The sequence below is a fragment of the Netta rufina genome (genome assembly GCF_964035555.1).
Source record: "Netta rufina genome assembly, chromosome: 1".
Classification (NCBI taxonomy): Eukaryota; Metazoa; Chordata; class Aves; order Anseriformes; family Anatidae; genus Netta; species Netta rufina.
The window spans coordinates 110,372,024-110,515,229 of NC_140123.1; the positions used below are offsets into that span (position 1 = coordinate 110,372,024).

Sequence of the window (143,206 nt, forward strand, 5' to 3'; positions counted from 1 at the left end):
TGTGGAAATGCCCAGGGCATGCAGTAGTGCTTGGCACCAGCTTGGCCATGCACAGACTGGTGGCATGCTTTGGTGACATGCACCAGAAAGCATGGGTAGTATGTCAGCTGGGCTATATTAAGTCAGGAGTGGTGAATAAATTTTAAACAAAATCTTATGACTCAAAAGCAGGGAAAATAATTAAAGTTAGGTAAATGCAAAATGCACCCACCCTATTTGGCACAATGTAATTTGGTTTAGAGTTGTGGTCAGTGGCATAGGGTCTAGTTGGAGGCCTGTAGCTAGCGATATTCCCGGGGGTCAGTACTGGGTCCAGTCCTGTTCAACTTGCTCATCAGTGACCATGGTCTCCAGTGATCCCTTCCAACCTCAACCGTTTGGTGATTCAGTGAACATATAACTTGAGTCCTGATGCTGTATGGATATCAAATGCTTGCTGCTCAGAAAGCACCAGGGCTTCTTGCCAAAAACAAAATTGTCTTAATAATCTGGGATTAACCTTCTTCAGTCACCCGCACAGCAAACTGTGGGCTCTGTCACTGTGCTCTGCTGTTATGAGACATCACTGTGTGTAACCACCATGCAGAAGAGCCCAGCACGCTCATGTGGCTCGCGTAGGAAAGAGAGAGCGGGTTTCTGCCCTGCAGCATGCAAGCAAGCTAACATCCACAGCCGCCCTCGCTGCCCCCTCTATGTAGTTCCTGCAGGCTCTTCCTTTGCAGCAGGAGTGGTTCACTGGCTTGTAATGGAGAACCCAATCTCCTGTGTTTTCCATCCCAGTGTGTGAAGAGACAGCAGCAAACACCCTGTTTCTCCTTCATAAAGCAGGCTGCACTGACTGCAACAGCTATGCCAGGCAGCCACAGCCCTCAGCAGCAGCAGGCTGTAAGGAAGACATGGGCTGATATTTGGTTTAAAGTTTTTAATACCTATTTCAGCAGAGAGGTGGCTTAAGCTTGGTGGCTGGCTGTACCGTGCGGCAAGTTATGCTTTGTGCTGGTTGCTTCCCGGGCTTCTGCTGCCTCATAAACGTCTGGGACCCTCAGCCCCATTTCCACAAGCAGCTCAGGCTCCCAGGACACAGGAGTTTTGGGGTGGAAAGCACAGCTGTGGCTGAGGTGGCCTCCTCCCAATGGCACTCATGCTGGCCTAGGCACAGAGAGCAGGCACAAGGCAGCACTGCGTGCAGCAGCACTGGCCGAGTGATCAGGGAGGTGCTGCTGAAATGCAGCACCTGGGGGTGCACGCTGGGCTGTATTTTCCATTTTTGCGTTATTACACAGCTGAGATTTGAATGCAGAAGTGCTCAGGCATGAAGAAAGGACCTGCCTGACCTCAGGGGGCTGCTGGAGCCCTGCCCTCTCTGCCGTGGGTGTGAGCAGTGCCAGACAGCAGCTGAGGACAGCCGGCTCCCTGGAAAGCCTGCCTAATCAGGCATTGTACTACTTGGCACGAGTGACTGGGTCATGGGGAAAGTGATTTTCAATCTGGTTCATATCCCGACAGGACAGGACTGCTCTGTGCTACGTGGGGAACTGAGACAGCCCGTGTGCTCAGTAGGCAAAAAAGAAAGAGTAAGGCTCTGATTCTGCTGTGTCTGAGGGCTTTGTTCCTAGATATTTTGGAGAGGTCCACCAAAGTTCAAGCTGTCCTAATCATAAAACCACAGTGACGACGAGAAACTAAAACACTGCAAAGTAAGCATGTAAGCCTTTAAGCACGTGTCAACACAACAATGCACAGATATGAAAATGCACGTGTAAAAATGAATGAGCTGAGGTATAACATAGCATTTGAAAAAGAGTCTGCCTTCTACATGAGGTCTGCTGGGTGTTTGTCCTGCCAGCTTGGGGAATTGGTAAGTATGACTAAGGGCTGACTCCCTGTTTTGCTTGAGTTTTGCTTGTCAAAATCTTGTTTTGATTTTAGTACCCCCCAGTTAATACATATTGTACGTGGTTTCTATGCTGCACACTTGCAAGAATCCTGAGAATTATTTCAGTATGATCAGTCAGAGAGAGGGACAAACCTCACCCTGGCACATTCGCCCCTCAGTGATCCTGTGGCATCTGGTTCAACGTGCTAACCCAGTGAAAAACTAACTCACTAAAATAGACTTCCTTTTCTGTGCCATCTTGGTGAGATGCATCAATTTCCTGGCGTATCAGACGAGCCCTAGAACCAGCATCAGCAGCAGAACCTGGTGAGTTGAGGTTAGAGAGAAGGGACGGCTACTGATTGCAAACAGAGGGCATGAAATCAGCACCAACTGTCCTATACAACAGTGTGAATACTGCTCTGACATAGATCTGTGTCAGAAACACTGATTTCAATGGGAGTCAGACCCCAAGAGCAGAACTGTATGTGCTCGGTAGAGGGGTTAGTACAAAGAGCCTCCAAAACCTCCCTCTGTAGTAAAGTCATGCTGACACCCTGTGGGATGGCTACTCCTCACGTTAGAGTTGTTTTCTTGCCAAACACAACATTTTTTGGCAGATTTACTTATTTAGAGATAGCTATGTATCTGTCCTTGCCGATGTGTCCGCAGACACAGATCGTGCTAATGGGCACACAAATCAGGCACCAACTTGGGAAGTGCAGACTCAAGGTTTTCAGGAAGCAAAGCTCAAAAGGACTCAATTCCAGAAACCTGCCAGGTTGACATTTGAAGGTGGGAGGGGGAGTTCAGGAGACAACAAACAAAAGCAAAAGCCCCCACAACCTAAAACAAGAACCAAACCTGAAAACATTTGAACCTCAAGCCTAAATGTGGTGTCCAGTGTTGGTTTGTTTCTTTTCCCTTTGAACCTAAAAAAGAGTGATTTTCTGTAAGTGCATGCCATGGGACTTCCCCCTTTACATGGGTATCACACTTTTTTTGGACGAAACCCTCAGACCTCTGGGGCATGGGTACTTGTTTGTGCCTTCCTGGTGACTTCAGGGACACCATCCACTTGCCGTGAGGTTCAGGTGTGCCTGCCTGTTGAATTCAGCTCCTCCACCAAAACGTTGTCTTCTGCTTATGCCACTGGGAGAGGGCACAGGCTGAGGTGAGGCCCGAGACCTCACCATACTCATGAAATTCCGTGAGAGGAGACAAGGCAATTTCACGGCACAGCTGCCGTGCTTGGCCTGTTCAGCAGGCATGCTAAGGCACATATACATGTATACACACAGATTCCCTCTCTGGCATTGCAGAGCTGAGCTCTTGTTTACTGAAGTATGAGCAGGTATCACTGGCAACCGTGGGATCACCTTTGGAAATAAGAAGAGCCTTCATAAACACCCTAAAGTGTCTTCAACCTGAGGAGACCTTATCTCTGCTCAGTTTTCTCCTCAGCTGCACAATGGTGAGGATTCATCATCATTTATGATCAACCAGAACTGCCCTTCCCCTTTACTTTCCAGATGGCAGGGACAAGCTGGGAGCACGATGTCCTACAGCCAGGCTCTGCACGCACAAGCTGTGACTTTTTGCTGCTGACTTTCATCCTGCTGCCCTTATTCCAGTCCTCGGTGCCGTCAGCTCTCCTTGCTGCAGGCTGAGTGATCTCTGCAGGGACCAGCCCTTCAGATCTGACCAAATCTGATTGATGCCTGTTTTCTTTCTGGGTAAACAAGATCAGCCCTTTGAGGAGCCCAGTTAATAACCTCTTTCCACCCTGCTTCTTTCCCTTAAGACAGAGCCTCCTGACATCCTTTCTTTAGGTAAATACTTACGATACTCACATTAATCCTGTTTCTCCAGCTTAGTGGTTTTGTCTGTAAGAGCTGTCTTTCCAAAGTCCTCTGTCTATGTAATCAATTATCTTATCAAAAAAACAACAACAAACAACCCCACCAACCTACCAGGATAGCCTGGCATGAGATAGATAGCCTTGGTAAACTTGTTTTGCACTGTAACTCTTTTTCCATGTACTGAGGCCAGGCTAGTGGGCTGTTTGGAGGCCCTGGCTCATGTACCTCTCCAGCCTTGGCTGTGTAATGATAGGAACGACCTTTGCTATGCTCCTCTCAGTGGCAGAAATCCTTACCACTGGACTGTGTTTTCACATGCTATCTCGTGAACTTGGGGGCAATGTAGCCCCTCGTTTCCCCCTCCCACCACCCACGCGTACAACCGCCTGCTTTCCAGCTGGTGTGCAATCAGTTCTTCTGGCTGGCTGCCTCCTGGCCGAGGCATGAGGCACTACGGGTTCCTCATCCTGCCTCAGTTATGGCTAGACACATTTGTGTCAGGCCAAGCACGGCCTCCCAGGTTTTGCTATCGCAGCCAAAACAAGCCATGCATGGCTGGGTTACATCAAAGCGGCTGCCATGCCAGGGATATTCCGTGGAAAAACGGAGAAGGCTCTGGAGGCTGGGGTAGGATAAGCAACGTTTCATTTCCAGCACACCAGTCCCAGCACATGCAGATGACTGAACAGCATGGAAAAGATCTCACCCTGCGCTGCCTCTTACACCCACCAGCTCTCCGGCAGTGGCTGCTTTGACAGAGCAGAAACCAATGCATTTCCCACATCCAGCACACGCCTGTCCTGACACAAAGCCTGGTCCCTGAGCTCATGCTCTTGTCACATCCGTGTCAAACAAGAAGCTGTTTGGTGTTCTTGCTCCTGAGGGCTTGGGCGGAAGCACAAGGGAGGGGTCTTCTATAAAGAGTGTTTTCTCCCATCTGATCCACATTGAGGGATTCGCAGAATCATACAGCCATAAACTGGGTTGGAAGGAACCTTAGGGATCATCCAGCTCTAATCCCCTGCCATGGGTAGGGACACCTCCCACCAGCCCAGGCTGCCCAAAGCCCCATCCAGCCTGGCCTTGAGCACCTCCAGGGATTGGGCATCCACAGCTGCTCTGGGCAACCTGTTCCTGTGAGGAAGAGGTGGTGCAGAGCCACTGTCCTTGTGTTGTATGAACCCAGGGAATACTGGGTTCATGAAACTGGGTTCATGTGAAACCAGGGAATACAAAAGGAGCAGCATCTTGGTTTCCACACCTCCCTGTGCCTGCTGGGGCTGTGATTTCCTTAACTTTCAAATGACTTTTGACAACGTGTGGTCTAACAGGCATCACCAGTCAAATATGTTTGTTTTTCTTCCCAAGCCAGATCTTCTTTTCGCTATCTTGCAGGTCTGTGCAGCCATCTAATTGGCAGATCAGTGACAGGTCATCTCCTCCCAGATCTCACATGCTATCTGTTTTAAAAGCAAGAGGTTTCGTAGTTAGCAACAGCCTCTGCCTAGTGATTGCCGTCAAGGGTTCACCCATCCTTCCTGCCAGACCAGGGCCATCCTGGGGGCAGCACAGAGGTGCCTTTTGTGGCCTCCTCCAAAGGCGTTGCTCCTCTGCGAGCATGGGTACGTGCACGGGGTGCGTGTGAGTTCGGAAGTGGGGAGGGCAACTTACACCACCTCCCCGCCCCTCGTTCCAGCAGGACTTCTCCACGCATCAGGGCAGTGCCACCATTGAATTGCATCACAGAAAGTGCGTAAGTAGAGAAAGGAAGCAGGCAGATATTTTTAAGCCTCATCAGACCAATGGATACAACAGCGTTCAGTGAGCTTGTTCATGTGTTCCTCTTCTGTCACACACCAGCACTTCCCAATTCTCTGAAATCCAATTCATGAAGAATCAAATGCAGAAGTAAACTTTAAAATGTCGTGCCTTGCCATCCTTTCTGCTAAGCATTTTCCCACTAATTCTATGACCCTTTGTTATTTGGTATACGGCTACAAATGGGAGTCTTTCCAAGGAATGGCAGAGTTTTAGGGGGAGCTGGTGAAGAAATAGCCCGAAGAGAAAGACAAGAGAAGAGGCTCAGGTCACAACCCAGCATAAGAGAAATCCCACTGGTGGAAAACAACCACCCAATCAAGTAACTCAAAGACACCACAGGGCTTTTCCTAACCTATCATATCTAGGATTTTGCCTACTTTCAGTTTAAGTCATTCAAGTTAAGGAAAGTCATCCTTCAGCCCGGCAGGTCCTGGTGCTGTAAGTGCTCCCTGATAAGCTAACGGGAATTTCTCAACACCATTCCCACACGTCTGCTCCCCCAGGCCTCATCCAGTGCCCCCATCTCTACCCCACTCAAGTTAGCTGACTCTGGTAGGATGGAGACCCAAGTGGGCTTTATGCTGCAGGCGGATGACCCTCACCAAGAGCCTTCAAATTATCCTGCTGGTGGTTGTGGATTGAGCTGGCCATAAGGCAGGCATGACACCCCTCCAGTGTGTTCCCCAGCCCCTACATACTCTGAAAGGACACAGGTGCAACTGCCAGCAGTTCATGGAAAGAAAGCAGCCCACAAACGCCTTCGTACTGCAGGTGGGGAGCACAGTGCCAGCACTGGTACACAACTGAAAATGAATATGTCACTTTATTTACATCAAGGAGCAACTAGCCCGCCAGCCCCAGAGCCTCATATCTGCCGCTTGAGCCAAATCCCACATCCGCAGCAGCTGACCAGGATTGCTTCACTGACTTCCCCGGGCTCATAAGCAGGACCTGCAGTCTGCCAGGGTGGTTCCTGTCCCCATACACTCCAATTTGCCAAAAAGACAGCTATAAACCCAGCGGAGAGGTGGTAAAGATGAATTTGCAGTTCTTTTTACCAGATTTGGATGAGGGAGAGGTGATTGCAGCCCTCAGCTCATCCAGGAGCTGACAACCCTGGGATTGACATTCCTGGATATCCCTGGTGGCCATCTCAACGCCTCTCTCTCTGTGGTGAAGAAATTGATTTTTTTTTTCCCATTTATCTTCTACCCTGAAGAACCGCGGTTACTTGAAACAATTTTTTTTTTCCCCCTATTTTTTTAAATGCATGTTAAAATGGCTTTTGGAAGCACTCTGTAGAGAGGTGCAGGTAACACAACGCACAGATCACACTAATTTTTCAGTTTCCTCTTTGCCCCGGCCAGAAGCTCCCTCAGACAGTTTGTAGAAGGAGCTTGGAAAGAAAGAGGCAGATACTTCTGCAATGCAATTTTGTTTCCTGAATGAGAGGCTGAAGAGCAGTATTCCCTGAAGCCAAGTCGGTCACACGGAGGGACTTCCTCTGCTGTGCTCTCTAAAAGCTGCTTCAGCCAAGTCCTTCAAAACTTCTCTTGTCAATCCCCCAAAACACCCACACAGGATCCCATTTCCAGGCAAAAACACCTCTGTACTGGCTTTCCCTCAGACACAGGCTGTGTTTGGAGTCGAGGCACTTGCCTGCTTACTCAGTCGTGCTTCCCTGGACAGCACCAAGCGAGGTGGGAGCCCCCCGCTGTCATGACCACGGGAAGGCAGGCAGCAAGAAGAGTCTTTGCCCCACCAGATGGAGAAGCTGAGGCAGAAAGCTCCTCAGGTGAAGGAAGGGCAGGGCCAGAAGCACCTGCTGATGCTGGCTGCAGCCACCAAGCCAGACTGAGTGCAGCAGCCCCAGCTGCCCCATGACGGCGAGCATCATGCGCAGGGTCACGCACCACCACCTCACCTCCACTCAGCCCATGGAGGGCTGCAGCGAACTCTCCAGGTCCCCAGCAGCCCTCACGTGGCCCTGGAGGCTCCTGCTTTGAATGTCGGTCACCGCGTGTTGCAGTGTGTTGTTATTTACTGGCCAGTGACAAAGAAAGACGCACACCTGGGGACTGAGAGCTAGGGTAAGCCCAGAAGTATTTCCCCACTCAGAAAAAAAATGCCAGCTGTCATTACAGAGAAAAAAAAAAAAAAAGTGCTATTAAAAGAAGGAAAGACTGCTAGAGATTGGCCCTGGTCCAAAATGAACATGTGTGAGGGCCCAAAAGACTCTTTGGAAAGCCACCTTTTAATATAAGGGGCAAGGGAAAGGTTCACACTAGAGGTGAAGAATGGAAATCCCAGATGGCCCCTTGCAGCCCCATTTCAGGGACAGGTTTAGAACAGAGGCACTGCCAGGTTCAAGAGAGCACAAGTTTGAGCTGCCATCATGTGTTTTTAATTTGCACATTATTCTAGATCTTGGCCTGAAGGCCTCAAGTAGTTCTGTGGAAATGTCCCACAGGGTCTAAACCTGCACATGGTCCCAACACTGCAGTCTGCCCTTCACAGCCCCCCAGAGTCAGGCTCATCTAGAAAAGGCACATTTTTTTTTAGTCAGAGAGAATTACCCTTTTTTTCCAGATGAACATGAAGGAAAATTCTGAGTCTAAGCAAGTACTAACCACAGTGTCCAACACATGGCAGGGACATGTCAGTGAGCTTCTCCAAGGTGGTACTTTCCAGAAGGCATATCCTGGCCGTAGGTCCACCGCAACCTAAATTTTCATTAAAAAAAAAAAAAAAAAAAAAAGCAAAAACCCCAGAAAGGTGCAATATCATGAGTCTTTAACTTTTTGCATGGCTTATAAACAGAAGGTCACCCTTGCCAAATGGGTCCCCACCTTCCCATGCTGTTGGATGAGTCAGGGCAATGCTGCCCTGCACCGACCCCAGGCTGGTGGTGTGCCTGATGGACAGCGCTCTCTTCATGCATCCCACAGGGTCCCTTTGGGATTAACACATTCATTCAAGCCTGAAAATTGCCCCTCTCCTTACCCCATGCTTGCAGGCTCCTGACGATGGCTCCAGCTGGTAGTTGCTCAGCTGCTGCCTGTCAGTGAGTAAGTCTCGTTGTTTTTTGGTGACACATCTGAGATGTTGCTTAGCTCCAAAGCATGTTTTGGTTTCATTTTTTAGGAATCTGAAAGAGATCAGGAACCAGAAAACAGTGGCATGATCCGAAGATTTCAGTGCCACAGGTATTTTGTGCTAACGCAGAGGAGTGCTCTCATTTTCCTGGCCATTTGGGGAACCCTGCAACATTCTTTTCTTCTGCCCTTACTGCTGCAGCAGAAGCCCTTCCTCACAGAGAACCAGCAAAAAGCAGGAGGGGTTTTCCCTCTCGCAAGCCCAAACCTTAGGAGACAAAAGCCCTGTTTTGCTTTTAAGCATAGGAACAGCCTGAGTAAATTCTGAGATGCTCTGTATAAAACAGACCCAAGCAGAAAAGGTCAGCAGGCACCGCTGGCTCTGCTGATACACCAGAAACTTCTTTTCCCACTTTCTTTTCTGTTACTATTTTCTGTACTAGATACTTCTCAAACTCCACGTCTACAGCAGGGTGGCAGAGAAGCAGTAAATATCTGAATGGACACTGAATACCAAACAGCCGAGGCCACCGGGGTGGATGCTCCAGCACAGCTCAGCGTTCTCAGCTACCTGAAATCCCCCAGGGCCCAGCTCCAGCCGGCTCTCTTACTTGCCCCCAAATTCCCCAGGGACTCTGCTCTGGCCCGGCACTGCAGTCTTGATTGCCCTGAAATCCCCCAGGGCTGCAGCTCTAAAACTACCACTGCTTTCTCTCATAGCCATGGGGGAATTTTTTATTTTGATTTTTTTTTTCATATGTAAGAGCTGTTGGTACCTTCTTACATGAATCAGGGCTCCAGAGATGCGGCATGCGCCTGTCAAGGGACAATGATTTGACGAGAAGGTTCAGCCTCTGCAAATGGTGGTCCAAGCCATGCTTATTCTTATTTCTTGCTCCTACTTCCTTTTTCCTTTTCCTTCTTTGCCCATTCAGTAGACACCCTCAGCTACACAGCCACCACCAGCATAAAAAAAAAGAAGTGTAAAACTTGTAGGAGGCAATGGTGTCATCAAGCACTTTGAGATGCAAAGAAGCAGGACCACCAACACAAGACAAAGCAGGTATCTGTCCAGAGGAGGCCTGGGTCTGTGAGGGGTTTGTGCTGCCCAATACAGAGCTCCAGGTAAATGCTGGAGACTTGCAGGGCCCAGGGGATAACTTGCGCTGGCACCCAGGAGGAGACTGGTGGTCTGGCTAAAAGGGGTATGTGTGTGCTCAGGAAAATAGTGCATAGCTTCAACAGAGAAGCAAAGGAGGGGATGCCAAAAATCTGTAATTTTCACTATTTTATATTCATTTTATTTTATTTTATTTTAAGAAAATAATCATCTCCACGTGGTGACTTCATTTCCAAATTGACTGTATGGCTCCTAAGGGCACAAAGACAGACTAGAACCCCAAAAATGAAAGGGGGGAGGTGTGGGAGGGAAAGCGGGGGCTGGCCAGGAGCACACCAGGGGGCTGAGCAGCAAAACCACAAGGCAGGGGACACCCTGGGAGCGAAGCCCGGCAGTGTGGCGGCAGTGGGGTCGGTGAAGGCTGGTGCTCCCCTCCGCCGCCACCCTGCTGGCCTCGGTCTTCCCCCCACCCCAAGCAGTGACGGGGGACATGGCCGCTGTGGTGGCTTGTGCCAGAGGGTGGCTGCGGGGCTTGCTCGGTGGCCCTGCTGCAGCTGCTCTGTGTCTGGAGAGGGATCTCAGGGCTGTGCTGGCAGAGCAAGCCTTCCGCCTTCCTCCCCCTCTTCCCGGGCTGGGCCTGTCGCGGCGGTGGTGACGCAGGAAAGAGGACGTACTGCGCCACCACCGCTGCCGCCATCCTGGAGGCCTCAGCCGGGTAGCCTTGGGAGAGGTGCTGGTGGCAGGGCCCGGTGTCCATGGCTCGGCGCCGTGTCCTGCCAATGGTTGGGCGAGGGGGTGTGACGAGCCAGCACCCTGCCTTCGGCATGCTGGCCGTGTAAGTCCCGACAGGCTGCAACAGCGCTGTGCAGCGGGAAGCAGCCTCCTCTCCCCCCGGCCAGGCGAATTACGTGCTTAACCTCAGAGCGGTTTTTTAGTAGCTTAATTTCTTCGCTGTGCCTCTGGTTTTCTTTCTGCATTTTTCCTGGGTCATGTGACAAAGGGAGACTTACAGGATCCTTAGCGCATATCGAGGCATAGAAGCAAAAAGCAGCAGACCCAGAAGTGTTTTGGCTGGGGGGGGGGGGGGGGGGGGGAAGTGTTGCTTAAAATATCCGCTGGAGTGCCTGGTTTTGCCTGTAAGAGCACACGTTTCTGTAGCCAGCCTCCGGAGATGGGCCAGCTGTTGGTCAGAGCCCCTCTCTGCCACTTGTACCAGGCTCTGCCTTATGCTGCTAAGGGTGAATGGACTGGTGCTGGGTGGGTAAAAGCGGGCTTCACTCTCAAGTTATTCTCATGGTACGAAAATCACAGGAAGCCTGATCCTATCTCCTTACTCCTGTGGGTTATGTCTGGAGAAAATGTGGGTTTCCTTTACTTCCCTACGCATTTCTGCAGTACTGCCATTGCATTTTGGTCCCTGAACACACAGTATCATCCTGGCCGGCTGCTGCCCTGGCAGGACATGCCCTGCTCTCCCTGCCTCAGGGCCGGGGGATGCGTGTTCTTTGAAGGAACATCATCTCTGAGGGAGATGCAAGTGCTAGGCCACAAATCCAGGCTACCGGAGGTTAGCAGTAAAGGCTTGTACTGAACTGAGAAAATTTTTCTTTACTATCCTCCTCTCTCTCTCTCTCTTTTTTTTTTTTTTTTTTTTTTTTTTTCCTTTTCTTCATAGTACTTTCTGCATTGAAGCAGTCCTGGGGCAAAAATTTTGTCCTAAGGAGATGGAAAACTACGTGGCATCTATGGTGCTGAGTGCACTTGGAGACACGCTGGGCTACTACAATGGGAAATGGGAGTTCCTGCAGCACAGCCCAACCATCCACAAGGAGCTGGCGGAGATGGGTGGGCTCAGCAACATCAGCATCAAAGGCTGGAAAGTCAGCGATGACACAGTGATGCACCTGGCCACAGCCGAAGCGCTGGTAGCTGCTGGGAAAAATCCACGTTTAGAGCATCTCTATTCCCTGATTGCAAATAACTACAAGGAGTGCATGAATGACATGGAAGGCAGAGCTCCAGGTAACCTCTCCGCTATGTCACCTTGGCAGAGCTGTCCTCTGGCCCTCTCTCCTTGTGGCTACTGACTCTCGCGTTCATGCTGCTTGGAGCCAAGGCTGGCCCTGCTTCTGCCCAGCTTCTCACCTTAAGGCTCTGCTTTTGGCTGTTTATAGATGTAGCATTAATTGTATTTTTTGTACAGCCAAAAGTTTTCTACACTCAGTAACTCTTTCAGGATGAATTGAGAATAGAAAAAGGCAGGCTGAAGTGTTTGGGCCATCTCAGAACTAGATGAGAAAAGATACTGTTTTGCCCACATTTATAAGACATTCTTACAGGTGTGTTTGAGGCCTGGCCTTGAACTCATGAGAGGAATGAGAGGGTTTTCCACTGGTGAATGCTGTTTATTATTATTATTATTATTATTATTATTATTATTATTATTATTATTATTATTATTATTTTCCTACACCCTTGGAGGAAAAACACAAATTCAGTCATGTATAATGTGCATCTTGAAATGCTGTGTTAACACCTCTAAACAGAGCATTAATAGAGAACTTATTTTAACAAATGCAATAAATTACACATAAAAATATTTAAAGGCAGGGAAATCCCTGCTTGGAATAATTAAGTTCATTAAACCCAAAGTCTACCTTTGGCTAGCTCTGAATGGCTACTTTCTGCAACTGGACAGTCAGGCCACATTTAAGATCTCTGAACCTTGTAGGTCCAGCCTCTCTCATTTCTTGGCACGACCACAGTGCTGCCAAGTTTGGGGCATGAGTTGCAAGGACTGGCAATGCATAGCAGCGTTTGGGAAGGATACGTTGACAGGCTGCAATATCCAAGCTGCATGCCATGTATTTCTGCAGATCCTGGTTCACCCAGGCCTGCTTACCCAGCATCTCCCTGAGGTCCCCATCTCTCTCTGCAGATGTCCCAGCCTCCTGCAGATGCTTGAAATAAACTTAAATAGGATCTTCAGAGGCTGGGCCTCTACTTTGGCTAGTGCATGCAGGATAAGTGTCAGGAAACACTCAAATGCTGCAATGCTATACAAAGTTTTAAAAATGAAAAATGTTCGGCTGGACTCATGCCTATCTGGATTGGCCAAAATATAGCACGAATGTTCTGTCTTGACATTAAAAGACATTTTCCTGGGAAAGACCAAATCCTGCATTGTTCTCATTGGTAAGCCAGATAAGAAACTTGAGCAGGAAAGTGTTCTGCGTACCTTTCCGCAGCCACTGCTTATCCTCATCGCCAGGACTGAAATATCAGCATTCAGTAAGACAGATAATTTCAGTTGTCAGTGTAGATTAATTAATAAAATATTTAAGAAGAGGTAATGATGCTTGCCAGGATAGCAGCAGCCAGCAGGTTAAAATTTTGACAGAATTATTGCTGTTTTGGCAAAGGAGCAACTTGTAAGTCCCCTAGCTGATGGGGTCTGCCAAGGTGGACCAACCACAGCTGTCAGAGAGACAGCACCTGGAAGTTATTTTTGTCTCTGATACCTAAGCTTGGTGACTACAATCTGAGACGAAAAGGAGAAGAGCCTAAAACTGGAATGTTAGTAATTAATAGCTAAGTATAATAGCACACCTGCTGCAGTCCATATGTGAGTAACCAGGCTGCAGCATGCCCACAAGCAGCTCCCATTTGGAAGTAAGGGATCTCAAAGTAAATTTGCTATGGTGACTAATTGGAGTGACAAAAGGTCAGGTTATTTGGCTGAACAAAGAGATGCAAATTCTTCTGTGAGCACTGGTTCCACAGATGCTTGCCTCATAAAATTCTGCTATGGAGAGAAAGTAGCATGGAAAAAAATGGAAATCTGCTGAAAATGCTCTTGCAACAGCATTCAGGAGTTCTCCTGCTGCAGCCACAGGAAAGGAGTTGAACAGGTCTTAGCCTCTGAGAGCTTAAATCTGACACTTAGCTACCTAATGTTCACTGCCTTACTACAAAAGGGAACACCTAATCCATATCCTCAGAAGCTGTCTGCATTCCAGGGTCTCCATGTTGTATTTGTAAATAATAATGATAGACGTTGCATGTCAGTAACTTCTTAAGGCATTTCAGAGTAAATAGATGATAACTGAAAACAGAACCTGAGATGATGCTCTTCTGAACAGATTAAATACTCACTGGGGAATTGCAGCCTTTAAGGCTGAGAATGGAAAGTTGCCGCTGCAACTTTCACCCAATAGAGAGGAGATTCCCCTAGAATAGTGGGGGAAAGTCACATTGTTCACCCACACAAGGAAAGCCAGACCTGAAAATCAAAACCCACAGTAACAAAGGGATTCCCACATCTTTATTAGTCACCAGAAGGCCACAGTGGGGTCCCTCAAATAAGCAGCCCCAAGAGAGAAGAGCAGTCTATCTCACTGTCTTAATGGCAAATTAATCCCTACATCCATTATTGCTCTTTGTGATGTGCCACAGGCCCAAATTCATTGTTCTTTGCAGATAGCAAAGCCAATGAATTAAGTGACACAAGAATGGCCATATTTCTTTTTCCATAATGTTACACTTGCCTGCAAAGATCTCCAGGAAACCTTCTGCTTCAAAGCTGTTGCCTGTTGCTCTGTTCCTTTTGGTCTAAGTCCTCTACCTATAGAATTTTTTGTGACTATGTCATTGTTTGAACTCACCTTAATTATGCTTACTGACAGACCCTAACCAGCTGGTACTGTGCTGTTACTGCTCCCAGCACATGCCTGTGCTCATGAAAAGTCAAAATAAATGGCACAGAAGCCTAAAAGCCTATTCCAGAAATAGCATCCAGCTGTACATGAAACTTTTCCAGATTGGCTTTTTTTTTTTCACAGTGCTTTTTGCTTGCATTTCTTTTTTCCTTAAAACAGTATTACATTTAGTTTAGTTTGCATGGAGTTCCTAACCAGGATTTGGTAAGTGTCCAAGATAGAATTTCTGGATTCAGAAACTCCCACAGGAGTGTTGTTTGTTTGTTTGTTTGTTTGTTTGTTTTTAATCCAGTTTAAAAAAAGGCCTAACAGCATGTTTTCAACTTAGTCTTCCTTAATCAGATTTCGAATGCTTTAATATTTTAATTGTTTAAAAGCATGAAGATAATACTTGCAATAAATCACTTCTTAAATCACCAGAGTCCTACCTGTTGTATGCTGGTATGATTTACAATTTTTTTTTCATTTGCATGTTATGAGAAGTAATCTCCTAGAGTAATATGTACAGGCTTAAAGCTGCAATCAAATGTCTGCTTGCTATTGCAAAATAACAAGTCTTTCTTTACAGTTTAAGCTTTGTCATCTTCCTCATTTTTCTTTGGTAATAGCTAATGAACGATCTCTCTGCTTATCAAGCACTGAGTTGCCTGGTCCCAACGTGTCTAAACATGTCCTGATGAAATGCCCTTCTTGCAGTTCCAAGAAGATTACAGAGTTCATTTTTTTGGTGCATATTTTGATTTTGAGCTATCCTAATCCCTTTGCTCTTTCCCTTTCCTCTCGTCTTTCTGCCAGAAAGTCTGTTTTACCAAGTACATACAAATATGATAATTAGCACAGCTTTTTTAAAGCTTAGTTTTGTTTGACTGGATCTTTTTAGGTCCCATGTAGGTCTAAGTGCAATGCTTAGTATATTTAGATTTGTAAAGTGCTTCAATTTTGTGTTAATCATAACACAGTTAGAAATTATACTGATAGCACTCTTAATGATTTTAATAAATAGCAGCCAGCACTGAATTAATAAACTACACAGAAAGCATATTTAGAGGCTTGAGTGCATGCCCACTTTGAGACATCACAGAAATAACCTGCTTGGCAGTTCAGTTAAAGGTTGGTGACCATCAGTGCTGGTGGAGCCCAGTGCCACCCCTATCAAACGCTGTGCTTGCTGCTGCTTCCAGCAGAAAGACACAGCCCTGCAGTTTTCACTCTAAGTCACCCGGAGGAAGGCTGCATAAAGAACATCTGGACTGATCCAGGGGCTGGCTGGCTGTGTGGGACAGCAAAACCAGCAGGCCTTGTCTACCAGTGTGACGCCAGCATCACAGCAGAGGCCGGTGTGCAGGCACGCCAGGCAGGGCTGAGGCTGGTGAGATGGCAGCTCTGCTTTGTGCCAGTGTCACACTGTGGGGAATTCATGAGAATGAAAGTAGCCTGACAGTGTGGGCTGCACTGGTCGACAACCCTTTTTTTTTTTCCTGTGGGGAAGCCTTGCATATGCTGTTCCCATTCTCAAAATTTATTTCCGATGACAGGCTGGTTGCACAAATAGTGTGAGAGCAACAGGACAGAGCTACTTTTTCAGTTTGAGACGCACCGAGCTGGTCCACCAGAGCACAGTGGGCTGTACCCTGTGCTGATTTAATATGCATGTAATGCACCAACACTGTCAGAAGAGAAGGATGCTACAGAAACGTAGACCAGAACTGTGAAAGGATCCATGTGACACTATTACTGACAGTGGACAACCAATGCTAGCACTGCTGGTATGTGGCCAGGAGCCAATCTTAAAACTGTACTTGGATTTGGAGGTATTTTTGTTACAAGGGTGCTGTAAATGCCATGTGCTGGTAAAACAGACTGACGTACACCAAATCCTACTGCCAAGCAAGGTAGAAGAGGATCAGAGATAATGTAGTATTTGAAACCTATTTCCTCTTCCTTGCACACAAGCATTCAGGCTTCGCACTTAAAATTTTTTCTTGGTCTTTGCCAGGGAAGGTTGCTGGGCTCTGAAATGTAATTGTGCAGGTGGCTTTAACCTATGAAGGGGCTATACTAACATGAGCATTATCAAAGCAGCAGCACTGGAAGAAGCAGAGTCACTTCAAACAATAAATAGCAGAACTAAGAAAGGGATGGAGGTGCGCAGCGAGGAGTTAATGTGTGGCTTCCCACCTGAAGAAGGGCGAAGTTGGACTGGGGTGTCCACTTAGAGCAGAAGACTGAAGAGAAGAGCCGAAGTATATACAGACTGGAATAACATGGTGAATCGGTAGTTGTTATTTCTTGCAATTAAAAAAAAATCAGAGGGGAATTTAAGGAAATTGTCAAATGGCAGTTTAAAATAAAAGGAAACACTTTGCATAACCAAATCGTGGCTCAGATTACCATAGGATGTTAGAGGAGGCTGAAAGCATGCGCGGGTTCCAGAAAACAAGGGCAGCTCAGGGCTGCTAGGTCCACTGGGTGTTACTGAACGTCATCCTTTGGACCCAACTTGAGACTCAGGACGACTCCTCTGTCTGCTGAAAGCCATATGGGTGTTCTCAGGAAAATATTGCAGCTGCCACATTTTTTGTAGTTTTTCCATAGATATCTGCTGGTGGCTATGTTCGGAGAGCAGCTGGGCTGGGCAAACCTTTCAATTGACATAATACAGTTACTCTTCAGCTTATTTAGGAGAAATACAGCAAAGCTACTCATGCAAAACCCTGTTGCAGTGAGGAAAGTACAGCGTTCCTCACTTTCTGACAAACTTAAACTGCAGCAAGGGAGATCTGGGTTTATTGCAGGGAATATTTCCTAGCAGTGAGGCAGAGAAGTTAAGCATCTGCCAGGAAAACAGCAGAGGCACTTAGTCTTGCTTTGGGTCTGGATCAACGTGATCTGATGGATCTCCAAATCTCCCTTCTGTTTATGGATATCTAGATATCTATTGTGCATAATATACCTTGTTTAGATAGTATAAATGTTTTGTAGATGCTATTAAGCAAGCAACATCAAATGTAAATAGTGACAATATAAATTGCATAAATAAAAAATCAGCAGTGGGGTGGTTTTTACCCCCCTGGGCTTTATAATTATTTTCACAAACTGGAATTATCGTGTCTGCTTGAGAAAACGCAGGGTGTAGTGGCAATTCAAGGCAAGAGCCAGACGCGAGCAGACAATTTCTGCGTTTATAGGGAAGCCTGAATCCCTTCCACAGGGCAATGCCCTCCTGCCCTGCCTGTCTTCCCCTGGTTTCCATGCTACAGAACACTATCTCTGCATGACGTGTGGTTCTTACTCCCTGCTCAGGTGCCATGTGTCAGAAAAACGCTCTGAATCTGAAACCGGATAAGCCAGATGGCTGGAGGATCCCCTTCAGCCCCAAAGGTGGAGGCTGCGGGGCTGCCATGCGCTCCATGTGCATCGGCCTGCGCTTCCGCCGCCCTGACGAGCTGGACACGCTGGTGCAAGTCAGCATTGAGAGCGGCCGGATGACCCACCACCATCCCACCGGCTACCTGGGGTCCCTGGCCTCGGCCCTCTTCACGGCTTTTGCGGTGAACAACGTGCCCCCACCGGCCTGGGGGAAGAAGCTGCTGGAGGTGCTGCCGCGTGCCAAGGCCTACGTGCGGGACACTGGCTTCTTCGTGGAGGAGAACATGGGGCAATGGTGAGCTGCACTGCTGCCGCCAGGCTTTGTTAAAATTAAAATAAACCTCATGTACGGGAGGGTGAGTGCTGTTTATACCTAAGTCTGAGTAATCACATTATGGTTCACTCGGAGAGCAGCGCATGCCTACCACGGGATCCAGTCGGTTCAGAAAGTCTCTGATGTCCCCCAGGAGAAAAATACACCTAACATAACAAAAAATCGGCAGGTTGTTTTAGTGTCATGTAGTTTTGACATTTTTTGGATCCAATATGAGGCAGCTAACTTGCCATCTCAACCATGACCTGATGAAAGATGGGAACCAGGGCTGGGGAAGAGCACCAGGTCTAGGGCTGAGCTCAGTCTGAAAGTCGTAACCAAATCTGGATGCGCATTCAGCGTGGCTCTGTGCACAGACACGAGCAGAGGTACGCTGAGTTTGTGAGGATGACTCAGTTCTCGGTCTGAGCCTTCGAATCCTTTGCAGCGCAACAGTGGCAGGTGGTGGGCTGCCTTCTCCCATGTGGCTGGAGGAAGGGGAAATCTAACTCACTGAAATGTGTCCTTGTGCCTCTTACTGTAAATCCTGTCCCTTGTTTGGCAAACAGGGGACGCCTACCATTTTGCTGAGCTGCTGCTCCGGTCTCTCTCGGCGCCGCGTTTTCTGGCGGCTGGGTGTGTGCTCCTGCAGCAGGACTTCTCTCACACCCCCTCTGTCCCATGCCCTCTTCTGCAGGTACTACTTTGAGGAGCAATGGAAAAAATACCTGGCGAAGAGAGGCATCTTGGACGGGGTCTCGCTGCCCACCTTCCCCTCCAAGTACGGCGTGGAAGAGAGAGACTCCTTCTACACCTCCCTCAGCTACGACGGCTGGGCAGGCAGCAGTGGGCACGACGCCCCCATGATCGCCTACGATGCACTGCTGGGTGCAGGGGACTCCTGGACAGAGCTGGCCCACCGGGCCTTCTTCCACGCGGGAGACAGCGACTCCACCGCCGCCATTGCGGCCTGCTGGTGGGGGGCCATGCACGGCTTTCGGGGGGTCGCCGCCTCCCTCTATGCCCCCCTGGAGTACAGGGAACGCCTGGAGAAGGTGGGCAAGGACTTGTACCACCTCACCTAGGTAGGGGTGGAAGCACCACCCCCCTGGGAAGCATGCTTACGCCACCTGCTGCCTCTTGCTTAACGTACTTGAACGTAGGTAGACCTGTGTGAGGCTCGTGTTTTCTGCTTGCGTGTGCTGGTGTGGCAGTGAGGCAACTGTGGTGTTTGGGAGCGTTGAGAGGGGAGCATCTGTAGCATTAAAAGCTCTCCTTTGCACAGTGATTGTAGCAGATACAGCCCAAGATAACCCGCTAGGAGAGAGGGAGGGAGCAAACAGCTAGCTGCCTCAGGGACAAGAGAGTTTTCTCATGTGGTTATTTTAGTGGATGGTATTTTTTATTCTAAATAAATACCCAGAGAGAGATGTGTGGGTTTTGGTTGATAGCAAGTTGAATATGAGCCAGCAGTGCGCCCTGGCAGCCAGGAGGGCCAACCGTGTCCTGGGGTGCATCAAGCACAGCATCACTAGTCAGTCGAGGGAGGTGATTGTCCTGCTCTACTCTGCGTGTCCTCACCTCGAGTGATGTGTGCAGTTCTGGGCACCACAGTACAAGGACATTAAACTCTTGGAGACTGTCCAGAGGAGGGCGACGAATATGGTGAAGGGCCTAGAGGGGAGGACGTATGAGGAGTGGCTGAGGGCACTGGGCCTGTTCAGCCTGGAGAAGGGGAGGCTGAGGGGGGACTTCGTCACGGTCTACAAGTTTCTCATGAGGGGAAGTGGAGGGGTAGTCACTGATCTGTGCTCTTTAGTGACCAGTGATACGACCCAAGGGAATGGTGTCAAGCTGTGACAGGGGAGGTTCAGGCTGGCAACCAGGAAGAGGTTCTTCACTGAGAGGGTTGTCGCACACTGGAACAGGCTCCCCAGGGACGCAGTCACAGCACCAAGCCTGTCGGAGTTTAAAAAACGTTTGGACTGTGCTCTCAGTCATACGGTCTGAATTTTTGGGTAGACCTGTGAAGAGTTGAACTCAACGATCCTTGAGGGTCCCTACCAGCTTGGGATATTCTGATTCTATGAATACTGGAAAAAAAAAAAAAAAAGCATCTACTGGCTTCTGCATTGCAAATGCATTTTGCACAATTTCACAGTGATTTTGCTATATGTGTAAGAATATATCAAGATTCCCTCTTTCATTTAACCAGGGAGTTCAATCCTACTGACTAAACCCTTGTGGAAGGTAAAGGTGGGTAAAGAGAGAATTAAGATGTTGCATTTTTCATCAACTTAGGTAGTGAACTACAGTCTTATGCTTCCATCAAGAATATTAATATTTGCTTACTATTTACCATGTATTATTCTATTAAAAAATGCTTCTTCAAATCCAGACTACTTCAGTGAAAAGTGCTTACTATTTTAAGAGCAATTTCAAAACCAGTGTTCAGTAAATAGCCCTGGCATGTCTCTGTTAAATACTGTATGCTACAATGGGATGAATGAAAGGATGGGAGGAGACAGTATGTCTGAAGAGCCAGAAGGTGCAAGGTGGCTGCAAGCTTCATCATGGATGAGTAGAGATGTACTGCTGGGGAGGGAGGAGAGCTGGTGCATCAAGAAGCATGGGTGGAAGGAGAGGCTGCCTAAAAGGGGGAACTGGCTTGGGAGTTCAGCACACCTTTATGTAGGGACTGTGCATAAAGGTACAACAAAAGCCCAAATCAGACAAAAACCAGCAGCAGTATGAATCACAATTTCAACACAGTTTACTACAGCTCTCAGGTGTGTTGTATAAAACATGTTTTAGTGCAACATAGTACAAAGTTTTTTTGTTTTTGTTTTGTTTTTTAAAAAATCCAAACATTTTTCCACATCATGCATGGATAGGCTATCTCTCTTTCATCTCAGGTTCAGTACAGAAAGTTACAGCAGAGAGAGTGGTTTGGAAAGCTTCATGTCGAAACTCATTACAGGAAGAGTCTGCCTTATAAAAACAAAGATAACTTAGAGACTGGGCAACAGACTGCCAGAACAACGGAGAAATGTCAGTGGCAAGGTACATTCTGGGACCATCACAGGAGCCGCTTCCTGGGAAAGCCTGGGCTCGGTGCAAGAACTGTTGGCTGGGCAGGGACCAGTTTGGGCCAAGGGGAGCTGTGGAAAAGCCCTCCACGAGAGCCCTGGTCCGGGGCAGTGCTGCTGGGGCAGGCAAGCTGGAGAGGAGGAGCCTGGTTCAGATGCAGCACACGCTCTCCAAGGAAGAACAGCTCCTGCTGACTTTCTCTTTTTCCTTTAAAGCTGAAATGAATTGCAGTTCCTGCCCTGAAGCAGTATGTACAAGAGATACTACATTTATGAAACAATACCCACTGGCTGCAGCTGCTGTTGTTCATGTCTTGGTTCTTCAGTTCCATTCACTTTTCATCCCACTCCTCTCTGTGCAGACTCCTTATCCAGAAAGGGAAGACAAGTGTGTGGGTGTGTGAGATTATATATATATGTATATATATAGGAATGTGATATTATGCGTATGCTGGGGCCAGTAAGCAATTACGTCTCAAGGAGGGAGACTTTGCAGAGGGGTGAGTGCAATTTGGGCTTCTCAGCAGAAGAAGAAACGAATGACATTCTGGTGGAGGAGTAGAGGTGGCAGCGGACTCTCCTGCCACTGGAGTGGGACCATCTGCATCCCCGCAGATAAGATGCAAGCTCCTCTTCTAGCCAGGAGAGAGGATGTGCCACGCAGATCTCCCACCTGAGGCTTCACCACTTCTGAAATGTCAAGGCATCAGGGTTTAACCTACTACTACTACAGAGCATCTGCTGAGGTCCCCTTCTCTTCACAAAGAGGGGTCTGACTCTCCCAAAGAGGTCAGCAGCTGTAGGTATGGCACCTCTCTCACGCGAGGCGGGGGGGGGTCTTGCGGCTGCACCCATCCGCCCACGTTGGCTTCAGCCATGCTGCAAAAAACAAATGGCCAGATTTGCCAGGAAGACATCAAGGAAGACAACAAAAGGCCGTTTTTGGCAAACATTTTCTTCCGCCAGACAAAACGCTTAGGGTGTATCAGGGAGGAGGCGGTTTCCTCCACAGGACACAGCAGGGGTACTTGGCAGTACGGGGTACTTGAGCGTAGGTGCCCCACATGGAGAGAGCCCTGGTTTGCTTCGTGAGAGCCATATCTTTCACAGAAAGAACAGCATTTCCTGTCACGGCAGTTGCGTACAACAAGAGCAGGTGACTTTGCCAGGAGAGAGGGCTTACAGCAAAACGGTTTCTCCTCCTAAAGCCCCAGAGATGGAAAGCAGCACACGCGCACACACACATACGGGAAGATTTCTCTCAACCCAAAGGGACGTGGAAGCCCCCAGGGTGCAGGTGCGATGCAGGCTCCTTGCCCTGTCCAAGCTCGTGCTGGGAAGCCGCACGAGCTGCTGGGAACCCTGGTGACATGAGGTGGTTAAGTGCACGTCCCCGCTGCGTGGCTGTGACTGGGCTCCTTGGCTGAACCATCCAGGGACCGTGAATCCAACCCACGGAGCTTTCTCTTTCCCCATTTGTAGAGTCATTACTTTGGTCAAGTTGAAGCCTTCAGAGACTGGATCCAGCCACCCGTCCCCAGGCAAGTGGGGCACGGAGAGGAGCTGCCTCATCAGCGGTGGCAGCATCTCTCTGGCATGCTGGACCGCATGAGGACCTTCTTTGATTAAAACAAAGTCAAGGCTTTCAGGTACCTTCCTTCTGTTTCCCCGCTCAGTTCCTGGAGACCAGCTAAATTGCTTTTGTCCTGATTGCAAGCGCACTGAACATTCAGTTCAATGAATGTTCAATTCCCCAAGACTGGGGAATGCTCCCAAAAGGTGTATTGCCTCCTCCTGAGAGAACAGTAAGATGGAGGCAAGAAGATCCTGAGGCTACAGCCAGTTTTTGAGATGGACCTCCCAATACCCCACCTAAACCCTTCAGAGGTGGTCCTGGCTTTGCCTGCTTTGGAAGAGGGAGCAGCTAGCTCAGCGCACCTTGGGAAAAGACCTTCTTCACCGTGGCACAGAATCTCAGGAGGAAAAAACAAGTCTGTTTTGGTACACGTACACATTTACCTCCAGAGATCGTCCCAGGACCAAAAGCCCCCTGGGAACTCCTCGCTGTGTGGAGAGAGGGGGAAGCCTACAGTTCTTTGGGAGACGGAAAAGAAACGACGACGAAAAAGTAACGGCCCAACGGACAACAACAGATGGGATCAAAATTAATGAGAGGAATATCCGCTATGTACAGCAAACGCACAGGCTCGGTGCTGTCTCGGTGGCTGGGTGCATTCCCACAGGTGCTGGAAGAAGCCTCGGACCTTCCCGTCCCCACCGGCTGGGCGCTCCGCAGAGCTCAGCCGCCGCGTCGGAGCACAGACACTGAAACAAATGAAACAAGAACAATGAAAACCACTCTGTTCCTTAGGGTTCCTGGTGTGTCTCTGCTTCTCTCTCTCTGCGTGTCCTCCTGGGCACCTCTCGTCTCTTTAGTCTATGGTTCCCGGGTGGATGCTGAGGACTGGTGGCTCTAGGCAAGTGGGCGAGTAGTTGAGGTGCGGCTCTTTGATCCACAGCAAGGGGACCCCGTTCTTGCCCTCCGAGTTCTTGCTGGAGTTCCGGCTCTTGAACCGCACCAGGAGGATGGTGATGATCAAGATGCCGAAGATGGGGAAGGGGTAGAAGAACACGAAGTAGAAGAGGGCGTCATTGGAGCAGATGACAGACTGCAGGGTGGAGCCTGAAAAGAGACACAGGATGGTCACGTTTTACAGCTTCTACGCAGCACATAGCTTACAGACTTCTTCAGAAACATAAAAAACAGATGCTCATTAATCTGTATCATAACAGGAGGTAGGGCTCTGACAAAAATCACCAATACTGGAAAACAGAGCAGCAGAAAAAAAGCTATTACAGGGCATGATTCGGCTTTATCTCCTGCTAAGAGTTTCATGAGTGCTAAAGATCTTCCTCCCTGGTGCAGATTTTCTGATATCTTATAAAGCAGGGAGCCTTATCACAAAGTGTTTCCCTCAGTGGTGGTACAGAGGCAGCATCTTAGTGTATCTCAATTAACGGACCACAAAACTCTCACGACCTCAGCTATATCTGAGGCCTCTAAACCACCCAATGGCTTTGAGAGTTATGGGGAGGAGGCCCTAGTGCCACAGCCCTGGGCCCACACACAAGTGACTGTACGGTGAGCATGGGGTCAACCCAGCCCGCAGAGCTGGGCTACAAGCCCGCAGCTCGATTGGAACAGCACCGGTACCACAGATACACCCTGTTGCAGACCAGGTCCAGGCTCCAAGTCCCCAGGGCAGGGGGCCGGTCATGCCCACGCAAACTAAGACACACGGGCAGCTTGGGGTCCTCATCTCTTCTCACCTGCATCCTGCACATGAACGGCGACCGTGCCCGACTCCTCCTCCGCCAGCCGGTACCACACGCCGTTGGGGTCGGCCAGCCACTCCTCCACGCGGCACGAGTAGTTGCCGCTGTCGGCACCGCCAGCCTGCAGCACCGTCAGGCGGAAGAGCACGGCCGAGAGGCGCTGGAAGCGCAGGCGGCCCTCCCAGCGACCCGTCTCGGGGCTGAAGACGGCGTCGGGGCCCACGCTCAGCACCGCTTCCCTCTCCTCTTCCTCTTCTTCCTCCGCGCGGCCACCCGCCTCTTTGGCCCGCAGGTTGTACCACGTCACCGCAAAGTGGGACTCCGGGCTGGAGCGGGACAGGATGCTGCAGTCCAGCGGGAAGGACTCCTTCTCCTGCACCGTGAGGTTGGCGGTGGCCGTGTCCACCTGCAAGGTGGGGTCTGGGAGAGCAAAACGGGAGGGAGAGGTGAGTGCGGAGCAGATTGCCACCACGGCCGCTAAACTGGGTGCGATCCAGGTGAAACCTGAAGGCTTGACCCCACACAGGTACCTGTGTACCTTGGCTTTCTAACCTGCCTGAGAGTGCTCAAAGGACTTGAAAATCAGCGATGTCTGAGGCACGGGAGGACAGATTTTTTTTCCAGCAATTTGGGAAGTTAATTAGGTAACAGACTCCTCCACAGAGATGACCGCAGCACAGAAGCAGCACGGACGCTTCCTAAAGTCTCTCTCTTTTCTTCCCTATTACTTGCTGCAAGGCTACAGAGATGTTTTTAGCTAACTGATATACAGTGGCCAGAACCTCAGATGAGTTGATTAAAGGCTGACTTCAAGAGCAATTAACATTTGATTTAGTCATCCTGCCAGGGAACACATACTCAGGGGATCACAATCAGCCCAGATCTAAGCTTTCATTTAAAGATTAAAAAGCCCTTCCTAATGCAGGAGTTCAGCATGAAGGGCAAGCCAGCAGCTTGAAGAGAGGGGCAGCTTGAAGAGAGCACCAGCTGGGCAAGCCCTGCCCCTCGCAGATCCTGGGGTCCCTGCAGGAGAGGGCACAGGGTGCTGCTGTCCCCCAAACCTCACCTGGGGCCCTTCCCCAGACAGGAGGTGTCCGGGTTTCACACTACAGTGCCTGTCCTACAATTCTTAAACGGTCCCCCGTGGAAAATCTTCATTAAGGCCAGAGCTGTTAGGGCTGGAGGCAACACGAGTGTTTTCAGTTCTCATCTTCACCACAGGGATTCCTACAGGAATGAGGTAAGCCCTGAGATTTTGGGGACTTCTGAGGTAAAAAGGAGGAAGGGGAGGAAATGGCTTGTCAAAATAAACACGGAGCCTCCCCCACCTCAGCAGGTTAAACAGAAAGAGAACTAAAGTCTGAAGACTCTGAGGGTTGTGTTTTGTTGTTTTTTTTTTTTTCTTTGTTCATGATTATAGTACTGGAAGATGAGTATGGAGATCCTCACTAATGAGACATGAGTCACAAGCTATGCTATTTTTAAATTCAGTCACTTTGTTAAGTACTGCCTGTCATGAAAGAAAACCAAACACCAACAAAGCACTTGTAACAAAAAAAAAGTTAATATATATATATATTAAATTGTTGCACTCCCAACTCCCCCTCTTCTTCCCACTCCACATCCTTCCACAATTCAGGTGGAGCCTAGAGGATCTTCCCTCACGTTCAGTCTCCTGTCCTTTAGGGCTGGCAATTTCCATCCCAAATGAGGAGCTGCACGCAGAGCTGTGCAGGGATGCAGCATACAGGGTCTGCCTGGGAGCTCTGGGGGACCTCTGCTGAAGCCATCTCAGCCAGAGAAGCTTCCTGAGCAAGGACTTCATGGACAAGAGCTGGGCTGTCCCCTGAGACAGCTCCCACTTTTTGCAGCACCAATTTTTCTCTGCAAGGAATTACCAATAAAACCTTCCCAGGATCTTATAATCTTGCCAGCTCCATCACAGAGTTACGAGGCTGACACCTTGCTGAAGTGGGCAGGCATAAAGCACCAAAAAATACTTGCAGAGTGTGTTTTTTTTAAAGCTGGAAGGTATCCAGCAAGTGAAGACTATAACTTTCGTTTGACCTACAGCCTTCCTTTAAGACAGGCATTTAATCTGGAGTCACTTGGCTCAAAAACTAGAGAATCCATACTTCCCAAGGTAAATTGTCCTTGCAGATTGTCATCTATTGGTAAAACTCACCGAACTGGAGTTTCCTCCCTGCTTTGAACTTCCTGAGAATTTTTCACCCCCCTAGATCTTGGAAAGAGCGAAAGGCATCCTGATCCCCATCTCCCTGTGTCTGGGCATAGCCAAAACAGTGGTGCTACACAGTGGGAGCCACCTGAACCTCTATCATGGGGAATAAGGTAGCCAGAAGGCATGGGAGGCCCCCCCTTGCCCATACAGAGGCAGGCTCTTCCTAGCCAGCTCCTGCCCCATGGAGAATCCCCAGCCCTGGTTCTAATCCAGACGAAGGCTTGGAGCTGGCATTGCCCACATCTTTACCTGTGGAGCAGGGAGCAGCATCGTGTAAAACTGCCTGGACACCAGTGAGGGTCTCAACCCCTCTGCTGCCCTCTTCCCATGCAGAGACCCTGCCTAGAAAGCACAGAGAGCTTCTGCCATCTCATTCTCAGTCCAAATGTGAATAAAATCTGAAGCCTGCTCTACCGAATCTGCCAAAACTGCTGTAAAAAAATAAATTTGCAGATGCAGTAGTGACAAAATCCCAAGCCTGTCTAGCTGTGCTTGCAGAGCTTGCTGAACACTCCTTCCAGAAAAGCAAGGGGCCAATGAAGACACCCAAGAAGGCATCAGCATGGCCCATAGAGCAGCAGCCATGCCCTCTGCCCAGACCCTCCACTGGTGACAGACGGACGGTGATGCAGGAGGGCAGAGAGCTGCTCCGAGGCGGTGGCATAAGGTGCTCCTCACCTGGCTGCTTCACGGTGAGGGTGGTGAGCCCAGAGAGGTCCTCTGCCCGCTTGTACCAGCGGTCGCTGGGGTCGAGGAGCCACTCCTCCACGCGGCAGTCGTACACCCCGCTGTCCCGCACGGTGGCGTTCTGGATGGAGAGCAGGTAGAGGCCCAGGGACGGGCTCTCCATGTGGATGCGGCCCCTCAGGTCGCCCAGCGCCGCCAGGTCCCCGTAGCGCAGCGTGCTCTGCCGGCTCAGCCGCGCCACGGCCTCCTTCTCCGGGTGCCCCGGCCGCCAGACGTACCACTCCACCGAGAGCTGCGACGAGGGGCTGCTCCGGCTGCTCACCTGGCACTCCAGGGTCACCCACTGGTTCTCCAGCACCGTGATGTTCCTGTGGGTCTGGTTCACCTGCAGGCGGTTATCTGCGGGGGAAGGCCGGGAGAAACGCAAGGTGACTGAGGGATGCCAGGGGCCGGGTCTCCCCAAGTGCACCTCCCTCCACAGATATAGCCCTGGGGTGTGATGGAAGAGAAGAGGAAGGGGAAGAAGGAAAAAAAAAGCGAGGAAAAGAAAATGGGACTGGTGGTTCTGAGGCCTTCTGAAAATCTCAGACTAGCAACCAGCAAGGCTGAATTTGGCACAGGGAAGTGGGAACCCCACATCTCCTCATAGGACCTGGGGGATCCTGAGTGCACAAACATCTCGTGAAGGGAAGTCACACGTGAAGCTCTTCTCATTCTCCCCTTGGGGCAGGGCACGAGCCTGGTCACACCCCAGCCAGTAAGCTCCGCTGCAGTGGGAAAAGGGGAAAAAAAACAAGGCAGAGAAAGGACAGCTGGTTATAGGGAACCACTACTGCAAAACGAGAAGTGGCACGAGGGCACACACGGTGTTTTGCTGCGTTGGGAATGCCCCTGGTTTTTGCTCAATAATTTCATTGATACTCGGGGGGTGATAGCAATCAGCTCTTTTAAGTGAAATGACGTGTGGTACACTCCTAATTCCTTTACAACCTCCTTCAGGGGGCACAGTGTGGACTTCCCTGGTACGGCCACAGGAGTAAGCGACAGGCACCGTACTTCCCAGTGAGAGGTGGGTGATGTGAAGGAGGGGGCAAATCGCAGCTCCCCGCTCCCTGACTGCCCCACAGCCAATTCGGGGATCTGCAGGCAGAAACAAGCAGCTGGGACTGGCCGTGAGCAGTATGCTCTGGCCTGCTGCACTCCCTGCACAACCAGGTGAATTTAATCTCCAGAATTAGGCACCGGGAGCAAGCCAGGGCTTCCTTATGGAGTACTGATGTTCTGCATCAGCAGCATGCATGGGGTGCTGGCTGCTCTCAGGGACAGTCCTTGCCTCTCTGCCTGGAATGAGGGCTGTGGCCCCAGCTTCTGGTGGCCACCTTCAGCCCATCTTTGCCAGAGATGTCCTCTGCCACGGAAAGCACCAGCAGAGCAGATTTCTCCTTTCCTGGCAGCCAGCTCCCCACCTCATTAAACTGATTACTCACATTTCATGTGCACAGCGCAAAGGGAAAAGAGACAAGGCTCCCCACGCCTGCCAGGATACAGATGCAGAGTAAAATTAAACCATGTGCAAAACATAAAAATGCTCTCCCAGGCAGGCACACACCAGTTCTCCCTCATTAGGTTGCTAGCTGACACACTTTCTACGTGACACCTTTGAGGATAAAGAAACCTGGCTCATTACAGCGGCCCTCCAGATGGAGGGGCACAGGCAGGGACCCTAAGATGGACACCAACCTGGCGTAGGCGGGTGACACTGAAGGAGGGGAAATAATGTCTCCCTGAAGGGATGTGCAGGCATGAGGATGCAAGGAGGGGGCGAGAAGGCTGTAGCGGAAAGAAGAGCACAAGCTCCCTGCTGCCCCAGCAGAGCTCAGCAGGAGATGTGCACAAGAGCCGGTGCCGAAAGGCCCCGGAGGACCCCAGCAGCGCAGCGCGCGCTACCTGGCTGCTTGACGGTGACCTCGGTCCGCCCCGACACCTCCTCTGCCAGCTTGTACCAGGCGTGGTTGGGGCTGAGCAGCCACTCCTCCACGTGGCAGTAGTAGCTGCCGCTGTCGCGGACCTCGGCCCGCTGGACCGTCAGGCTGAAGAGCCCGCCCGACGCCGAGCGCTCGAACTGCAGCCGGCCCCGCAGGCCCTCCTCCTCCGCGTAGGTGCCGTACTCGAAGGCCGAGCTGTGGGTGGTCTTCAGGATGAGCTTGCCGTCCGCGTCGGAGGGCTTGTGGACGTACCACAGCACGGCGAAGTGCGAGTCGGGGCTGGTCTGGGATTTGACAGAGCAGTTGAGCGGGATGGGGCGGTTCTCCACCAGGGTGATGCTCCGCTTCGACTTGCTCACCTGCAGCTTGGTCACTGCCAGGGAGGAACGGGGACAGGTGAGAAGAGGTGGGTCATGGACATGGAAAAGAGACTCACCTGTTTGGGGGAGGACCAGAGAGCTCTCCCCTGGCTGCACACACGGCTGCTCTTGCCTTACAATGAACCTTCAGGAAAAAAACATTTAGCTGTTCTCCTACCAAGCCTTCTCTCCTTTTCACCTCCCCTCTATTCCTGAATTTTCCCACCAGGTCCCTCAGCGAGGCACCTGCTTTTCCACAGTCTTTTTTAAAAGTCTCCCTTTCTTAGTTTTGCTGTGGTTGAGAGCACCAAACCTAGTGCGAAGGCTACACCCAAACTCAGTTTCCCCGTCTCTTCAGCTGCAACCATCCTTCAGACACAAGTGCTTTTTTTCTTAGTGAAATCACACAGCTTGCAGCATATACCAGTGGGCTTTTGACCAGTTCCACAGAAAACCATTTCCAGAAAGAGTGAATTAAACGAGCTCCTACTGCTGTCACACCCCAGTGTGACACGCAACCCGCAGACACGCACTGGTTAGGGGAGCAGCCACGGGCACGACTGGGAGAGAAGCATCCCACTGGGGAGGACCAGCAGGGAACACGCTCCGCTCCAGCAGCCAGGAGCTCTGGCTCCAGGGCCACCGAGGACTGCATCACCTGGGAGAAGTCACGGCCACGCCACCGCTCTCGGCTTCCCAAGTGTGACTGCAGCTCCCGCATGGGCAGCTGAGCGGTCATGCAGTGTTGAGGACGGCATTAGCTCTGTTGTGGAGTGAGATGCTGGTCTCCAATTGAACCCTCCCTGCAGGAGCAGGAGGCAGAGCCTTCCCCTGTGTGTTCAGGCTGTGCCTGATGCGGCGAGCCCTGACCCACGGCACTGACACTTGCAGAGGAGGATGTGAAGCGCCCTCGTGTGACACTTGCACTGGGGGAAGCCTGGCAGCTGAAGACCAGATGAGAGGAGCAGCCTCTGGCCACGCACACTCTCCCTTTGAGCAGCCCTGCCACCGCCTTCGCCTCTCCTACAGCGACCAGCAGCTCCTGCTGAACGTGAGGCTGGGGGAAGTGCAGACCTGGAAGGGATGAGCCGGAGGTGTGAGCGTGAAGGATGCTACATTACCCAGGACACCTGGGCACAGGCAGGAAATCAGGCTTCCCTGAATGGAGGTGATGCATGAGGGGTCCTGCACGCTGCTCCTACCCCTTTCCTGCTGCACCCCGTGGCACCAACACTCAGCCACAGCTTATAAAGGGCGTCCTGACACTTTGTGATGGTCTTCAACAGTTGAGAGGCAGAAGGTGTGTGCCAGTGCTGCTCCAGCCCCTCCTGTCCCAACCTCTCCAAGCTCCCCTGGTGCCTCACACGGCTGCTTCCCCCTGAAAGGGAGCTGCCTGGCAAAGGTCTTCTGTGTACAATTAGCAAATCTCTTAAGGAAGCCTACCGAGCGCCCTGGGCACCAGAGGCATGGCAGCAGCGCGGTGCTACGGGCGTGGAAGACTGAGCCCTGCCAGGGGAGCCGTGCGGATCCACACCCTGGAAGCCTGGCCCACGCATCCTCTGCTCGCCTGCGAGGAAGCGGCGCTGCCTCCTCTCCCCACCACGGCGAGGGCTCCTCGCTTTGTGTCGCGCCTTCCTGCCGCTGTCCCTTGGGCGCCAGGGTCTCGGATGCCTGCCGGCACGAGCGATGAGCGAGGGAGCTAATGGGTACGGGCAAGCAACATCAAATGGAAGGGAGAAACTCCCCCGACAGTGACACTTTCTGCTCCAGCACAGCATCTGAGACAGGCGTCCTGGCAATGCATTAGAAGTTCCCCTGGAGCCCACGTTGCCCCTGGCTTTAATCAGTATGCTAATAAAGCCCGGATGGCTGCGTTACGGGTTCGCAGACAGCGGAGGGAGGGAAGGAGGGAAAAGGCCCCTTGTTCTTCCTCTCTGGGGGACTTCAACTCAATGGGGAGATTTAGCATCACGCTGTCGTATTTCTGCTGCACCCCCACCCCCACCCCCCAGGCACACTCCAGCCCCTTTGTTTCACCCCAGGACACCAGCCTCAGCTGCTGCACGCACGCTCATCCCACCTCCCTGGCTCGCTGTCGGCTAAGAAAGGTTATTTCAAGCATTAATCAATCTTCCGAGTCCCCGAGAGATGAGCCAATAAAGGGGAAGGTGCTTCTCAGCAGTTTCCTTTCTCCCCCCAGCCCCCTTTCCAAACAGTTTATTTTTAATTGGTACTGGATTATTTTCTGCAACCGTTCCTAAGGAAACCTCTGTTCCTATAGCAACTGTGTATGTTAAGTCGGCAGCCCTATATCTATTAAAATGCAGCCTGTACACACGCGGCGGGGTCGCTCCGCATCCACGCGCGCTGTCGGGGCGTGCACGGGCGGGAGCTGCCGGCGCCGCGCTCTGCCCACCTCGCAGCACCACCAGCAGAGGCAAGCGAGGATCTTTTACGTGGGGGTGAGGGCGGTGGGGAAGAATTCTTCCCAACTCTGCCAACAACGAGATCCTAAATTCCACGCTCGCAGGCCCTCCCCAGCCTTTTCCTACCTGCGAACACCAAGCGCTTTCCCACCCAGGTGCCACATCCTACATAGCGAACGTGCACCTCACGATGCCAGCCTGCCTCTTCCCTATTCCCTTCCGCAGATCCTTTAGGAACAGCTCCCTGCTTTCGCAGACCAGGGGCTGCACACCGCTGGCTCACAACCACCACGGCACGGGGGCTGCCTGGGAGCAGCCGCTCCGTCGGGCTGCAGGCTGGCGCGCTCGCCAACGCGGTCAGGATGCAGGAAGCTCTGCGGGGCTGCTCACACCCCTGCCATCCCACGGGAGTGTTGGAGGTGGGACCACCAGCCACCATTCGCAGGCATGCAACCGATCCAAAAGGCTCAGCTGGCACTCGGGAATGGAGATTTGGAAGAAAAAAATGAATTCTGAAGTGAGTGGGCCAGGGCGATGGTGCAATACACCACCACCAAGTCCGGCTCTTTCTTTCATCCCGATGGGTAAGACCTCTCCATGGTAAAGCACATCTCGCCACGCTGCGTGTGACTTGCCAGGTCATGTCTAAAGACGCCTGCACGACATGGAAATTACCGCAGTTGCTGGTGCATGAGCAGGACTGCAAGAAGACTGACATCCCAGGCAGCCAGCCAGCCAAAACTTGCCCTCCTGACACAGGGAAACTCCCTTTCCTGGCTCGGGGACGTGTCTGGGCCTCCACAGGGAGCTGATGCAGCCTGCCCCGGGGCTGTGCTGCGCCAGGGCAGGGCTGCTCCAGCGCTGCCGAGCAGCAGGGGCGGTGGGTGCAGCCACGGGAGCAGGCAGGGTTACACGGCGCCTTCTGCTGCGCTGGCAGGAGGCTGATGTTCTCTTAACAGCTTCCCAAACATCTGCTTGAGGAGGAAAACAGGTGCATGTGTCGAGGTGAAGCTACCGTGCCTATCGTCTGCAAGCCATAATCCTTTGCCACGATGTCTGCCGGCTCCCCGGAGGGTGCCAGTAAAGAGGATATCACACCTTGACGTGCTGTAATTGGCACTACATATGCTGTTAAGGCTCTCAATTTACACTGGCAACAGGTCATGGTTAAAACCCTTGTATTTCTCTTAAACCAGCCCCGTCTCCTCGCCCAGCCATGCGACCTGGCTGAAGAACACAGGTGTATTGAGTTCTGCAACTGTGCTGGTGCTGAAGACATCAGCTCTCCGATGGCACGGAGACATAAATGCTCTCCTGCACCAGTACAGGCATCCCACTGTGTCTGCTGGAGGAGCAACGGGAGGCTAAATGGGGGATGCCTCACGCTGGAGCCTGGCCAGGATGCAGGGACATTACTTCCCTGCCTGGCTGGAGTGGCTGGCGAAGGCGCGAGGTGTCCGCAGCACGTCTGTACGCTCGCTAGACAGCTCACTTCATGCAGCATCCTCCAGCATCACAGTCTCCCTGCATTAACTCCCAGGCTGAGGAAAACATCCCTATTAATTTGCAGGGACAGGCACCGCCTCGGGATACCTGGTCCCGAAAGCTTGCATCTGTGGGCTGGGGGCCAGATCTGGGCCACCTGGGAACCACAGCAGGCCACAATATGGCCAGGTACTCCACAGGCCGGTATGTATGGAAGGGGATTTCTACACACCATGAAGCAGGCAGGCAGTCTCCTCAAGCCAGGTATTTGATAAGCACAGACACACAAATGTTAGGGGGGAAGGGACACGAGTCAGCAGAGGAGGGTAGAAGCAGCGGCACGATGTGCAGCTCTCCTGCTGACTCCCTGCAGCGGTAAAGCCGCCTGGCTCCCTCGTCTCTGCTCCCTAATCATCAGGCCGGGGTTACAACACTCACCTTTATTAAAGCACTTCGCAATCTGTGACTTAAGATGCTCCGATAAAAAAGGTGCTCGCAGACTTTTTGCATCATCTTCCCTTGTAGGTGTCGAGAAAATGTAAGGGCAGGCCTTTGATAAGGGTTCGTTTCCCACATGGGAACTGCAGTACTCAGTTGTAGCTGGAGACAGCCTCCTTAATAAAAAAAACCCACAAAACCCACCATGCCCCCCTGTTGTGTAGAGAGAGGGGGCTGCCAGCTAGGGGATGACCGAGCTCTGCACGCCCCTGGGAAGCTGCCATGAGGCAGAAGGGGTGGGCACAAAGACAGCCAGAAGCAGACCACAGAGCCCCCGGGGAGCCCCATCACGAGTACAGGGAGGCGGCGAGGGCTGCTGTGTCCCACTTTGGAGACCGTCACCCCCCGGGGAGCACTCCTCCAGAAGACGTGCTCTCCTGGAGAGACCTGGTGAAGTATTACACAGCTTTCCCAGGGACTGCCCTACTTGTAAAAGCCTCCGCTGGGATCTCGCCGTCTCAAGGTGAGGGAGGTGGGGACAGGAGAAATGGGGACACCGCAGCGCGAGCCCACGCACGGTTTGACACCAGGGATGGTGCCTAACAGGTCCATCAAGAGAGACCCATTTCCTCGACCCGAAACGATGCTTACGCACAGGACCTGCGTCTCTGCCCTGCACCCTTGGCTTCAGACATCCCTCAACTCTGAGGGGCTTTTGGCACAGCCTCAGCTGATGCCCCAACCCTGCAGTCACAACGGCCGCGCACCCTCAGGCGCCTCGCCATTTCCCCGAAAGCACCCAGTGACCTAATTCCTGTTTGCCTCGGCTCCGAGAGCCCTGTATGCAGGTCACCGCTCTGCCGCAGGCTGAGACATGTGCGAACGCTCGGCACCTCTGCTGCCTCCTCCATAAAAGCACGGATCGAGAGCCTCCTCTGCCTCCACAAGTGTTGCAAGGACACACGCGCTGTGGCGATGGGAGCAGAGCAAGCACAAGCCGGCCTACTGACTCAGCGCGATGAGGGACGGGGGCCTCGAATTTCCTAGGAAAAGGAGCATACAAAAGGGAGAGACGTGGGAACTGGAAGGAGTGACCCTTCCCTCTGGTCCCTCTCTTCTCCACAAGGCGTTCACAGGAGGGAGGACGGTGAGAGGCTCCGAGGAGGAGCTTGCTCAACGGGCTTAAGCGTCACGCAGAAATCACCGCAAAGCAAAGACAAAAGACTTGGAGCGCCAGCACGGCCTCCCCAGGGAGCCCGGGAACATGGCAGCACAGCTCCCGACTCCTGTTATTCTCTCTTAATAGAACACAATCCCTACTGAAACTGGATTAGCGAGGCTGCAAATTGCGTTAGCCAACATGGGCCGCTGCTGGTGCAACAGGAGCAGGAGAATGGGAAATAGCATTAGACTTTGCCTGCCATTATTACTGCCATTATTAACTTGTCACTTTACTGTAGTGTTCCTATAACAATGAATTATTGCCTGCAAACAGGCTGACATGATCAAATTACTGGGAGAGCAGCTCTATGGAAAGGAGAGACAACGTTAACCCTTTCTGGAGGCACGTTCGGGTGCTGCCCCCTCCCAGGCAGGCAGATAAAAAAGCCAAGGCTTGGACTTCGAACACCACGCTGCCATTTTCCCCTTGTGATCCGCTAGTTTCAGAGCAATGCCCGAAGTTTCCGCAGCCCCTAGGTGGCCCAGGTTCTCATTTCAGGTGGGCTGCACAGACAAAGCACAGCAGCAATGTGAGTGTCTGCAACAGAGAGGGAGAACCACAGCTGGAGCTCACCTACCTTCGCATCTGGAGGTGGCTGTGGACTCGGCTGTGAACTTACCTTCAAGAAACAGAAACAAACACAAAGACAGCCCAAACGAAAGCACCCTGCAGCCCTAAAAACAGAAACCTTCCTGTCAAACCCTGAAATAAATGTAAAAGTTCTGCAGGAGAGGCAGGGGGAGGGAGTAAAAGACTCCCAGCACGAGTTGTGCCTGCTGTCAGAGAACAATATACGGCTCACTGATCACTTGTAAATTAAAATATGGAGATAGGATCACTGGAAGATAAATTCAGTACCAAGCTACAGCCGCCGAGGATAAGGAAAGAGGAAAATAACACATGGAGATATTGAATCAATCCTTCAACAGAAAGATTTCAAACAAAAGAGTGCTACGTCAATTAGGAAAAAAAGTAATTAAATGCACCCAAAGAGCGAGTTACAACACATATGGCAGCACTACACACAAATTCCCCTGTCGTTCTGGAGCCTGGCTATTAAAGGCCAAACTTCCTCACAGGGTGATGGAAAGATGGCTGGGAAGTTTGCAGAGGTGCATGCCAGTGCAGAGCTGCTTCCCATAACCATGATTACTGTCTGTCTTCCTGGTGCTCACTCTATTTACCTGTGTGGTTTCAGAGGCCACTGCTGACAAGCTGGCGGCTATGCACAGCGAGATGAGGTGCTGAGGGTGGTATGAGACGATATTTTCTTGCTATGCAGAGAGCAAGTTCCCCAGACAGACCTGCTGTAGGATCGCGAGGTCTGCTGGACACTGCCTGCGCCAGCGCTGCTAGCCCCAAGCTGTCAGCGCTGCCCTCTGCAAAAATACAGCCCCCTGGGGAGTGCCCAGCTGAATCCATCCAAGAGCTCACTCACCTTTAACTGCTTCTTTTCACCGTGTTCATTTTCTGTGGGGGGATCACAGCAAGGCTGATGCTGGCACAAGGAACGGGGCAGGGCCATGCAGCCAGCTGTAACAGCCAGGGCTGAGGATCACCTCCCCCTGCACAACCAAGTGCTAGACCAGCTCCACCTGCCTCGTGAGACCCAAACTCATGATTCACGGCTTCATGCTGCGGCTGCCTCCATAAGCTAACTGGAGAGCCCATCTTCCCATCAGGGGAAGTCCTGGAAAAACACTCGTATAGAAATTGCCCTTAAATGTTCTGCTGACATTAGCTCCACAAGGTAAAATACGGATCAAGAAGAAGCTAAAGAGTGTGGGGAGAAGGCCTCCAAAACAACATCGAAGAAGCTGTGTGTGCACAGACTGCGAACAGGCTGACATTCTGCTTCTGTGCCTGCATCCTGCAAGCGGGAGCAGAAGACCACTCTCAAGGTATCAAAGAGAGAAACTGGGACTGTTTTGAAATGGAAGTGAAAAACTTGCACCTCAAGAAGTAACAATGAAGAGCATGAATTTGGACAGAGCAGCACACCCTGCATACAGCGGAGATGCAAGAATCCCCGCAGTAAGACCAGTGGGCACACACCCAGCAGGGTTAGGGGCAGAGGTGGAGGAAGCAAACCCACGCATGCCAACTGGGAAAGGAAAAAGGGGACCAGATGGGTCGCTAATGTGAGTCTGTGCAAAGGCACAGCGCCGGGTCACACACCGCTGGAAGCCGACAGGGAAGAGCAGCAGCTCTGGGGCAGGACAGCAGGTCTCACCCGTGGGTGGTGGAGGGGAAGGAGCGAGGCTCTGAGCACCCAGGGGAGAGGAGACTGCTCCGTGTTGCAGTCGCGGCTGCTGATGAGCAGCCTCCTGTCCCTGCTGAGCGCTTCTTGAACTCCATCACTCAAGCAAGAGCGCAGCTATATGCCAGATGGAGCAGAAGGCTTTAAAGCAGGGAAGCAGTGCTGTTCTGCAGAGCAAAGCCACCCTGAGATCACGCAAGCAGCAAACTTGAGATAAGTTTCCAGACTTCACTTGTGTAAGGAAGTTTCCAGCTCATTACCTTTTCTTGTTTAACTGTATTGTTAGTTGCTCCCAGAGGCTAAAAGTGTTGGGTTTTGAAGAATGCACCTCACAGCCCTTGCAAAGGCTCATTTGAGCCTCCACTGAAGTGCCCAGGAGAGGTCAGGGCCTCACTGGCCATCAGTGGTAGGAAGGGCATCTCCAGCATCCAAGCAGAAGAGGATTCCTCACACACAGACAACATTATTAAGAAATGAGAAGGGAGAAAGGCAGCAACAGCAATATCTGATTTTCATTTGTTAGGGAACGCCTCCCCTTAAACTCCTCCACAAGCAATTGTGTTGGCAATTGTTTGAAAATCAGTCCTCTCCCAGCACTGAGCGTGCCATATGGCAGCCTGCGTTCCCAATTCTCCCCTGCCTCTTCCTCTCCTCGTCCTCCCAGCATCCCAGTATCCAGTTACAGCCACCACTGCCTTGGCTGCTCACCACGTCTTCCGAGGGAAGGAGGCGCAGGACACTGAGCAGTCCCTCTACAACTGCTGGTGACAGCTCGGACCACGAGGTACGGGTCCTCCTCCTCTTCTCTACCATCCTTAGGTTTTCCAGGCTGCTGTCAGTGGCCAGGATAATTTCTAGTGGAGACCAGGAGAGAGAGAGCTCTGCACCCAACCCAAGCACAGGATTTTCTGGTTCACCCCGATCTCAAACAAAGTTCAGGCACAAGCATCCCCCTTCTCCGAGGCCAGTCGAGGAGCCTGCACCCTCCCCCTCCACGACAGTTTCAACTTGACAGCTCCTAATAAACCAAACTTTACGGAGCAGCCCCTGGAGAGCCCCTGGAAGCTAATTAATGCTCTAATGAAGAGCCTGACGGTCTTGTTTGCTTGACGGTTCCCAGGTCAATCAATCTGCTGTAGCCCGGCTTGTGAAAAAGCAGCGAGGAGCCCGGCACCCCTGGCGTCTGCTTGGTTATCATCCCCCTCCGCCCCTCCCCGTCCCTCCTCCCACGTTCATTACTGTCAGAAACCCGGGAGCAGGAGGGCAGATTTATGGAGGTGATTGCAGCCTCTCCCCGTGTGCCCGCTGCAGGATTAGTCACGACAGGACCGGCGGAGGGCTGACGCCAGGAGGGAGGGCGGGAGAAGATGGGAAGGAGACATCAACTTGCGGGCACAGGGGCGGCCGCGCATTTATCACAGGCTGATGGTCTGCGGGCAGCTTGCAGCTGGGGGGTGGAAAGGGCCGTGTCGGGCTCTCTAATGGGGAAGGGGGATGTGAGCGATCCCAAATGTGATGCTGCCCCAGAGCCAGCTCCCCACGAAGGTGCAGCGCTCGGACCCCTCAAAGCTCTGCCGAAATCATCCCGCAGGGGAAAGACGAGTGCAGGAATGCGCGCGAGGACAATGTCAATGCGATGCAGCAGCACGAATCTGCTCCAGCCTTCTTGCCAAGAGAGACATATTGCGATGTCCCAGCCTGCCCAGACCGCAGCACAGCCCCCCCGCCACGTCCTGTGCCGCCAGAGACTGTCTGCTGCCCTTGTCTGGGTCCTGCAGACCGCGGGGACGTGTGCTGCTCGCAAACAGCCTGCCCCGTCTCAGCTGCTCCGTCCCTGGAAACTTGGCAGGGAGAACCAAGATCTACGGAGAAGCCACAAACAAAGCCAGCCCGCCAGCCCTCGGGTCCCCCTTGTCCCCTGCACACCTACTGCCTGCCTCTCCTGGGCTCCACAGGGCACATGGCCAAATCCAAACACCCCCAGGCTCACTGGGGTTCAAAAGAAACCATCTGCACCAAGGGGAAAGGGCTGGTGAACCCTCAGGGGAAGCCCCAGCCTTGGGGGCTGAAGAATGCAGGTGGGCTGCAGGCTTCACCCCTGCACTTGGGGCTCGCTCCAAGCTCGGCCCGTGCTCCTGTGCGTGGTCTCCTGCCAGCTTTGGCTTCAGGGAAGCAGCTGGCACGAATTCAGCCTACTTTTATTGTTCCTCCCCTCTGCTGCAACATGAGCTCACCAAGAAAGGAACAACAGGCAGCTCGAGAGCTGGAAGGAGAGTGCTGCCTTGGAAGGACAAGAAACAGCCACAGGCAATCTAGCCAGTCGCCAGCCCGGTCCCTAATGCTGCCCGACAGATCCCCGGAGCTGGCAGCCTACTCCAGCGGGAAGAAGCTCAAACCCAGCACTCACCCTCGAGCAGTGCAGGTCTCTGCCCCTCCGAAGCACACAGGAGCTGCCTGGGGCATCGTGCCTGTGCACAGAGCCCTCTGCTCTGCAACCTGGTGTGCTCCAGGCTGCGTGACACCCAGGAGCAGGCCGTGGAAAGGAGAAACACTGGAGTGCCAGGTAGTGCTGCTGCTGCTGCTGGGTTGTCATGCACCGTCAAGGGATGAACACCATGCCCTCCCGACGCCTCATTTCTCTGCAAGCTCTTGCATGTACAGACTGCATCCTTTATAGGGCTTTTCCTCATGCTGCCAGTCCGTGTAACACACCAGGGACTAGGAACATCACGTTCAAAGGTCAGATCTAGCTCCAGATGTCACACAGGCCACTCCTGCCATCCCACCTCCAGACCTTCAGTTCTCAGCTGGGTTCGTGCTGCAGTTACCTGCCCCGTTCACTTCCTTCTCCTGAGATACGTTTCCCAATCCCTGCTAGTTTCTTCCTGGGAATAAGAAAGCGCTGAAGCGTTTGAAGCTGCTGGCACTTCCTCAGCGTTACCTGTTGGCCAACTGAAAAGCAGCACATGAAATGATGCAGCCATGCTAACACACGGAATTCAGCTACCACTGAGCCTGCATGACAACTGCAAACCCTTCCCACCACACGAGTGCCAAGAAGAGACAGCCGAAGTGTTGAAACAGCAAACTGACACACCGCGGGAAGCTCCGGCACCTAGTCCCTCGAGGATGCGGGATTTCACACAGCGAAGAGATTAATGGAGCAATCAGGCAGCCACTGTTTTACCTTTCTCACCTTAACAGGCTTTAAAGGCTGACATATATCGATTGCCACTTCTGCACCTGGAATCTGTCAAACAGAAAGGTCACTCTGACAAATAGGGAGCAGGGGTCTTCAGGGAAAACTAGAATCCCAACATTAGCTTACAATCTGGGAACATAAGCTAGCTCAGTTTGCCAGAAGACTTTCAGACTTGCCTTCTTCATTGCACATCCCTTAGTGGATCTGTAGGGGAGACAGCTCACCCCAAACCCACTGGTGTATGGGGCAAGGCAGGGAGCTGGGGCGAGTGACAAAGGAAAGCAGCCCCTAGGACTAAGGCATCCAGTAGCAGCCTCAAGTTATGTCAGGTTAAGGTGACTTATGGAGCCGCAGACCTGGACTGTGACAGCGCTCTCAGGTGCTCAATTATTCTGAGGTCCCAAACGACCCCTTTCAAAGAAGCCCTGGGTAGTAATCTGAAAACCAGCATCTGCTTCGTCAGCACAGGTCTGACCGTGGGGACGTTAGGACATCCATTTGTAGGTGACCAAGGAAGGTGTTTCCCACATCATCCTGGGCCCTGTTTGGAGATGATCCAGGCAAGGACCCGGTGATGACACAACCCGCTGCAGCTTGCAAAACCAACAAGAACCACAGCAGATGCTGGCACGACTGCCAGCACCACATTCATGGAGAACTCAAACCACTGGCTCTTAGAGGCTGCCTGGGGCATGGAAACGAAACGCAGAGTGCAATAGCAGTGCTGGGGACGCTCTGAGGAGGAGAGTCAGAAAGGAGCCCCCCTCTTCTTGTCCATCCCCTTGCGGGCCATAAAACCACAAACATTACGCAAGGCTCATTGGACTGACAGCTAAGATTTGTGTAGCAGTAGCTCGCTGAGCAGCAGGGAGATAGGGAGAGGTAAAAACCATGGAGACCTAGATCACTTGTTCTGTTAAGGCATCCCTCGATGCTTACTGCTCCAGTAAAGAAGAACCGGCTGCCAGAACATGGCTTAAATGTCCTCCTGGCCACACTGAACTGTGGCACAGAGGCTCTCTTCTGGAAGATATTACCAAGGATTTCTCTTTCTCTCTGCGTCACACACAAATGCACGCACAGAAATATGCCATGAAGAAGCATATTGCTCCAGGGACCATCTCCAGTCACTGCTGTTTCCTAGGGAAATAAGCTAAAATGATGAACATCACCAACGTGACCTTGCAAGCAGTAAAACATGTATTACAAGGCAGGGTAATCAAGACAAATGGAGAAGATTAACATGGAGATGATGGCAAGGAAGGAGGAAGGGAGGGAAGAAAGAGGGCAGAAAGCTCATGAGGGAGCTCACAGCATCCCCTGACTTTTCCAGAGGGTTGGGGAAGGTGGAGGAGAGTATGGAAAGGGCCATTGAGGGGAAAAATACAATCCCTAAGCAAGAAGGCAGGCCCTAGGGAGGCATCCCTCTGCACAGGAACATGAGGGCAGGACTGACAGTGCTGCAAGGAGCTGAGCCAAGAGCCCTGAAGGTGCTAAAAGCCCCACTTCAAACATGAACTCTAGCCCTAAGGCTGAGATAGCAATAAACCATTCAGCTCAGTGGTGGCCAACAGCTGCCCTGACCACACATCTTAGCAGCCTTCATGAGGAATAGGAGACACCAGCAAAGAGTCCTCATCAACAAAACCTACAGAAGGAGCCGAAATCTCTCCACTGGCTGTACAGGGAGCATAAGCACTTTGTAGGTTTTCTGACTCTCCCTGCCAAAGCAGGTCTCTGTTGCCTAGATGTTGCTCGCTGTGAATGGGCACCCATGGACCTGGGGACTTCCAGCTGGAAAGGGCTTGGTTTCTAGTGGGGATGAAAGTCAGGCTCTTTAATCACTATCTGCTTTTGAAGATGTCTCCAACCGAGCAAGAGATGCAGCCAGTCACTAGATAAGAGCTGTAGCACAACACCTGTGGTGGGTGTGCACGTAGGGGCTTTGGTGGGAGAGCCACTCTTCCCTTTGATCCGGCCCCTCTCCTCTCTTAGAGGAGGCAGCATCCTGAAAGCCATTTCCATTTCACAGGAACAGCCCAGAAACTGGACCGAGCCTCAGTCACCTCACCTCCCAGAAGAAAACCCTGTGAACAGTTTCAAGTCCCACCCAAGACTTTCACAAGTGTGAGATGTCAGTTGCAGCCACAAGAGCAGTCCTTCCTCTGGAGAGACTACTGCAGCACTGACATGCAGCCCATCCCCACGGCACACCTCCCAGACCCTCTTGCGTGCTCTCCAAACTTACCTGGCCGCAGAACCCTAATCTCCAGCAGGTTGGACGTCCTGTCTGCCAGCCGTGTCCAGCTGCTGTTGTAGTTCTTCCTCCAGAGCTCGGCCACGCACTGGTACTTGCCAGCCTCCGTGTCACTTGCCCGGCTGATGCTCAGGCGCACGTTGTTGCTGGACTCGGCTTTCTCGATGGCAGTGCGGGTCCGGAAGCCCATGTACCTGTCACCCCACTGGACCCCGCCGTCACGCGTGAAGGTGACCAGGTCGTGAAACTCAGTGCTGCCTGCTGGCTGGAAACGCCACGTCACAGACACGGGGACCCAGGATGGGTAGTGCGGCTTGATGATGCACTGGAGGTCGAAGGACTCATTGTAGGTCACCCCAGGGGTGCGGGAAATAGCTGTGACAGCAAAACCAGCCTCTGCAAAAAAAGAGAGAGAAGGGCTTTAAAGAGCATGGCTTGACTTTGCATGAACAAGCACGACCACTCGTAGACTCCATGGTTCACAACCACCTCCTGGCCAAGCGATCCTCCCTCCCTGTTCCCCCGTCCAGGTCTGTAGCTGGTCACCGCAAGTGAGGGAATGATGGGGAAAATGAGAAGAAAAAGTTTTCTTCTGTGCTTTGGAGAGTTGGCAGAAGTTATGTAATCCAAGAATAGAGGCAATTTATAACAGAGAGAAGGTGGTTGCTTCTATTCTTCACACAGCATCTCTTTTGTTCTCTTACAGATCCTAGCTATATACAATTACCCTCACATCTGCATGACTCCACAAGCTAGTCAACACATCTTTACTTTTCTAACCCCAATACTTTGTAGGTTTAGGGGAGTTTAAAACCAGCAATCTATTAACAATTTAAAGATAACAATGATAACGTATTCCCAGTTGACTGGCTTACATTTTGGGTCAAGGAATTTCCATTGCTCGTTTGTTCTGAGGTAGAGAGAGAAAATATATATTTTTTTACTGTTATGATTACTTCAGTGAAGCCTAGATATAGCAGGGACCTTGTTTTCCACCATCAACATCTCCAAGATGCGTTTACTTTCTGGAGGTCTCTGCTGGGCGTCCAGGTGGACTTGGTGCTCTCCTTCCTCCCACAGCTATGCCGATGATCCAGGCTTTCAACAAAGCTTTTGCTGAAGCCCCATGGGTAGAGACCCCGCCAGAAACAGGAATGTCTTCTGGATCAGCATAGAGCTTCAGCCTGCCACAAGCTTGAAATTACAGTTTGGGGGATGAGCTGAGAGCTCACTGCAACCCACAGAGCTGCTGCTGAGGGCCAGACCAGCCACAGTGTGGATATCAGCGTATCTGCACACCTCCAGTAAGTACCTCTGCAGCCCCTGTTACTCATGGCATTGCTCATGGATGTGTAATTACTGAGAAGAGAGGCCAATCTTTGGGATTAAAGCCCCTTGCAACACAGTGATTACGCCAGAGAGAAGAGAGCGGCTGAGAAGGCAGAACTGCCACATCTCATCCCCACATAAGCCATTACCTTCAGACACTGCAGCAGCTCTGGCCTTAGAAAGCCACCTTAATTTTACCAAGATCGGCTGACTCTGTAAAGTTTAATCTCCAGTTGGGCTAGGCAAGGAAACTTAATGAAGTTCTCTCCTCCTGTCTGCCATGTAAAAATCAAATCTGTTTCTCAGGTCCTCAGCAAACATGCTCATGACATTAAGGTTAACATACAAAATCCCCTCTTCTTAGAATCACTGATTATCCCAAGTTGGAAGGGCACCACAAGGATCATTGAGTCCCACTCCTGGCTGCACACAGGACCACCCAAAAATCAAACCCTATGTCTGAGAGCGTTGTCCAAACCCTTCTTGAACTCCAGTAGGCTCAGTGTCATGACCACTGCCCTGGGGAGTCTGTCCCAGTGCCCAACCACCTCTGGGTGCAAAATCTTTCCCTAACCCCCAGCCTGACCCTCCCCTGTCCCAGCTCCATGCTGTTCCCTCGGGTCCTGTCGCTGTCCCCAGAGAGCAGAGCTCAGCGCCTGCCTCTCCGCTCCCCTCATGAGGGAGCTGCAGGCCGCCATGAGGCCTCCCCTCAGCCTGCTCTGCTCGGGGCTGAACAAACCAAGGGACCTCAGCTGCTCCTCATATGTTCTGCTCTCAAGACCCTTCTCCATCTTTGTAGCCCTTCTTTGGACACTTGTCTAATAGTTTTATGTCTTTATTACATCGTGGCACCAAAAACTGCATGCTGCACTCAAGGTGAGGCCACACCAGTGCAGAGCAGTGCAGGACAATCCCTCCCCTTAACCAGCTAGCAATGTCGTGCCTGATGTATCCCAGGGTATGGTTGACCCTCCTGGCTACCGGGGCACACTTCTGACTCCTATTCAATTTGCATTCAACAAGAACAACCAGATCCCTCTCCACAGGGCTTCTCTCCAGCCTCTTGTCCCCGCGTCTGTATGTATATTCAGGGCTGCCCCTACCCAAGTGCAGGTTCTGGCACATGCTCTTGTTAAACTTCATGCACTTGGTGGTTGCCCAGCCCTCTAATGTGTAAAGATCTCTCTGCAAGGCCTCTCTACCCTCAAGGGAGTCAGCAGCTTCTCCCAGTTTAGCATTGTCCACAAACTTATTTAGTACACCTTCAAGTCCTACATCCAAGTCATTTATGAAAACATTGAAGAGAACTGGCCCTCAAATGAAGCTCTGGGGAACCCCACCAGTGACTGGCCACCAGCCTGATGTAACCCCATCTAGTATAAACCTTTGAGCCCAACTCATTAGCCAATTGTTCACCTACTACATTATGTATTTGTCTAGCTGTATGCTGGATATTTTGTCCAGAAGGATGCTGTGAGAAACAGCATGGAAAGCTTTGCTGAAATCCAAAAAGATTACATCAGTGGGCTTCCCTCAGTCAGCTAGGTGGGTAATCTTGTCATAAAAGGAAATTAAGTTCATTAAACAGGACTTTCCCTTAATGAACCCAAGCTGGCTGTGACCAATGACTGCATTGTCTTTCAGGTGTTTTTCAGTAATTCCCAGAATAATCTTCTCCATAATTTTACCAGGGAATTTATACAAAAGGACAGCATCCACACATGTAAGCGAGCACATTTTGGGCAAGACCCTCCCCCCCCCCAACAATACAGCAGAACCTCCTCACCCAGCCTGCCCTCCTCTACCCACAGATTTCAGAGTGCCTGCCCTTTCCTTCCCATCTGCCAGGGACTAAAATCCCTGCTGGGCTCTTGAGATCCTCAGAAGTTCAGGGACATCTGGTCTCATCTGACAGCACATCTCTCTTGTGGCTGTTGCTTCACAACCACAGTGTCGATAGATTTATGGGTTTGAACATTATCTGTGCTGGTTCAGCTAAAGAGTTTTTTACCCTGCCAGACTGGCAAACGATTAGACCTTAACTTGAAATGTGAGTGTCACTAAATTTACTGCATTTTTTTACTAGCACTTTCTGTAGCAATAAACCTCTCTTGCTCTTTCTTAGCACCTTCCATTATAGTTTCTCGAGACACTTCAAAAGCATTACTCTCAACAAAAAATATCAGATTCAGCAGCAAGAAAACAATATGAGGTATTTTCATCGCTAAATGTTACTGAGCTACTACAGCTTTGTTAGTTATAGAAAGAGGACTTTGGAACGACTTGACAGAACGTGACAGTCAAATTTCTCTGGGACAAGGGACAGAGGTGGAGGGACAACTACCTTCAAATTCCATCTTCTGGAACTGCTGATCAATTTCCAGTATCTTAAATTTTAGCAAGAGTGAAAGTGACGCATTTTAAAATCTCATCGCTTCATCTACCACTGTACTCCCTGCTTCATCCCAACAAACGAGTTGCAAAGTAAAGAGAATGGCCAACACATGGACTTACAAGAGGCCAAATGCCCCTGACCTCAAGACAAAGACGCTGTTGAAACCAGCTGAGAATCTGCCTTGAGTTCTTTACAAACTAAAGTCCCTACCTGCTCTTGAAACCGATAGAGCAATGGTTTCTAGCTCTAGACAGAGCAGCCTCTGAAAGAAGGTCAGAAGTGAAGGGGAGGAAAGGGGAAAAAAAAAGCAAGATTTTAATCAGAATATGATATGACTTTAAAGTCTGGTCTCACACATCTTGCCAAATCTTAAGATTAATACTGTGGATAATTGAAAAAAAAATCTATCTTGACTTTTGAATAGCTCGCACTAATTGTTTATAGCTCTAGCATTCTGCAAATCAGGGACCTTGCAGGGATATTCATCAGTTCTTCGGTCTCCTGCAGAAAACTTTGGGAACCTGTCCAGGGCTTAATATAGCAAGGCCTAAGTGAGACCCAAGTAATTCACAATCTATGCAAAATCTCTAATGCCCTACATGCCCTCTCCTAAATTGATGTCATTTTGCTGTGTTTGAACCAGAGGAGCTATTTGGCAGAGCAGAGTACCAGCCACAACGATCACAGCCTCTAGTTTGGCTCAGTCCCGGGTCAGCTGCTCAGGGCCTCTCGGCAGAGGCAGTGAGGACTGGTCCTGATCCACAGCTCCCAAGGACTTCTGATGCTGTTGGGGATGCTCATGATTTCTGGTGGCTGGGCCAATAGATGCCCTATGTTTTGCTCTCCCAGTCTGGTGAGCTGAGACAAGGTTTGCCCAAAGCATTCAAGGAGGATTTGACGCCCACTGGGCATTGATGGAGCACCACCATGTCACTTCCCATAGCCCAGGCCATTGGGACATGGTGCCCCCTCTTTCAGCGTTGGCAGTCTCTCTCCTCGGCTCCCATCAGCCATCCCCTGCTTTGCTCCTGCCACAGCCACCCCTCAGGTTTTGCCCTCAAATGCAACTGGGCACACAGACGTTTTGCACCAACCTTCACAGGAGCTGCAGGTGGGCTGCTGGTGCCTCTGTTTCACTGGCAAGCACAGAGTGCTGAGAGCAGCCCCAGGTATTTGCAGGTGACCTCCTGGATTGAGCCAGGCTTGCAGGGCGCATGGCCCCACAGCCCCCACACCTTGAGTACTCACCCAGAGGAGTGATGGACACTGGGGTACCAGCGTGCCGCTCCCCAACCATCTGCCACTCCCCATCCAGTGTCCGCGTCCACTCGGCCACCCGGCACTCGTAGTGGCCCTCGTCCGCCCTGATGCTGTTGAAGATCTCCAGGGTGAAGGAGCCGGGCCGGACCTGCTCCATCTGGATGCCCCCGTAGCTGCTGCGCTCAGCATACGATGGGCCGGGCTGCAGGGTGCCGTCCCGATCCAGACGCACGATTTCGCTGCGCCGGTTCTGCTTGTCCACCAGCTGCCAGGCGACAGAGAGGCGGCTTTGGGGCCCCACGCCTGAGCGCACGTTGCAGCCAAAGCGCAGGCTCTCCCCCTCCAAGACACTGCTGGCGTTGTTGATAATCTCCAAGGAGATGCTGGTCTCTAAGGAGAGAAACGCACACACACAGGGGAGATGATACACACTCGGCACTTCTCAGTCTGCAAGGACGCTGCTGGCCAGAGAGGTGTTTTACCAGGTGCAGGAAACTGCCCACGCATTTGGGTCCAGGCACGTCTTAAGTTCATGCGTGACCACATCCAAAAACAGTCTGTGGGCAGCGAGCTGCTCCTGGTGCCTTGCACACTCAAAGCAGGTGTCGGCCAAAGCTGGGAAAAATCTCTGCCTAGGGCTCAGGAGGCATTGCCGCGTCTTCTGTTCGCAGGTCCAGGCTGGGGTCTCAGCAAAGCTTGAGGGAATTTGTGCTGCTACAACATGCACCACATGCAACCGGCTCTGCCAAAAAAAAAGCTTCCAGCTCCCTGGGCTTTTCAATTCGTGTCAATCTGATTACCATCTTGCCACGTCCATTTCTGCAACACCTTTCGGGAGAAGCTTTCGCAAACTCCCATCGCTCTCAACACTAGAGGTAGCTATCAATGTTTGGCAACATCAAAAAAAAATGTTATCCTGAGCTTCCCAGAGATGCTACGGCTTGTTTTTCAGAGATACTGAGTGCTGGTTACTCCTGCTGTCTTCTGTCGGAGTTATGGACACTTAGCACCCTTGAAAAATCACGTTTGTTCCTAGAGCTGGTGATTTACGAAACCTCAGGAATGAAATCTGCCTGAAAGGTGGCTTTGCCTAAAAGCATTGCATTTTAACAACTGTCCAGTGCAAGATTTCTAACTGATTTTCAATGCCAAACAAATGAGACCAAATATTGGTAGAAGAGAAAAGAATTAGAATTTCTTTTGGAGAAATGAGGAGGAAAAAAAAGCTTAAGGAAAGGGCTGCATTTCCCTACAAGCCTAAGAGACAGGAGACAAACGCTGCACAAAATCCTCTGTCAGCTTCCCATCTGCTTGGTCAAACCCTGCAGCTAGGGTAACCTGGGCAACACTTGCCTGGTTCTTCATGCTGCGGCTACCTGAGTTTGAGAGAGCAAAACGGAGGAGAAATAAATCAGCTGACCCTCTTCTCTCACCCTGCCTTTCATGTCTTTATCACATTTGTCTGATAAACACAAAAGGCACTCAGGCGGGCCTCTGGCAGGGCTGTTTTCACCAGGGTTGGCAGACACACAGTGACCACAACAGGGCTCCATGCTGAAGAGCAAACTGGGGCTTGAGGAGCAAGCGAACCTTGGTTTCTCCTAGTGCAAGGCGCAACCCCAGAGCCTTGTATGACAGCTGAACAACAGGCACAATCTGCAGGAACCCAGCAGCTCTTAGGATAAAGCAGGGACAAGCCACTCTCCCCATTATGCCTGCTGAATACTTCAGGGCACCCAGCTTCGTGCAGAGCATAGAGGTGTGAGGAGCAAGCCAGAGGCTGTCACACGGACCTTCACCTCAGGACCACAACTGCCAGGTTGGAGTGATCACCAAGGTGGGGACACATTTCCCCACTCACAAACCTGAGCAGCACAATCCCCTTGCTCTATTGTCCCCCTCCCCTAAAAAAGACTTGCAGTTGGGATTTCAAGCCTCCACAGCACACAAACCCTTATCCTCCCCATTCCCCTTCCAAAGTCTGATTTGGGCTGGACACACCACAGCCTCACCAGCTAGCTGCCCAGCAGAGCAGCGTCCCGGGATGGAGCGGGCAGGTCTCTACTTACTGAGCGGCAGGACGGTGATAGGGATGTTCTTGGGCCGCTTGCTCTCCTTGTCAATGAAGTCCCCCGTCACAGTCTTCTCCCGCTCGGTCACCCGGCAGTTGTACTTGCCACTGTCCTCGAGGCGGAGGCGGTAGATCTTCAGCACAAAAACGTTGTCGCTCTCTTTGGCTACCTTGAGCTGGCCCAGGGCCTCGCGCTGGGCGAACTCGTTGTTGAGCACCGGCACGGCGTTGGGCCCCAGGCTGGCGATGAGGGAGCTGTTGAAGGCCCAGGAGATGGAGAAGTAGCGGTCAGGGACATTCTGGGCCTCCAGGATGCACCGAAACTCCACTGGCTCGCCCACGATGTACGTCCGCTTCTCCGTCTCCAGCCGGACACTGAACTCCTTATCTGGGGACAGACAGACCAGCTCACGTCAGCACGGCAAAGCCCACCTGGAGAGCAGCACACCTCAGGCAAGGTGGCTGCAACCTGCCAGACCCTATGTGGTCACTACCTCTTGGACACGTGCACCTCCAGGTGGAGGGGCGAGCGGCTTGGTTTGGCTGTAAGAGGCAAAAGCTATAAGACCTCCCCACCCAAATTGCCTTTTCCCCAGCCTTTCCTCCTGGGAACAGCTCTGCCGTGACACCGGGATCCAGCAGCACCATGGGATGTGAGCTGGAGCCCAGTCCTGCTTGCCCCAGATTGCTGGGGCTGAAAGGCAGGGCTTTTAGGGATATCAGAGAGGACAAAAGAGCTCTTCTGGGTTTTTAGATCCTTAGCAGGAACCTGTGCTGCTGGCTGCGAGAAGGATTTTGACTTGCAAATGGGCCTCAGGCAATACAGAAGTGTTTGCTCAAAGTTTTAGTTTAAATTTCTGATGTGTCACTCTTATTTCCTCACTTCCCCACATCCTCATTGCCTGTGCTAGCACCAAGTGCATAAGGTGTATGTAAGCCTTAGCTCCCGTTGCAGCCCAGACACTGGCTATGTCAGACAGCAGGGGCTGCCGCCAAGCCCCCTTGCTGGGGTGCGATAGAACATACCACTGCTCCGGGTCTCAGCAGTGCCACGTGAAGGGGACCTCACTGGGGTACCCAGCAGTGAGAGACCTCAGCAACCCTCCCAGGAACAGCTGCTTTCCATGGGTGCACCCCAAGAGGCAACTGGGCTTATCTGTGGAGACCACAAACCCCACTGTGGAGTCAAGAGAGAACCACAGTGTGAAGCAGTCAAGTCCCTGACCAGGCACGGCTTTGCAGGCCTTGCTCCAGCGTTAGGTGTGACGGGACCTGGGGCAGCTCTGCAGCTGGCCTTGCAGACCCTCTTATTTAGATGGTAAAAGCTGTGGTGTGCATTGCTCCCTGCTTGGGCCAGCACCTGAGTCACCTAACTATGCACAGCCCTGTTTTCCACCTCTGCTTCCTCCCACCACCCAGACAAGCAAGGAAAGAGAGAGGAGACACTGACCGGTGGCTTGCACGTTGACAATGGTGCCCTGAGAGCGCTTGCGGGTCATGGCATACCACGACTTGTCCGGGTCCTGGATCCACTCAGCCGCCTCGCAGTAGAACTCGCCTTGATCTGACGGGTGGAGGTTGTAGATGGTGAGCTTCGAGGTGGTCTCGCCCACCTTGTCCAAGCGGACGTCCCCCGTGGCCTGCCGCTGGGCGTAGCTGCCCCCGGCCCGCAGGACGAAATCGCGGCTGAGGGAGATGACCTCCACGGGCGCCTCGCCGCCTCGCTGCCGGTACCAGGCGATGGAGACGTGGCTGTGCTGGGCCGTGCTCTTGGCCACCTCGCACTTCAGCTCCAGGGAGTCGCGCTCCACCTTGTGCAGCGTCTGTGGGACCGCGGTCACTCGCAGCGAGTCGGGGATCACTGCAGCGCAGGGGGACGGAGAAGCACAGCGTTAGGGTTAGGAACCCAGGAGAGGGTGTTATGGTTGCAATTAATCACTAGGATTAGCAAAGGCCTGCCAGCTCACACCTAGCCCCAAATAAAAAGACAACCATCCCCAAATACCCGCAGTCCATGAGCGACAGCAGAAAAGATCACACAGCTGGATTTACAGCGAACAGCCACTAAAATTAGGATGAAAAAAAAAACCCTGCAGCACCGCAGATTTGCTTAATTTTAGCAGGAGGTCCTGCTACTAGAAGGCAGGCTTTCTTAAAAAGAGCTATTTATGAATTTTGCTGTCTCAAGAAACATCATATGGAGAGGATACGGCAAGCCTCCTTCCCAAGTCTGCAGACAAGGCAGCGCCAGTGAACCTGTTAATGCCCACGGTTTCACCATGCACCAGCGGAATATAATTAACACATCTCAGCTCAGTTTCATTGACAACACTGGAGGATCTGACAAAATTGGTTACGTTGCCAAAAGCTGCATCTGTTTCATTCAGGCGCTGCTACGGAGAGCAATCAGTTGCCCTGAGGACAACCGCTGGCATTATTTATGGCAGGAAATTCAAAGCAGGAGAGAGGAAAGAAAAAAGCCACAGGATGGAGTAAATGAAAGGGAATTTTTTCTCGTCCAGCTCAGCCCAGAGCATTTGCTTTGACCAAGCGTGTGCTTCTCAGGGAATTCACTGTCCCAAGAGGGAAAATACCTGGTAAGACTCATTTACGGCCAATTGACCTCATCCCTGCAGCCATATCTCCTCCTGCCTCCCATCCCCTCATCCTCCTCACCCAGGCTCCCCATCCCCTGCCCACGGGCAGCAATAGCCTCTGGCCACGCCGTCCCACACCAGTCAGGAGCTGCCTTGCTTCTTTCCCCTCTTCCCTCCAACTCCAAGCACAGCGGTGATCACGGCCAAACTCCCCAGCTCACCACGTCTGCACGAGGAGATTTACATTTCTCATTTCAAACCGTTCCATATGATTTCCAGAGCGGTGCAGCTCCTTGCTCTTTGCCCTCCAGTCACGGGCTCTCGTAACTTTATTTTTACATCGGGTAGGTAAATTAAACCCAGTCACCATCTTGCTGGAGCTACTTTCCCACTGAGCTGCTTCAAAGGCAGAGCTCCCTGCTACACACACCAGCCTCCCTGTGCCAGTATCTAGGGTGAAAGCAGTGCTCTGGGAAGAAAGCCTGCCCATCCTCCTTCACGCAGCCAGTCTGAGAGCCCTGCGAGGCACGGAGCCGCCCGCTCCCCGGGACGGCAAGAGGAAGCCTGTCCCAGCACGGGCCCCATGCACAGCCCGCGGCAGCGGCTGCCCGGGGAAGCGCAGCTCCCACGGTGGGAAGGGAAGAGGGGAGGACCACGGCCGTGTCTCGCTTGCCACCCCATTCCCCGAGCTGCTTACAGGCTGACACAGGCACCGCTTTGCCAGTTGGACTTCATGTTTCCAGGTCATAACCTGGAGGGAGGGTTAGCATCTCCTACACCGCAGCTATTGCAAAATGCATTCCTGGAGAAAAATCCGGAGGCGGTGGCGTGCTGGAGGCTGTAATTTGACTATGATAATGCCCAACACACTGCATTGCACTCCTTGTGCTCTTTTGGTTTAAAATAAATAAATAAATAAATAATTCCAACCATATCCTCCCCACTAGATGAATCAGTATGGCCTTTGGGGTTCACGCTGCCTTGAGGCTGTGAGCTTGAACCAGCCTGGCGTGGGGATGCTCTCGGCAGGCTGCCTTCACAGCCAGGAGGACCGGCTCCCACCCTTGCCCTCTGTCTCACCCAGCTCCTGCTCCTCTTTCCCCTCCCTCCAGCATGCCACCCAGGAGCCTGTATCACGCTTCCCCCCAAACCCAGCCTGGCATCCCCCTTGCTCCCAGCTGGCAGAGAAAGGCAGCATCTCCTGCTAGCCCCTGAGCCGCCAGCTGCTGCAGAGGGGGTGCTCGCAGCCCCCAAGTTTTAAGAGCTTCTGAAACATTAAACGTCGATATTGCCACTAGAGGGTGTCAGGGGCCCAGCCAGGGACAGTCCAAGTGTCCTGCTGCCACGAGGAGGAGGAGGAGGAGGAAGGAGCAGGAGGTGCTCCCCTCTCCCCTAGTGCACACAGCTCCAGCCAAACCCACCTCAGATACAGACACCTCAGTAATGTGCAAGCGAGGAGCACCCGGTGAGCTACGCCGAAGTATTTACAGATTGGGAACCAAGGTGTCAACTGTAGGATAAGGAACCGGCTGACATTCACCTGGAGCAGGGACTGGAGCTCCCTGGCCCAGACTCAGTACACAACTCAAGCTCTCCAACATGCTCTCCTCCAAGCCCCCAGGACCAGCCCCATTTCCAGATGAACTCCGCCTCACAAGGACATAGACGACCCGAGGCGTCCTCGTTCCCTGGGCTGGCTCTGGTTTGTTCTTAGGTATCCAAAATGCCAATCACCCCCAAGGAGCAGGGCTGCAAAGCCGTTACAAGCTGGACACAAATCAGAGAGCTACCAACATTTTGTGTACTCCCAGGCAAGCAGCAGACCTGCCTGGGATACCATTTCCTTGTTAGGTGATGCACGAGGAGCAACAGGCTGCAAGCCAGAGGCCCAAGCTGGTAAAAATCACCACCACAGCAGCCTTACCCTGCAGGCTCTTCAGGAGAAAAATAACTTATACGGGGAAGGCAGCACAGCTACAAACAGCCATCTCGAGGGCCAGGCAAAAACCCACCAACCTCTTCTTCCCTTGGGTTTCATTATTGCTTTTACCCTCCAACACGCTTTAGGGGAACTGCATGGTGCTACCTTGTGTCCCCAACTGCCCGCTTCCTACCGTCTGGACAGAGCTACGCTTGCCAAATGTCAAGTGTGAACTCTTTAGGAAGAAAAAATGCGCACGTTCCCCACTCCTAGGGAGCTGCTTTTGGCTGAGAAATGCTGCTCTGGATTTTACAAGGAATTAGTGCAAGAGTTATGTTTCCATCTGCCCCGTGACATCTTGCTGCCCCGCGGGGATCCCAGCTCCGTGCCACCAGCCTCCTTCCCCGACGCCTCTGGTTGTGCTCGCAAGACAGAAGCAAGCTGCTCAAGACGAAGCGCGGTGCCAACGCCACCACTTTGGAGGAGAGCACTGGCGGGCACCAAACGACAACACTAAGGGAATGTCAGCTCCACAAGGGGGTGAAACTGAGTACATCACGCCGCTGGTAATGTCCCCGACCTGCCTTAGCTTTAAATCCCGAAGAGAAACCAGCAGGGGCCTGGGGTGTACCTCAACTCCTGCACCACGCTGGAGAGCGAATTCTCCCACAATTCGGAGAACTGAGCTCCTACAACAGCCCACCCAAAAGGTCAGCTCAGAGAAAGCAGCAAGCCTTCCCAGTAACAGCTCCGGATCCGGCAGCCCAGGGAGGGAAACGCTCTCCAAATTTCTCTTCCTCACCGACCTGCACATAACCACATGTTTCTGGTACCACGGGGAAAACGCACGACAAGCGTTAATAATCTGGTTGGGTAGGGGATTACTTTCCTTGGGTAGAGCCCAACCTGCACCGTCTTGTCTGGGACACAGGGTTGTCAAAGACGGCTTTAAAGGGAAGGCGGCTGCGAAGTACTGACCCAGCTGCTGCCAGCAGGCAGCGGGGGAACCGAAGAGTTAAGTAAAATGGCACGGCAGTTGTTTCACAGCAGCAGCAATAAATCCTCAGATTACAATAGTAGCCTTGTTTGTACATTAATGACTGGCTGGACTGATTACCCCGAAAGAAACGCATCTCTCAAAGCAACTGGACGAGTTCAGGCAGCCAGTGGGAAAGGGCAGAGAAAAAAAAAAAAAAAAGAACACAAAAGAAACAACAAGAAGTAGAAAAACGGGGGAGAGAGAATCAGATAGAGGACATGTAAACTCGAAATTAGGTCAGCTTCCCCTCTCGGGGCCTGAACTTCTCCTTTGTTGCTGCCGGGCCCGTTAGTCACACCCGCCTGCCCCACGCGGCCCTCGTCAACGCTATCCATCCCTCGCCCTCCTCCTGTGCCGCGGGAGCAGGGTCTCATTGCACACCCTGGTCCTGCTCCAGGACGTGCCTCATGCCTGAGTGACCCCGTCCGTGTGCCCCCTGCGCCGCGCAGCCCCTCTGCTCCTGCTGCAGCTGAGGTGGGGAGCAGGGGAGGCGCCTGTCAACGAGCCCCTTCGCCTCTCTGCACCCACCCAGTCCCGAAACACTCCGAGGAGCATCTGGTTATTAGGACGGCTAATTTAAGTGGAGAAGCTCAAGTGGCCTCATTAAAAGAAATTAAAAAAAAATAAATCACAAAATACACACAACCAAGGATCCCAAGAGCTGGGCATGTCGAGGGGTACAGAGAGCACAAGGCCTGCCTTCACCTCCCAGCCACAGCAGTGAGGGAAACCTCTAATCCCTCACACATGCACACTTCTATTTATTTATTTATTTTTGCAGTCTTCCTCCATGGCTTTGCCTGTGCCCCCTGTCCCCCTTTGAGACTCAGCCCTGCAGGCAGCTGGGCGACAGCCAGCAGAGGTAACTGGCTCTGGCAGTGAGTCAAGGTGAATCAGCTCCCAAATCCCTCTCTCTCCCTCCCTCTTTCAGAAACTCACCTTTTTGAGGGTTTAGCACTCCCTCTGATCCCAAGCCCGAGAGCCACCGGTTAGCTCCTGCAGCTTAATGCAAGCCTAAGCCACCGCAAATACAAGGGCAGAGCACATCGGCACGTACCTCTTTCACCCTGGGTTAAGCTGATGCGTTTTACTTAACAACACTTGAGAGCTAAGAGCAGGGACGTGGGAATTTTCTGTGGCTCAGCTGGCACAGGGTAACCTGCTAAGCCCCAGCCTCCTCGACCCACAGAACAGCCCGAGAGAACAAAAAAATACCCAGCACGAGGAGCCGACACAGCCTGGGCTCCTCTGGAGCTGTGCAGGCAATGCTGTCTTAATGTTTTACACCTCCGAAGCCGCAGGTAAGAAATGATAGAAGTGGAAAGCTTTGAAAATCCTCTTTTCAGCAATTTTAGTTTAAAGCCTTATTTCGTTCAGCCCAGCATACTCGGGGTGGGCAGGCAGGCAACACAAACAGCTGCGCAGGGAGGGAGCCGCGCGGTGCCATCTCAGAACAATCACGGCCGTCTCAGGCCATATTCCCCGGGGGCTGTAACCACGTTTGCGGTGTTTCAGGCAGGTGGGCTGTCCCTCCCCACAATCAATTTTCGAGGAGGATTCTCCTCTCTCTCTCTCCCCCGACTGCGCGCGGAAGAGAAGGAGCAGACCGGAGATAAGAGCGCGGAGCTGCTTGCAGAGATTAGCGCCTGCCTTTCAGGAGCCCGGCAGAGATCACACCGAAGGTCAAGGGGAGCTTGTTAAGAGCTGCGGTTCCTTCATTCAGGCAATCACGAAGGGTCTGAGTCCTACCAGGTTCCTTTCTCCCGCCTGCCTCCTGGGACCCGGCCTGTCCCACGTGTCGCAAAGCACGGGATCAGAATTTCCCACGGAAAAATATCTTTGGTGGAAGATAACCCAGGCCAAGATGCACTTGGGAGAGGAATCCTGAGAGCATTTTTTAAATTAAGGACTCTCAAGGCTCCAAACTGAGAATATGGATCCCTGTGCCTCGTATCTAGTGCAGACCAGCATGACTCCTATAATCCAACACATTAACCATCAGAGAGGCACTGATCAGTGGAGGAGAGCACTTCGCATCACGCACAAGTCAGTAACACGGGTGGGCAAGCAGTGCTTGCTTCCAAAACGCTGGCCCTGGATCTCCTGCCCCATCCCCTCTAAAACAGCCTTCCTACTGAGCACACAAGCAGAGCATTTCAGTCCCCGCAAACAAAGCACCGAAGGAAGGACGGAATTAGGTTTTATTCTATTTTACAGCCCTAATTTCCGTTCAGCCCCGGTCTGGGTCTTAAGTTCCCGTGGGAAGATAAAGTAAAGACGCTGGCTTTCTGCTGCACGGACGGGGAAGGAGAAATGAGAATCTCGTCTCTTCATGCCTGTCTCCAAGCAGATTGCCGAGAGACACAGGGTGGCACATAAATAGAACAGAGAAAGTTTGGAAATCTCAGAACAAAAAAATGCCCTGTACAAACTAACGGTAGGAATCTCGTCTAACGGTCCTGTTCCAAGTACGGGGATTGTTTGCAACGCCTCGCCCAGCCATACATCTCCGGCAGACAGCAGGCCATCTACCGAGCCACAGGGCAGCCTGAGCTGGGGCATTTCTGGCAGCTGGAACGGAGGACGTTGCTTCTGCTGGATATTTCCAAGCTACCGTCTTCCATCGAGGTTTTGGCAGCCCCGAAGTGTTATTGTGAAGCTAGCACCCCCGTGATGAATGAAAGGCACGGTCTGGCTCTTGCAGGATGGAGTCCAAGCCCTCCAACCACGAGGAGCACCTGCTCTCTTCCTGCACTGAAGACTGCAGGAAACAGAGCTGAGACGAGCAGTGCAAATTCAGCCAAACACCGTCAGACTTCTGCCACCAGATAAAGGCTGCACTGATAAATCCAGGTAATGTCCACTACTGCAAATCCCTTTTCCCAAAGACGTTCTTTCTACTGTACTTCTGTAATTTTGCCTCTTACACACGTGGCGATAGCAAGCTCTCCTCTTTAAGCTCTCCATGCTCCCAGCTTCTTCTAGTTCAGGCAGCGGTGGTCTGGGGAACAGGGGATAAGGACAGGAAGACAGGACCCGAAGTGCTGTGCTTGGAAGTGCATTTTCAGACCGTGTAAAGCATTCTCCTGCTCCAGCATAGCAATCAGCTACTCTGGAAAAGCTACTCTGGCACACACAGCCAGCTGACTTTATGTACGAGTGTGCTTGCCATCTTTATATTGAAATTTTTAAAAAATATTTTTGTTTTTATATTCATTGATCTGGGCATTTCAAAGCACCCAGTGCCCTTCCCTCCTCCCAGATTTCTGTTGACCCCTCTGGTTATCACCACGAAGACAGCTGGCCACCACCAAGCTGCTCGCCCTGTAGAAGAGCACTGACTACAAGATTAGAGCAGCGCCCCTCACAGCTACAGAAGGGGACACCACTTTTCCCTACAACCTGTGCTGTGCTTGAAGGCGATGAAGACGACAGGCGGTGGGAAAGCTGCGAGCAAGAATCAGTTGACAGGAACAACGAAGGCTCTGTCATGAAGTCCTGCATCGCCCTGGCAAGGCACACAAAGAAATCCTTCTGCTCACCACGTCTCCAGCAGCAGCTCCTAAACCAGGCAGGCAGAAACTTAACAGTTCCTGCTGTACAAATTATATATTCTAACTATTTTTGTGGCTTATTGGTGCCTCATTTCACAAAGATCAAAGGTCCTGCGTTCTGCCCTTAGTGAGCTTCTTCACAAGCCAGCAGCAAAGCCCTCCTTGCAGCTGCATCCTGCCGTGGCTCTTGGGCTGCTCTTATGTGGACGACCGTCTGGGGGAAATCTCACTGCTAGGGAAGAGTAAAAGCTTTGTGCAACCCCAATGAACTCATACTGACAGCAGACTTAGCCACAGAGCAGCCACCAGGTGGTCTCCCACAACAAATGCTAAATGCTGAGATGCAGCACCCATTGCAGAAAGAGCTAGACACTTCCTCTGGCTTTACAGTCTCTGGTCGCTTCTCAGCCCCGTGCCGATCACCGAGCCCTGCTGCTCATCAGGAGGTCCCCACGGGGCGAGGAGCCCCACAGAAAGATGGCTTGCTCAGAGCCAGCAGCACAGACACACAACTGATGGTTACGGACAGAAGGCAAAAGTTTGGGTCTCGCAAAATACATGTAAGGTCTTCTAGAGGTCAGTACCCCAGATTTTCTAGGATATCCCAAATCCTTTGCAGTACAGAGCCAGGAGGCGTTTTAAAATAAACAGTCAGGAAATAAACTGTGCATCAAAATAAAGAAAACAAGTTTTTGGTGCACCTATTATTAAACCCAAGGCACAGACTGTATCAAAGTAATGCACTGCAGCAAACAAACAAACGAAAAAAGCAGCAATGAAAATAAGTCAAGAATAAACTAGTAAATAGGAAGTTTCCACGATGTCTCCAGAGCAGGATCAATACCACTGGCTCCTGCAGAATCCAGGATTTTATTTATAGTGTTTCCAGCCTTCTGCCGGTGAAGCTACTGAGCGAGAGCCAAACGCAGCTGACACACTGCTGTCCCCAGGTCTCCAGACAGCTCCATTTTTCCCCGTCAGTGCCTGTTTCACCACCGCATCAGAGTGCAAAAGGCGCTGAAAGCTGTCAGCTTCCCAGCTGCTATTCGCCACCCTGTAGGTAAATGGCAAAATGACCAGCACGGAGCATTTCACTTGCGTGGCTGCTTCCGTGCGTACCCTCAGCGGAGGCAGGCTGCGGAGCTTCACCAGCTGAGACACCAGCCCAGGAAGAGCAGCAGATGCTCCGCTGGCTGCTGCCTGCTCAGCGGGCTGGGGAAGGAACAGAGCAAGGGAAACATCGCCAGCTCACATCAGCCCAAAGAGACTCTTGAACAGGAACAGGGAAAAGACAGGAGACTGCAGACTTCTCACCGCAGCAGTGCCCTTGGATGGTGTCTTCTTGTATCACTACCTTTTATAACTTTCTCCTGCTGGTAGATATCCTCAGGTTAACATCTCCCTACAGACATGCAAGCTTCAAGGAGACAGGAACAGGAAAGGATTTCCTGTAAAGCTTCAGCTACTGATGTTTCCATCCAGAAATGCCACGAACGCTGCCTGATCTCCGCCTGAAGCTGAGCCTGCTCAGAGCCCGTTCACCCTCTCCAGCTCTGAGACAACGGCTTGTCTCACAAGCACCTGTAAAGTTTGAAAGCCCAAGACCTCTTGTGCAGATGCGCTACGGCATGCAAATAAAGAACATCTTAGGAGCCTGATAAGATACACAGTCTTGCATCACCCTTGCTCTGTACTGTCTGGGGGGGGGAAGAACTTCTCACAACTGCCTGATCCAAGTGGCCTTTTTGCAAGCAAGTAGAACTGGAAATCAACACAGGTCGATCTGGAGAATTATGATTGATTAGTCGATGAGAGCGATCATCTCATTGCTGAAAGCAGAGGACACCAATGGCAAATGGTCAGAGCAGATTAATTATTTAACTCATGGCAGGTGTATGGACCCACAACCCATTTAATAGGTTTTCTCCTGCCACACAATGGAAGCTTGACTGATCCCACAATTAGCACCACCCGGAGGCACAGGAGCCAGCTAGAGCGCAGTCCCTGAGCAGAGCTTAGTACCCGGGAGGTGAGGTTTGATGTTTGCAGTTCATGCTCTGCGGGAGCATCACCATTCTGCCCCAGGTAGAAGAAAAGCAGAGCATGAAATGACAGCGTGAGCATGCCTGCCTGCCTCTCACCTAACTTTAGAAAGTGGCAACTACTTTGAGAGTGGCTAAAGCTCTCAAACGAACACTGAGAGATGGAGAGCAGTCTCAGAATAACATCTCACAGGTTTCATGGAATAGCTGGAGAAGCACAAGAGATACCCACCACATATAACTATTTCTCTGAGGAGATGAATGCACTGTTTGTTCAAACCTCAGATACCAAAGAAGTAACCTGGAAGACAAGCACGGGAATATCCCAATCAAGGAAAAGCAACTTTATCAGCTACGTAGGAATTCAACCATGAAGCAAAATAAATAAATAAATAAACCAACCACAGGAAATCAAGCTTCACTAGTCCCTCTACTCGCATTTTTCTTCTTTCTTTTATAAAATAACTCTTACCAAAACTCAGCCAGCTATCAGCTACTCTTACTCTTCCCAAAATTCAGCACACTATCCTGTCTAAACCTGGGGGAAGCATTAATCCACTTATAAAAAAAACACCACAACACCCTACACCAAAGGTAGACCCAAGAGCATTGCTTTTGGCACAGCTAGGACATGTCCTCCCAGCTTGCCTATCGAAGTTCTGTTCCCTGTAAGGCAGACTTACAAAGTGGGGGTATTTTTAAAGGCTATCATATTTCAAATCATGGCTAAATTCCTGTAAACACGACCTTCAGAAAGGAAGAAGAAAATAGCTTTTGCCTGTTCCTTTTTCTGCTACACTAAAAGAATGAGAAAGATTTATTTTTTCTTAATTATTCTGTATTTTTTCCAGAACCCTTGCTTGAGCACATTAGGTATTCAGGTCTCCTGTGCCCTGGCAGACTCCAGGGTGACCAAAGAGCTCGTGGTACCACGACAGCGCAGCAGGAAGAGTGGAGAAATCAATGAGGGAAGAAGTTTCTATTGGACTCTCAAAGCTCCCAAATCCTGTTTTTTTCCTACTTACAACACAGCTGGGAGAAAAATTCCTTGCGAAATACTTTCCATTTGCAGCCAGTTATGGGACATATGGGATATATATATATGGGAAAAGGGCTTACACCTGAGGTTGCAAACAGCTTGGCCAGGCTGGTGCTTCCAAATGCCACCATCCTACAGCAAAATGAATTACACAGCACCACTGCGTCCTACTTCCCCTAAAATAAACAAGCTGGGAAATGTTCAGAAAAGACAAAAAAATGACCCTTGTTTAAGAAAAATGTTCATTCTTCCAACCATCACTAAAAAAACAAAACACAACATAAAAGAGACAGAAAACCATTTCCCCTTAGAATTCATTGCAAGTTTATTTGAGTACTCGATCATCCCCAGACATCCTGGATCTATTAAGGACTGGTTTATGCCAGAAAAATCCATGCAAAGTGATTTCAGTTAAACTAATGCAGCCTCTTATACTTGCATGTTAAAACAGTTTTAATGCAGACTTCAATCCATGCAGTTTACTTTGAGAACTTAAGGAGTTTAAAGGTGCCCACATGGGGGAGGGGGTATTAAGGCTGTGGAAAGGATACACAGGACAGATCCAAAACTCACTGCCTCATACGGTGCAAGAGAAAGGCCAATGCCTTTCAGGTCACCAATGTAAATCCAACTGCTGAGAGTGTCCCAAAACAACACAAAAAGATTTTGAAGATAAAATTCCTAGGAGGCTGACAATCACAGAATGGTTTGGGTTGGAAGGGCCCTTAAAGCCCCCCCAGTTCCAACCCCCTGCCATGGGCAGGGACACCTCCCGCCAGACCAGGCTGCCCAAAGCCCCATCCAGCCTGGCCTTAAACACCTCCAGGGATGGGGCACCCACAGCTTCTCTGGGCAGCCTGGGACAGGGCCTCACCACCCTCTGAGTGAAGAATTTCTGCCTTATATACAATCTAAACTGACCTTCTTTTAGTTAAAAACCATCACCCTTTGTCCTGTTGCAACAAATACTCGTCCTTTCCCTCTAAGAGCTGCTGATGTGCCCAACACCACACCGAGCACGGCCCTGCACTGCCTGCAGTTAGATGTGACACATCCTCACGCGGAGCATGAACAAAAATGCACCACCGAAGCCTGGTCTCCACCAGTCTTCTACTTCCTTCTTTTAAGCTATGGTCAGTCAGGTCCTCGTGACTCCTTGAAGGAAAGGAGTCATACATCTGCTTTCCACCCTACAGTTCATAACTGCTGACTCTGTGCTTTTGTTAGTACACCGTTCATATAGATTTTAGGACAGGACATCCCAGCAAACTGTGCACACTGCCTCCTTCCTGAAGTGCCCCCAGCCATCCCGCTGGGACAGAGCCCAACAGACCACAGCATGGCAAACAGCCCTCAGGAGCAAAGAATTGCAAGGTTTGGGCTTGCTTTGTTTTTACAAAGCCCCCGGTACCCGTCACATATTAGAGGTGATTATGGAGCTTCTCTGCTGACATGTTCAACAGCGTACACCTTTGAAAACCTCTTATTTCCCTTTTAAGTATTTCTCTCCTTCCTGTCTTCCACTTTTTTTTTTTATTGTTTCTTTACAGGTTCCTCATTTACCTTCAGACTCAACCATTTAATTTTTAATAAGAGGCTTCACTGTCTATCCCCTGTCTCTTCAAAGGCCCAGCTTTATTTTTCTGCCTCTTCTTGGTCCCCCCTAGCCTAATTGTTATCATTTCTAACCTTCCTTTGCTTTCTTCTCCCCTCTAATCTCTCCTTGCTCCCATCTTCCCCTTCTGAAGTAAGTCCTTTTCATCCCTCACCTCCCTCTTGCCCTCAGCCAAGCATCCAAATACATGTGGAGCAAGTGTAACCAAGCATAAATATGAAAGGGATCCTCAAATTCTAGCAAAACGCTTGCCCCTACCTATTCAAATATTTGACTTACAATGATTAAGTGCAAGAAGATCATAAATATTTTTTTACAGAGCTGTGCAGGTCTTTAATAAACCCCAGCTTCTGCCTCAATGGCAGCCAGGACTGCAGTTGCTGAGCTGTTTCTATGCATTACAGGAGATTTGCTCCAAGGTAAAAGAGAGGGATACCTGAGCCAGGAGCTTGAATTATAAGCAAGGAGATTTCATTCCCCTGCTGCTGCTTGATTGAAATTCAATGCCTTCCTCTCACCTGCCTCTTTGTTATGCTAACCTCTCCTGGCTGGCCAAAAAGTTCCTGTCCATGCTGCCACCAAACCTGGGGAACTTCATCTTGCAAAGTCCAGGCTTGCTGCATGCAGCCCAGCACGGCCTCTTACAGGGCATATCCATGCCATGGCCAGCAGCTTGCTGCCACCCCTCCTCAGGGCAGGTAGGTACGGGGGTGTCACACAATGCCAACATCAGTGCCAAGGGACATCAGGCGAAGTCGCTGCCCTGTGAATGCCCATCAAGGAACATGGCAGGTTTTACACAGCACTGCCACAGCATCCTCAAAAGCACTGGGTTTGCAAGGGGTGGATTAGGACTGGAGCATGAAGTCTTCTCTTACGGTCTCCCATTCCTAGACAGAAGGCTGCTGCAAATAAATGGTAGCAAAAACTTCACTCCTTGCCAGCCAGGTGACCAAACCTGGCTCAAAAAGGATATTTATCTCATTTTCTGTGTTTTGACTTGACTTTCTGTATGACCTCCTGGGCTTTAAGCTAGCTGCTTATGCCTGCCCCCACCACAGAGATGCCATGGGTCACCTGAAAAGCCTTTGGTGAAGACTTGCTGTTCTGCTCCAGAGCTAGCCCCATACCCGCTGTGCTCCTCCAGCCCCATCTCCAGCTCCCATCCTCTCTCCACAAGGGAGCACACGCTCGTTTTTGGCATTCCACAGGAAAAGCAGGTCCCACCAGTGCAACGAGCCTCACAGCAGCAGGCTGCGAGCGCTGGTGAGAGCAAGTTTTGCAAAAAAATGCCCCCAAGCCCCTACACCCCCCTCCCAGTGCTCCCCAGATGCTCTCCCAGAGGGCGGAGCTGTTTGCTGGGACCTCAGAACGGTCTCTTGCCAGGAGGAAATAAATAAATGAAATAAAACACGCCCGTGTGTGGGCTCATGCAATTTTAATCAAACTAATGTCTGCAAAAAGGGGGGGATCGAGGGGCGGGGGGGGGGGGGGGGAGGGAGGGATTACGGTGCCACTTGTTCAAAGCGCTCCCGTTTATTCCACATCTGCGATCCCTTCTGAGCTCTCAACAGCAGCGAGGAGCATGAGACGCACAAAGCGAACACGTCGCGCGTACCGAGCTGTCTCTTTGTTTTAGTCACTGTCTGCAGCTAATGTCAGCGAGAGAGCACTCCTGGGAGCAACGCTTCGGTGCAGCGCCAGCTAATTACACACTGACAAAAGCACCCGGGAGGGGGGAAATGAGAAAGAAAGGAAACCGAGCATCCTAAAGAGCAGAAAACGGACTGGAGATGGGAGCGGGGAGCCCAGACCTGCTTCCCACAGGGCCAGGAGATGGAGTTACACATGGGATGCAAGGAGCACGCCCTAAACCAGCACATCGTCCCCTGCCCCGCAGAGCTGCGAGTGCACTGAGGGACGAAGGGTACCCCAAAGCTGGCAATGCCAATGCTCATGGGGACGTGTAACACTTGGTAACACTCTGGGGTTAGATGTCCTCTACTCAGTGCAACACCTCCCTCTGAGATAGCTGAGAGCCACCTGCCTGGGGCTGGGCAGTCAGCAGGAGCAGATCCCCACAGGGCTTCGGTCTGAGCTACCCCGGCCCCGGGCACTGCTCACAGACAGGGATTAAAGGCAGGGAGATGAGAATTTCAAGCACGTATCGGGCAAACCCATGTGCATTCCCCACAGCGACAAATAATTGGGTGCCAAGGAGGAGATTAACCCTGTGGACCAAAGAAAACAAAGGCACAGGAGCCGGCCTGCTTACGAAGCTGCTGCTTCTTCTCCCAGACGAACACAAATCTCTCTAGCCAGGATGAAGGTAGCACCTGCACGAGAAATGCTGACTGCTGCCAAATAAATACAAGCCTCCGATTTTATGTGGATCCACAGCAAGCAACACCAAGATGTTTGTGACAGCTGTTGTGGTGGTGAGCCCACCCGAAGCTGTGACAGGACATGACTGAGCAGCACCAGAGGCTGCCCCTTGCTATCAGGCAGATGTGGCCACCCCACATTTGGGGAAGATTTGCGAAGAGGCTTTCCCCACAGGCTGCCAACTAATGACCATGAGAGATGTCTGTGTGCTGCCTCCTTGACAGGCAGGTGTGTCATGACAGGCTTCCAGTGACACATCCCTGTCACGGCAGCGTGGTGGCCAGTCAAGAGACCTGCAGTAACGTCACCCTGGGCTGTGATCCTGTCACTTCTCATGAACTTAACCATGCCGGGCTCCTGATGGCATCTACCTGCATGCTGGCTGTCCCGCTGCTCCAGGAGGCCACCCCGAGCAGCAGCGCTGTGTCCTGGCCATCACCAAGAGGATCGGCATTTCTCTCCCAACAACTTCAACTAGCAGATAATAAGGGATGGGCTGGGCGGCCCACAGGGACCCTGTGGTGGCTGGCTCGGACCCATTGTGCTTGGGCAGAGATGGAAAATGCCTTCTGGACACTCAGGGAGGGGACCAAGACAAGTGGAGGATTCTGGTGTGGCCTAGGGCACATGCCATCGAAAACATCTTGTTAGCACAAACCGGTGGCTACTACCCAGCTTGACTTAGCCCTATCAGCCCTATTAGCCCCCTCAGCACACCACAGGAGGGGACAAGTCCATCTTCCTGCACGGACGGTCTGCAAAACCTGCAGAAACTCCCTGCAGCCCTGCTGTGGGTGCACGGGGCAGCTCAGCACCCCAAGCCAGCACAGCACTTCTCTAAAGCAACAGGCCCGGGCTAAGCGGGACCCCATGGATGTGACTCTAGGCACCCACCCAACCATGTCTACAGTCTCCCAATTCCTCCTCTCCCCTTCTCTCTGTCGACATCAGGCCCTTGTCAGATGCCTCTTGAAGCAGATGAGATCTGACAAGCCTCATGTCTCTGAGGATGAGCAGGCAGCAGACGCCGCTCTGGCCACTGATAGAGGGGAGTGGAAATGATCTGAGAGCAAAGAGTGCCGGCATCTCATTACCCACCGCTCGCCAGCCCGCGTTTCTCATAAAGTCACTTCAAAAGGAGCTCCTCAAAGCGTGCCGGCTCTGCCTCCTACTTCCCAGTCGCAAGGGGAGAGGAAGAAAGGGTGGGCGGCAGTGCAAAGGTAATTACTGCATCCCGATGGCCCTGATGGAAGACTGCACTGAAACCCTGCTTGCCTGCTCTGGGGTCAAGAGCCTGAATCAGCCACTAGGGCACTGCAGAAGGACACATGAAAAGGGTGGGGAAAGAGCCCCCACATGGTCCCTGCAGCAAGAAGCCTGCTGGAGGTGGTGCCCATGTCTCCAGCAGTCCTGGATCCTGCACCCCAGGAACCAGCCTGGAGGCAGAAGTCCTTCACGCGCAGGGACATCCCCTCATCCCCCAGGGCCACAGCTACTCAGTGTTCAAGTGGCTTCGGCTGCCAAACAGCTCAAGCAGGGCTTTTTGGGTGGCTGGCATTGCTCCTGACTGCTTACTCGATAGCTGAGCTCTGCACGGGTTTGAGCTCTGTTCCAGCTTTCTCCTCCTTATATTCAAGCCCGGCGCTGCCAGGTGGGCCATCCGTAATGCACAAATGTCACCTGCCATTCTGCAAGGCGTTGTGTCAGAGGACAGGTGGCATTTGTACACCTGAGGGAGCTCAAAAGGTGACAACGCAGTGCCAGAGGGCCTGTGGTCATCTGCAGCACACTGATGCAATCCTTCAGTGGATAACAAGGCTCAGGCGCCTCACATTAACCCTCTAATTTAATGAGAGCCTCATATTAACCCTCTTAATTAAACCTCTAAAGCACATCAGCTTGCTGCTTCGGGAACCACATGGGGTTTCCACGCAGCACACGAAGCAGTACGCAACCCAGACTCCACACCTTCTGACCTTCTGGGAGAAGACGTATGGCACTACAAGTTATAATTGTGACACGTGTTTGGTAAGGAATGGATTTATAAATGCCTTGCTCTCTCAAAGAGGCAGGTAAAAACGAAGAATGACAAGGTCTGAGAAAGCAAGTGTTTTTCTCACACCATACCCAGGACAGAGGCACCTCTCACCAGAAAATCCTGCCCACTGTGCTGCACCTTCCCTAGGCAGCAATCCCTACTACAACATCTCTTTGTGGAGCCCTGAGTTATCATTTTAAGCAGTAAGGAATAAAGCCCTGCAGGGCTCAATCTGTTGAGAGAGTCAAGGAACCGGAGCGGGATGGAGCAGACACTGCAAGGCATCTGTCCCATTAGTGCCAGCGCAGCCAACACCCATCGCTTGTGGCAGAGGCTCGCTCAGCGCTCAGATGGGGAGGAAAGCAAAGGGCAGGCAAAACCACAGTCCTCTCAGCACTGTAAAGCACCTTTGTTCAGGCTCAGCCCTCTAGCTTGGGCTCTGCTCCCTTTGCGGGCTCTCTAGAAACATCTCTTGCTGATGGCAAAGGGGCGGCTGATCCCTCCCTTCCCGTCAGCATCCTCTGGAGCACTCCAAGGGCTAGGGATGCTGCACACCATGGTTCCCCGCTGCTCTTCTTTTCTGAAGGTGGCAGGGAAACCCTACAGTGGGGGCAACGTGTCCACATAACCATGATGTGGGGCCGAGGCAGGCAGCCAGCTGCACCAAACCCCAGACACATGGCTGGCTCTGGGGTCGGAGGTGGGGAGATGCCACCCCCTCCTCAAGTGATGTGCATAGCCCGCAGCTCTCCTCCCCATTACATCTCCTACTTACAAGCAGCTGTTTGGCAGCATTACTAATCAGTGCCGCGTGGAATAATGTTACATCTCCCCCAGCACTACTCTGTTATCTTCTTTCTTTCCCCACCTCCAGCTGCTGCTTTCCTTCCACCACCCCCAGACTGGAAAGCAATAATACATTCCTTTGCTTTATCCAGGCTCTACTTTTCTAATAATGTAAACAATTTACTTATAACCCATGCAAAAAAAAAAATTAAATACAGTTAAACCCACTTAAAATAAATACTTGCTGAAGGAATATCAGCTGGAGACTGCTCTCTGACTTATAATAATCCCACTGCGCCCAGGGAAATCCTCTTAAACCTATATCAGATAAAGATTGTAAAACTGTTATAGGGCTAAACTGGCAGGGCAGCCACAGAGTCAAGGTGGAAAATGTCTCCTCCCAGCTTCTCCATACTGAGAGGCAGCCCCATCCCCATCCAGGTCAGGCATCCCTCTCAGCACCCCAAGAATTTTCTCCTGTGCAGGAGCATTGGACCCATGCCGCATGGCAGGAGGCAGAGGAGGGGGAACAGCCTGTCCCACCAGGCTTTGGAGGGGCTGGAGGAAAGGGCAGGGAGCCCCAGGACTCACAGCCTGCCGTGGAGCATTGCTCTCCTGCTCCCATCCACAGCTGGAAGCATGGAGGCAGGCAGATGTTGGGTTAAATAGGCTTGGAGGCTGAAAGCAAACAAGCACACATCACCTTCTGCCAGTCACACTGGACTGAGATTTTAAAGGATATTTAGGCCTCTGCACAGCCCTACAAGTGCCCAAGTGCACCTGGGGCTTTGCCGTTCGCCACCAGACCTATCTTCAATGCCACCTGAGAAAACCATTGGGACTGACAGCAGGAGCAGCTGCCCTCGCCCCTCCGGGCAGCGGACCGACAGGAACGCAGAGCAACCCAATCGAGGGGACTGGCATCAGAGAGCAAACAAAGCAATCCCCGAGGGAAAACGGATGAAAAAGGAGGAGTGGGAGGAAGGAGCAAGCACAGCAAAACCTCCCCAGGGAAGCAGCAGGAAAAAAAAAAAATGGGCAAAGAGGAATGTAATATTTTTGCTGGTAACAGAAGAGCGGCCGGCTCCGTTATGGGATTTCTCAGCGCTGCAGCTGGCTGGAGCTGCAGGCTCCGTCCTCCACTTTCAGAGTTCACCGAGCAATTGCTACGAGCGGGGACGGCTGCCATATGCTGCCAGCTGCGCTCGCCTCTACCGCCTTCCCCACACAGCGCCCAGAGCCCGTCCAGAGGCGCGGGAGCAGAGCATCCTGCACATGTCAGCCCAGCAGAGCTGCCAGCAGGGTCCATCGGCAAGGCACAGAGAGGGTCCCCAGGGCAGAGAGCTGCCAGGATGGCCCCATACCTGTCACATGCAGGGGTGCACAAGCGGAAGAGATGGTGCCCCTTGGCTGCCATCCATCCCGGCTATTATTACAGCCAGAAGAAGCGTGAGAGCCTCCATTGCCCTCCCTCATTTGGGGAAAGGAGACTGGGGGCAGCCCAGAGCACACAGGAGGTAAGCTAATTTCAGGACGGGAGGTGGCATCAGACTGCTTCTGACACCAGACGGTCTTTGGCTTCCCATGATTAGCAAGCAGATGCTGACCTGAAGGAGCTCCCTCACACACCGAGTTCACCCGCTTGGAAAGGATGCCTAAAATCCCAAGTAATCCAGCTGTGCTAGAGCTGGCCTTCAAATGCACCAAGATCCCTGGCTAAAGATTCTTCTATCACACCTTAAAGCCATTCTTTCCCTCCTATCAGCACTTAACACCTAGATGTTACCGGCAATCTACAAAAGCAGCCTATACCACCCTTTGCTCCTCTCACAACCAGGGACTGAGAGGCATCCTATAAATAAAGCAGGCCATTCAGGACTACCAAATACTCCATTTTACTGGGAACTGGCAAAGCACGCAGGAGAAGAGCCGGCAGGACGAGCGATACAGGCAACACGGGCTAACAATGCGCGTTGCTTTAGCAGCAGCTCATCTCACGGCAGCTGGCACCCAGGACGCTCAGAGGAAGGATGAGACCCATGGTCCCATAAAGCAATGATCAACCAGAGCCAGTGAGAGACCAGGCTGGAGGTGAAAGCCCTGAGCCTCCTGGAAGCAGGCTTCTGCAGGCTCTTTTGGCTTTCAAACACCATTTTAACCGACTGATTCGACTTTACTATTCAGGCTCAGTACCGCACAGAAACCTATCCGAGCAAAACGCTGCAATTCTTTACAGTCTGAAGGCACGGTAGCATTTGGGCTTCTGCGCTTCCCTTTATGACAAGTAAAAGGCATCATAAGTCTCAAAGTGAGAGGGCGCATTTTAAAGACCAGGCTAGATTTGAGAGCAGAGGGCTGTGCAATTGCCTGAGTCTGTGTTCATTTCCATTTTTAGAAATGCATTTTAAAATACATTTTCTCTTACAATGCCTATGTACAAGTGAACAGACAGGCATAAAAAAGGACACACGTTCACACTGTAAACCTTTTCCTACCTACATTTTAGGATGTGCCCCTACCTCAAAAGGGACAGTGTAGGAGAAACATATGGAATGCAGTGATGTGCCCCAAATGTGTCTAACGCCAGGTTTCCCAGAAATGGGTAGGTGGATGAGAAAACAAAGAAAGAATTAGTTCCACAGCTGAAAGCTCAACATGTCGTGTCACCGAGTTGCCTGTGGTTTTGAGGGACAGGGCAGGAAGATAAGGAAGGGGGGGAACGAAACACAAAGAAAGTGGAGAGTAGATACAATGGATTTTTTCCATTTTTTCAGGTATGGTCCACCTAAAATTTGTTCCATTTTGCCTGCACAAATAGAAGTAGAGAAAGAAGTAGAGAAGGAATATCACGTAATACAATAATAAAGAAGTAAAAATCAGGCAAGAAATTCCAATGTGAAAGAATAGGGGACCGCATGCTGCAACAAAACAGGAGTAATTGGAAGTGTTTAGCAGGAAAAAACAACAATAGGAGACAAGATAAAGATACACATCATAATAAGCGAGCCTTCTCTAGCAATGTAAGGACACTTAAAGATATTGTTATAAGATTTCAGTTAGAGCCTGGAAGGTATCTACAAAAAGGTGTTTTAAAAAGCCCAAGGAAGAACTAGCCCATGCAATTCATTGCCAGATTGTCCGCAGCTAAAGCCAAGATTAAAAGAGAGAGCCTGCCTGGAAATGTAAATGGGTCTTAGTGCCCTCCTCCCACCAGCAGTTTTACAGCTGGCAGGGGCACATTGCCCCTTGGCAAGGCAGCTCCTGCTACCACCACAGCATCCCCAGGGGCAAAACCATGTGAGCTGGAGCACAGCTCTGCTTCCAGGGCATCAGGAACGACTAGGCAGGGCTGGAAATGAATCCTGTTCAGGATCATTACCAGGCAGAGCAGGAATATAAGCCTTTGTTTCTAACTCCCGTTATCTGAGGAGCTCAAAGCACTTTACAATTATTTAGCTTAGACTTTGTGAAAGGCTTGTATGCTATTATCCCTAATTTTACCAGCTGGGAAGCGTTGAGAGAGACAAGGGGGGGCCATACTCAGGAAGATGCAGCGAGCTGGCAGCATGGTGCAGGGCAGGACCCGAAACCTGGAGCCCTCCAGCCCCCCAGCATCAGAAACTGGGTGCTCTGGTTTGCTGCTGCCTTTGCCCAGGCTGTACCCATAGGAATCGCTAGGGGTAAATGTGTTTACCCACCCTCATCCCTCCCCAGTTAACAAACGCTCTATCTCCATACATAGCAGGAATAGAGAAAAAAAAAAAAAAGGAAAAAAAAAGCAGAGCAGTATAGGTCTATTTTTTTTTTTCCAAGACTACTACAGAGAGATTTAGTCATGTGAAGGAGGATGGTAAGAACAAAATACGCCGTGTCTAGCTGCAAAGGACCACCTAGGAGAAGGTATTTGAATTTTTTTTTTTTATGTCAGCTAAAGGGGAATTTGAAAGCAAAGGACATTTTACTCCTCTGGGGAACTAATTACTGCAACAAGCAAAGCCCGAACAGGCAAAGATGAATATAACTCACAAAGCAGGAATTTCAGCGATAACCAATCCTCGAACTTCCTTTGCTTATCTGACTTCTTGGCTAAATAAAACATACACATAGATTGTGGAGGTAGCAGAGCCATCGAGATGGCCTCAGAGAAACTGGGAAACCTGAGCTTAGAATCCCCAAATTCTACCTTTACACACCAAAGTGGAGCGATAAACTCCTGCAACCTCTCAAAAGAAATAAGAAACATGACATACAAGAACATCCTGGTAAAAATAATGTGTGTGTATACAATAGGTCTTTGCTATTCTGTGATTGCCCACATTATGCCTTTTTTTTTTTAGCACTGACATCACCACTATATTCCACTCTTCACCTTTCCATCCAAATCGGTGCCTAACACTGGTTTCTACTACCCCATAGCCACATGAAGCTCCACAAGACCATGGGACAGTGCAGGGCGGAAGGGACCTTTGAGGTCTGCAGTCCAAACCCCGTCCTCTGACAGGGTCATCTATCAGGCAGGGTCGGCTATAAGGTCACACCAGGTTGCTCTGGGCCTGATCCTGTCAGGGCTTGAAAACTCCTAGAAGCGGAGGCCACGCAACTTCTCAGGGCTGTCTGAACCTCTCGTTTCAATTTTTGTCTCTTGTTGCTTGTCCTTCTGCTATGCACTGCTGCAAAGAGCCTGCTCTCTGTCCTCCTCTGAGCATAAGCTGCTAGCATGTGTGACAACACTTTCCCCTGTCTCTCAGGAGAAGAGTTTAAAAAAAAAGGAAGAGGCTGTGAACACTTCTACCAAAACCAGTAGATCCTTGTCTGCATGATCGCCTTCTTTCTCAGGGAAAGCCACCTTCAGCCAAGTTGACAAGTGGAGTAAACTCGCAGCCAGCGAGGTCCACAAGCCCCCCGTGAGCGGCAGTAACAGCTCTCACGGTGAGCCCCACGGGTCCCCAGGAGCAGCTGCTGCTCTCCCCAGCGCGGCAAAGCCGTGAGATAACACCCTCCCTCTGCTCTGTGCGCAGACACACCACGTATGGCAGCACTTCGCATCGAAGGGGGGAAGCTGCTGGCAACAAGCAGCCGCAGCTGTTACGGGCAATAAAAGTTCATTTTTTTCTTCTTGCCTGTTACATCCCCCTTGGCTCTGCACAGATAAGTTCTGGAGGGTTTTGGTTGCAAGCTCAACAAAAGAGAACAGCCTTCTTCTCTCAGAAAAGCAGATCCGAGACACGCTCATCTCCTTCCCTTCCAACACAAAGTGTCAGGCCCGTATAAATCTTTCTTCTACCTCCAGCTCCATCAAAGCTTGTTGTGCCCAGTGCCAGGGCAAGAGGCACTTGTCACAAACTGGAACACGGGAGGTGCCAGCTGAACATTAGCAGCACCTCCTTACCATGTGGGTGACTAAGCACTGGCACGGGCTGCCCAGAGAGGTTGTGGGGTCTCCCTCTTTGGAGATCATCACAAGCCACCTGAACATGGGCCCATGCAACGTGCTCCAGGTGGCCCTGCTTGTGGAGGGGGTTGGATGAGATGTGCTCCAGAGGTCCCTGCCACCCCCAAACACGCTGTGATTCTGTGAAAGCCTCTCAGACACCCTTCCCACCGCAGGCATGGACTTGGGGCTGGGCCCACAGCTCAAGTGCAGGGAAGAACCCTGCAACACACTCCAAAGGGCACTGAGTCCCCACAGACTGAGCTCTGGCCTGTGGAGAGTTTCGAGCAATGCAGGCGGCTTCACATTTGGAGATGAGACCTGACAAGGCTGCCTGCCAAAAACACACACCCAGCCCCTGAGGGCGGCCACAGCCAGGCAGGGCCATGAGGAACAGTGCTGAGAGCAGTGCACCAGCCTGCATGGTCCTACAGCAGAAGCGTGTCCTGTCTGAGGGTGGATGGGGGAGCCACCAAAGAGCTCCTACCTGTTGCTAACCCTCTCTGCCCATCTTTCACCCAAGCCTGGCAGGAAAGGGATGCCAGTGACCGTCCCTGCAGGCACCAGCCATCTGCACTGCAGCTCCTGCCCACCTCTGAGACCAAGCGCTGCTTGGCTCTCGGGTCTGCACCAAGAATGCTCCTCCTCACTCTGCAGTACTTTGGAGGTTGCTCTGCCTCTCCCTGTCCCAAGTCCTTTCATTTTTTTTACTTTACCTTGTTTAAGATTGATGCTGCACAGCTGCTTCCCCAGAAGTAAGAAGTACAAGAGCTGCCACCTCCTCAAGTGCTTTGAAAGCTTTTCTCCCACTCTGCTACTACCTGCTTAAGAAAAAACCTCAAAGCTTGATTTCTTCCCTCAAATCACTTACTTTCTGAAAAAGAGCTCAATGTTTTTTGGAGCACAGATAAGAAAAACACTGAGATAAAAGTCTAAAACTTCTGAAGAGGTTAGACCTGGGCCTCTGTGCTGTTATCTAAGTAGCATACGGGCACACAAACAACTCATTGCAGGTACAGAGTGGAGTACAAATTTGCAGTGACTCACGCAGTCTGAAGTAACTGCCATGTGCTCACTTCTACCCCACAGCAAAACGCAAGTTTATTTACCCATCAACATAAGATGAGAAGCAGGGACCAAAATCTCAGATTGCACAGCACCCCTGCGGCTTCACCACCTAAGTTACTGCACAGAAACCTCTTCTGCCCACATTTCAGGAGGTATTAAGACAAGGATACGGTCATGGCAGTCTGGAAAATACTTCTGTCCTGCCAGTGATGATGCTCTGTTACTGGGATGCTGCTTTCCTTCACCTGCAAATTCCTCATCAACCTCAACTTCTGCAAACAGTGAAGGAGCAGCCCATGTACTCCTCACAGCTAGCACAAGCAGCAGGTCAGGACCACCATGTAATTGCCAGTCAGGTCCTTACACTCTTCCATTTAATAGATGCAGTTTTGAAAAAAACTCTCTTCAATATGTCAAAGTGTCTTCCAAAATCAACTGCAAAGCCAGAATCTCCATCAGTTACGTAGGAGCCCCATGGGTGAACTTTCTGCAAGCAGCCAGTTTCTTCAGCCACTACAAGAAGAATTCACTTCACTCAGCAATAGCTGCCTGCCCCAAGGTAAACACCCTGGCTCTCTCTTTAGTAAACCCAAAGAAAGATGCTCCTAACCTACATAAAGATTTGCTCTCCAGATTTTTCTCTCTGTCCTCTGTCGGCAGATATTGCCTCAACATCTTGCTTAGGCAACGTGTTTAGGTTAGATGAGTGGGACAACATTTGTCTGATCTAAAAACCTCTTCTCCTCACCCGAAGTCAAAAAGCACGAACTAGCTTCAGCAATTTCCTATCAGCCTTGGGGAACTGAAGTCTATCAGCTCTACTTAGAAGGCAAACAATGGAGCTGCAGACTTTGTACGTGGGCTAATCCTTTCTCATAAATCAATCACAAGGCCTTGGTTCCACAACATCCTGCAGAGCTGCACCTGTTTTTCTGCTGCCTCCCTCAGCACCTGCAATTCATGTGAGATGTCTTAAAATCCTCCTTCCAGTACATCTCACAGCCTGGGCATAAACCCTCCTTTTCCCAGTGACTCCACTCAAGAGGAGATGATAAAGGGGGTAGGAAGACAGAGGCAGAAACTTGTTTTTGAAGCAAGGAAATGAAGACTGGCAAAAAGCATTAAGCGTTGGTATATGCTCCCCTATGACAGAAGGCCCTTGAACCACATTACTGTCCTCATTTCTACCTTAGCTGAGATTAGTGCCTGTGCTGTATGCCTCAATTCAGATCAGTGGAGATGAGAGTCCCACAGAGTGCCTGGGGAGCATTTCTCACTCCAGACCATCAGGGACACCAGGCTCTCAGAGCAGCACCAGATTCTGAACAAGAACGAACCTCGTAAGGACACACCAAAAATGGAAGAGGGACAACTAGCCATGCTTACTGTTCTTAAGGTGGGTAGAAATATATTTTCAAACCCAACCACCTACCAAGTCTATTTTTTAGCAACTGCAGAGCCCTTTATGCTGCTCAGATGGGAAGAGCAGAGATACATCCCAGCCACTTGCTGCAAGCCGAGACGTCCTGGTGCTGAGAGCAGCCCCGCATGTAAATCTGCACTGGTGCCCCATACAGCCCCCACAAACCTCCCCCACCATAGACTTGTATTGCCTGTGTGAAAAAGAGGAAAACTCCTCCTTCAGATCTTCCCTCAAACCACGGGGCACCGCAACTCAAAGCTCCCAGAGCAGCAAGCCTAAAATCAACACTGCTCCAAAGCCATCCATTTCACACATAAACGGAGAGAATAAAGATGCTAACAAACCTGTCTCCCTCCAGGCTTTTCTGCTGCCAAAAAAGAGACACTCAATCTAATGAGTCAATTAAAAATTCATAACTGGATGAAAGAAAAAAAAAAGTTTGGTTCTGTTTCTGAGAAAATGAGAACAATAACTCTCATTTAGCACTCGTGTAGTTCTTATTGAATACTGTCTGCAGCAGTGAAGCTGTCCCGAAAACCCACGACCTGTAGCTGACAGCCAAACCACCAGAAACAGCTAGAGCGTGTGCTGCCTGGCCCCACAGAGATGCTCTGACCGGTGGGCAGGCATCTGGTACTGGGATAGACAGGGTGCCTGCTCACCTGGATGCCAAAAAGCCAAGCAGGCTGAGGGACAGCCCTGTTTGGGGCAGACCAACTGCTCCCAGAGCACTCTGCCATCTCTCATGGGCTATCACTGACTCAGAGGTATTTGAATGGGGAACCACAAATGCAGACACCCAAAGCAAGTCACCTAACTACAGTAAGAGTATTTAGGCGTCGGTCTCCTGACTTAGGGAGCTGCTCGCTGACAGTAAGTGGGAAGGCAGGCACCAAAATAACCCCAGCCCTTGGGGCTTCTCCACTTTGGGACACCAGGTGGAAGAGTGATTTTGCTGACATCTCTGAAAGGAAGCAGCCAAGGCAATGGCACAACCCGAAGAAGGGCTACTGGGATTTGAACCCACACCTCAGCTCCTTTCACAAGGATTTTCCTGCGTCAACACTATTGTCTTCATCGGCAACACCCAGATCAGACTGGATAATGCCAACCTGGTTTCTAAATGGGAGGCCTGCGGACACCTGGAGACTTGTGAACGTCTCCTAAAGAAAGCAAGCCTGCTGTCTGTGTGTTTGAATTTATCATCTCCTACAGTGCAACTCCTCTAGGAGTCCTTCAGCCAAGAAGTTTGATGGAAGCTATTTGACCGCTGTTAGCTGAAATAGAGACTTCAAATCCAATTCCATCTTGAGACACAAAAAGCAAGCTGCAGCTTGAAAAGGTCAAAGAAGCTAGTCAGAGAGGTGCTATGGAATTACTTCGAATCTTATAGAACCTGTTTTCGATTTTTCTAACACACAGAAAAAAAAAAAAAAGGCACCCAACTCCCCCACATTCATCTACAGACAGCTCAATCTGATTGGTGTGCTGGCTTCAGGACTCGTTCAGCAGCGCCCCATCAAAGAGCTCCAACACCACGGTCTCTGCTGCTCCCTTTACACACCGCTCATTCCTGCTCCTCTCTTCCCTGCCCTGCTATTTTGCCACCTTTGGCACAAAGCTCTCTGCTGTGCCATCTGGAGCAGCCTTTCTCTCTCTGCATCAATCAGCCCTTGCCCCTCCTGCTTCCAGCCATGGCTTTATGCCTTCCTCACTGCCTGGTTTCTCTGCTTTGTAGATGCCTTGTTAGAGAAGTCCTGAATTCTCCCGTGTCTCTGTACAATGACTTTCTGTAATTTACACCACCGTGCTGCCTGCTTTCTGCTCCCATTCTCCCTCACCGACGTGTTTTACAACAGCTTGCATGGTCTACATCACCCACGGGGTCTGCTGCACCCCGGCTGGGTAACACACCCTGCCGCTGCCCTCGTTGCCACCAGGAGAGCTTACCCACGAGGTTCATCTTGGCGCTGTAGCTCCCGAAGTACCTCTCGTCAGTGTTGGGCGTGTGGCACTCGTACTCGCCGGCGTCCCGGTCCTGCAGCTCCTTGATGTGCAGCAGGACGGCGTCCCCCTGCACCCGCTCCACGTAGATCTCCCGGCTGTGCACCCGCTGCGTGTAGATGGCGTAGGGGAAGGAGGGGTCGGCCGTGCTGACAATCTGCACCTCACGCTCGGGGGCCGAGGGCAGGTAGATGGACCACTGGAAGTTCTGCTCGGCCGGGCCCTGGTAGCCGCTCACCTTGCACCACAGCGTGACGTGGGACCCCTCCGTGCGGTACAGGGGCCCCTCCTGCACCGCCACGTGCCGCTGGGCCGAGGCCAGGCCTGCAGGAGGAGAGGAGAGAAGAGGAGAGAGACCAGCGTTACTCCTCAGCAGGCAGCCCACACGCCTGCCCCCAAATACATAAGGGCCAGGCACCAGAAGGCCTCCACAGTGACGGTGTTTGGCCAGCAAGGCACCAAATTGGCATGGTGGGCCCACAGGACAGGGCTTTGCGGGGGGGACCATGCCCTGAGCAGGGCCATGCACCCCAGCAGCCACCCCCATGAGCCACTCTGCCCCTTCACCGTACAGCTCCCGATTTGTTTTACCCCGCTCTCACCCTCCTTGGGTTTCAGGCCACGTGAAGCAAGGCCACAAGCACCCCTCCTCCCTCGGCAAGACCTCCAGCTGGTACAAAATCCCATTGTTTTCCCCCGAAACCCAGCGTGCCTGCCTTCTCCCAGCTTCTCAGTCACGCTTGTGAAGGCGTAGTGGGGAATACCGCGTTTCCAGCGCTGCCTTTCCAAGTCTATTCGAAAGGAGTATATTTAGTACACAACAAAAACAATTAAAGCTAATGGAGGGAGTGGGCACATCACACTCTCAGGCTCACCGCCCCTGGCTGCTGGAAATCGAGCCCCAGCACCGCGCGCTGCGCGCACGCAAACTCTTGCAGCTCTGAACAAAGACGGGGCGGCTGCAATCTGCTGTATTTTTACACAGATTATGGATGGCTGGCCCTTGGGCTCATGGCACATTACCAGCACAGCCCTCCAGGGGCAGGATAAATTACAGCAATCTATCTTGTTTGTTGCTACATCAAAGGCTGGAGGTCTGGAGACCACGGTGGGTGTTCATCGGTTATTGAGTTACCAGCAGCATGTGCACATGGCAAGGCCAATCACCCTGGCTTCTGTGACTGCTTGCTTGCCATCATAAAACAGCAATAAGCCGATTTAAAGCAGGTCCTGCATAATCACGTTTGCAAATTTCATCCTCCGTGTGTTTGTGCGCACACACATCGGGTTTGTTTTTTTTTTTTTCCCTCTCTAATTTTCGACAACAATGCTCAAGTCCAGAGAAGAATTTTATCCTTCAAAAGCCAGCAACTTGCAAGCAAAGGCATCGGGAGGATTACTGGCTCCATCCCGCCCTCTGGACATCAGTGTCCAGACAAAGTTTTTCTTGACAGACACCTTGGATGGGAGCCAGGAGAGATGGGTCTTACCAGCTTAAAGCAAATGGTGAAAAAGGGTTCAGCACGTCCATCAGGCCGTGCGGCTGAACAGATGGAGTGCAATTCAAACTATTAACTCGGGCTCAGCTTGCTGCTGGTCCGAATTATGTTTCTTTTTACTCTTCATGAAATAACGTGATTTAAGAGACGGACGGGGAAAGCTAGCACATCTGAAACAAACAGGGAGATGAACAACAGAGGCAAATGCTCCCACACTGTTTGCTCTTCATACAATCTCTTTATCCTGGGGATAGATACTGCTAGAGACAACTAAGATCTACGGAGCAGACAGCCTCTTCCCTCCCCATAAAGGCCAAAGGACAAAGCAAACACTACAGCCTTTGAAGTGAAGAACTGTTTTTAAAGCAGGAAGGACGAGATCTTTACTGCACACACAAAGACAGCTCACAATACAATTTCTGTATGCACGTGTAGCCTTGCTGCAAGCAGGGTATCTGTACACTGCAACGACAATTAAAATTGCACCACCATGCAAACATGCAGCAGCAGGAGCTGAAAGTTGCCAAAACAACACTCATTTGGGTATATCTTAGCTGCTGAGTGCATGACCTTGTATTGTGGGCTTTTAATGCACTACTGTTGTTTTTACGTAGAAATGCTTCCATCCCGCTGAAAAACAGCGCTTTATCAGGAACATGTACCAGCCCTTCCAAAGCTCACCAGCAAGATCACGACCTCAGGGATCCACAGCACGGATCTCCACACCCCGATGCATGCAGGTAGGATCCCAACAGCCTCACAGCCAGCACAAAGGTGGGCCTCCTCCTTCCTTTGCCATTGGCTTTCAGGAACCTGACAGTCACCCTACAATCTGTCATGCTGCTCCAGGTTTGGATGAGACCTGCTTTCTGCATTCCTCCTCTTCCATTCCCCTCTCACACCTGCACACAATACCTCACCTCCCTGCCCCACTTGGTGGATCCGAGGAAAGGGAGAGATGTAAGAGGCGGTAAAGCATCCTGCTTCCCATCCTGGCTCTAGAAACCTGCGAAACTGAAGGACAGGAGAAGCTGGTGTGGGAAAAACCATGCCTGGAAGGAGAGCTCCAGCCTGGAAGGCAGACAAAAGAGCTGGCATTTTGCTACAACTTGCTGCAAGTTTCTGTTCAGCCTCTCAGATTGAGAGGCTCAGCACTGGGTTGAGCTGGGTGCATGTCCAGAGGGTCAAGATGTGGCACATCTACGGTGCTTTTCCCTGGCTGAGCCGCAAGTCCCTGCTCTAGCACTGAGGGGCACGAGAGCTTTTCAACGCTTAGAAAAAGCACACACTACAGAAAGAAAAAGCACTTCTCAAGTAAATAAATAATGCAGCTGAGAAAGGGAAGGAGCAAAACAATCAGCCTGAGACAGACGTTCAGCACTAGAAGGTCTCTCCCCAAAGGGTTAACTTCTTGCATGGTGAGGCACGTTTGGCAGTTCTCAAGCTCTGGGAATTGCTCTATCCAGGCACATACAATATCAAATTGCATTTCTTAGCGCGCAAGCGTTTTGATTAGCAAAAATAATATGCCTGAGATCCCATTTTAAACTCTTATCTTGTCCTCTTGAAGCGAGAGAAGAGCTCACTGAAGGAAGAGTTTTATGCTCCACACCTCCCCTAGGAAGCCTAGGAGATGGTTAAGTTTGGCATTTGGCTGGTACTTCACTGGCACAGCTGGCTTTTAATTGCAAATCCAATATAATTTACTGACAATGCAAGGGCTGATATGGAGGAGGTAGCGAGCCAAGAGCTACTTTAAAATTAATAAGAAATGATGGGTTTTTGCATCTGCTTTTTTTCCAAAAGGCAGCAAATCCTGCACACTCCAGAAGAAGCACTCCCTCATCCTCATCCCCTCCAGATGAGGGCTGTTGTTGTGGGCCTTTTGAGCTAAGCACAAGTGAAACAAGAGCTGGGCAGCTCTTCACAGCTCTGCTGGCATTCCTGAGCCCCGATTTGGAAGAGGGAGGTGTGTGGGGTGAGGAAAAGGCGGCAGGCAGCGACATGTGGCTGTGGGGCACCAGGTGATGCTACAAGCAGACCGGCTGGCACCGAGGCACCAAAAGATGCCTGCTCCCAGCACAGCCTGCTCAGAGGGCTCCAGGGGCCACAGCTTCACCTTGAGCATTTTGGAAAGGCAGGTGGAAAGGGACAGCTTCAGCAGCAGGGCAGGGGAGAAGCGCAGTGCCTGAGTCACCTGCATTCGTGTGCCGACTCACAGCCGAGGCTCCAACGCCTCTCTTCAACCCGCGCTGAAAGAAAGGCGCGCACAGCATCCCTGTCAGCGAGGCATTTCACCCAGAAGCGCTCTAACTCAACACTTATTTTCTCTTCTTAAAACCAACACCCTCCTAGTAATGCCTACTGACTACAGCAGGAGCTAACTTCTCCACGTGGAGACATGAAGAGCTCAGAGCTCAGGTTTTTCAGGTAACTTGTCCCGTCGGGTGCTCACACTGAAATACCCTGAAGATGCCCCATTTCAGGAAGCGCCAAATGTTTATTCTTTAGGAAGACGGTGGGCTTTCAGGTCCCTTTTGAGAGAACAGGCATGCATCTATCTGGGAACATGGATCCAGGAGTTACCACAATGGATTAGTGGGTACAATGAGAGAACAGACAGCTATGTGCACAGAAACTCTACCACAGCACGGACACACCAACATAAATAAAAATTAGGGACCGCATGACCAGGAACCTCTTGCACAAACACTTTCCCTGCTGCTGAAAGCGTGGGCCACGCCTGCACCACGCCACGCTGCATCGAGCTATCTTAGATAGCAATAGTCACTGCCACCGTACCTTTAATCCAGGAGAGAAACTCATGCTCCTCGAAGGAGTATTATCCTAGGTCCCTAATCATTAGAGAGGAATTAAAAGATGTCTTTATGTTTTCCATATCTTCCAGAAGTAGAGGGCTGACAGCTCTGAACACCAAATGGATTCTGTAGCTTGAGGGGCTTTTTCTACTCCTGCAGCTTCACAGCAGTTTTCCTTCGCTCAGAGGCTCTCAGGCAGTATTTGTCAATAACTGAACTGCATGCTAATCTTAAACTCTCCTTAAGAACTACTTTGTGCTGCAGACTACAGTTACTAGACAAAAAGCACTTCAAAAGAGATTCCTCTTTCTCCTCTCACTGTCCCTTGCACAAACACACGGAGCACATTTATGGTTTCTTTTGTCGCTGCTATCATTTGTTAAATTTATAGGTTTTACAGGAAGGGTTTCAGAAGAGAGCAACAAGGATGATAAATGGTGGGAAGCAGTTTCTACATAAGAAATGATGGGGCAGGAAAGGACTCTAGCCTGGGAAAGAAAGATGCCTTTGAGAAGATCTGGTAAAAGTCCGTACAGTTGCAGATGCCATGGAGACAGTGGTCAAGAATGGACCATTTACTAGATCCTTCTGTTTAAAAACCAAGGCCTGCCAACCAAGATTGGTCAGATCCAGTTTCATTCCAGACCATCCTTGCAACTCACAGCTGACCTGGGGAACTCCTCACGAAGGTCTGCTGTGCACGTGGAAAGCCTGCACAGCTCCAAACAGGGATGGAGCAAGTACTTGGAAAAGGACTACTATATAGGTAGGTCACATCAGGTCCAGGAGGCTCCAAAAATGAGCTGCAACCAGCCTACGTATATTTTTTTGAGACATACTGAGCTAGGTGGTCCTTTAGTCTGACCTGGCGGAGCTGCTCTCATGCCCCTTCACAACCTGTGTAATCGCAAGCTGTACCATCAGCACTACAGCCACACCTGGTCTGCAGACTGCAGTGGCTATATGACAACAGGAGCAAGTAATGCACTCTTTCAGCTTTTTCTCTAGAAGCACAGCCAGCTGAACTGGCTCCCCCCAAACACCCCTGAACCACAGCAGGAACCTCTGCCCATGCAGAGGGCAGGGAAGGGGAGCATGCACAAACCATGCTTGGCTATGACAAATGAGCATCTGCACTAGACCACAGGAGCTGGCAGGAAGTCCCCAGCGATGAAGACAATTCAGGCACAAGTGCTAAAGAGCAGTTATGCTAAAATGTCTCCTTCCTAGCTTGAGAGAGGCTCTGGGCATACACCCGTGAGCAGGTGCAAGCGCCAAGCACACCACTGCCTCCTGCGGGTTAGGGGCTTGCTTAGGGGCGAGCAGCTGACCCTCCCTGCAGGACACGGGGCTCAGCTTGAGGCTGATGCCAGCAGACAGCTCCTCCATCTGTGCTCAGCACCACCAGCCCCGGCCCAGCACTGCAGGACACAGCGGGTGTACCCACACCCTGCTCTGATGCCAGAGGAGAAGAGATGCCACGACAAAGGCAAGGAAACACTCAGCTGTGTTTTCGAACTGTTCAAGAACATGGCTTTATTAATGGTAGTTTTAATTTATCACTTCCCCTCCACCTCCTGTACAATTGCCTTGCACCACAAAGAAGGCAGGCAGCACCTCTGGTGAGGCCAGCATCTCCTGGGCAGGACAGGGTGGGCAGGAGCATCCTCAAGCTACAGTGGTCTGTGTTGGCCGTTCTCACAAGCCCTGACCCAAACCCTGCAAAACCCAAACCCACAAAACCCTGTTTCATTTCAAGAAGGCTCTTCCAAGCTCACAGTTGTCCAGCCACTGATAACACATCCCCCAGCGGCCGTCTTAATTCACATCGGCTGAAGACTGTTGTGGTCTCTACAGGAGACCCTGCTACTACAGGTGACGCCAAAACCAGGTAGTCTTCTAGCAATGTGCACCTGCTATTCTGTGAAGTCTCCTCTTAACATGCACAAATAAAAATTAGGTTCGGGCTTAATTTTTGCATAAATGAGTCACAGCGGGGACAATCTCTGCGCGCCGCAACCTGCTGCCAGATGGAAGAAACAATGCTATCAGAAGAAAACATGTGGTAAGCCCCTCTGCCCTCCCCCCAACACACCATTATTACTGCGAAGCCTCGTTCTGGGAAAATTCAGTCTTGTGCTTGATGTATTTCTTGTCATGCCAAGACGGTTGACTGTACTGAAAGGCTGGCTGGAGCCACCTGCAGAACAGCCCTTTCCCTACCCTCCACCCTCTTGCTTTGATGTTTAAATTGTGCTACCAAGGGTGCCTGATCCCGTATCCTCCTCCTCCACTCCTGCCACCACCCCACCACGTGGACTGTCCTCCCTGAACCGAGCAGCTATTCATTCCTCATTCAAATTCCTCCCACTGCTGAGCCAACTAAGGATGGCTAAGTGGAGAGGTCAGCCAGGAACAATTTATACAATAATTGGTATGGAAATATCACAATCAGCAGGGAAATATCAAAGCACAGGCAAACGAGACAGGAGCAGCCAACGAAGCTTTGTTCTTCCAACACAACTGCTTTCACTCATCTCCGCTTGCTGCTCTGTTTCACATCCACTCACTTCCACAGCAGATGTTTACTGTCTTTTAAGAAAAATGCTTTCAATAAATATGAAAGAGGTGACATTTCTTTTAATCACCATAGATTGCTCTGGCCTGTGACTAGCTTCCCAAGTTCTGACTGCAAAAGAGGTCTTGTACCTCTGGTATAATTATGCAGCCAGTCAGACATCCAACCCCCTTGCCAAGATCAGAGCCATTTTTCATCCTTTGGTTCTTCTCAGATCTGGTCCTTATATTGACAGATGACTTCCTTACTTTCCACAGCACAGCATTGGTATTCTACAACTGCGCAGTGTTAAATGTGATCTGCCCTTGTGATTTTTTTTTTAAAGCAAACCTCATATTATATGAATGTCACATTCCTCTAACTGTTTTTTCTCTGTGTCTATAATTAGGCACATTAAAATACGCTAGTTTTAAACATTGCCTTAGAATGGCTTATTCTTGAACTACAGATCACTTCTATTGCTACAACTTCTCAACTTCCACAAATGCTGGAAGAAAGGAGGAGTAATTCATAGTATCGGATATGGAAAAGACAGTTATCAAAACTGGACTTGATGAGTACATACTCCAGAGCTGGTCACTGGGGCTAGGCATATTTCTAACTTCCCAGCAGCAAGGAAACTGAGGCACCAGAGAGTGCCTCTGAAACTGTGAAGCGTCTCACAACAGGGCTTCTTCTGACAGACATTTAACTTCTTCAGGAATACCACAGGTGGAAATGAGCCTGTCCTGGGGGATGCACGAGACAAGATCTCCTGCTCTTACAGTTCTGTCATTCTCAATCATCCCATCAAAAAGTAGATTTTTGGCTATTTGGCTGTGCTAAATTCTGAAACTATTCTTTAATCTACTACAACTTGAAAAGTCTGGATGTTTGGGTCCCTGAAGCCAGCCAAACAGGCCTGCATAAAGAAAAAAGGGAGACACCCCATTTTAACAAAAGGACAGAGGATGGCAGGACATCCACCCTGCACATTGGTCCCCAAGCCCCACAGCCTGTGGTCCTCAGCCTCCTTACTTCACGCAGACTTTGAGGAAGTTGGTGGATCGAGGTGTACCTGATGTAAAAGGTGGATGATAACATCACATGCTGAGGTATAAGGGAAAGACTGAGCCAATTTGTCCTGCTGGCTAGAATTTGTAATGGTAAGCAACTGTTGGGGGCTCAAATATCCTTGTGCAACATACCCACTACTTATTATGGTTTGACTGTTTTCCCGCAAAGCTGCTGAGAAGACTCCCTTGTAATCTGAAATCCTCGTGTTCCCCAAAGGAATTTTGTTTCCTTCCAGTTTTGACTAACCCCAGAGGACAGCAGAGTGCTCAAGCAGCACTACAGGCTCGTTTTGCAGGATGGGCTCTACCCTAAGCACAGAACCTATTTAATCAACCATTTCTCTTCCTCCAAGGTCAGAACAGGACTTTCCCAGCTCTTGGATCAGCATGTTCTCCATATACCATTCCATCACTACCCTTATCATTATGGGAAAAATACGCAAGCAGAAGCTCCCTGGCAGATTATATTTATATTGGGAATATGCAGGCAGGAAGTGTTGATTTGCCCACGCATTACTTAAAACTTGCACAGCTCCTTGTGTCTTATCCTTAGGAGCTTCTTCTTTCCAACAGCACACTGAATACACACCCTGCTGACTTCTATCACTACCACTTCTTCCAGGCCTGGTTAAGCACTACCGTACTGACACAGCAGCATTTACAGAGGCCTGGCTGCAACATCCAAGGTATTGCCTACTTTTGTATTTTCCAGTGAAAAGCAGTGATGGTTTCATTACTGCCTTCCCAGCCTAAGCTTTGAAGCCACAACCACAGGTACTCGCTGTAAGATTTAGTGTAGACCCACACAAAAAGTGCAATCTCCCAAGACTGTTACATGTGGTTTTCCTTCTGTTCCTTTAGCTCTTAAAATACACATCAGGACACACCATTTACTCTGGCATCTCTTGTAGTGGTCCCAGACCTCTAATAGATTCAGCATTGTCGTGCCAGTATCAAAGCTATGCAGTATCAACACACGTCTCAGGCTGCTGAACTCTTAGATGGTCTGCGTTGCCAACCTATCCGGAGGGGAGGGAAAAATGACATTGTTAGAACGACAAAGCTAGGCAGGAAATTTCTGACATCGTTCATTATGCCCTGCAGCCTCTGAATTTCTTTTTATTATCCTTCTTTAGTCTTCAGGTCCTACATGTTCAACAGCCAGGGTCAGTCCTGGGATTGTCAAACACTATTCCCTGTGTGATCACTCATTCTCAGACAATAAGAAACCTCATTTTGTTTCACAGTCAATAATGTTTTAGTATCACTTCTTTTTTCATTTTCCTACACGCTCTGCAATCCTTCCCAATATTAAACAACAGAATGCCCCTATTATTGCTGTAGTTCACCTCATAACATCCCAAATGTTTAAAATACTCTCTCAGGAGAGAAAGTGTGGAGTCCCAAATCTCACCTTCACAATATCCTTGCCAAAAGGAAATGCTATGTACTACCCAGCCTTTCATTAAGAGAAATCCCTCTCTTTCATGAAGAAGTCTTCCAAAATACTTCTGATCCACGAAGAGCTTGGTTCCTTATCTTCCTTTGAACTTCCTTTTCCTGAAGAAAAATAAAGCTCCTTGCTCTTTTCATATGAAGCAAGTGGAAGGAGGGAGCACACACAAGTGCAGCGCTCTCCTTTTACCTCCAAGAGGTAAAAGAGGTTTCCAAGAGAAACTCCAGTGGTTCTCACCCATCTTTCTATACTCATTGAATTTCGTTCCTCTTACTTTGCTGACCTCCTCCATGTCATCCTTACCACTCTGCCTCTCTAGGACCTTCACTTGCATGCTTCTTCTGGGTTAGGGCTGGAGCCTCTTCATACTAAACCAACCATCAATCAATCGCTCATCCCCAAATCACTTGTTGTCTAAGAATACAGATGTAATCCCTTCGATACAGGAAGTCCGGAAGCGCTAATAGCAAGCTGCACAGCTGCACACCCCTCCGTCCCTCCCACAGCCTTGCAAAGCACACTTCCTTCTCCTGCACTTCAGCTGTGTCCTTCAGCATGGGCTCTGCACCTGGTCTCCACCTCCTTTGAAGCACATATTGCTGCAGAAGCAGCACAGCAAAAAGTTATAAAGTGTAATAACTAGAAATGAATGCAGCCAAGAGCAATCTCTCCTGCTTCCTCCTGGCACACTGAAGAAGCATTTGTGCCCCTCAGCCATGGCCATTATCATGAGAGAACATCCAATTTGCAAGGCAAAGCTGCCACCGTGTACCTCTTCTTCAGCAGAAACAGCTTTCAGGTAAACAGTAAATTAAGTTATCCCTGGAGTCAAGTGTACTGCCTAAAAGCATCCATTTCTTTAAAACGGTTTTCCCACCCCACCATAAAGGATCACAAGAATGCAAAACGTGGCTGCACAACAGCAGTTCCCATTTTCCCCCAGATCCTCCTGGTGCACTGTCGGCAAGATGCTGCCTCTCAAAATCTCCATGATTCGGTGAGAGACCATCCCTGAAAGACAGATACAGATCCGGGGAGATTCTTCAGCTACCTACTGCCTCTGATTGCTAATTAAGATGTCAGAACTCTTCAGCTCCTTACACTGTAATTTATTAGTTTGACATGCTACAGAGACTTTCAGCAGTTGTCACCAAATTACTGAGGCTCCCATTTCAAAAGGGAGGACAGGTGCTTTCTGGTATTTGGGAAATCAGGAAAAGAAAAAAAAAGGAGGAGATGTAGAAGTATTTACGTTACTATTGTTTCCCGTCTGGGAGAAAGGCACACTCCTTCCCCCGACAACCATTCATAACATGATGCTATCAGCAAGGAACAAGGAGGAGAGGCAGAAGGGATTCTCCTCCCTGTGAGGAACCACCCCGGGCACCAGCACATGCTGGGGGCCACCCAGCTGGAAGCAGCTCTGCAGAAGAGGCCCCGGGGATCCTGGCAGACACTGAGGTGAACACGAGCCAGCAGCGTGCCCTTGCTGCTACGGAGGCTCTGATGGCATCCTGGCTGCATTAGGAGCAGCACTGCCAGCAGGTGGAGGGAAGTGAAGCCTCCCCTCCCCTCAGCACTGGTGAGGCCACACCTGAGATGCTGGGTCCAGTTCTGCCCCCCCCCAGTACAAGAGAGACAGGGACGGACTGGAGCGAGTCACAGGGCCACGGAGATGGTGCAGGGTGGAGGCCACCACGGCACGTTTCTGGCAGGCCTCATGGCGAAGCACCAGGTGAAGCGGCGCTGCAGCTGCTCGCTGCGGGCTGCTCCCAAGCACACGGGAGAAAACAGAAGGGCTCCAAGCCACCACTTCCAGCAAACAGCCCCAAGAGCGAGGGACTTAATGAAGCCTAGCTTCCTCTGCCATCAGGAGGGAGGCTGTCTCCAAGGCTAATGATTCGACTGGAAGCTTCAGCTGAAGCTTTTCCTGTGGCTGGCAGGGTAATTTGGAGACACAGCGAGAGTCCTTGAAGAAAAGGGTCTCTGCAGTCCTCGCCACCCCCTCGCACTCAGCTACCTCCTCTTCACAAAACTTGTAGGAACTCGCTTATCTGCGAGCTCTCTGCTCTCGTCAGATTTGCGTGAAATTGGCCAAAGGGCTCCCAGGTTACCCAGGAAGGGGAGGCAGACGGAGGCCGCATGATCAGATAAGCCACGTTTCTCTGAGAAACCAGCCTGAGGAAACCAAACCAGAGACAGAGGCTGGGAATCAGAAACCACGTGGAGGGGAGAGCCAAGGCTTCGGCACTGGAAAAAGACAAGGTGGAATGAGGCAAGGAAGGGCTCTTAAAGGGAAGACAAGCATCTCCCACTTGGCAGGGCAGAGGAGGAGGAGCTAATTTAAGTTCATGGGAATGAGCAGAAAGCACAAAAAGCTGAACAAATTTCAGAGGCAGACAGATAGGAAGTGCCGCAGCTTGAGCAGAAAGACTCGGGTGGGCACGTGCACACATTTAAGTGCTAGAGGCAGAGGCCAAGATTTTGCCTTAAATGGAAGCGTGAACTTGTAACACCAGCAGAGACAGGCAGTCCAATTTTATTAATGGGCAACATTACCCTGAGACAGGGACTACAGGAAGAGGTGGAAAGTGCCACAGAAGGAGCCCCTTAATGTCTTTAAAAAAAAAAAAAAATAGTCCTAAAACTGGGTAGAGGATACTCATGAGGACCTAAGAGGCTCTGCAAGAGAGGCAAGGGAAGGCAAAGACAACAGGACACGGAAAAAGAAACTCCAGAAAGAACAAGAGCTGCTGCTGAGTCAAGGAAGGCAGTGCTGGAGCACCACTGAGATGTACAGCAGTGGTTAGCATCAAGAAAACCCTTGGAAAGTAAGTTGTGGAGACAGAACACACTGGCAGAGGTCTGGGCTGGGAAGTACAGCTCCAGCCAGAGCACCCCTTGGGGCTTGCAGAGACAGAACAGCTGCTGGAGGAGGAGGGGATAAAGCAGCTTTGCATTGAGACAGAGGAAGAGAGAGAGAGAGATAGAAGCTATGAGTAGTGAACAGCAAAGACAAGGGAAAACAAGCTGGGACCCTTAAGGAAACCAAAAAGGTTAGAAAATCCACATTTGTGGTAGCGCTGGGGAAGAGGAGCACAGGGAGAATCACCAAGGACAAGGCAGATTTTTGTGTGTGTGCCAGTCATCTTTGTACAGGTTGGTAAGGTTTGGGGAATAAGCCGGAGGTGGAAAAAAGGGGCAATCGAGAAGAAGCACCGCTAGTGTCACCCAGCATGGCAGAAGTAAAAGCATTTAAGAGGAATGCTGTGACGGGGAGGTCGGCGCACTCAGAGGCTCGTGCCAGCAGGGCGACAGCAGAGGCAGCAGATGGCGTGCACAGGAGAGAAGGCAGAAAGTGTCCTGAGGATGGGGGCACACACCATGTCTTGGTGCTGTGAACAGCTATGGGACAAATACCAATGAAAAAAAGGAGGGGAAAATGTCTAAGTCCAGGCACAGGAGAGGGAAAGCAGAAAGACCCCAAAGGGTGTTGGCTGAAAACCAAGACAAGCAGAAGCTGTGCTGGCAAACGGGGCACTGAGAAGCCGGGTACCCCGCTGCTGCATGTGGGACCTGGGAGCAGGGAGGAAGGTCCCCAGAACAAGCAAGAGCCCCTGCTGCTGAGAGGGGCCCCAGCCTCCAGCACCACGCCAAGAGCCAGCACAGACACAATGAAGAAAGGGGCATGCCCTTGTGACCAAGAGCACCGCAGCCTGACTTGATGGATGGAGTCTGGAAAAAGCTGCAAGCCAGATTTTTTCAGGGTGACAGCATCAGCTCAGCCACACCACAGCTTGGGCACAAGTCCAGACGTCCTCCTGCCACAACGCTTCTCGGCACCCATGTGGTGAGAGGAGAGGGGCCAGCGTGGCTGCGAGATGCTCCAAAAGCAGCACACCCCAACGCAGCAAGAGCAGGCTTGCCCCTTCCCACGTCTGCAGGTCTGTAAGGAAGCACAGCCCCACTTTCTGGGCACAGACCACACGTCTCAGGGTGACTGAAGAGCATGTGTCACTTCAAACACAAAATCTTTCCCGATGATCTGTGATAAGGGATGGCGAGGGGAGAGGCAAACCCTCCCTCTGCTGCTACGCAGCACTGATCGTCCTCCCGCCCGAACTCCCCGAAGAGCAGATGCACGCAGAAGTTTTGATCTTCAGCAACGTATTTAGCAGAGCCTGGTCCCTTCTGATCAGGGAGTTAAGGAAAGGCTTACATAGCTACTAGGGAGAGAGGCTTTTTATTTATCTGATTTCAACATGCCCAAGTTATCTTACTCTAGAGGAATTCAATTAATGAGAATAAAACACTTGTTTGATGCAAGTCAGGAAGGGTTTTTTTTTTTTTTTCTCCCTCCTGTAAATAGCTACACCCCAGAGATTTTACTCTGATTATGGGCCCTAACAGTGAATCAGTGAAACCAGCTGATGAGACACAGTGACTGCACCAGAATGCCATACACACTAGACCAGTCAGGGACTGAAGAGCCTGGTGGACACCAGCACAATGGTGGGGAGAAGGTGACAGAGACCTCCACTACCATGGAGATGGGGGTGGGAGCTTGGTTTATGGTGTTTTTCTTTGTTTTAACACACTAACTTTTACCATACTGTTAAAATGCTCCTTCCTCCCCACCTGTAGGAAGATCAGAAGCCACCGCAGCAGGCAGGAGGGAAGCTGGAGAGAGCTGTGCAGTGAAGCAAAGACAATGCCACCAGTTATGCAGTGCTACTGCGCACACCCAAGCATGAAGGGAAGCACTGAAAAGGCAAAAAGGGCTGCAAGAAGTTCCAAAAATATATATTTAACAATGACTGCATAAAGCAGTGATCACATGAATGGAGATTTCCACCTGCTCCAGGTCTGCTGACCCCCCTCTGCTGATGAAGGAGCCACTCCCATGCTTCTGCCCAGGAAAACGGTGTAAACGAGACCCAAACCATCTCCAGCCACTAAAGGCTGGGCTGACAGGCTCCATCAGGCCAGCAGGATGACACGAACACATTAGCACGGCAATGGGTCATGCCTGAGCCCAAATCAGCTGCTGACACCGTGGATGGGGGAGAAAGAACCAACACTGACAGCATATAGGCATACAAAATTTTTACCCACATAATCCTCTCCTAAAGTTGGTTGGTTTAAGAGGAAGCATAAGAAGGAACATCACAAATCACTGAATCACTGGAAACCAAACGCATGGCACAAAGCTCCTCTTATCGGATGATTTTTCTTAAAATTCTGCCATAGGAGACAAGCACAGTTCCAGACACCAGCAGCACTTGTCCTAGGAGATTTACCCGATGTTTATTCAATGCACATTTCACTAAAACACTCATTATTATATCCAGCCAGGAGACCAAACAAACATCCATAATTTCCTTTGACACCTCCTAGCTGCACTGCTCTGACAACAGCAACCAGAGGCATCCAGTGCTACTACATGCCAAAGAGAAAAAAAGAAACTTCAACTACCTCCCTAAACCTCTTCAACACAGCGAGAGAGGAATCACAGGCTGAACTAGCCAGAATTCATCCGTTGCTTAGGACAGCACCAATAACACCTCCCGGCTGTATACTTAGGATAACACACGTAGGTGTTTCTGCAGTCTTCTCATGCAGAAACCTCAGGAACTCTTCCTCCTCTTCCCTAAGGGAAATTCAAGACATTTGAGGTTTAACAGCTGCAACAAACAGTCTTCTCTTACAAGAGAAAATATTCAGGAACAAGATAACAAGAGACACAGTTACTGAAACAGGATGAAAACACAGAACAAGCCTCTGGGGTCTAAGCACTGCCCTAATGACTGCAGACTGCTACTCTGAAAATCTGAATTCAAGTATACAGCTCTCATCATTGCTTGCAGATCAAATAGGAATGGCAAGATGCAAACGTTGCTGCCTGCAAAAGCAGTAATCTAAGCCACCATTTGTGAGCAACCTGCTAGCAATGCCACAGCCCCTGCAAAAGGCAGAAATAAAAATCTGCAATTGCCCTTGATCTTGCATTCATTCCCCAGTAGATTACTGTGCTTAACCCAAACATCCCTATTTTTCTGTTGGGGGAGCTGAATGCACAGTCTTTATTATACTTAACATGGCATGGAAATATACACTCTATTCAAATCTGATTGCAGACAAAGGAGATGGGCTAAATAAGGGGAAATCTTGCCTGGAGAAGTTGTGGATGCCCCAACCCTGGGAATGTTTAAGGCCAGGTTGGATGGGGTTTTGAGCAACCTGGTCTAGTGGGAGGCGTCCCTGCCGATGGCAGTAGGGATGGAATTAGATGGTCTTTAAGGTCCCTTCCAACCCAAATCATTCTATGGTGCTATAATTCTACAAATAATGCCAGCTATGCTCCTTTAAAATAGTTTTAAGAACATTTTTTCACTTATTTCACAGCCAAGAAGTACTGCAATTGTACAAAGCCAACTCAAAATTAGCAAATAATTTTGCCTGTACATGCAAAGAGAATGCAGATGCTAAATACATTATATAGACAGTGAAGTGTCATCAAAGCAAAGAAGGTAAAAATAGCGAAGTTATCTGTAAGATGACTAAGCAAATGGATTTTCAAAAATATACTTTCAAATACAACACCCTTTTCTTAGAGCTGCAGACATCCGTTTAGGTTTGTTAATTTCTCAATTCTTTCTTTTGATAATTTATTTTTGGCCTCTAGCTGTTTAACGCGCTAGCGTGCTTTCCCCAGAAGCCTCTCTGCACGCTACCCACACTCAAGACTCACATCCACGTACCGAGAACAATGTAGAAACTGGTGCTCATCACTCCTGCAACTATAGAGCACCTAACACAGCACTTCTATGGTCACATACATGTGTTTATTTTACACGAGAATAACATCCATCCATCAGAAAACTTGAGTCCTGCTTTCTCCCATCTTCACTTCTATCCCTTCCTTACCATCCTTGCAGATCCGGTGGGCCTTCATAGCTCTGCTGATGGCTTCCAGGACTGACTCTTTTCATTAGATAAATCTTACTTCCAGCATTTTTACAGTCAAGAAACAGTCTACCTCTTTTCCAGGCCACTGCCCGGAGCAGAAGATGAGATTTTGTCACCTGAGGAACAGCCATGGTTGGAAGAACCACAAGCAGTGGAGCTCCTGCTGCTGGGCTGAGAGCTGCAGCTCCCAGCACCTCTCCCTTCACATGCACTGCAGCATCCAAGCTCACAGGCAGTGCTCTTCTGCCCCTCTCTTCCAGCAACACCCAGATGTCTCCCTAAAGACAATTACCCTTCCCTCAGACTAAATCTCTTCAGGGATTTTGCTGGCCCCCACACAGCTGCAGTCACTGGTAGGCAGCACCTCTGAGGTAATAAGGGTAGCTGCTACTTGGTTGCATCTCCCAAGTTGACCCCATATCATGGCAAAGCCCCGTAGAGGGCTCTCCTCCAGCCCCTTCTCATGGACAGGTACCTCCTGGTGCTCTGAAGAGCCTGCTGGGAACCCAGCTCTCCTCCTCCAGCAGCCACACACCAAACCCTGGGCTGCCTTTCCCAGCAAGTGGGTTTCCAAGGCTCCAAGCCATTACATCGAGATCATTAGGATGCTTTTAGTGACACATCCCAGTGGGCCTGCTAGCGCAGCTATTAGGTGTTTGAGGCACAATGATTCTTCTCTCACACTCACCCCCATCATCTCTATATCCTCCCTCAAAACAACCCATCTGAAGAACAGGAACAGCCTGGACCACCCTTTTTTTTTTCCATCCTGATGAGAGCTAAGAGATGCAGAGCGGTACGGGCAGGCCTCTGAAAGGCCGCACACCTCTCCAAGGCACATCTCCCCCAGCCCCGACGTAGCTCAGCATGGCCTCAGATGGCACGGCCGCACATTAACTTCCCCCAGGAGGAAAGCAGCCTCCCTCACCACACCTCTGCTTTCAGACAGGCACAAATCTGAATAATTGCTCCTAGAAGCCCTGTCCTTCTTGCGTGGGTACAGTGCAGCAAGGTCCCCTACCAAGCTCCCTGAGAGCACCCAAGCCAAAGCAAACCCATGGCCTCACAGCAGGGAGGAGCGAGGGCTTGTTGACTTAAAGCACTCGACAGCTACACACTCTGGATTAGATTTAAATGCCAACTAGCACATGGCACGGGACTGATTAGACATAGCAGCTCTACACATGCTGGTGACCCACAGATCAACTGCGGTGCTGCAACAGCTGGTGCAGATGCAGGGTACACCTGGGGTACACCAACCCCCTCTGCACAAGGCAAGCATAGAGCTCAGGGTAAACATCCATCTTCCCCTGCCCCTAATACCAAAGGCAAAACCCATCAGGGAATAACAGCCTCTTCCATGCTATGCTCCCAATGTGTGCAAAGGAAAGGTGCCCTGCTTGATTAACAGCAGCAAGCAAGGCCTTGGCCCTAACACCATGCTTTCTCCCCACAATCCCCAGGACACTTTTTCAGTCACCCTCTCTATTTCAAGGATCCAGACACAGAGGCAGAGCACCTTTCCTCTGGAGGCATCACAGATCAGAAGCAGCCCGGCATCGTAAGGGTGAAACCCTCCAGGCACCGTCTGCAGGCCACAAGCAGCCAGCAGAAAGCCGGGAGGTGGCACAGCACGGCGCCAGCCAGTGCCTCGCAGTGCTCGTGCCCTCATCGCAAAGAGCTTTATCACCTGAGCGGGTGGCTCAGCAGCGATCTCTGTTCCTCCTGTGCAGCGGGATCAGACAGCAGAGGAGGGAGGCCGGTGGGAGCTGAGGCAAAAGCTCAGGAGGCGGAGGGGGCAGAGGACCTGACGGGAGGAGAAGGGAGGGAGCAGCACGCGCTGAGTTGAGGAGATGAAATGATACGGTAAGAGGAGGCAGAGCACTCTGAAAGCACACCGGAGATAAACGCATCCAGATAATTGCTTAGAAGGGAATAAATATTAGTAAGTACTATAATTACCACGAACACTTTACAAAGCCGTACGAAGAAACATGACTAGGAGAAGGGCTGGCACACAGGCTTGTTGGGAGCTCCTATTTCAAGCTCGCAAGAAAGAACCAACAAGGCCTGACACCCGGGTTGGTAATTTCGGGCTGGCAGCCAGCCACAGCCCGTTGGCAAGATCGTAGGTACTGGGTAACTTGAGTTAATAAGTGCCAGACTCCAGCAGCACAGCTTTCTCGAGTAAAGAGCTCCTGGATGACTTCTGGCAACAGCCTTCTGCCTTCTCCCATCGCTCTTATTCATAGCCCAGCTCCACCTTCGCAGAAATTTGGAGTGGCCTGGGCAGGTTCCTACGTCACTGGTGACGATGCCGAATGGAGGCAACAGGATTTATCCAAGAAGTAAGGCCTCAGTTTACTCAAGCAGCCTAATTTCCATACCCACACTCTCATGAAATCAGAGCCTTTCTTTTCCTGAGAGGCAAACAGAAAACATTTTGCTTTTGAGGGGGGTCTCAGCATCACACTCTGCAGTCTCCATTTCTCTACAGGCCTCAGCCACCACCCATTTCACTCAGCACCCTCCTCAATGCCAAGCTCCTCATGCACACACGCCAGACATTCAGCTCCACAGAGTCCACAGAACAACGCGTCTACCTCACCTCTGCTCCTGCTGCCTCTAACGAGCTTATCAGCCTCCATACAAAGGCCAAAACCCATAAAAGTGACAGTGTGTCATAGGCGGAGAGATCAGGGACGCAGGTGGGGTTGAACCAACCAACAAGGGAACAAACAAACTCACTCCCCGGAAGGGCCAGATGCAGCACTCACTCCCCGCTACTCCCCTGTAATCACAAAGACTCCAGAAGGGAAGGAGTTTGCTGGGAAGCAAAGCTATCTGCGTATCTCTGCTTTTGAACTAGTCAAAAACAAAAACCAAACAAACCACAGAATACACCACTTGGCAGCGCCGCCACAGCCATGCATCAAAATCACCTCCAACCATGTCAGCCCTTGACAAGCTGTTTTGCAAGGGCCAGAAAAACAAAACCCAGCACGCCAAACCGACCAAACAGGCGGCATGAGAGTAACGCTGATGTTGCTCATGGTTGCACAGCTGCCCTGCATGGTGCTCTGCAACACACACTCCAGATCTGGCTGGTTTCTGCTATCCTGACAGGGACAGCTTCATGGCCAGAAGCTGCACAGGAACCTCCTCAGCAGCAGCCTTAGTGCTTCCTGACCAGTAAAGCCCTGCTGCTGCCAGGACCAGGAGAGGTGAAGAGCTATGAAGTTTTTCAAGTCCCAAATGGAAGCAAAAGCTTGGCAGGAGAGAAGCTGGTTGAGGGTGGAGTTAAGTACTGCTCTGGGACAAGAGGGTGAAGACAGACCTCGCTATCTACACACAGTTCTCTTGCACTCAGGAGTCTTTCAGGCTTTGAAAGCTATGGGTGTGGTGGTTAAAGGCCCAGCACTTGGCAAGATCCTGCCTCCAGAGCCTGCCCTCATCTACCTAAGCAGCTGGGTTCATCACCTCACTTCCCCTCCCCGTGCTTTCCGGCTGCCCATCTTTTCCCCACTCCCACACCTGAGAGCTGCCTCTTCCTTCCTTGCAGACCTGCTACCCAGCAAGAGCTGGACCTGCCAACACCAAGCAGGCACCAGCAACAGACAGAAAGCCACAGAAGCAGGGCTGCTTTTAAGCACTTGCGCAAGTACTGTGCAGCAGAAACTGAAGTCCTGAGCGGCAAAGCCTCTCCCTTTTCGAGAAAAGCTTCCCATCCTTTCACGGAGATGGCTTGGTTTTGTGCTCGTGTTCAATTACTCTCAGATTATTGAAATGCGACTTCAGCAGCAGCTAGAAAGGCAAGATTTCCTCTTGTCTCCTTGCCATTTTCTACTTAAACCTCCTAATGACAAAAAGCTTGCTAACATGCATCACTGGAAACATGCTCTCAATACACTAATGGGGACAGGGTGAGCAACAGGTTAGAGCTGGTAGTGACATAAATGCAGGGCAGCTGCCCTAGGCCCATAAGCAGGCAGCTGCAGACTCAACTTCTTTGCCCTGCAATTTACTCAAACCCCACATTGTCTGGAGAGGCATTGACTTGAGCCTCTGCATAGCTGATGGGAAACAGATGCTGAATGTCACCAGACATTTAACCAGAGAACCATTCCTTAAGAGCATTTCATGGAATAGAAAATAGATGGCAATACAAAAATGGTGTTGAGACAAATTTAGCAGGTTATCATTAAGGAGTATTTAGTAGCTCAAAAGCCAGAGACAAATCATAACACTGCAGTTTTCCAGACACTGGCTGGAGGGCCTGAACATCCTTGGTACGAGCAGACAAGTCGCATCACGAACAGAAGAACCCTAGCAACAAGAAGAAAACTCAATTGTGCTTTAAAAGCTTTCCCCTTTCTTTCAGGCAGTTTTCCCAGCCTAGTAAGTTTCTGGGCAGGGTCTGAAGATCGCTATCTGTCACACAGTGAGGAGCATGCTTCCAGCTTACAGCACTCTCGGATTCATCTGAGTTACACCACCTAACACACCTCTGGTTTCATATTAGTCTGTATAACCTTTGTGACAACGGCTGGAGTGTCACTGACTTTGCAGGAGTACAAAAGAAGACTGAGACAGAAGGAAGGAGGAGAAAAAAAAAAAAATCACTTTCCTGGTCCTAAAAGTTTGCTAAGTCTCCCAACACTGAAGCACTCTCCTTCCCAAACTCCATGTGACCTCCCCCCCTGCAAAGTCTGTGTGTCTGTTTATTCCGCCTTTCACTTTACATAATGGGTCTGGTTCCAAGTACACATTCGATTTACAATAAAAACCGCTTTAATAAAGTAATCTAACTTGACGGAAGGTCAACTAGAAGACAACAATTCGCATAAACCCAAACCTCCTGTGTAAATAAACAGGATTTGCTGGAGCCTCAGGATGTCACGCAGCCTGGCCAAGACTGAAGGGATGGAGCCTCCCCCCGAGGAATCCCATTTGAGGACGGGAAGAATTACACTTGGGGACGTGCACGAGAGGAGCTTTCCAGCCCAGCACAGACAGCTGGGGCGGGCATAGCAAGGCAGCCTCCGCCACACAGCCTCTGCCTGACATCCCGAGGTTCACCCCAAAAGAAACACGGTCCAGGTCCTGCAGCACGCACCTGGGTGACCTAGGGGCAGTGAACACAGGGTGACAGCAGCACAATGGGCTTGCAAAAGGAAGCTCACAGTGGAGCACTTCGGGCAGACGCAGATGGAGCAAGCATGATCTTGGCCATCGATGCTAACAATGCATCTGGGAGCAGATGAGGCTCCCGCGATGCTCCTGGGCTGCTAGCTTCAGTAAACAAACAACCCCAAAGCCCGCGTGTGCAAACACCCACTCCATCGTTTCTCCATCAGCAGCAGCGAAGCAGGAGAGAGCAATAGCAGAGCGCTTCGGCAGCGCTTGGCAGCTCCCCAGCCAGCACCCCTTCCCCACCAGGCAAGCTCTGCCGGCAGCCAGGCCTGTAAGATCATCCCCCGTCTCCCCGGGAGTCACCCCTGCATCATTATTTCACTCCAACATGCCATTTACAAGTGATCTGCAGTTTCAAGACCTTCCGCAGGCTGTACTCCCCTCCAGGAATCGCAAATAAATCACCAATTACTATGCATGAATAGAGAGAGGAAGAGGGTAATGAGTCTATGTACATATATACATATGCAATGTTTGAACACAAAGAGCTGTAAATTGCATTCACAGGTGGCATTCTGGATACTGCAGGAGACTCAAAGACAGAACTATTCATAAACCAGTCACCAACGTGAATGAATTCAGCATTCCCCAGAAGCCTATTGTGTTTCCTATATATTACACCATAAATATGAGTAGTATCAGACTTTGCATCCCCGCGAAAAAAAAAGAAGGTAAATCTTACAACTACACATAGGATTAGCACTGGCTGGCACAAGTATTAATGGTCTCCTCGCTGCATGAGGATTATTTACAGCACTTGCTCTATTTTCCCATTTTGTACTTGCTGTGATGAAGTGCCACTTGTTTAAAGAACCCTGTAACAAACACTGCAGCGAGAGGGGGAAAAAACAGCAGAGATCTACAAATGTTACACCCACATGCCAGATGTGGGTTTTCAAACCCCGGGTTTCCAGTTACTCGGATCCCGTTAGCTAGTTAATGCTTGATACGTTGCATTAAATCATCCGCCGGCTCTTTGCATAACCGCGACTCCTCCTTCGGTAATTCTGATGAGTTTGCAAAACGGTAAGGAAAAAATCGAGTTGTATTTCTTCTCCTGTACACTCAGCCCACAGTATCTTATCCTCACATTCTAGCATTAACAGTACTTGTTTGGAAAGCTAGTGCTTTCCTACCCAGCCCAAGATTTATGCTACAAAGCAAGGCTTTTTACTCCCAGCCTCTCCCCCTGTAAGTCAACGATGTCTCAGCTTCACACACAGCAACCTAAAACCACTTCAGTAGAACTCAAGGCTTTGAGTCGCGCATCTCTGGCCTTGTTAAAACCACTGGAAAGCACCCAGAGACGGCTCAGCACCACCATGGGGTGCCTTGCACAGGCCCCTGGGTCCCACTCGTGCACCTCCTCGGGAAGCCTTCGGCAAGGCAATGCCCTCTGCTGCTACACGGCCGCATCGGCCAGGCACGCTTCGGGGCGACGGGCTGCTCGCTCCATATTAGGAGCACTTAACCCAGGAGAAGGGTGTTATTGCTCCTCAGCCAGGGAGATCTGGTGTGCAAATGCAAGGCAGCAAGCGAACGCTGCTCATCTACACCCATCTTGTGGGCTACGGCAGGCTGCCCGTAGCGGCGGGGCAGAGGCACCCTGGATAAACTTAGCTTTAAGATGGTTACTGTCAGGGAACCCAAAGGCAAAAGCTACTGGTTAGGGGAAGTTTGAACCCTCTCCAAAACCATTTCAAAGAGTTGCCTCTCTTTCTCTTTCCTAAAGAAGGACAGGCGGCGTGAGAAACCACATGCAAGCGTGCAAAAACGCAGATTAGAGACACGGGAGCACGGCTGTGACTTAAGATGTAGTTTCCAAATCACAGAGCAGGTACGTGACGATTCCTAAGGCAGGAAGACCGCCAGCCTCGCCACTGCTTCCCCAGCATGAGTGCGAGCAGAAAATCTCCCCAACGAAAAGGCAAACCACGGCAACTCCAAGGTGGCTCCGTATACACGCAGGCAACAGCAGCGTGAGGGTGCTGTGCTGTATTTGCTACAACCGCTCCTATTGACTCATCGGGGCTCAGCCAGGCTCGCAGGCTGCCGCAAAGAAAGCAGCCTCGCAATTGTCTCCTCTCCTGCCTTTCCCAAATTTGCCGGGGGGGATCTCGCACCGTGACGGCAGCTCTCCCCCAGCAGCGGGATCCCGAAGCACTTCGCAGGGCGGCGTGCGGGCACTCCCGGGACGGGACGGGGCAAACCCCGGCGCTTCGGGGCTTGGGGCACACGATGTCCCGGCACAGGGCACCCGATGCGGGCGGGCAGGGACGGAGGAACTACCGGAGGAGTTTGGAGAGGCGGCACGGAGCAGCCCAGCCGCCCTTCACACCGCGGGGGCTGCCTTCTGCAAGGGTCTCCCCCTTACCCCGCCAGAGCCGGGAGGAGGGCTCGGCTCCCGCGCCCCATACTGCTCCCCACAGCCCTGCCCCTCGCCCCAAAAGGGGGCACCCGGCTCCGGCCGCCCCCTGGGGCTGCCAGGGGAGGCGAAACCCTCACCCCCCCCCGCAGACATCTTCCTCCCCTCCTCCCTCCGCCTCGCCGGAGCCGCGTCCCCAGCCCCGGGGCGGGGTGGGGGTGACCCCCGGGGGTCCCGCCGGCACTCACCGAGGCAGAGGAGCAGCAGCAGCGGCGGGGCCAGGTGCGGCGGCGGGGTCGGCATGGCTGCGGGGCTCCGGGAGCCTCTAGGTCCCGCCGCTGCCGGGGCGGGCGTCGGGCCGGGCCCGGCGGCACAAAGGGAAGGCGGCGGGGCCGGCACGGGGAGGCGCCAAGGCGGGCGGGGGCATCGCCCCCGCAGCGGGGCGGCCGCCGAGCCTCCCCCTCTTCTCCTCCTCCTCCTCCTCCTCCTCCTTTTTCTCCCCTCCTCTCCCCGGGGAAGGAGGCAGGAGGATGGGGGGAGAGCGCCTCGGCAGCGCAGCACTTCAAAAAAATAAAAATAAAAAAAAAATCTCTCTATGAAAACAATACCGATAACACCGGGAGAGGAGGGGGGTGAAAGGCCAGCCCCGCGGCCGCAAAGTTCCCCAAAGCAGCGGGGCCGCCCTCACCTGCCCGCCCGCCCGCCCGGCGCTGCCGCCGCCGCGGGGTGCCCGGCGCTTCCTCCCCGCCGCCAAACTCCTCCCCCGGCCCGCCCCGGCCCGCCCCGCTCCCCCCGGCGGGGGGCGAGGGCTGCGGGACCCCCCCCGAGCCGGGGGCAGCCCCCCGAGGGGCGGGCAGGGGGCTGGGGGCGCCCCCCGCTGCCCGCCCGGGTCGGGGAAGGCGCTCGGGAAGGGTTCACCCACCCCGATGTGAAGCCGAGGTTGTAAAGGGTAAAGCGGGTTTCTTTGTTTTTAGGGGAAGGGGGGCCCTCGGGGGCTGCGAGCTGGGAAGGGTCCCCAACGCTCCGGGAGGGCTGCCCCCGCCGGCGGTGGGATGCTGCCGCCGGGCGTCGGCGCCGGGCGAGCACGGAAAGTGCAGCCAGGGAGCGCTGAAATGCTCCCTAGGGCAACACGAGGGACCGGGGGGCTTGTTTGTGACCTGGAGATGAAGGACGCCCTTCTCAAGGGCACAGATGCTCGAACGTCCTTGTGAGTGAAGCCCCTGTTTGCTCGGCTGCTCATAAAAGTAAGAGAGAGATCAGGAGTGACAGCAATTGCAAAGCAGGTACCCTCCTGGCACTCTGATCCCGCACGGACCCTGTGCAGGAGACCCTTCTGCCTGTGCACAGGGTCCCAGATCAGGCCTGGGTGCTGCAAATGCAGGAGCCCAACCTGCCCGTGCCACGCCAAGGCAGTCCCAAGCCTCCCGGTACGACCTGCCAAGTCCCTAGAAGCTGCACACACAGGACTCAAAGCTGTCTGTACTGCCATATGGACTCGTTTCCTGGCACGGTGGCTGTGGCAGATCCAGTGGTAGCTAGCACCTAGTGACCTAGCAAATTCTGTTTCTGCAGGCTAATAACGTTAAGCTGTGACATTTTCAGAGTGGGAGGTTTAATTTGCAGCTTTGTCATGCTCTGAGAACAGAGGAGCCGGAGAGCAGAATGACTGGGGAAGAGTGGAAGAGAAAGGGTTAGCGATGTCTTTGCGCTGAAAATGAAGCTCACGCTTTGGCCCTTAAGCTTTAATTACATCTAGACTGCCTTCAAGTGAGACTTGGAAAAAGAACAGAGGTGATGATAAGAGTTGATGGAAAACACCAGTCTATTTGCCTTCTCTCTTAGGTGATTTTGGGGCTGAAACGTCACGCAGTGTGATATCACTGAGCTTGCTTAGTATTGTTGGCGTGCAGTCTCCTATTATAAGGCCTCATGAACAAGCCCACGAGTATTTAGAGCAAGCACTGGGGGGCTAATTTGAAGAAAACCTTCAGCATTTCTAAATGTATGCAGGATAAAGATCTTTAATGCTTCAAACGATGTATAACTAGAGAAATAAATAAAAGCAACAGGGGAAAAAAAAAAAAAAAAAAGGAAGTGAACTAAGAAATACAGGGCACAGGATGGGGAAAAAACATTTGCTCAGGATACGCTGAATGAGAAGGAAATATTAAAGCTTGGTGATACCAGCAGGGTTTTCTAGATGGAAAGGGATATAGACCAGGGACCCATTCTGTTCCTGTCTAGACAAATTATTTCCATCTCAGGCTGGAAACACTAGCATGATTCAGGTGAGCTCCCAGAGCAGTTCAGGGAAAAGCTGGGAGCAGAGCCCTGCTTTCCTTGTTCTGAATACATTGCTTTCACCAGCAGAGCCTGTTGCAAGACAATTTGAGGTGAATTTGGTTGCATTTTTAGTTTTTACAGTACGTGTGACTGCACAACGTACGAGCCTAACAGAAGCACAGAAATGCCCCGCAAAAATGTTATCGGAGATTCACTAAACATTCACATCCTCTTCAAAGAGCTCTTGCAGAGTGTTGCATTAATGCACAGTAACAATAAAAATATAAAAAGACCATGGAAATGACATTATAGCATTATAAGATTAATCCAATTCCAGTCAAATTAGATTATAACAAGAACTGCGTGTGCTAAAGACTATTAATGGGAACCTGTGTTTCAAAAGCCTCATCACCTTTGCGCTTGTTCTCCCACCTGACACCAATAATAAAAATAGCTTAGTGTTCACCAGGGCGCTCCTCCTCAGAGGACATTGCAAACACTCCCCAACTTTGGAGGAAAACATCATCCCCAAGCCTGCATCAGTGGGGAAACCGAGTCAGTGCTTGGGTTCAGCCAGGCATTTCTGACTGCTGGTGGGGCTCATACTCCCTGGGACATCCGTCCGTCTGTCCCTGGGTTTGTTCCCGTGCCCAAGGGAGGAGGAAGGTGATGGTGGTCTGACAGACACGCCTTTCAAGCACGCGGCGGCCACGAGGAAGCTCTCAGGAAGTCAGGCCTGGGCTGCCTCGTGCTCCCAGCACAATCGGGCCATTGAGCAGCACCTTCCCCTGAAGAGGCCATGCGTTGAGGCCTCACCACGTGCTTGCTTGCTGGCAGCAGGGTACTGCAATAGCCACGGGCAGGCAGGCATCACTCGGGTGCTGCTGTTGGTGCGGGTGTTAGGCCTCTGCCACAGCATTAGGCCACTACCCGCACTGACAGCTTTCTTCTTACTCAGCACTGCTGGCCGGCCGCTCAAGCCTGCTTCCCCTTTGCTCACCCAGGCAGGGTGACTATGGGCAGTGCTCCCACCCACCCTGCCTCTTCTAGCACCAGCAGCCCCCAGGGTGTCCACAGCCCTAGCGAGATGGGCGGCTGCTGTGTGGACAGGGAAGTGAGGGTGGATTTCCTCCGAACTGCCAGGAGCTGTCGTAATGCAGCAGCTGTGACGGGGAGTTGTATCTTTTGCCCTGGGGAAGCAAAGGGACATCCACACCCTGACTCCGGGTGCTCTGCTCACCCAGTGTGCAGCAAGAGTAGTGGCAACAGAGCACAGCAGCCAGGGGACTGGGCTCAAGCCAGGCCCCAGACTTATTTTTGGTGAGGCTGGAGGCTCCCCACTCCTCCTCAAGTCAGGAAGAGTGATCTCCTGCCTGCACAGAAGGAAAGCAGATACGGGGAAAGAGATGAAGGGGAGGTTAAACTACAGCTGCAAGATTGACCTGCTGTGAGGGACTGCCTCCGAGCAGAGATGGATGGTTTAAAAGAGCATCACTCAGAGAAGGTTGTGCCCGCACACACATCTGTCTCCTCTTAGAGGCCACCTTAGAGCTGCAGACTGAGCAATCAGAAATCAAATCATGCAGAAAACAAACAAACCCCACACTTTTTAACAACATCCTATGTGATTTGTCCAAGATCATGCAAGAAAATCCACAGAAATCAGGGTCCTTTGGCCTGAAGATGTGCACGGGGGATGTCATGATCCAGTCAAACCTCCTCTGCCACATTGCTGAAAGGGAGAGGAGACACACCTACAGCTCAGGGGCATGGAGGGGACAAGTGGCCACGGCCATTTAGCTGAGCTGAAACACTTCTAAAAACATTTTCTCCAGCCCTTATTTACACTGCAAAGTTTTGAACACTGGTTTCACCCAGAGGAAAAAGAAGATATTTATATTTAATGGCCAACATTTAAGCTCCTTTAAAACGATCTGAGAGGTTGCAGTTGGAACAGAGATAAAACCCTAACTGCCCTGGTACAAAGCAGCGGTACTGCCATCGCAGGAAAGCTGGCAACTGCAGCCAGGCTGAGTATCTGGGTCTAGTGCAGCTGAGATTGCCCCCTGGGACCAGCTCGCTGCTCCGTGGATGGCACTGAGGCAGTTCCCAGGCTGCTGCTGGTGAAAGGAATTCCCATTTGTACCCTGGGCAGAGGGAAGAGGAGAGAGAAAGAGGGGGAAGCAAAAAAACAAAAAAAAAAACAAAAAAAACAAACAAAAAAAAAAAAACAAAAAAAAAAAAAAACAAACCCTATGCAAAGATAGATCAACGTGTTTCCAGATTTTCAGGACATCTGTCAGCAAGCACCAGAGTGTATGGCAGCTAATCCCTTTGCAGATTTTAACTGTTGCTTGACGGAAGAGTATGCCAATTTTTTCCTAAATGTCCCCACATACGAAGTTGTGCTCTGCCTGAGGTTATGATCTGTATGCGAGGAAAAACATGACACCACTGGCTTGGAACACGTGCAGAGCAAAAGATGTTTGCCGAAGATGAAGAAGCCCACAGGCAAGGTGGCCACCCAACTGCTTTCTAATCCTACCTCCTAAAGCCAAGCTCAAGTCCCAGGTTTGTGATGTTTTACTGGTTAATTCAGATTTCCCTGTGATTTGCATGTGCCACAATGAGATAGGTGAGTAAAAGGTTGGATTCTAGCCTCGTGATAACTGGTGGAGCAGCAGTTCCTTTTCATTTACTTGTTTTCACTGGGAAGAAAAGCAACATAGAGAAGTGGGCAAATAGGCATTTCCAGCATCAACCAGAAAAAAAAAATGGATTTTTCATTAGTAACAAGAAAAAAAAAAAAATCACCTTTGCCAAGCAGACTTTTAGCCTCTTATCCCACAAGACTTTGAACTCCTGGTTGCACTTCACGTTTTTCCACAGAATCATTTTGAAGAAAGAAAATCAATTTCCTGGCTGGATCTAACACCGTGGGACTCTTTGGGTGTGTCTGAATTCTTTCTAAACGGTCCTGGGCAACTGTACAGAAAAAAAAAAAAAAAGCAGTCTCTCTGCTACTGTCATTTATCCTGAAACATTTCTTTCATCCAGTTAGCTATGATAAGCACTTTGATTGTTACTCTGGATGAAGTATGTAATCATTAGACTTCAGAGTCCACACCTTCATTTCTGTGATTGAGGCCAATACATAATGCATACCTCTCTCAATATTGGCCTGACAGCAGATTTCAGAAGATAGCAGCGACTCTGTTTGCATTTTGCTGTGGGCGTTGGTCACCTTTATGTCATAACCAAATGATTTGGGAATCATCTAGGAGGGAGAAGTCCAGGACACCATTCCCTTACTCACAGGATTGTTTTGCACTTTACATAGAAGAATCACTATCTAAAACCTAAAATATTCATGACAGCAGGAATGAAAGCCCAGAAGTCTCACCTTCTGCCTGGACCCTGAATGTTAAATTTCAAGACTTGCTCCCCCATTCATCCCCTCCACCAGATTGTTCTCTTCAAAAAGAAAAGGCCCTGGGTGTCCTGGCACACACTAAGGTGAACACGAGCCAGCAGCGTGCCCTTGCTGCAAGGCAGGCTCTGATGGCATCCCAGCTGCATTAGGAGCAGTGCTGCCAGCAGGTGGAGGAACGTGAAGCTTCCCCTCCGCTCAGCACTGGTGAGGCCACACCTGGGGCACTGGGGCCAGTTACAAACTGGAACACGTGAGGTGCCAGCTGACCATCAGCAGTACCTCCTTACCATGCAGGTAAGTGAGTACTGGCACAGGCTGCCCAGAGAGGCTGTGGGGTCTCCCTCCTTGGAGACTTTCACAGGCCGCCAGGACATGGGCCTGAGCAATGTGTTCTGGGCGTAGTGGCTGTGGAGATCAAACAGGAGGTATGTAGGCTCACAGGTCAGTGATGGGTTTTGGACTCAGGTAGTGAGGAGCCCTGCTTTGGTTTTGGTCTCAGCTTACCTCAGGGTCACAAAGCTTTGTGGTTCAATCCTTCTCCCACTGCAGGCAGGCCTGTCAGTAAGAAAAAAAAGCAAGCCTACACCCCCAGAACCAAATGGAGTCAAGAGCCCTTTCTGAAGAGCCAGGAATACTTCTCTCCCCCTCCTCCTTACTGTCACCACCTGTCCTGGTGAGGCTGGGAGAAGTGGCAACAAATCTACAGGATGCCTACTGCCAGGTGGATTCACTGTCCACAGCAAATGTCTTTCCTGCAGACTTGTTTTAGGATAAAAAGTTAACTAGTGCACTCCTCTTTGCCTTGGTTTCAACCCCAACAGGAAAAAGTAGTGCTCACTGAAGCATCTCACAGCTTTTTGGCAAGTGCCCCTGCCAACAGCGGAGGAGCTGCCTGTCACTGCACTGGCACTCAGACCGGGCTGCATGAGCACAGAGACAGACCTCACGTCGGAGGTCAGGCCTGGTACCATCATCGTGCTCCTGAGGCAGAAAGCAATCAGGAAAAAATACTCAAGGCACTCTGGAAGAAACACACCACAGTGGGACATTTGCAAGTGTGTCCCAGACCAGAGACAGAGCCTGGGAAGGAGCAAGGCAGGAGTTTCGTAATGCAATCAGAAGATAGCTCCATTTCCACTTCAGCAGTCAAACACAACGGTGTTATAACGCAAACATGCCATCACCGGGCTATTTCACAACTCACACAGATGGGATGGTCCTTCGCATTCATCGTAGGAAGCCTACCCGTACCAGCAGGACGTGAGTCACCCTGTGGCAGTGGGGTGATTTTGGAAGCTGTCATAGTCCCTAGGAGCAACAAGCATGGAGCAGGGCCCCCACGTAGGTGGGGTGGAGAAGGGAAGAGGAAGTGCCCTGATTCACAGTTACTGAGTGGCAAGGAGAGCAGCAGCAGCTACATGTGGAAAGAGGAGCACAAAGAAGCCACGAGGCAATGTTAGTCATTGTGATTAAGCCACTGGAGTGTCTACGTTTGCAGTTATTTTGTTTACTTACTCGTGGCCACACATAAGAACTTCGGAGAAATGTGAAAAGGGATGACAACGGAGTATCGCGGGTGTCCACAGAAGCCTCCTCACTGGCAGGAATGGCTGTGCAAGTACAAACCAGCAATGTTTGTGTGAAGAACTAGGAAGAGAAGGTCAGCACAGGCCTCCATGCTTTCTAAGTTGTTTGGGAAAGGGCAGCACAAGAACAGCTGAAGAGCTCTGAGGGTGTGAAAAGCCAAGGCAAACAACGGAGAAGCAAAGGAGGAGACAAAAATCCAAGCAGAGGGGGATAACCCAGCCCAGCATCGTTATGAAGAGTGTCTTCAGAGCATTAATTCCCTGTCGAGGCCCACGGATAGGGTACCGGCTGTTATGAGATGGTCTAGTGTCTGGATGAGTGTGTGGATGGCTAAGCAAGGCTGCACATCAGCAGTGTGACACAAGACAAGATGGGGTGGGTGGGAAGACAGCAAGGCCCTGAGTGCAGGCCAAGTGATGTGGGGCAGGGATAGATACCATGAGAGGCACTGGTGGGGAGGACTGGGAGCAAAAACAGGCTGGTGTTAGCACTGCTGAGCGCGAGCTTCTGACAGCCATCTGTAACAAAACAAAGAATCAAAATCATGTTTTAGTTTGGGCTGAAGAGGATGGACACAAAGATGAGAGTCTGATTTGTGATCAGCATAAGGACAGTGTCTGAACTTTTGTTGGTAGATGAGGATGGGGATCAGAGACAGCTCCTGTTCTACCCACTCAGAACAAGACAGCTGTTGAGCAAGGAAGGTGGTAACCTGAAGGACCACAGGTTTATTTAATCTCCATGGCAGCATTTCCACCTAAGGTGCCCTGCAGGGCCCGAAAAGAAAGCATCTGTGCTGAGAGAGAAGGAAAAATAAAAAAAGCAGGACCAACCTCTCTACATTCTGCATCTTCCTCCCCACACAAGTCGGTCAGCAGCAGCCCCACGGGAGGTATGGCCTGAAAGGATCAGCAGCGACGCCTCACTTTCAGCACACAATGGTCCTAAACTGCTTAGGGAAACCACTAGCCTTCTCACAGGGCAGCACAAACACTAGGTTTTGTAGGATGAGGCTTGGAGCAGGGCACAGTGGGATCAGTGTTATGAAGGACTCATCATGCCAAGCTATCCCATTTGCAGCACAGACCTAGCAGTCCTGCCAGACAGCAAACAGCATAACTAGGTAGAGCTTCCCAGAAGGGAAATTACAGTCCAAATGCATTTTCTGTATAGGAAATCCAAAAGAAGAAGGAGGAAAAAAAGAAGCCCTTATCTATATTTATAAGATGAAGCTTTTCCTACACGAATAAACCTCTTAACACATTTTTCTGGGCGCTGAGGTTATATATTTAATAGGTTTTTCTGGTATCACTTAAAAGTAGATCACCACCATGCAATGACGCCTGCTGCACTCTTTTTCTGGCATCCTCACTAGCTCCCTTCACCCGTGCCCCCCGTAACTGGAGCACCGCGTGTTATTCTCACCAGACTGCGAGAGGATTTTTCCTTTACTGAGGAACTTTTCCTACGGAGACACTCGATCACCTCATTTTCTTTGGTCCTCCATGCTTTCTTCTTTCCAGCTAAACAAAGAAAGGAACAGACAATCCCTGGAAGAGAAGGGAAAGCAAGAATTCTCCTGCTAACTTTTCATTACTCTCCCGGGGATGCAAACCAACACTTCTGCCCTCGAGCATGGATCATAGAAAGCAGGAACTTGTACAGGCCTCCAGCAAGGTTTGAACCAAGCCCCCTGCACCATAGACACATCCATCCTAGTGCCAGCAGTTCTGCATTGCTATGTGGAGGGCAGAGCTCTTAAAAACCTTTAACAGGAGTAAGTATAGGTAACCATAGAAAGAGAGCATCCTTCATCTCTAGAGCCAGCTCTGTGCAGAAGTGCTTTGTAACCAGTGCACTCCCAATTTCCACTTTTCAGACTTGCCACTTGGACTTTAACCTCTTTCCCCTTCCTGCTACGTTGTGGGCAGAAGTTTCATTTTGTTGCTTTATTGTCTCTCCCCTCCTTATTAAATACAATAAGTTAAAACCTCTGTCGCTACAGCCATCTCCCAGGAGGGAAGAACCGTGTTACTCCAGTGTCACTCCTGTGCTCCCAACCTAGGAGAAGAAAAACAGTGGGACTGCTCTCCTTTGCCTCTGCAAGGAATAAATATTTTGCACTGATTCTTGAGCTGTAGCTCACTGTAGGCTTCTCTCTGTTTCCTCCATCCACTTCCCACTCTTCAGGACAAAATAACTGCCTCTTCATCTCAAGAGATTTATCTATTCACTTTCGTGCACGGACAGAAAAAACATTTCTTCCCCCGCAACAATGCAGCTAACTCTGGGGTAGAGCATGACAGCTATTTCACAGCACAGAAGGGGTGGCAGGGAAAATGCAGTTGTTTTTGCCTGTAGAGATGGAACGGCAGATTGGAATGGCAAAAACTGCAATTTAACTGGAACCTTGAGAAATCCTTCACGGTTTTCATAATTTAGTCCAAAGGAAAAAAAAATCTGCCTGTAGAGGCTGAATCGCCAAAGCACAGGCTGACTCAAAGGGAAGGGCTCTGTTTGGTGAAGCATAACACTATCTACTATAGCACCCACATATTTCTTAGAAGTTTTTTCATCTCCCAAGTGAGTAAGCCTATTTCTGCTTACTTGTGAAACCGGGCAAGCTCGAAGGCAGGAGCATGACGCTTGCAGGTTAACTAGGAAAGGTGTGGGTCGCTGCTTCTTCCCATGCCCCACATGCAGCTCACAAGACAGCCATCCCATCTTACCTGCTTAGAGGGTGTGATACTCCCATGAGAGCTGATCACAAGCACTTTTTCACCTGGTATTTCTAATGTAGCCATTAGCCAACACTATTCCTTCTCTCCACCACCACCACCATTTCCCTGCCCAAACCTGCTCCAGAAAATGAAGGCTCAGCAGAACTGTGTCCCCATCGAGGCTGGATGAGGGACTATCAAAGAGCACAGTAAGGTGAAAGCGCCCAGGTTATCACACTGATTGACTCGGTGTAATTATCTGCTCAAGATGCTGCGGATAATTTGGGTGTTCTGAGCTCCTGAGCAGGCAGAAGCAAACCCTCTCGACACAAGTAGGAGTGGAAGGTCAGCAAAAGACAGCCTTTAGCAGGACCCCTTAAAGGATTACCATTCACCTATAAGGTATTAAGTAGAGCAGATATTCTGTGTGTACCCTTGAGCAGAAATCCAGCTGACAGCCCTCTGCTGCCTTTGCCCCCAGCTTCCTTCTGCGCCCCTTGGGCAGGATGCACGCTGGGAGCTGCACACACAGGCACATCTCCACGTGATGCTGAGCATCAGGAAGGAAAATACTCTCCTCTGCTTGGCACAGCACAGGGAGCCCCAGCTCCTGAGCAGCTCAGAAGAGCACTGGATGTCCTTGCTCCTCCTGGTAGCATTTCATGGTACCGGGTGCTGGAGGCTCACAGCCCCACATCCTGCATGGAACAACACAGGGCTGCATGAGAGAGCTCCCAGGAGGTGAAGCAAATGATCTAGGGCACCCTGCGTGGCTGTTACAAGCAAAACCTGAGGGCTCATAAAGGCAGACACCTCTCCCACTGCCAGAAATCAGCTCCAGGGAAGATGCAGAATGTGACTTCCAGTTACACCCAAGCCACACGTGCCCGCTCTCCAGCCCTGGCCACTTTTTTTATTCATTTGCCTAAAAATATTTTGCAACAGAGATCTCTGACTGAGCAAAAGAGGCTGGATCAGAAGCAAAAGAGTGACTGATGCATTATGCAGCATGCAGTGACAACAAGGGAATTAGATTTTGATATGCTTGCTGAAGTCTGCTATTTCTACTCTGGTACCTGGTGGTCAATTCGTTGCCAACATCTGTATAACATCAAACATTTGCATCCATATGGAGAATGTATAATTAAAGCTTGCTGCATACAACTGTGAAAACTTTCTCATATCCTCCCTAAATTGCATTGCAACCCCCAGATGAGGGCTGGAAGCCAAAATGGAAAAAGTCTGGCATAAATATTTAACTAACTTGAGATACGTATTCTTTAACTATTAGCTAATTATTTTGTGCCAGCCATAAATGGCATCTGGTCCTTTAGCAGAGGGTACACAAGGATGATGCAGCTTGGACACATAAGTGGGAAATGAAACGTGACTCCTTGCTAATTAATATTAATGAACGGATCAAGAACCAACATCTCTTTGAAAATATGAGCACAACAGGAGCCCGAGCGTGATTCATTATGATTAGTGCTGGGGTGACAACCATTACCCATCTCAGAAAAGCCTCTGTTTCATGGAGTATCTCTTCGGGAAGGACTTAATTGGCTTCTGGAAGAAGCGAGGACGAACAAGGAAGGTGGTTTCAGACCAACCTGTGGGTATGTGTTTGATAATCACCCTGGAAGAGGAGGAATAATAATTCCTTTTGTGTTGATGTGCTGAGGGTCCCCTGCATTGGTTTGGTTTGCCCCAGCAATAGCAACAGCCCATTGTCAAATCCCTGCCAAGTTATTCCTATCCCTCCAAACTCAGTCCCTTCCCTCAGCCCTCATTCCCTTTTCCTCCAAATTAGGTCCCTTCTTCCCCATACACCGCCTGCTCTGACACTGTTTCAGGCCACCTTGGCATCCAGTAGCTCAGTTCTGTCACCTTGTACCCAAACTGACCGTGTTTCACCTGGGAAGGAGAAAATCTGCCCTCTCTCTCACACAGCATCTCTCTGGGACCAGCCCACCATGGAGCTGGGGAAACATTTTGGTGGTTAACAGGGCAGTTTTCTTCCTTACCTAATTAATAGCCATCTAATAGGAACTGCTAACATTTCTGTTCCCTTCTTTCAAGTCTCTCTGGGTTGCCCTCCACTCCTGGGACACACTAAGCCTCTAACAGATATGTTTGTCCTCATCTGAAGGTCTTGAGCAATCATGATTTATTGGCCTGTTGCTTTGCTTTGCTATCACGTCTGCACACCACTTGGTTCTAGCACCAAGCTCTGTAGCTTTAGCAGGGCTCACAAGGAAACGCTAGATCCTCTTTCTTTGGTTAAGCCTGTTCAATCAAGGAAAAGGCCTCCAAGTTGGCTCCTGTCCTCAAAGCAGCTCCTGAACTTGCATTATTATATACATTTAGGAAGTATATTAGGTTTTTGGACCGCATCAATCTTTTTGCTATGACTACCTGGGAATTACCATTCATCCCATCATTCACCAACTGTTTCTCTGCTGTGTTCTCCATTTCTCAGTCAATTTTCTGCTAAGAGCCAGTCTACCAGCTAATTTCCCTCTGGTCCTGAACAAACATCAGCAAAAATCAGCTGAAGCTGAAAGCCTGGTGCTGCTTTACACTATCATTTTCCTGAATCGAGCAAGTCCCAAAGACCCACTAGGAACAATCATATATCTCCAGAAAGGGAAGAAGTCCGCTGTCTCTGAGCCATCATTACAGTTCCCATTAGTGCAGCTTAAACATTGCCACTCCTGCGTTATCTTCACCACTCTCTCAAATTTTTGTAAAATCAGTCATGTCACTGAAGACTAACAGAGAGCGAGCACGATCAATGCACAATTCACGTTGTGGGCTTGTAATGGGAATTGGAAACAGGATCTAGGAATCCTTCCCCAAGGTAGTCTATCGTGCCTTGTGACTTTGTGTAAAACCCTTATCTTTCCTCCCATCTTGCTCAAGACTGAATGGAAAACTGGGTTAACAAAAATGTAAAGAATCTTCCAACGCAGCAGAGACTGCTTCAGAGTCAAGTTTCCCAGGGGAAATAAATGATGAACAAAAACAAACAACAGCACAGCTCAAATGATTCCTCCCCTCACCACAGTCCTGAGATTTCATAATTGCTCCCTTCATGGCCATTTTGGTTTGTAATATGCAGAGTAAAGATTTCCATTATAGCTGTGTTTACTTAATCACTATAATTTTTTTTTAAGTGAAGTTCAGGCTGTTCAAAGCACCAGGCTGCTAGCCCCAAGGAAATTAGCCATCAGCTAGTTGTTGCTCTGCTATGATCTGTAGCAAAGGGTTTGCTGCCCAGCAGTCTCTTGGTGCTCAGATAGATCACACATCTTTAGGAGCGAGGAGGCCATTTACCATGGTCTGTCCTGCCCTTGGCCTCATTGTGCAAGATGAGGATGGTTTTCTGTGTTTGTACATGTGAAAAAAAAAAATAAAAATCAGTCTCTGGAATGGGATGATCACATGGGATAATCCAAGACCAGACTGAAGTCCATCAAGGGGAATCTAGAGAACTAGCAAAAGCAGAATTCATTTCAGCAAGCTGCAGCATATTGGTACATCTGCAGCATAGTCCTTCCAGTGAGGTTACATTGCATATTCTCATCATGCATGGCAGAATATCCTGGCATGAATATTTAATCATGCAGGGCAAATATAAGCAGATTGAAATTCTAGGTGATGACAACTTTCAGATGACCTGGGTCCAGACTAGAATTTGTGATTTAAGATGGTAAGGCTCCACATCCCGTTCCTGTCCTTCCAAGCCTTTTATTCCCTGGCATGGGACTAGAGAAACACCTCAGCCTTTATGAAAGTGGCAACAGCTACTACACAGGATGCTTAAGAAAAGGGACAAACACGTGGAAACAGAGTCAATGCCTGCATGAGGTTTCCTGTCACTGGAGGCAGTCTCTAACACCAAAGAGTTTTTTGGCACTCTCATGGTTTCCAGCACCCCAGATCACTATGGTCAAAACCAAACTGGATTTCCACTGCCATCTTCAAGCTGGATTGACCTGAGTTACTGAGCAAAACCACCCCAGCCAGCTTGTAACCTTTTGGCAATGAAAGACCCAGCCTCTGAAACACAACCCAGGAGTGCAGAAGATGAACTTTCTTGGCTCTAGGGGATCTAGGACCCTCAGAAAAAAACCTCACAGAGTAGACTAGATGTCCTCCATCACATAGGCCTTTCTGGAGGTGCTCCACTTTTCCCCACCACACTTCCCAACGTCTTTACAGGTAAAAGACTGACAGGAGGAAAAAAGTTCACATGCATTGGTTTGGGGAGATGCTACAGACCAGCTCTATCATAACGTTAGGTGCCCAAGTCCCATAGAAACAACAGAAAGCAGACACCTCATTTTTTCTGTCCGGAAGCTTCCACAGCACTGAGATTCAGTGCATGATTAGACAAAAGAGATGTAAATTGTCAAAAAGATGGGGCATTAATAAGCTTATTCCTTTCTGTAGTAAGATGTGCAAATTCCTCCCTTTCCTTTCATAAATAGCTGTAACTCATTTCAGATTTTCTGCTGATAGGAATGTAATTCAGTCATTTCAGCAAGGTTGTCAAGCACAGTGAATGGTCCCTGCACAGACAGCACCAAGTATTATTCTCATTTCCTCGCGGGAGAGATTCAGGATGCAAAAAGTTCAATATCATGTTGGTTTGCAGAAACAAATCCATGTAAGGTGAAGCTATTGTAGGAAATTTTAGTGAACACGTTTGCATTGTGGAGAGGTGGAGGAGGGATACAGGAGGAATCTCACTGTATAGGCAAGAGTCAGAGATTAGAAGAGCACCAAGTGGCCAGGTGGTGAGGGAACCTACTTCTGAGTTACAATTGCAATGATTGCAATGAATAGGGAGAATCTATGATTAAAGACATGCCTGAAAATAACAGTAATGATTTCCACTTGTATGCCTTTGATCAGACAATCTCACAGTATTGTATAAATGAAATCTCCCAGTATCTCTGTGAGGTTGGAAAGCCTTCTACTGACACGAACATGTCAGAAATAAATAGCAGCTGAATGGTGCCAGACAGGTGACGGCTTAGATAATTCATCCTCTTTTGGAAGAAGAGCTTCTAGAGATGGAATTTGCCCCAGTTATAAGAGAGGAATAGATCCTCAATATGAGCTATATTGGACCACAAGCATAAATTACTGTGCAAAACAATCAACCAACCCATTCATTCCTCATTTCCATAGGTGAAAGTGCCAATAAGGCAAGTAATCACCTGTCTGTAAGGATGATTTTAAAAGATGGAGACACTGCCCATCAAGAACACCCCTGGGACTCATCAACCCTTTTCAAACAGGCTGCTGGTAGCCACCATGAGGTAAGGACTGCTTTTAGTCACTAACTCCATAGGATTAATTTAAATTAGCCACCTGGAGAGGAAAAATTATGCCTGTTACCATGCCCTTGTGCACTGCATTCCCCAGAACAACGTTGTACGTGACCATCACATTCAGACATGACCCAGGCATGGGGTGTGCATCCTCTGACTTTTCTCTCTGGAAATCAGGAGCAGTGTAGGCAGCTTCTGCACAGGGTTGACTGGGATTTGCAGCAAAATGCCATCAAAGGGCAGGAAACATCCCTGAATATTTCTCTTGCAAAAGGGGAGGTGGACCCCAAACTGAACAGCAGGCACTGCTTACTGTGGCAAGACGATTTTCTATTTTTGGAAAACTTGAACAATTTATGTTTCTACTCGCTGGACTGCTGAGAGGGTTAAATATGGCCTGGCACTTATTTCACTTGTGATTATGCTCGTCTTCCTCTCAACAAGAAAGAACCCAAAATACATTGATATTCAGATCTGGCTATTTTCGTTTGTGCTTTTCTCTATTATTCAGTGAATATGAAATTACTCTTTACTGATTCAGAAGCTATTTGTATAGTATTTTTCAAGGATAAGTTGTAGGGGTCAGACACCCCAACTTCACTGTTATGACTGATTACCATAATTCCTGCTCTTCCTCAAGAGCCAGTAATAAGCTGCCTACTTTAATCCTATTTAGATGTTTGATTTGGGTGTATTTGTCAGCAGAAAGATTATATAAATACAGGGGCTGGTGAAAAACCCTCATACTGCAATGTAACCAAACGCAGTTTTTACCCCTGGTTGAGGCAAGAAACAATTCCCTGGCTAATCAAATGCCAGAGGTGCTCTCTGGGTGGCTAGAGGGACTTTTCTCCAAAAGATAAGACAGTCCTTAATTTATCCAGGACCATGTCAAAACACTACCCTTAATAACTTAGAATTTAAATGTATTTTGGGAGGAAAGACTCAGTCTGCCTGCACTCCCTAAAAGCATTCACAAAGGAGAGTGGTTCCCAAACCCACACATTGTTCCTACCTTGCTGCTGCTGTTCCCTGCTCTGGGGACACTCCTGCAGGAGCAGTGTGTGGACTGGTGTCCTCCCCCATCATTCTGAGGGCTGGGGGAGCCAGCCAGGCTTGGCACCCCTCTGCAGGCTCCTCTCCTGGAGCAGAGTGAAAGCTTTCCACCAGCATTGGAGAACGCATTAGCTACACAAGCCCTCCAGCTACCAGCCCAGAGCAATGGCTACGGGGGCATATTTGAGCTCTCTGATTTATTTATTTGGGAAGCAATCATTAGCAACACCAGCCTCAGCACACATCAAACCCCTCTGCTCCTCTCCCAGCCTCCCTCTCCACCCAGCTTGAGTCTCGCTGGGGCTTGCTGGAGGAAGGAGAGCCACCCCATCATTCATCCTCCACCACTTTCTGCTCCTCTAACAGGTACTCAGTTAAGTGGGTCCTGCTGTGTTTAATGGTCTCCCCCGCCCCCGTGTAACCTACTTACATATTTTCTGTGAGCCTGCTGGCCTGGTGTATGTATTTTGGTTGTGTGGCAGCTGCTCCAGGAAGGGTCACATGGCTCCTGTAATTAAAACAGGGTGAAAAGGGGATTCCTCTGCTTACTAAGAGGAGGGAAAAAAAAAAAAAAAAAAAGGATTGGAATGAGGTAAAAGAGGCCATTTGCTGCAAACATGAGGGCTGGAAGGCCTTGAATTTAATCATTATCACAGAGTTGCACCAGAAGTCATCAGGCCCTGTGCTATCAACAGATCGTTCAAGTGATATTAATTATTATACTCATAAGGAAAGAGTATGGGTATATTTGATTTCCTCTCTTACTTCCCCAAAATAATTCACAAAGACTGAGCCCACCAAACAACAATTTCTATTTCAGTTACACCCCTCCTGACACCCCTAGTTCTGCAAAGTGCAGAAGCAGCACTCCTTAGAAACACTGCTGAGCACAAATCTCATTTGAGTTTGAGCTGCCAGTTCATTACCTGAGATTTTTATACAGCTCTGTATATGCTGCTACCATCCTCTGAGTTTGTCCTAGTGCACATCTTGGAGTTTTTCAAGTGGAAATTTTTTGAGGCAGAGAGGGAGCCTCCTGCATAGCACATGCACACTGCATCCCTGCTACTGGGAGAGGCAGGTACCAATTTCCCAATCGCACAAGTGTTCAGCTGGTGAATGATCCAGGTCACTGCTTGCCAACATTGTTTCCTCCCTCTGAATTGAGACCTATCTCTCTCCCATTGAAGTTGAACGTTCTGTGGTCCTATTGAACATCACAGTGGCATTGCACATTGTTAGGGGCCACCATTATATCTGGTATATATGTATTGGATGCGATGTGGGGTGTCTGGGAGCTGTGGTGTGTGGGCTGTGAATTGTAAAAAGGCTGGGAGACAAATGGGACCTGAGAGGGGAGGGAAAGGTGGGACAATGCTAGAGAGAGCTTCTGTGGAGGCAGCTGTAGAAGGGGACCATGAGTTTAAAGCTCACTCCAGGCTGGCACTGAAAGCTAGCCCTTCACTGGAAGGTGAGGGAAATCTATTTCTTATAACCTGACAAGAGGGGGAGATGGTCCTGTGCCAGGGGCTGAGTCAGCCAGAGGCATCATTAGTATGTCCTGTGCAGTCTCCGTGGGAGCTCTGCAGGGTAACTCGAGTTGTGGGTGTCAGAAGTAGTGCATAAATTGTGGGAAGTGGGGCTGTAATGAGAAAAAAGTATGGGGTCCTTATGCATGAAATCAGGTAAGAGAGCACATTGCAAGTAATTCTGCTGAGGAATAGAGAATCCAACAGAAAGACAGCTGTAGGATGCTGAAGAACTCGTACACTGAGTAATGTGGAAAATGATACGATGGAAGCTTCTAAGTGCCATTCACCTGACTGACTTTGAAGAAGGATGGAAGCAAAGGCTGGAGAACAGCAGTGCACAGTCCTCTTTCTCATCAGGGCTGTCTGTTTTCAAGTAAGCTTGAAAGTACTCCATGAGTAGTCTCACAAATGCTGGGTGGCTGAAAGCAACACCACTCTGTGAGGAGAGCCCCTAAATTAGCATAAAATAAATGAGTACCTGTAAAATCCCCAGCGATACCCTTCACTCTACAGCTCTCCTGAAAAGATAGGAACATAAATAATGGACTGTAAGGAGAGGAGGGGTAGGTACTTGAAACCTCGCTCTCTCAGGGAGAGCTATTGCTAGAATCCACCCCCAGTTTGTGTGCTGAATAGATGAAAGCTGGATCTGGCGGGCAGGATGGAGTTAAGCTTGGAGGCAGATGTTGATGGAGCCTTCTGCTGTCTTCTCTCTCCTTAACCTTGTTTCCAAACATTGCAATCTGATGCTTAACTTTTTTCATTATTTTTTTTTAATAGCAAAATAACCTTGCTATTAACTCTGCCTGGTAATAAAGTGTGGTCGCTCTGCAAAACAGATTTGCAAGTCACTTTTTCTGTTCCAGGAAACAGAGGTCATTCTTCAGGGAAAGCAAAATGTTTTTCAAGTCTCTCCCCATTAGAGCTAATTGTGGTGTTCCTGAGAGCCAGGACGCAACTTTGCGTATCCCTGCAGGGGCTGGTGCCCAGGATCGTTCCTTGCTACATGGGGAGAAAGGAATTTCCTTTGGGGTGCAGCAGGAGAGGCGGGAGCGTGGCTTCTGGTGCTGAGAATGCCTTGCTCATAAAAAGTAACTGCGAGGGATCGTCCACATGGGGGGAGCTGAAGGTACTCTATGTGCCGTGCAGACTGGCCCCTACGCATTAGTCCAATGGGCCATGAGGCTCAGAAGGAAATTTGGCCATTATTTCTTCTGACAGGGATGGAGGTAGCGTGGGGCCCTAGACACCGAGTTACCCATCCTGCCACAATAATTCTTCCAAAAATGCCATCACTCCTAAGGCCATTTAGCATCTGGGCAGTAGTTCTGATCTACTCCTTGCTAACGGCTGCTCAATAAACTATAATAAACCTATTAGATACCTTTGCTGAAGTGCACTGCCAGGTTGGGCCGGGGAATCTCAGTCATTTTTCATGGCATTCAGTTACATCCAAAGTAACAGACTAACATGAATTAACGTTGATGTGATGGAGTGGTGTGGTCTGAAAATGACCTTTTCCTTTTATCCTTACGCTATCTATTTTCTGAGAGCTCTCCTCCTGCAGTGGGGCAGGGCTGGTCTCTGTGTGACTGCAGAGCAGTCTTCTCCCCAAACCAACGTGGATGCTGTCATTCGGGGCCACGAAGCCACGCTCTGGCAGCTTCTAAATTATAAGAGAAAGAAAATTTTCTCCTCGGTGCATGAGGGCTTTTAGTATCTACACCGTCCCCTTTTCTTTATTAATTAATGTTATGTTTAAAACATAAGAGTAGCTTCTTATTTCTGCTCGCTACTTATTATACTGCCCCGTCAGCACTTCAGCACCCAAGTTGGGCGCCACGTGTGATGTGTTAGCCCCACTCAAAGTCACAGACGGCGACACCCATCCCAAGGGCATCTGTAGCAGGGGCCGAGGACAAGGGCACTTCTTTTTAGCACGTGAAACCCCTTGTGGCCCCTTCTGTCTGCCAGCCCCACTCCACACAGGACAGACCCCTCTCTGGCCAGCCGGAGCCGCGGGCAGACAGTGGGGCGGGCGCTCGCCTGCATCCCCCAGCACAGGGCTATATTTAGAGGCAAGCTGCAAACAAAGCGACCACGGTGAGCTGCTCGCCTATAAATTATCCAGTGGTGTGGGACTCTGAGGGGTGAGCAGGCACCGTGCTGGAGGGGGACGAGGACAGGAGGCCGTTTTGCCAAGATTTGGGAGGTTTCCCCCCCGCGTCGCCCCCAGCCCCCATCTCGCCCGCGCCCCACCTCCCCGATAAGCCCAGGCGGCGTGAATTGCGGTTTAGTAGATGGTTGCCATGGGTTACCTCCCTGCACCGCAGATATTCCCTTCAGAAATAGCAACGTTAATTGAAAACAGGGGCCCGGCCCCGTCACTCCGAGGCTCGCTTCGGCGGGCTGGCCGTCCTCAGCCGCGGCGGGGACATAGCCAACGCCAGGGGAGACGACGGAGGGACCATGCCACGGCCCGGCTCTGGGGGAGTGTTTCATGAGGTGCAGTTGAACAAAACTGCGTCTTGGAGGGGAAGGTCGGGCCCCAGGTGGTCAACAGCCAAGCTGGGAAGAGAGGGCAGATCTCCTGCCCTGTGCCCATGGTGAAATTCACCTTTTAAGAGGAGTTTAGTGGGGCTTTTCTGGAAGTGTTGTCACACAGATCCTGCTATGGCAGGATAGCCACAGCAGAAGGGGAACAGCCATTAGAGAGCCAGGGTGGTGGAGGAGGCGTCTGGTGAGGTGCTCAAGGGATCAGTGATAGGTCTCATCCTGCTTTAACCTATCCCTCTTTCAGGACGATTAATGTGTAAGTGGCAGGTCTTGCAAAATTTAGATAGTGTAACCTGCTGCCACCAATTAGCAAGGATATTTTTGTTCCGCAGAGGATTTTTAACTTGCAGCCTGGACTGGCACTGCAGGCACAAAGCCTGCAAGCAAGGAGGAGAGGTGGCCTGTGCCAGAGAGGGAGCGGTCTCCCACCCCTCCCGTGCCAGCTCAGAAAGCTCCCAGCTCCTTCTCAGTGCATCACAGGCTGGCCCTTGAACCCCTAGCACTGCGAGCATGTTGTCTCTGCCCAACCTGGGGGGCTCTGGGGACATGCACAGGCAGCAGGTGCTCAGTATGGTGGGAGAGGCAGAGCTCCATGCTGTTCTTGCAGTCTGGGCATTAGTAACTCAGTCCCTGCATTAAGTTATCACACTTCTGATCTATTCAAGCCCTACACTAGTAACATTTTACCTGAGGCTGCACCACTTCACACACAAATGAGGCTTTTGCTGTAGCCCATTCAGTGCATGGCTTCTTCTGCGACCCCTTCTGAAGATTCAGTTCTGCCTTCCTTGATGCCAAAGCAAACTATCTCGCTTCTCACTGTTTCAGTCCTAAGTGCCACTGGGTTTGATTCCCAGTGCCATAGGCATCTTCAAGATCTTCTCCAATGTCTTGTCAGGGTTTCTTGGTCTTTTATGTGAGCTCGGAGGGACATCTGTAGAACTCCACTGCCAAAATCAGAGCCCAAAGGCATCTTGGAATCCCTTGTTCCCGAATTGCTTGTCACACACCTAAAAATTGAAAGTACAGGAGAGTTAACTTCAGCCTTTTCACTTTGTCAGCCATTTTCAGGGAGCAAGTTCCTTATCAGGAACTTTTGTGCCCTCTCTCTTCTTTGCCTTGACTATGCATTTACTACAAATTACTCACAAGAAGTTCTGCTTAAAAAAAAAAAAAAAAAAAAAAAGACTCCAATTATCCCTATATCATGTTAACCAGCCCTCTTAGCTCTTACAGGGTTTTCTCTTTCCTCAGCTTGAACAGAGGAGTACTTGAGATCGATGCTGTTCATACCACGGAAACTCCACAACAGATGGAAATCCATAGCATGAACACATCTGAGGCTAACAGAGTCATTCTGCATGCAGCAATGACATCAGAAGCCTGACATCATATGTGACATCTGCAAAGCACCAGGGTGTCTGCAGCACAAAGCAGCTCTGCAGAACTGCTATGGGAATTACACTGCTTGAAAATGCATTAGCACGAGCAATGATGTGTTGCACTACAGAGGCATGATATTATGCACTGGAGGAAGACCAGTCTTTCTGCAACCGCATATGCTGCTAATCCCTTGCACTATATTGTCGGAAAAGTATTGTCCTGCTGGGAAAGCTCAGAGGAGGTTTGACTTAGCAAAAACTGAAAGAGTTTGAGATGTCTTTCCTGGCCCAATGTCAGCTGAGGGTACATACGATCCTATTCTACAAGTATCCTAGGAGGTATAATGGCCACAGTGGGAAAGTAATTGCATCCAGAAACCAAAAGGAGAATTGATAAATGGAGCGAGATGAAATTGAGTTAAAGAAATTGGACAAAGATTTTCCTAACAGCAAAATCTGTTGAGCCATTACGAAGCAGACTAGAGGGCATAGCCCACATTGCTCTCTGGAGCAGAGCAGAGCACGAGCCAAGGAACAGGTCTTTTTCTTTAATCACAGGTCTGTGTCATTGGGAAAGCAGCCTCGTATTTCCCTTTTCACAGCCATCAGAGAACAAAAGCGGGATTTCCATGCCTACCTAGCCTGGCAGGAAGTTAGCAAATTTTAGGGAAAGTAGCCAAATCTTACAGCAGAGCATTGCCAATTGCTCCCCAGAGCAGTCATCTCTTGCTCTCAAACGTAGTACTGCAATGTGGGCTGCGAACGGCAGGGCCACGGCCACTTCGCTGGCTGGCTGAGCGAGCGTGCCTCATTACCAGGGATTCATCAGCACCGCTGTTAATAATGCAGGAGCTGCTTGTCTCTGGGGGAGTTCCTCAGCAAAAACAGCCCTGCTTCTGTATTTCAAACACAGCCGATGCTGGCGTGATGGGCTTTCATGCTGACAAAGCATTTTGGTTATTTGTTATTCTCAAACGGCGTCTCGGCGCTGAGCAGTGACAGAGCTAGGAGAGGTACGTCCATGGTCGAGGAGAGCTAAACCAGCTACCCGTGTCTTGGTGTCAGCCTGGACCGGTGGGATTGCTGGTGCTCTGGTCCTGAGGTCGCCTGTGGGGAAGGCAAGGGCAGGAGTTCAGCCTGCCCTGGCGTTGCCCTCGGCTCCAGTGGATGAGCATGCAGAGGTCCTTTTGTCTCTGACCTATTGCAGTCATAGGATGATCTTCGTGGTGGTTTCTGTGGCTCTGCCAGCACACAGGAAACCGCAAATGGGGCCAGCATCTCCCATGAAATTGCTCAGTCTTCCCCGTTTTGCAGCCTGCACGAAGGACGGAGCAGATGTTGTAATTCCATGAGGACCACTTGAAAGCCTTATTTTGTCATTACCCACTTGTGCATTGCAGCACATGGGATGAAGGATAATTTCCCGCTTTCCAGTGGGGATGCCGTGCCAGGTGCTAACATGAGCCTGCCTGTGAGTCCTGCTGCTGGTGGGGCTCGTGGTGGGGACTGCTATTTAAATTTGTCCAGAGAGGAAACCTACAGGAAGAGACTTTAAAGAGAGCAAGATAGCAAAGCAATATGTTGAAAAACAAACCAGTAAGACACCTGTCCTTTGGCTACTGTCGGCGGGGGTAGGTCTCTGTGTCCGAGGTGGGATAGCACAATGTCCTTCATGCAGCTCAATGTCCTGGCACCACCCCTGTTTCAAAGCACATTTGGCAGCTCACCCCTAGAGAGATGAGACCTTCCTTGCAGGCATGCAGTGCTCAGGGGTGGGCAGCCCTGGTGGCAAGCAGTGTGACACACGGCAGCACCATCCTGGCCTTGCTCAGGTGAGCATCTCCCTCCCTCTGACACCGTGCTTGCATGGCACACGAGAGCTGTCAGACCAACAAAAGGGAGGAGCACTGCTCACAGCACTCTGCAAGCACCAGGGAAACAAACAGCGTGTTTGTAAACCACACAAAAATTCAGAACATTTCGATGACTTTAGCTGGGAAGGCCTAGGTCTGGTGAACGCCCGTCCTGCTGCTGAGAGGGGACAAGGCTGTGATGCACACAGAAGTCTCGGTGGACACAGGGAGGAACAGGGAAGTCAGAGGAACAGCTGCAGGGCCACACCAACCCAGCTGCCTGGCGAGTGGTCCACCCGCTGATCGTATGCTCCTGTAAGGAGCCAAAAGCAGCGTGGTCATAGACCATGCACACAGCTTGTCTGAGGAGCTGGGAAGATGACCTTCTAGCCCAGGGCTGGGGCTGATCTTGCAGGCATTGCTGCCCCAGAGCCCAGGATCCCAGAGCCTGGGAGGCAGTTCATCTTGGATCTGCATTTCCCTACATCTTTCCTCCTCTCAGCTCTACCAGTGCTGCAAAGTAAGCTATATCTAAATGTAGAAAACAGGCTAGCAGGGCTTTGGGAAAGCACCCGAGAACCCAGCTCGCTTCCATCACACCCACAGAAAACTCACAAGCTGTCCAGCCCAGTACTCCAGGCACTTTGCATGCCAGGCTTTGAGAAATTACTGAGTTTTTTCTGGCCTGGTATTAACACAACAGCACTAGCCATTCACCATAGGAAGAAGAAATACAAGGAAACCACAAAAAAATAGTGGCATGAAAAAACTGTCAGCATCTTCCTAACAATGCCCAAGAATAGGCACAGGTCTGGGAACAGGATCTTATTTTCTGAGCTCTCCTCACCAATTTTGTAACTCGGACTCCTTGAACTCTGCCTACGCCTAGCAGCCCACAAAAGTAAAGCTTCATTCCCACAGGGAATTTCCAGCTCAATGCTTGGAAAAGCAGCCAGCAAGACCCTCAATTTCTGAGGAGCATTTGACGCTGCCCAAGGCTTCCCGGGAAGGTTTGTGGGTCAGTGGTGGCAGAAGATCTCAGCAGCTCCCATGCAGGCTCCTAAACCTCCACTTTCCCAGGCTGGGGTGGCATGAGGAGACAATGAGCACTTGTTCCTTCCCCACTGGGGCTGAGCAATAAAGCTGCGAAAGCCGGGGCTGAATAATGTAACAGTGACAGCTAGCTGCAGTAAGAGATCTTCCTGGGCACCCCTGGGACTGCCTGCAGGTGCCCGCTGCTGCTTGAAGCTGGGAGAAGAGCCCTTTGCTCTACTGGTTACTTGGGGCAGCAGAAGGAGAGCTAGGTTTGTCCTGACATGGGTTAAATGGGGAGGAAGGAGGCAGAGCCCTCATCACCAGCCCTGCCACCAGGACCCTGCGTGCCTGCTTTCAGAGGCCAGATGCACCAGACACACACAGATCTCCTTACGTTTGTTTTAAAGCTTGAAGAATCTCTTGAGATAAACATCCTAAATTAAAGATAAAAGCACCGTGGGTTTGCCAGCAGCCTCCACCCCCCCTCTCCCTGGCAGATAAGCTCACACTCAAGCCACGCTCGCATCCTCCTGCCCTTACCTGGGGTTTTACCCAGGGGTGTCTGTCCCCGGGGGTCCCAGAGAGTCAGTGGGACCCCTGCCTGCCATGCTGTGGCTCCCTGGGGTGTCAGGGGCACCCGCTGCACTGCTCGCCCCACTTTCTGCTTCCAGGATGTCTCAGGAGGATGTTAAACCCAGGCTGGCCCCAGCTGTATTTAAAGTGATTGTAATTCACATGGATTGGGCCATGGTTATAAGCTGAATTACATTCTGATTTAGTGGCGGGGGATTAAGGCTCTGTATTTTAACTTATTAACCCCAGCCCCGTTTGAAGATTCCTCTCACCGCCTTGCTAAGCTGATGGAGGAAGCAGCTCCTGCCCTTGCCCTGCCATCCCACCAGCATCTGTGTGGCCAGCGGCGGGTGGAGGATGTCTCCTGGGCTAAAGCTGGCAGAACGGGGTGCACAAGCAGCAAGCAGGGAGGAACCAGGCTCTGCTTGGATTAATCAGCTGTCTCCCTCCTCCCTATCCCACTGATATGCCCACGAGAGTTAACTCTTCTCTTCTGGCCACGGCAGTGATGGGACAGCTCATGGAGGTGGTACAGGAGGGTCCCTGGTGCTGCAGCTCCTGAGCAGGCAGTGCTGCACCTCTGGACCCGGGTTCACCCACTTGGTTTCTCTTTGCTGCCAGACAGACAGCAGCCTGGGCACACTCCAGAAAAACTTCACTCCATTTAATATTTAATGAAAACCCAATGTAACTGTCATGTCCTTTTCTGTTTTTTCTCGCTAACGCTGCTGGCTGCACAGGTATCTGTGTGTAAACAGAGCCGGTTTCCTTTCCACTTGGCTGCATCCCCAACTCAGGGCACAGCTCGTGATATCCTTGCTCACCTTCAGAGGAGCTCCCAAAACAGGCCTGCCAAAAACAACAGGAATGCCTACACGGTGCTGTCACCACCCCAGCCAGCTAAGGGTGTCCCAGCCCAGCAGGACAGCAGCTCTGCAGATCACGGCCACCTCCTGGCATGGAGCTGTAAGACCACAGCTGCCCTGTGGCCTCTTTCTTGCTTCTGCACCACGTTGCTTCCATCCCTGGGACCCTGCTGCTATTGGCAAGGAGAGAGGCAAGGCGTTGTGCTTTCATTCCCCTGGTGGTACTGAACCACTGGCTTGTGACACATCCCACTTGAGCCTGCTGAAGGGATTGCAACCAGGGCCGGCTGGGTGACAAGGGAGGGGGAGGGGGATATGTTGTCATGGAACAGCTTTTCCCTCACAAGACTAAGCTCCCTCATTTCTTGCTTCTCAAACTGAGTGCAACGTGGGGGGAGGTAACTCCTGGCATGTGGGAGGCAGGAGAAGACCTCAAGGTCACACCATCCTCATCCTTTTCTCATCCCCAGCAGAAAGGGCTATGCAGAAATCCTCTCAGAGGATGCTCCTGCCCTCTTCCCGTGCTGCAGCACAGACAGCAGCCGTGGGAAGCAGCCTCTGCCGTGCACGGTATAACCCTCTCAGAAGAAGCAGGCCCGAGGAGGATGCCTACCAGGGAAGAGCAGAAGCAAAAGCAGCACCTGGGAAATGCTTTAAGGCTGGGTCTGCCCTCAAGGCCTCCATCCTCTTGAGTTCCATGACGGGGATGTCCTGCTGACCAGCTTAACTTCAGCATCCTGTTAAGGGAAGAGAAACTTGGCACAAAAGAGTCTTCCCTTCTTCCAAGTAACTGGAATTCAAAAACTCAGTTTATTCTACTCCCAGAAAAACTATAGCAACTCCTTCCTCTGAGAGTGATTTCACGTAGGTTACTAAATGCCTTGAGCTGGGGAAGCAGAGGTCAGAGGAATGGGAGAACTAACAAGACGCAGGCTGTCCGTCTCTCAGCCACCACTTCCAGCCCTGTCTGTGCCGCTGCCAAAGCCATCCCAGAGCAGTGGTCCCAATCATGTAAGCAGGGGAAAGGATCAGCACCAGAAAGCCTTGCCCAAACCAAACCCTAAGGGCTAGGGGTGGCACAGGGACCCTGTTCCAGAGGCAGCTGCCACTGCCTCAGATCTGCTGCCTGGCAAACTGTCCCTGTTGTGGTCAAGCAAAGAAATGCCATCTCCGAGGCAAGTCTGTCGTGCCTCAACAACAGCAAATTTACTTACAGGAGAAGAAAATGGCTTAACTAATCTTTGGTCACTCAGCTTAACTTCTGCCACTGACACAGCAGGAGGTACTCACAAGCCCAGTGGTTTTATTTATTTAAGTGTATTGATTTTAGCCCAGATTGGAAGAAAACAGGAGGATAAAGGGCAGGAAATTCCTCAGCTGTAAGAAATGCACAGAATACTAGAAGTCAGATTTAAACTAACAGATGAAAATACATTTGCCAGAGCAAGGCAATGAATCATTCTGCCAGGAGCACAGAGATCTGGACAAAAGCCAGACCCTGCCCACTTACAAGGAGTAATTTGGGGTATTAAGTGGCCACTGCATTCCTATCGCTGACCATCATTTAATATAACAGCAGCGCTCAGTGGCTCCCAACCAGGACTCAAAGCCTGCTGTGTTAAAAAAGAGCAAAAGCCATCAGACCTACCCCCAAGATCTTATTTATAATCAATGGCCTCAGAGTCAATCAAATTCAATAAGGGAAGGCTAAACAAGAAGGATAGAGGAGGACAAACCACACCAGAAGTGTACTCAGCCACACAGGCTGCCGTGCACAGGCAGCACAGCACTGAGATATGCAGGAAGATGATGAGAGAAGGATTTTTGGAGGGTAAAGTTTTGTTCATGTGTCAGCTCTGATTATCTGATTAACTTCTTTGTGATAGCCCAGTGGATGAAACTTCACGGGAGTGGTCACCAGCTCTGTTGCCCATTATCACAGATCTTGCCAGAGCTACTGGTGCAGTGTGACATTATCCTGTGGAGGTGGGCAGGGAAAGCAATGCACGTGAAGGGAATCCTACATTTCCCACGGCATCCCAGGATTTAATTGACCACATGCAGTCTGTGAAACCAGTCCCCACCTTCTCTGCCAGCAGGGAGACCTTGAGCAGCTCAGAACAAGAAACCACGTTGCAATCCCCTCTCCATCCGTGGGAATCTTCTGAGTGACTCTGAAGATGTGGGAATACTTTGAAGGACCCATCCTGTGAACATAAAGGTATTGATCAGCTCAGAAGATGGAAGAGAAAGAGATAGCAAAGGTGTTGGGTTAGCAGCCCTGCCTTGAGAGATGAATAAGAAGCACCCCGGATTCCTCCTTTCCCAGCAAGTGCTTTGATCCTTCCCATGCCCATCACCTGTGGCTTTTCCTGCTCCTCCTGCAGGAACAGCCTTTGGCACACCCAATAAATACGGAGGCAGAAGCTGGGCCATTACCAGTCCCTCAGACCCAAGGAGGAGCATCTGTGCCCAGAAGCCTCGAGATCCCTGCTTGCAGGGGTAAAAAGAGGGTCTTTACTGGAGAAGGAGCAGCATGACAGGAGCCAGGAGAGGGGCAGCACTCATTTGAGCAACACAAGGAGCACATCTGAGAGCAGGCAGGCAGGGAAGAGCCACCCCCACCTGCACCACCTCCCCATGCCCTCTTCCATGGAAGGCCTTGAAGGCAGGTGACTCTCAGCGGCAGAGATGGAGGCTCCCTCCTGTTGTGCAAGGGCAGAAGGGATTCTCCCCAGCAAGGTCAGGCAGGTTAGTATCCGAGCTAACCCATATTCCCATAAACATTCATTACTTGCTGCCCTGCAGGCACTGCGAAGGGCAAAGTTTGTCCCTGTTGTTGAAAACAAAGATAGGAGCATCCGATCTGATTTTTGCAATCCAAAGCCCTGGTGAGCCGTCTAAGCCCGAGGCAAACACACAGCAGGAAGAAGCTTTAGGAAAACCAGATTGTGCCTGTGGAACCAGAATCCGTGCTGAGATATGCAAAGTGCTGATACCCACAACCAAGCAGCGGACCTGACATCTTTCCCTTACACATTCGATAACCGACGTGCTGAACTGCAACATTTTCTTGAGCAAGCTGTTGATTCACCTCCCCTCCCACTGGTAAACTGCAGGATAAAGCCCATACAGTGCTTTGTGAGAAACTCCCTGAACCCGGACCTGCAGGGCCGAGCCTTTTCACAAGGCAGCATCCTCCTGTCACACCTGCCCACCGCTGGGGAGGAAAGTTCACTTCTCAGAGACAGGGGGAGCTGCCTTATCACTTGGCAGGGCTCAACACAAACCTTATTCTCAGTCCGCGCAGGTTTTCAGTCTCTCAGGCTTTGTTTTGAATTCTGTATTCAGAACAAGTCCAAAACTTCAGAGCGACCACAAACTACAGGGGCAGATTGATCCGGTCCTGCATCAGAGCTGCACTCAGTCGGTTGTTTCTTGCCAGGAAAGACACTGACACTGCTCAGCCAGCACGTCGGGACCGCGGTGGAAATGCTAATCTGCAGGCAGGGGCAAGGCTGAACTGTATTTTATTCTGCCATTTTTTCAGATGTCATTAAATGTGATAAAAATCCCCCGAACTGTAGAACAAACCTGTCAAAGCCACGGCTTGCCCACAAAGGAGTCAGTGGGAATTATACATGTTCAGCACTTCTGGAAAAGAGACAGACAGACCGTGCAAGTCCCAAAGCAGGCAGCCGGTCAGCCTACATCAAAACGGCAAGCGATTTTCTTTGCACGCAGGGACTACTTCATGGCAAGTGATTCCTCAGAAAGGCGTCCCTTTGTAGGGCAGGGAGGATATGGGGCCTGCCAGCACCACTTGGAGCGAGGCCCAGGCTGCGCACCCGAACAAAGCCTCAGCACAGGCCCTGGGCAAATCCGGCTTTGTAGCAAAACCTAATGCCAGCAGAGTTTTGCTCCGTCTCAAGTGCTGTTGATTTCACTCTCTGAGCCCTTAACCAATTGGAAGAAATTGGGAAAGGGATCAATTTAACGCTCAGGGAGAACACTACGCAACACTGAGTAAAGAAAAGCACTTTTAAATTATTGAAACATGTCCTCTTATATGGTGCTTTCACCTAAAAGGAGCTGCTCCAGTTTGAGCAAACATACTGTGTAAAGAGAATTTAGGGGTTGGGTGTTGTTAGGCTGGGGGGTAACGAAGATCCTGAGGCACATTGTTTCTTGCTAATTTACTTACCAGAACTGCCAGGTTCCCCATGAGCAGTCACTTTGGATACTCTGGAAGGTTTCAGAAGAAAAAGCCTCCTTCTTGCTGACTTACCAGCTGGGCCTGATGGCTTGGCAGGTGCCATGCCTGCTGTAGGGTTTTGGATGGACACAAGCTCCATGCTGTCCTGTCCCTGTGTTGTCGCAGAGCTCTCCCAGGCTTCTCACTGGAACACAAGCAGCTTCCCCTGCTGAGACAGCATTTTGCAGCTTTAGCTGGCTACGAGGGACTTTCCTGTGCTTGCTCTTGCTTCAACCTGCTCCCAGGAATGGAAACATGAACCTGTAGCACACAGCTGCTTACCCCTGCCCTGCCAAAACCCACCTTGGTTGCTGCTCTGCTTTGGTCTGGCTGAGGACATCAAGTGCAAAACCCTGACTGAGGGTGCAGAGCTCTTTGTGCCATCAGTGAGCTGGGCTCAATTCTCACCAGATCTCTTGGCCTTAAGCCTCCCCAGGCAGCTCTGGCTGTTTGGGAGGCCCTCAAAGGACACTGATCCTAGGAAGGGTTGGAGAGACTTTGGGCTGCTTCCTTGGAAGACGATGTTGCCAAAAGCTGGGGCCACAGCTATGGATGGAGCATCCTTGCAGAAGCAGCACCGAGGGGCTGCAAGGAAGACAGCAGCTCATTGCCACCCATGCAAGGGGCACACATGCCTGGGCTCCTTTGCTGCAGCCTGTCCCAAGCAAGGTTGAGGCAGTCCCTTCCCAAGCATGGCCATGCAGCTCAGCATCCACACCTTATCCTACCATGCCTGAAAAGACATCCAACAGATTTCGTGCTTTGGGTTGAGTTTGTCCAGCCAGCTCAGCAACAGGTACAAGAGAGCCTGATGCACAGTGTGGGAGCCCAGTGGGGTGCTGACCAGCCAGGAGAGGCATCCAGATGCATCTAAAGCATCTCCAGAGAATACAGTGGGAGGGTAGGGAATGTCTACACCAGCCCACAGGGAAAAAAGCTTGTGGGACTGAATCCAGAACTCAGGGAGGGTGGCCTGAACCCACCTCTGCCTCAAGCATCTTGGAAGTCAGCAAAGAGGAAGGATGGGGCTTTGCTAATTGCTGAGGTGGCTGGCAGCAGAGAAAAATTCTGGCAGGGAAGAATTTATCCTCTAAGCTTGTTATCCTGTCAAAAAAAGGAAATGAGGTTAGTTGAGGCTCATTTGTTTGTGACGAACTCCTGTCTCTTACTATTTATCACTGGGTGTGATTACCAGCTGATTTACGCTCAGCAAGTTGTGTAGCTGTGGTGAGGCTGCAGAAAGGAGAGCATAGACCCCAGAGCAGTAGCCAGAGGCCCAACTGCACCCCAGGAGCCCCCCAAAGCAAGGTCTCACCTAGCCCCACTGTGGGCCAGGGAAGTTTGTTGTGTTGCTGATCTTCTCCAAGCTGAGATAGTTGGTTGGGTGCATCAGGCTGTAGCCTGAGGTTTGGTCTGGGGATGAGCAAATGCCTCCTGATAGCACTGAGTGCTCTTCAGAGCCCAGGTTCATGCCTTGCATGCATCAGCAGAAGCAGGGGGGATTAGACAGCTGGTTACACATTCAACTGCCTTTGGAGATGGAGGATGTTGAGGACAATCTGCCATGTGTCCAGTCCTCCCTGAGGGCTGCCCAGGCTTGAGTATCAAGTACACTGGTTGAAGACAGTCCACATCCTAACACCACGTGGAGGAGAGCTGCAGGAAGGAAAGCATCAGTCCAAATGCCAGGAAGCTCCTTCTGTGCTAAGGGATATGGCAGCACACGCTGAGGTAGCAACAGGCCCAGCAAACTGGGAATGAAGTTCCTGAGAGTTTCATAGTGGGTCTAAGATGATGGCAAATCAGAAGACAGGAATATATTTAACAAGTGGCTCTGTTAGTTTTGTTGGCCCTCTCTGATGAGATGACACATCTACTTGGCAGTTGTCACACCTACCACTTGACTCTAAGGCTGACTCTAAGTCAGCTTCAGGGAGGACTGTTGTAAGGCATTTGACACCAGACTGTACAACATCCTGATTAAAAAATTAGCACTATATAATATCAATAAACCACACATTAACCAGATTAAGCACTGGCTGACAGTTCTTAACCAGTAACTGCCAGTGGTGAATCATCTTCAAACGTCAGTATTGCTAGCAGGGTTCTTCAGGGAGCTGCTTGAGACCTGACACTTTTCAGCATTTTCATCACAAGAAAAGCAAATGCAAATCTCAGGGCTGGTGCAGTGCATAAACGACAAAAAGATTCCAAGTGATGAATAATGAGGAGCACAGGGCGACCACACAAAGCACGCTACTGCTCAGCGAGCAAAGCCTGCTTAAACAAGCGCCATTTTACTGCAAAAAGTTGTTCTTGGAATAAGGAATGCCAGACAGACCTCCGAGGGTGCTGTATCTGGAAAGCAGAGCCTCCGTCACAACCTCCAAAATCCTTCTCAGACTGGTTGTTCAATAGGAACGAACAGCATCAAGCTGTGGCAAGGGAGCAATAATGCAATTCTGGGACATACGCTCTGGGAATAATGAGTAAGCGAGTCATACACACCTTTGATGCTAGCAAGCAAGATAAATCCATCCCAGCTCACTGCCTCTACAGCTGTGACAACACTGAAAAGACGGCTGGAAGAGGATGTAGAAAGTGATCTCAGTGCTAAACGGGGAGAAAGCCCCACACCTCTCCAGCAGACTGCAAAGCACTCAGGTGTTTTTGTTGTTGTTAATCAAAAAAATTTGAGAGATGACTTCTCAAAGGAAGGAAATACCAGGCTGAGTTCTCAGTGAGGAGGAAGATGGGGTGCAAGAAAGCAGGGGGAGATAGGAACAAGGGCTTGGAAGTGGACCTTCCTAGCTGGGATTGAAGGGCTGCCATGCTCAGGTGCACGGAGGGGCTGGGCAGGCAGGATCCACATCAGCGTTCAGAGAGATGAACAAAACAAGGCAGAAACAAGGGGCTGGCAGCAGGGCTTCATCAGGGACCTAGCAAGCAGGGGAAAAGGAGCTACAGCACTAGATGACAGGAGGACAGCATGCAATAGGCACACATGCATGCAGGCAGCATCTAAGCATGAAGGCCTTGAACACCTTGTGTTAAGGGAAGGCCTGCATGGAAGACAAAGGTGAATAACATTCAGACACAAGCTGGGCTTTAAAGCAGTTACGTCATGTTCTGCAGCAGCGATACTGTTTTGGTGAACTACTTCTCTAGAGAAAGGCGGGACAGTAGATCTCATCCATCTGGACTTCCCAGAAGACATATGCTAGTGGAAAATTAACAGTTAAGCCTGCAGAGCTGAGGATTAGCGCACACAGGTGAAGAAGACGGGCAGCCTGAGTAGAAAGGAGCTGGTAGGCATCCTTAGCACAGACATACAGGGACAATACTGTCATTTTTTGGTGGCAGAGGGGAGAGCATTGTCTGTACAGCAGAGTACTGAAACACACAGGAATGGATAGGTCACTCCGAGGAGCCAGGCAACCAGAAACAAATAAGAGACAACGGCCCAGAAGCTAAGGTCCGGCAGCCAGGAACAAATAACTAGAATTCTTCTCACCGACCAGAGCAACAGCAGCTGACGCTGAAGAGGGAAGGAAGACTTTGTTCATTAGCATGCTTTTCTTTTTGTGTTTCCTACCTGATTTAGTACCTGAGCTGGATGGGCCTCGCTGATGAACACATGCACAGCATCATTTTAACCTTGCCGTTCAGGAAGCAAGGATGTTTCCCTCATCTTCTGTGCCCTAGCCAGCAGGCTCCTTGAAGAAAGGGTCAATAATCTCTTCATGGGCTCTCTTGAGCTCGTGTTTACAGTGTCTGGGTTCACATCAGATATTAATGATCTGATTTTCACAGCAGACCTGTAAAAGAGAGCAGGGAGAGAGAGGGGAGACTGAGACAGATCTGCTGCTATTCGTTATACAAAATGCCTAGGTAATGAGTTTCGTTATCTAGCACTTGATATGCTCAGACAGCTCCACGCTCCTCCAAAGGAGAGCCCAGCATCTCACAGCTCCCAAAACACGAGAGGCATGCAGTGTGTACAGCAGGGGCGGCTGGCTGGGCAGTGCCTCACGACTCTGTGTTAGAGGTAGGTGCAGGGCTGGCAGCAGAGCTCCCCACCGGGTCTGGAGACGCTTGTGTTTCTCAAGCATAGCGAGACTTTTTATTAACATATTTTTCCTCACTCTGAGGAACAACTGAACCATTTGAGCTGAAGCTTCCGTTTAAAGGAACGAGAGAAAAAGCTAGCCTGGGGCAGACATTTGGCATGGCAATACTCAGCTGCAATGCTCTGAGCCTGGCAGCGTTACAAGCAACAGAGAGGAAGGCCCCAGCCAGCAGTGTCTGGCTTCACCTTAGCAGGGGGCACCGCCAGACCTGTCCAGATGAGTGGCTTGATGCCACCAGTGCTAGATGGCCACCAGGACCCAGAGGTCCACGTGCCCCTTCATGCCCTGTGTCTGAGGCCAGAGCTCTCAGCCCCTTGGCATTGCCTTCTGCCTCCTTTCCAGCAGCTCAGCTGGATCTAGAGTGGTGAGGCGCAGAGGTCCAGCACGGATCAGCAGGTAAGGGCCACTTGCTAGATCATCACCGTTCGCTGCAGGGGTTTCACATCCGAGAGCTGGCTCTCCTCAATGGTCCTGTCTGACCACAAGCAGCCTCGTGCCAGGAAGCTCTGTGCTCCAGACACAGGCACGAGGATCTGAATTTTCAGCTCATTTAGCATCATTCTGGCCAGGCTTTACCTTTCCAGCTCGGGTTTTACAGCAGCTCAGGGCAGCAGGTGAGAGCACACCATCCCAGCATACCAGGGGCAGAGATGTGCACAGCTGCAGCAGACTGGGGTGCTGCGCTCACATCCTGCACCTCCCGGGCATGGCACAGGAGGAAGAGCGGAGGGGGAGAGCCAGGAGGTTATCGTGCATGTCTTTGGGCAACCATTTGCTCAGCTGTCTGTGCTGCTGGCAGGGAGGAGTGGCAGACCCCTTTCCGATTGGTTTCCAAGACAGGATGCTGCGTTTTTTATTTGTAATTGTGCCCGTGTGGCTGTGATCCATGGCCGTGCCCTGTCGCCCTTTGAGGAGGAGCACAGTCAGCTTTTTGGGGGGAGGTCTGCTTTATCCAGCAGAGGTGGGAAAGCCAAGATGGTTGTGGTACTACCAAACATTCCTCCACAAGCAGCTCTGGAAAAGCCTCAGGAATGTGTTGTTTAAAAGAAAACACAGGCTCTGAGATAGCTTTGAAGGGCACAGCATGAGAACAAGTACTCAGCTAAGAGTACATGCCCAGGCACCTAGCAGGATTGCCACTGCCCAAGCTGAAGTCTCTGACCCTCCTAACAGGGGTCTCCATCCAAAATTGCCAACACCTGAGTGATCACACAGCAAGGGCAGCCTTGTCCACATCTGTGTCAGACTTGGTCCAGGTTTTTCTTTACACATACACTGTCTCCAGCATCCCTGCTCCTACTCAGGGTAACACTCCAAAATGGACATTTTGCTGGTTCCTGATCAAACTTCCAAAAACCCAAATACCAAATGAATTGCAACATTCCCCCACCCCATTTTTTTTCTTTTTTCTTTTTTTTTTTTTTTTCCTAAGAAACAAAAATTATTTGCCAGCTAAAGTTGCACTTTTCTGTGCATACACTCCCTCCATCCCAGCAGAGATCTGCTGAGATATACCCAGGACTTGAGCTGCTAGGTGCTTTGTAGACGCATTTCCCTGCAGGAAAGGAAAACTCAAACTACAGAGCTTCTCAGCCTTACAGGTGGTGTTTGCCACAAGTCACCAGGCTTTAAAAAGCTTAAGGCAAAACCTCACAAATCCTAAAAGAGCAATGCTGTCCAGACTATGTGAGTGGAAGAGGGAGGCTGTAGCCTTTAGGGAGAAGGAGGGAGAGCTTTCCAGCTCCTGCTGCCAGGCACAGACAAGCAGAGCAAACCCAAAAGCAGTGGGTAGGTTGCTGCTCAGGGCCTCAGCCCTGCTGCATGTTCATAGCCCCTGCCCTCTTCCTTTGCTCCAGCCGTACACAAGCAAGGCATGCCCGCAAAGCAAGCTGCCCTGCTCCTCCCTGCCGAACCTTCACCCTCCAAGGGTCATGGGAGGGGAGAAGAGCCAAGCAAAGGCAGGCACTGCTGTTGGATAGTGTGGTATAAAAGGTCTGCGCCTGCCTCCGAGCTGGGGCTTGCTCTAGAAGAAGCAGTGCTGCTCAGGACTGAAACATTTAAAAGAAAATAACCATAGCAAAGACGAGCAGTAAACTAGCCTGGAGAAATGTTGACACTCCCAAGCGCTCACGCAGACAAAGAAACACCACCTGCCAACTGCTAGCACAGACCTCGCAGGTGAGGGATGCGCCAGCTGCACGGGCGGCTGCAAGACAACAGCCCAGGCTTTACCAACCTGCAGGTGTCCCAGCCACGGGCCTCGAGACACCAAGGTGTTGTTTCTCTGCCATGTGCTGGGCCACAGAGGTGCCGTGCAAGTCAGGGACCAGCAGGTTGCCACTGCTCTCGTCGACACGCGGATCTGCACTTCAGTGCTAGGACCCTCCACGCTCCTCCCCAACAAAGCCAGCACAGCTCTTGGCAGGCCCTTGTTATTTCAGCTAAGGCTCATCAACCATCCTTCTGTCACTAAATGCCTTATTATGTGCAATTAATGGACTGACTGAGAGCAGCTACAAAGTCGCTCTCCCTGTGAACTGACGGAGGCAGCTGGGCTACTTCTGGTGACTTTCTAATGCTGCCAGCTTCATTACTAAAAGCAGCTGCATAAGGAGAGAGGGAGGGAGGGAGGGCAGGGAGCACGAAGCAGATGAGCTCACTCAAATCTATTAGCCCTGCCTTCCACATGCCTTCAGGCAGCTCCTGCCATCCCCAGGGATGGACACGTCCCTGTGTGGGATACTCAGGCACTGGTCATTGTCAAAAATTGCTTGCAGGCTGTTGCTGGCTTCAGCCCTGCCCCATGCAGGTGGGTCTTTACCACCGTATTTAGCTTATTTTATTATTTTTTTAAATTTTTATTATTAATAATACAACAAGAGGAAAGAGATGAGAGCAAACTGACAGTGCAGGCTGAAGCAGCTAATTTGACTGTAGCCAAACTGCACTCAGAAGTGCAAAGCAATAGAATAATTTCCTCCCTCTGATCTCTCAAAGATCATCCTCTCAGGTGTCACGATCACATTCAAAAACAGTCTGACGGCGCTTGAAGATGGTGTCCCTTGATAATTAACCTATATGGGCACACCTTCCATGCCTTCTTGCAGCAAAACAGGCATGTGCTTTGAGCCATTGCTCGGCTCCTGACATACACCACTGAACACAAAACCCAGGTGACAGAGGATTCCTAAACCAGCAAAAGGACACTGGTCTTATTGGAGCGTGGCTCTGAATTAATCTGCTTTTAAGTGATGCCTTGTTACCAAAAATAAGAGAGTTACAGCTGGCATTAATGCCATCAATTCTTCCCCTGTGCAAAGCAATTCCTGAGGACTGAATGATAGCAAATTTGCTGTACCTTATAAAAAAAGTGTTTAATGTATTTTAAGTCTCTTTGCCTTGCTTCCTCTGTGCAGAAAGCTAGCTGCCATTCTACCCCAGGACATTTTTTTTTTTTTTTGTCTTTTTGAGAACAGAAGACCCTCAAAAAAAGAAAAACAACAAAAACAAGCAAGAAAATCCAGACCTATAGATCTCAGGGCAAAAATCATCTCCAAGTGAAACAGACCTAAGCCATTTGAAGTAAAGGCCAAGACAATTGTTTAGATTAGCCTTGATGACCCAAGCCAGAACTCATGGGCAAAACCTTGCAGGGCTTCCAGCTCCTGAGCAAAACTTCGCCTGAGCAGCTGTTACATTCTGGAACGCAAAATGAAATCCTGAAGATTTGCCTTAAAGCAATTTGTGTCCACTCTAACAACAAGATGCTCTGCTTTGAATGTTAACCAAGGGCTGGCTAGCCTGTCTTGGTTGCAGACCTGAGAGACACGAGTGGTTCCTCCTCAGTTCTTTCTGCTTTCTGTCTATATGTGCTGTGGGGAGGGATATCACAGCATCCCCTCCCTGAAGAGAAGCATCCTCTCCAGCAACACTGCCAGGTGTGCTAAACCAGAGCCTCAGACTCCTCCAGACAGTCACACAGGCATTGTCTGTACCCTTGACTGACTGTTTCCCTTACCCTAAATTCCTCACTTCCCTTCCCTGTTTAGTCTGTCAAGCTTTTAGATTGTTCTACACAGCCCAAACTCATCTTTTCTGGATAAAACCAGCTTTGAAGACTGGTGAGTAGCAATCTTCAGAGCTCAGGTACTGCCTTCAACCTCCTCTCAGACCTTCCCTGCAAACCAGATTAGCTTAACCCCTTCTTTCATGCTGGTTTTGTGAAGCAAAACCACCCTGCCCTTGCCAAAATTTGCTGACAGGTGGTGCTCAGGGATGGCACAGTGGCTCCCTGTCTGCTGCAGGACGCATGGGGAATGAAGGTGGGATGGGATTTATATCCAGATATGGCTGAGTTCTTTGGGGTTATGAACAATGTAAGGATACATGCATTACCAAGCACAGAAACTAATGTGAAAGACAACAACCATGAAAGATTTGTTTGTATGTGCAGAGTCAGATTAAGACAAGAAGGGAAATCCCCCTCTAAAAACTCTTATTGGGACCCTCACTGAAGTCTGGCAGGAGCTAGGATGACAAACATGGGTTTTTAGAATAAAAGTCTCAAAAAAAGTCAGTCATGACAACTTGCCTTAGAGGGAAAGATACCGTGAGCATTACACAGTGGCAGAGCCATGCATGCACACATCCACCCCAGCACTGGGTGATGAGGAGAGTCACCAGTCCTGCAGGATGGAGCCGATGGGAAGCTGCAGCCGTCTTGGCCCTCTGCACACCCAGAAAATCCTCTCCAGTCTGTAGAGATGGGGAAGGAAAGCATCAGTGAACATCAGCCAACTACCTAAGTAAAACAAGTGAGGCAAGTAGCCTGCCAGGAGGTTTCAATGGTAATGTGTCCACCAAGGTTATTTCAATGCAGCTCTGGGCACAAACTGCTTGCCACGAGGATGTGTTGTAATCCCAGCCCTCTTCTGCCTCCTCCTTCCCCCCCCTCCACTTACAGCTCACCTTGCAAAGCGGACTTTTCACAGCCCCACATAAAAGAGTAGCAAAGTGGCTTTCTTCACATGTAACCCAAAGGAAAACATGAGACGCTGTTTTCCACTTCAGCCAAGTTGTCTTTTTAATACTATGCAAGCTGGGAGCATCTTCAAGGCTTTGTTGTTTCTTAAGCAGAGGGGGGGGAGCATTAAAGGTTGGATGTGAACACTAAAAACATTTCTTTGAACTGGTGAGATTTACTGGAGCGCACATGGCTCCCAATACAGATGCACATTTGAAAAAAAAAAAAAAAAAAAGGAAAAAAAAAAACATCTATCCCCCCTTGTTTTCTGTCACTATTTGATTCCCCTGCACTGCAGTTTCACTGCAGGGAAATTATTGGGGGAAAGGGAGTTAGGCAGCATTTCCCTGACAGCAGCTTGTCAGCCTGTTCTTTTAGTGTCAGGAGAAAGAGCTGCAGCTCACATCTTTAAAGCATCATCCTGCCACACCAGAAGGGGAACACACGCACATCTGGCTTCCTCAGGACCACGTGCATGTCCCCCTTC

General features: G+C 50.5%; 2 protein-coding genes across 2 annotated transcripts; one reads left to right on the forward strand and one right to left on the reverse strand.

Annotated features, from left to right (window-relative positions):
* The first annotated feature begins 10,461 nt into the window (after nucleotides 1-10,461).
* Nucleotides 10,462-20,563, forward strand: ADPRH (ADP-ribosylarginine hydrolase). Its single transcript, XM_084291251.1, has 4 exons — nucleotides 10,462-10,609; nucleotides 11,450-11,796; nucleotides 17,796-18,156; nucleotides 18,872-20,563. The coding sequence occupies exons 1-4, from the start codon at nucleotides 10,530-10,532 to the stop codon at nucleotides 19,257-19,259; spliced, it is 1,176 nt and encodes a 391-aa protein (XP_084147377.1). The 5' UTR covers nucleotides 10,462-10,529; the 3' UTR covers nucleotides 19,260-20,563.
* Nucleotides 20,564-23,695: 3,132 nt separating this feature from the next.
* On the reverse strand, nucleotides 23,696-103,444 carry IGSF3 (immunoglobulin superfamily member 3; the record flags this gene model as incomplete). Its single annotated transcript, XM_084285619.1, has 10 exons — nucleotides 103,342-103,444; nucleotides 79,106-79,483; nucleotides 51,668-52,078; nucleotides 50,216-50,605; nucleotides 48,135-48,536; nucleotides 43,154-43,558; nucleotides 29,476-29,886; nucleotides 27,520-27,927; nucleotides 24,594-25,019; nucleotides 23,696-23,946 (listed from the first exon to the last, which is right to left on the reverse strand). The coding sequence occupies exons 1-10, from the start codon at nucleotides 103,394-103,396 to the stop codon at nucleotides 23,696-23,698; spliced, it is 3,537 nt and encodes a 1,178-aa protein (XP_084141745.1). The 5' UTR covers nucleotides 103,397-103,444.
* Nucleotides 103,445-143,206: the final 39,762 nt, after the last annotated feature.

Bases quoted from the DNA above. Each gene is read 5' to 3' on its own strand.
- ADPRH (XM_084291251.1), top strand. From the start codon at position 10,530: ATGGCTCGGCGCCGTGTCCTGCCAATGGTTGGGCGAGGGGGTGTGACG. The intron at 11,797-17,795 runs GTAACCTCTCCG...CTCCCTGCTCAG, and splicing joins CATGGAAGGCAGAGCTCCAG to GTGCCATGTGTCAGAAAAAC. The intron at 18,157-18,871 runs GTGAGCTGCACT...CCTCTTCTGCAG, and splicing joins GAGGAGAACATGGGGCAATG to GTACTACTTTGAGGAGCAAT.